This window comes from Pseudophryne corroboree, chromosome 9, assembly GCF_028390025.1.
Source record: "Pseudophryne corroboree isolate aPseCor3 chromosome 9, aPseCor3.hap2, whole genome shotgun sequence".
NCBI classification, from domain to species: Eukaryota; Metazoa; Chordata; class Amphibia; order Anura; family Myobatrachidae; genus Pseudophryne; species Pseudophryne corroboree.
In genome coordinates this window covers 461,118,056-461,262,234 of record NC_086452.1, presented here as the reverse complement: position 1 = coordinate 461,262,234, position 144,179 = coordinate 461,118,056, and the positions used below count along the sequence as shown (strand labels likewise).

The following is a 144,179-nucleotide window of genomic DNA, read 5'->3' as shown; positions in this document are numbered from 1 at the left end:
CGGACCCGTGAAAAAAAACATGAAGTTCGTGCGGGTTCGGATTCAGAGAAACCGAACCCGCTCATCTCTAGTGTGCACTGTTTAATTTTAATATAATATGTACTCCTGGCTCCTGCTATAACCTATAACTAGCACTGCAGTGCTCCCCAGTCTCCCCCACAATTATAAGCTGTGTGAGCTGAGCACAGTCAGATATATAATATATACATAGATGATGCAGCACACTGGGCTGAGCAGTGCACACAGATATGGTATGTGACTGTCTTGTACTCCTGGCTCCTGCTATAACCTATAACTGGCACTGCAGTGCTCCCCAGTCTCCCCCACAATTATAAGCTGTGTGAGCTGAGCACAGTCAGATATATAATATATACATAGATGATGCAGCACACTGGGCTGAGCAGTGCACACAGATATGGTATGTGACTGAGTCACTGTGTGTATCGTTTTTTTCAGGCAGAGAACGGATATATTAAATAAAACTGCACTGTCTGGTGGTCACTGTGGTCAGTCACTAGTAAACTCTGCACTCTCTTCTACAGTACTCCTAAGCTCCAGTAAATCAGGTCAATCTCTCTCTCTCTCTCTCTCCTAATCTAAATCACTGTACTCCCTAACAGCTGCTCCCCGTCCCCAATCCTCCCCACAATTATAACTAAGTCACTCAGTCTTTACTCTTTTCTACTATAACGGAGAGGACGCCAGCCACGTCCTCTCCCTATCAATCTCAATGCACGTGTGAAAATGGCGGCGACGCGCGGCTCCTTATATAGAATCCGAGTCTCGCGAGAATCCGACAGCGTCATGATGACGTTCGGGCGCGCTCGGGTTAACCGAGCAAGGCGGGAAGATCCGAGTCGCTCGGACCCGTGAAAAAAAACATGAAGTTCGTGCGGGTTCGGATTCAGAGAAACCGAACCCGCTCATCTCTAGTAAGAACCGGAACCGTCTGGACCAAACGGGGAGGCTGTAATCTCTCCTTTCCCGGTGACAGCTGTCACAGACACCGTTTCGTTTTTTTTAACCAAATCCCCATGGTGTAAACGGGACCCGTGTCGTATGACGCTGTATAAACCAATATTTGGCAATCACAGTTTTGCTGGACCTGATTACAAGACATTTTCCATTCAATAATGGGAAGGGTCTCCATTGCTTCTTTCCGTTCTCGTTCCTGCTCATCTGGAGAGACCACTGCCCACCGCTGAGGAGATGGGTCGTAACGTAGAAGGACTATACCTCTGTTAGTACGTGTATGGTGGGCATTAAGCTATCGTCCACACGGGAAATATATGGCCATGGAAATGTCAATAAATAACAGAATTACACACCCATAAATACAGGGCTGACCAGGAGGCAGATAGGTTACTTTCTGCCATCAGATTCTATGGGGGAGATATATCAAATCTTGAAGAGAGATAAAGAGGACAAAGATAAAGTACCATCCAATCAGCTCCTGTCATTCTACAAACACAGCCTGTAACATGACAGGTCGGAGCTGATCAGCTGGTACTTTATCTCCGTCCTCCTTATCACTGTTCAAGGCTTAGTACAAAGACTCCTAAGATTGATAAATCTCCCCCTATAGGGAATAGGGTTTGGGTGGGCATGAGGCTGTTACCCTGGACACTGGGCAGTGCTTTGTGGGCACAGGACCAGGCCAGCCATGAGGCTATGCTGGGCACAGGTAACATGATAGGCTGGCGGATGTTATGCTGGACAGATGGGAGTATATGGTGGATATGAGGCTGGTATGCTGGACATGGTGCAATGCATTGTGGGTGTAGGGGCAGGCTATGCTGGGCACAGGTAACATATGATGGGCTAGGCTGGTGAGTGTTACGCTGGTCACAGGAGAGGCCAGCACAGAGTTTCCATGGGACTGTGAGTAACATGAGGCCATCCTGCAGGGCACATGGCATTCCACAGTGGGCATGGCTGCTGGGCATGACATGGAAAGGTTGGCTGGGCTATACACAGTGATACATTGTATTCATGCTGGGCACAGTGCAGTGTATGGTGGGCATAAGGCGTTTATATTGGGCACAAGCAGCACATGGTGGGCAAGTGGCGGCTATGTATGCTGGGCACAGTGCAGTGTATGGTGGGCATAGGGCGTTTATATTGGGCACAAGCAGCACATGGTGGGCAAGTGGCAGTTACGTATGCTGGGCACTGTGCAGTGTATGGTGGGCATAAGGCGTTTATATTGGGCACAAGAAGCACACGGTGGGCAAGTGGCAGTTACTGTACGTACGCTGGGCACAGTTGCTCCCCAAAGTGGGCATGAGACTTATGTTACGCATATATGGACACCTTACTCTTTAGACCAGGGGTAGGCAACATGTGACATTCCAGCTGCTGTGGAACTACAAATCCCAGCATGCCCTGCCACAGTTTTTCTGTCAGGGCATGCTAAAACTGTGGTAGGGCATTCTGGGATGTATAGTTCCACAGCAGCTGGAGCGTTGGACGTTGCCTATCCCGGCTCTCGCCCATATACAAAGTCCTGAATACAATATTAAAAAGGAAAGTGCCCAGTACCAATCCCTGCGATCCCAGTGAGGTGGTGCGATCACTTTATACTCACAAGTATAGTGCGTTGTGTCTGGATAAATGGAGAGATCTGACATTAGAGGTCATCCAACATTTAAGTCAAAGTGGACGGGGCGGGGTTAGGAGGGAATGGTGGGATCAGTGTGCCGTCCCTTGCTGGGTGAAGGCTGGCACCACAGAGGTGTCTTGTATAGAGCTACATGAGACAAAACTCTCCGTAGTGCAGACGGAACGGGTAAGGGGTTCTGCAGTCTTGCTTTGGGTTCATGCAATAAGTGGGATGCATGACGCATCGCAAGCTTAATCGCATTTAGTAATGCCTTATGCATGAACAAAACCACACAGCACGGTTAGAGCTGTCCTTTGCAATAAATGGACCTTCCAAAATTTGTGACGCGTGAGTACTATCTGCGCATGTGTCGGCTGCCGCACGCACTGCAGGGGACAACGGGAAGGATCCGATATTGTAAAAGAAGCCCATAAATTCTGTTAGCATTTGCCATCTATAGATGTATGTATCACATTCCGGAGATTGGTACATACTGTATGGGGAATGCGCCCAAAACTCTCACCCAATATGATATAACGCACACCCAAATGTAAATTATAATAAAAGCAGCTACTTTAGACATTGGCGGTGCGAGCGTGTCCGAATCAGCCCTAAAGGCTCAGTGGAACAGATCCCAGATATCCCAGGTGGCGTCTAATAACTGTAGGAAGTGCGTTATTCCTTATAATACACAGCCTTACCTAATAATCACTGACCTGATGACATCACAACTCTTCATACAGTTATAATTTACAGAACTTTAGAAATATATTAGCATCACGTGCATCAGCACCATAATACTAGATGTACTGGACATAATAATAATTGCCACTTTCTATATCAATAGTGTGGGGTTTGTTTTATTTGTATTTGTGACCAGTTAAACGGAAACAACCTACACTATGTGAATGAGCGGCGGGTAGGGAAGTGCGTTTGCCGGTAATTGCCATATTGCAGCCATGCTCTCATTCGCAGTAAGTGTTTACGAACTCTCTGACCTGCGCTTCTCGGTGGAATACATATATTATGTTACAAAGCAATATCATTGTATCATAAGTATAATGGTATTATATCATTGCTCATCACATTGTGTTGCAGTAATAGGGAACATCATCAGCCTCCGTAGTGCGCACTTCATAGAATGAAGCAGGAATTGTGCACGATATGCCAAAGTAGGAAATTAGCTGAAATAACAGGTTGCTCAGTAGCAGACGAGCCCTCGGGGTCACTGGGATGAATACAAAGTAGGGAGAGCCACATCGGGAGTGGGAGTAACTAGTAACTAGTGAATTATATTAGGGGTGCTTGGGGAGGTTAATAAGATAGAGGTCAAATCCATGACTACAGGTTGGCCAAGATGGCATTCGCCATTCATCTCTGATAGTGGCTAACACAGGATTACTAGAGGGGGGGTTTCCAAATGCGCTACACAATCTCCCGCTACTAGAATACAGTATTAATATTTAACATTATAAATGGTCTATACAGGGCCGGTGCTAGGGTGTTTGGTGACCCCCCTGCAAACTATAAATTTGCGCCCCTTCCATACTTTACAAAGGGACAGCGCACATAATGCTTTTACACATAACGCCCCCTGTACCAGTGACGCTTACACGCGTAACGCCCCCTGTACCAGTGACGCTTATACAAGACGCCTTGACGCTTACACACGTAATGCCCCCTGCAACAGAGACGCTTACACACGTAACACCCCCTGTACCAGTGACGCTTACACACGTAACGCCCCCTGTACTAGTGACACTTACACACGTAACACCCCCTGTACCAGTGACGCTTACACACGTAATGCCCCCTGTACCAGTGACGCTTACACATGTAAAGCCCCCAATACCAGTGACGCTTACACACATAACGCCCCCTGCAACAGTGACGCTTACACATGTAAAGCCCCCAATACCAGTGACGCTTACACACATAACGCCCCCTGTACCAGAGACGCTTATACAAGACGCAGTGATGCTTACACAGGTAGCGCCGCCAGTGGCGCACCCAGAGGGGGTTTCCGAGTACCCAGAAACCCCCCTCCACTAAAAAATAATTTTTTTTTTATTTTTTTTTAGCTGCATGAGTATTATTAATGACTGTCTAGCGTCCTCTGCAGCCTGCTGTCTTCCTGGTGGCACTTGCAAGTGCAATAAAAGTTTACTTTATTTTAATTATAGTACATATATATCCATGTGCCTACATATATACACATGTATATACATACATACATACATATAAACACACACACATATGATATATGTGTACTGTATGTGTGTGTACATATATATCTCCTATATAATAGCCCTATTCTGTGACTTTGTGACTCATTTGCTAACGCTGGGCGGAGTCACAACACTGGGCGGAGTTAGTCAAATGAGTCACAGATCTGGCCACATCTATAGGAGACTAGGAGCAGAAGCAGATAGTATGGGCATGACACAGGCAGGGGTGCATACCTCCCAGCTTTCTGCAGGAGCTTTCTTCAGGCAGAAGGAGGGACACACACTCGGCGAAAAGGGGGCGTGGCTTCACGGGAGGGCCCCGTTTTCGTCAGTGAGGGGGCATGCCCAGCGCTCTGTGAGCTGCTGGCATGCCCCCAGGGGCTGATTATGAGTCCGGGGGGCCCAGGGCACTTGAGACAGGGGAGCCCTATCTCATTGCTGTGCCTGCTGGGGGTTGGGGGCGTGGCCTAATCGCGGACGCGAGGCCACGCCCCCTTATGCAAATTCCAGGATTTATTTATTTTTTATGGAATTTTGGCCCCTCAGCTAGGGCTAAATCCAGAGGAGGTGGTCGCTCCCCCTACACACCCGCACAGGGAGAAGAAAGCAGGGAGACTGCTGCCTCCCTGCAACACCACAGACTTCCAATACGCAGCAGCGTGTGCTGACTGTAGCACAATGCTGCCGCTGTTGCTGGCAGGACGTGGGAGCTTCTGAGCTGGGACAGAGCTACTCCAGCCAGTGGGCCCCCTAAAACTGTGGGGCCAACGGTACGTACCGCCTGCCCCCCCCCCCCCCCCTTAATCCGGCTCTGCTGCTGGAACCCCCCCTTAATCCGTACCCCCTGATGCCCCCTCTCCCTCTGTCTCCACTATTCACCGCTGCTCTGCTAAGCAGAACAGCGAGTACAGGAGTTTTCCAACTGCCCCCCCCCCCCACCACCACCACCACCACCACCGCAGGACACTGCGACCTGCGGGTGGGACAGCGGGACAGACCCCCAAAAATGGGACTGTCCCACGAAAATCGGGACATTTGGGAGGTATGGGGGTGTGTGAGGGGGTATGCCGTACAGACAGACGGGCACCGGCTCACTGTGTGCTTGACCCCCCCACATCAGCATACTCAGCAGGGTCTCTCTGGCGCGGAGGAGCGTCACTTTCTGGCACACTCCACGCTTCTTAGCTGCAGTTTTGTGGGGCACCTGCCGCTGTGCAGGTTCCGTACTGCCTCTGTTATCTCCAGCCCCAGCAACCCCAGCACTGCAGCGCTGCCACCCGCAGTGAGGTGCGCCCAGCTCCTTCACACACTTTAGCCGGCGGGTAGCGCTGCAGAAGTCCGAGCTGCTTGCAGGCTCCGACCCCCTCCTCCCTCCAGCCGCAGCGTCTCCTGGCAGCTAACCAGTCACTCCCAGTCTCCCCTTACCACAGTGCCCAGCAGCCGCGAGGTCCGCGCCACGTGCATGCTATGACCCCCTCCTCCCTTTCAGCCGCAGCATCTCCTGGGGGCTAACCAGTCACTCCCAGTCTCCTCTTACCACAGTGCCCGGCAGCTACGCGAGGTCTGCGGTGTGTGACTTAGGAGGGGAGGAGGGATGCGGACGGGCAGAGGAAGCAGGACTCCAGCCTAAGAGAGTCAGCCATGCCAAGCCTCCACCAGCAGCAGATCCCAACAGGTTGGAGTGGAACAGCAGCAGCCAGCAGCAGTGACTCCGGTAAGACACATCTGTCTGTCACCACTGTTTTGTCCCTAATACCAATCTCTCCCGTGCCCTGTGTTCTGTCATGTCCCTGTCACCCCTGGCCTTGCCCTGCCACCCTTATCCTGGCCCTTTCACCCTTATCCTGGCCCTGTCACCCTTATGCTGGCCCTGTCACCCTTATGCTGGCCCTGTCACCCCTGTGCTTGCCATGTCAACCCTATACTGGCCCTGTCACCCCTGTCCTGGCCCTGCCACCCCTACCCTGGCCCTGTCACCCCTATCCTGTCCCTGTCATTTCTGTCCTGTCCCCGTCACCCCTGTCCTGGCCCCATCACCTCTGTTCTGACCCTGTCACCCCTGTCCTGGCCCTGCTACTACATACCCTCCAACTACCTTTTTGGCAGGTACAGTACCCGCAGCGCCTCCAGACCTCTCCCCAATGCACCACACCTCTGCACCTTCCCCTCCACCACATGCGGCACTCCACCCCTCCCCCACACGCTGTGCCTCCAGACCCCCTACACCACCCGCGGCTCCCACTCCTCCGCCCCTTCACCACCCACAGCACCTCCAGGCCTCCTCCACCATCCACCCCCCTTATATGTCTCCCCCCACACCTGCCCCCCTCCACCCGCAGCATCTGCAGACACCCTCCTCCATCCGCGGTCCCCCCCTCCGCCACCCCTCCCCCACCAATGGCACCCCCGCACCTGCCCCTCCACCACCTGCAGCACCTACCCCATCCGGGCCCTACCCCCACTTCCACCGCCCCTCCACCCGCAGCATCTACAGACACCATCCGCAGTCCCCCCCGCACCCGCTACATTATGTACATCGTGCCCTGCAGGTGCTGTTCACGGCGTCGCAAGGGGCTGCGCCTCCTTCACCATCGCACGCCCTTTCATTGTGTAATATTTAACCACTAACAAAGGAATGCAGGTAATACTCCATATAATACAAATATTGAACCCCAGAAAGGCATGCACGGGTTAAGGGGGCGTAGCCCCTTGCGACGGTGTGAAGAGCGCCCGTAGGGCGCGATGAAGCACCTAGTCTCCTATATAATAGCCCTATTCTGTGACCTTGTGATTCATTTGCTAACGCTGGGCGGAGTCACAACAGTGGGCGGAGTTATTCAAATGAGTCACAGAGATCTGGCCAAATCTACAGGAGACTAGGAGCAGAAGCAGATAGCATGGACATTGGGCATGTCACAGACAGGGCTGCATACCTCCCAGCTTTCTGCAGGAGCTTTCTCCAGGCAGAAGGAGGGAAACACACTCGGCGAAAAGGGGGCGTGGCTTCACGGGAGGGCCCCCGTTTTCGTCAGTGAGGGGGCATGCCCAGCGCTCTGTGAGCTGCTGGCATGCCCCCAGGGGCTGATTATGAGTCCGGGGGGCACACGGCACTTGAGACAGGGGAGCCCTATCTCATTGCTGTGCCTGCTGGGGGTTGGGGGCGTGGCCTAATTGCGGACCGCGCGGCCACGCCCCCTTATGCAAATTCCGATTTTTGTTTTTATTTTTTTTATGGGATTTTGGCCCCTCAGCTAGGGCTAAATCCAGAGGAGGTGGTCGCTCCCCTACACACCCGCACAGGGAGAAGTAAGCAGGGAGACTGCTGCCTCCCTGCAACACCACAGACCTGCCAATATGCAGCAGCGTGTGCTGACTGTAGCACAATGCTGCCACTGTTGCTGGCAGGACGGGGGGGGGGGGAGCTTCTGAGCTGGGACAGAGCTACTCCAGCCGGGGGGGCCTCTAAAACTGTGGGGCCAACGGTACGTATCCCCCGCCCCCCCCCCCCCCCTTAATCCGGCTCTGCTGCTGGAACCCCCCCATTAATCCGTACCCCCTGATGCCCCCTCTCCCTCTGTCTCCACTATGCCACTGACGCCCCCTGCAACAGTGACGCTTACACATGTAAAGCCCCCTGTACCAGTGACACTTACACACGCAACGCCCCCTGCAGCAGTGACGCTTACACACATTATGCTGCACAGTCACACATACACCACATACACATACACACACATGGTGTACATATATTACACACATGCAGTACAATTACACATAAACACACACACATATACACAGATACTGTACACACACAGACGCACACACGCACGCACACACACAGACACACAGACACACACACACACAGACACATATACACAGATACTGTACACACACAGACACACACACACACACACACACACACACACACACAGACACACACATACACACACACACACACACACACACACACATACACCAGGGGCGGATTGGGAACAAAAAGTGGCCCTGGAAAAATTTGTACTAGTGGCCCCACTTGGGCAGCACCAGAGGTGTAAGGTCTAGCCATGGGCCGTGGCAGCAGCACCCTCCCACCCAAGACTTTCCAGATAGTGGGCATGTCCAGCATCAAGGGGGGAGTTAAAAAGAAATAAAATTAAATATTATGAGCACATTATATGATACACCTTCAGAATTTAGGAAACTATATCATTCTTTAGAAAGATATATTTTCTTGCTTATTACACCAACCGTATCCCAATCACTATTCACTCAATCTTATATGTCAGCCAAGCAGGCAGATAGAGCAAACACTAGATCATCTGCAATTACAGGCTAAGTGGCAAAGTCATTTTCATATAAGCAAATTATTTGGCATCTTATTCATTATGTCTATAAATAGGACCACATGTCCTCAAACAAAACAGGCCCCGTCGGTGCGTCGGCCCACCGGGGATCTTCCCTGTGAGCCCTATGGCCAATCCGCCTCTGCACACACACGCAGATAATGTATACATATACACTCACACACACTTTCACTCACTCTTTCCAGCCACTTACATAAAGAAGTCTGGCAACTCGTCCTTCTGTGTTGCAGGCAGCACCCTGGCCCCGTGTAGCTCCACCCCTTATTCCCATGTAGCTCCGCCCACTTTAGATCCGCCCAGCACACTGCACTGTGAGGTGAGTCTGTGACAGGGGAGGGGGAGAGGAGGCTTCCATACCCTCCCTTTTTGGCAGGTACAGTACCTTTTTTTAAGGTCTGTACCGATTTTTGGCTCTCCAAGCTTCCATTAAAAGTACAGGAAAAGGTTTGAATTTGTACCGATTTTTATGTGTAAAATGTTGGAGGGTATGGGCGTCATGATGCCGGCGCCGCTGAATGTCAGGCGCAATAGCCGGCATCAGATTGGAACTCAGCAGCGGGGATGCAGAGCAGGGAGAGCGCCTCTCCTGCCTGGCGCCTACCTGCACCGCATCCCTTTGCTGTGCAGTAAGCGCCGGGCCTCGGTCTATAGTATAGGCTGTATTAGAAATATTTAAAAAATACAAAGTAAGATCAGTGGTCAGGAAAAGGTTAAACATACTATAATAAATAAATACACATATATAATAGATTCAGTACTGCTTTATCTAAGCACACATTCTCCCACCTCATGGTGAGGTTCCTGTCTCTTCTTCCTGCTAGCTGCTCCCTGGTCCAACGCACTGATTGAGGACGCAGATGCACACACACAGCCAACCTGGTAGAAGAAGCTGCTACTACTGGGCACGTACAGCAGCTCCGCTCTGTCCCTTACACTGCGTGATGTGGCTGCAGCTCTAGTAATAGTATTATATACCATTGTTATTGTTGTCATATTGTGAGCAAATTGTCAAGAGGTGCCTCCCCCCTGCATTTGCCTATGTCTGACACCCACAAACTTTAACCCTGGGGGCACCTGGACTCCAGGCAAGGCTTTCTACACATTTCCCGAGCATACATCTCTTCACTCATCACAAAATATCTCCGTACCCGACCTCTCCGCTCTGCACAAGATCTGCGTCTCTCATCCACACGTATAACTTGTTCCCACTCAAAATTACAGGACATTGGGCCTAATTCAGATTTGCAGCAGCAAATTTGTTAGCTAATGGGTAAAACCATGGAGGTCATTCCGAGTCGTTCGCTCGGAAAATTTCTTCGCATCGCAGCGTTTTTCCGCTTAATGCGCATGCGCAATGTCCGCACTGCGACTGCGCCAAGTAAATTTGCTATGAAGTTTGGATTTTTACTCACCGCTTTTTCTTCGCTCAGGCGATCGTAGTGTGATTGACAGGAAATGGGTGTTACTGGGCGGAAACAGGCCGTTTTATGGGCGTGTGGGAAAAAACGCTACCGTTTCCGGAAAAAACGCGGGAGTGGCTGGAGAAACGGAGGAGTGTCTGGGCGAACGCTGGGTGTGTTTGTGACGTCAAACCAGGAACGATAAGCACTGAACTGATCGCAGATGCCGAGTAAGTCTGAAGCTACTCTGAAACTGCTACGAGATGTGTAATCGCAATATTGCGAATCTTTCGTTCGCAATTTTAAGAAGCTAAGATTCACTCCCAGTAGGCGGCGGCTTAGCGTGTGCAATACTGCTAAAATCGCCTTGCGAGCGAACAACTCGGAATGAGGGCCTATGTGCAGTGCAGGGGGGCAGATGTAACATGTGCAGAGAGAGTTAGATTTGGGTGGGTTATTTTGATTCTGTGCAGGGTAAATATACTGGCACAAAATAAACTACAGCTCCCAGCAGCCCTTAGCGCCAAAGCATTCCGGCCCTAAGAGCTGCTGGGAGCTGTAGTTTATTGAGTGCATCTTCTTCCCAGTAATGTGGCGCGTTGCGACACCGGCGCTAACAATAGTGACTGGCTGCTGTGCGAGTCTCCGGGAGAGCCACTGCCAAAGGGAGGACAGCAGCTTAGCTGCTGACAGGAGGAGAAGCAGGAGAAGTATTACCCGCCCCTCTCCTACTCGCAGTACCTCCGGGCCCCATCCGCGGCACCTCCACACACCCCCCACCACCTGTGGTGGCTTCGGACCCCCACCTGCAGCACCCCCGCACCCGCCCCTCCCCCACCCACGGCACCCTCCCCTACCCCACCTGTGACACCCCCCCCCGCAACCACTCCTCCCCCCACCTGCGGTGGCTCTGGTCCCCCTCCCCCACCCGCGACACCCACCCCTCCCCACTTGCGGCACCCCTGCAACCGCCCCACCCCCACCCGAGGCACCCCCGGACCCCTCCACCATCTGTGCCTTCCCTGCACCCGCCACTCCGCCAACCACAGCACCTACTAGGTGATTCATCAGGCCCTGCGTGCGCTGTTCACGCCGTTGCAAGGGGCTACGACCCCCTAACCATTGCACGCCCTTTGTCCGTGCAATATTTAACCACTCACACAATTATGATTGGGGGTAATACTCCATATAATAAAAATATTGCACGCCACAAGGGCGTGCAAGGGTTAAGGGGGCGTAGCCCCTTGCGACGGTGTTAAGAGCGCCCGTAGGGCACAATAAATCACCTAGTACAGAGGTTCTCAAACTCGGTCCTCGGGGGGCCCACACAGTGCATGTTTTGCAGGTCTTCTCACAGAATCACAAGTGAAATAATTAGCTCCACCTGTGGACCTTTTAAAATGTGTCAGTGAGTAATTAATACACCTGTGCACCTGCTGGGTTACCTGCAAAACATGCACTGTGTGTGCCCCCGAGGACCGAGTTTGAGAACCTCTGACCAAGTATAACATATGCTTCTACAGGGCCGAAACTAGGGGGGGGGCTAGGGGGGCAGGCGACCTGGGCGCCAGATTGGAGGGGGCGCCGAGACCCCCTAACACGCACCCGCCGCGGCACTTACTTTTAAACCCCCTTCTCCCCGAGTGCCCAGCTCGGGGGGCGGGGTTTCGCGGAATGACGCGATTGCGTCGTGACGTCACGGCGCAAACGCGTCATTCCACGAAACCCCGCCGGAGGAGGGAGAAGGGGGAGCCCGGAGCCGCGCAGACGAGGAGGGAGAGGCGTCCTGAAGAGCGGCGAGAACCGCTTCAAATGTAAGTCAGCCCCTCTCCCTCTCCTCTCTCTCTCTCTCTCTCCCTCCACCACCTGCCGCAATGTGTAAAATGGGGAACCTGTGCCTGCCGCAATGTGTAAAATGGGGGACACTTGCCAGCGTACTGTGTAAAATGGGGACCTGTGCCTGCCGCAATGTGTAAAATGGGGACACTTTTTCCTGCCGCAATGTGTAAAATGGGGACACTTGCCAGCATACTGTGTAAAATGGGGACCTGTGCCTGCCGCAATGTGTAAAATGGGGACACTTGCCAGCGTACTGTGTAAAATGGGGACCTGTGCCTGCCGCTATGTGTAAAATGGGGACACTTGCCAGCGTACTGTGTAAAATGGGGACATGTGCCTGCCGCAATGTGTAAAATGGGGACACTTTTTCCTGCCGCAATGTGTAAAATGGGGACACTTTTTCCTGCCGCAATGTGTAAAATGGGGACACCTGTCTGCCGCAATGTGTAAAATGGGGAATGGGGACACTTGCCTGTCGTACTGTGTAAAATGGGGACACTTTTTCCTGGATATGAAATTTATGTTAGAAAAGGCAGTTTTTCAGGTAAAAAAGTTCTGAAAGATATATATATATATATATATATATATATATATACTAGGTGCTTCATCGCGCCCTACGGGCGCTCTTCACACCGTCGCAAGGGGCTACGCCCCCTTAACCCTTGCATGCCTTTCTGGGGTTTAATATTTGTATTATATGGAGTATTACCTGCATTCCTTTGTTAGTGGTTAAATATTGCACAATGAAAGGGCGTGCGATGGTGAAGGAGGCGCAGCCCCTTGCGACGGCGTGAACAGCACCTGCAGGGCACGATGTACAGAATGTAGCGGGTGCGGGGGGGGACTGCGGATGGTGGTCTGTAGATGCTGCGGGTGGAGGGGAGGCAGAAGTGGGGGTGGGGCCCGGATTGGGGAAGGTTCGGGAGGTGCTGCACGTGGGGGAGGGGCAGAGGAGTGGGGGATGCAGATGGGGGAGGGGTCCGGAGGGCACCGCAGGTGGGGGGAGGGGCAGGGGTGCCACGGGTGGGAGAGGGGCAGGTGTGGGGATGTTGTGGATGGGTGAAGGGTTCCGGAGGTGCTGTGGGATGGGAAGGGACGGGTGTGTGCCGGGGGGTTGGGTAGGGGACCGCAGGCACCATGGGTAGGGTAGGGGCAGGTACGGGTGTTGCGGCGGATGGGAAAGGAGGTCCGGAGGTGCTGCAGGAGAGTGGAGGGGCAGGTGCAGTGGTGCCATTGGTGGGGGAGGGGTAGGTGAGGGGGGGACCGCTGATGGAGGAGGGTGTCTGCAGATGCTGCGGGTGGAGGGGGGCAGGTGTGGGGGGAGACGTATAAGGGGGGTGAATGGTGGAAGGGGCTGGAGGTGCTGTGGGTGGTGAAGGGGTGGAGGAGTGGGAGCCACGGGTGGTGTAGGGGGTCTGGAGGCACAGCATGTGGGGGAGGGGTGGAGTGCCGCATGTGGTGGAGGGGGAAGGTGCGGAGGTGTGGTGCATTGGGGAGAGGTCTGGAGGCGCTGCGGGTACTGTACATGCCATAAAAGGTAGTTGGAGGGTATGCAGTAACAGGGCCAGGACAGGGGTGACAGGGTCAGTACAGGGTTGACGGGGCCAGGACAGGGGTGACGGTGCCAGGATAGGGGTGACGGGGCCAGGACAGGGGTGACGGGGCCAGGACAGGGGTGACGGGGCCAGGACAGAAATGATAGGGACAGGATAGGGGTGACAGGGCCAGGGTAGGGGCGGCAGGACCAGGACAGGGGTGACGGGGCCAGTATAGGGTTCACAGGGCAAGCACAGGGGTGACAGGGCCAGGATAGGGGTAACAGGGCCAGCATAAGGGTGACAGGGCCAGGATAAGGGTGAAAGGGCCAGAATAAGGGTGGCAGGGCAAGGCCCAGGGACATGACAGAACACAGGGCACGGGAGAGATTGGTATTAGGGACAAAAACAGTGGTGACAGACAGATGTGTCTTACCGGAGTCACTGCTGCTGGCTGCTGCTGTTCCATTCCAACCTGTTGGGATCTGCTGCTGCTGGAGACTTGGCATGGCTGACTCTCTCAGGCTGGAGTCCTGCTTTCTCTGCCAGTCTGCATCCCTCCCCCCCCCTCCTCAGTCACACACCACAGACCTCGCGCAGCTGCCGGGCACTGTGGTAAGGTGTGACTGGAAATGACTGGTTAGCCCCCAGGAGATGCTGCGGCTGGAGGGAGGAGGGGGTCATAGCATGCACGTGGCGCGGACCTCGCGGCTTCCGGGCACTGTGGTAAGGGGAGACTGGGAGTGACTGGTTAGCTCCCAGGAGACGCTGCGGCTGGAGGGAGGAGTGGGTCAGAGCCTGCAAGCAGCTCGGATTTCTGCAGCGCTACCCACCAGCTAAAGTGTGTGAATGAGCTGGGCGCACTCCACTGCGGGTGGCAGCGCTGCAGCTAGCGGTGGGGTTTTGCTGGGGCTGGAGATAACAGAGGCAGTATGGAACCTGCACAGCGGCAGGTGCCTAACTAAACTGCAGCTAAGAAGCGTGGAGTGTGTCAGAAAGTGACGCTCCTCCGCACCAGAGAGACCCTGCTGAGTATGCCGATGTGGGGGGTCAAGCACACAGTGAGCCGGTGCCCCGTCTGTCTGTATGACATACCCCTCACACACCCCCCCATACCTCCCAAATGTCCCGATTTTCGCGGGACAGTCCCATTTTTTGGGGTCTGTCCCGCTGTCCCACCCGCGGGTCGCAGTGTCCTGCGGTGGGGGGGGGCAGTTGGAAAGCTCCTGTACTCGCTGTTCTGCTTAGCAGAGCAGCGGTGAATAGTGGAGACAGAGGGAGAGGGGGCATCAGGAGGTACGGATTAATGGGGGGGTTCCAGCAGCAGAGCAGGATTAAGGGGGGGGGGGGGATACGTACCGTTAGCCCCACAGTTTTAGAGGCCCCCCCCGGCTGGAGTAGCTCTGTCCCAGCTCAGAAGCTCCCCCCCCCCCCGTCCTGCCAGCAACAGTGGCAGCATTGTGCTACAGTCAGCACACGCCTGCTGCATATTGGCAGGTCTGTGGTGTTGCAGGGAGGCAGCAGTCTCCCTGCTTTCTTCTCCCTGTGCGGGTGTGTAGGGGGAGCGACCACCTCCTCTGGATTTAGCCCTAGCTGAGGGGGCCAAAATCCCATAAAAAAAATAAAAACAAAAATCGGAATTTGCATAAGGGGGCGTGGCCAGCGCGGTCCGCGATTAGGCCACGCCCCAACCCCCAGCAGGCACAGCAATGAGATAGGGCTCCCCTGTCTCAAGTGCCCTGGGCCCCCCCGGACTCATAATCAGCCCCTGGGGGCATGCCAGCAGCTCACAGAGCGCTGGGCAAGCCCCCTCACTGACGAAAACGGGGCCCTCCCGTGAAGCCACGCCCCCTTTTCGCCGAGTGTTTCCCTCCTTCTGCCTGGAGAAAGCTCCTGCAGAAAGCTGGGGAGGTATGCAGCCCTGCCTGTGACATGTCCAATGCCCATGCTATCTGCTTCTGCTCCTAGTCTCCTGTAGATTTGGCCAGATCTCTGTGACTTATTTGAATAACTCCGCCCACTGTTGTGACTCCGCCCAGCGTTAGCAAATGAATCACAAGGTCACAGAATAGGGCTATTATATAGGAGATAAAATATTTTTATTCATTTATTTTTATATTTTTTTTATTTTATTATTTTTATTTATTTATTGTAAAATATTTTTTTTTCTGCGGGGGGGGGGGGGGGGGGGGGGGTGGGGGGGGGGTGTCAAATGACTACCTTGCCCCGGGTGACAAAAATCCTAGTTTCGGCCCTGGCTTCTATTCTGTAGCGTTATATAATGTAGTTCTATACTATAGCTATATTAATTAATCATCTAGCACCACATTATATTATATGCTACAGTACAATACAGCAATGTATGAATTCTAGCTGCTGTGGAACTATACAACCCAGCATGCCCTTCCACAGTTTTGCTATTAGGACATGCTGTTAGGACATGCTGTATCAGCTGGAGTACCTCTGTACTAGACCACTGTATGTATGTAGACTGTAAGTTATCATTACTATGCATTGTGCAGTATTAATGTGCGCTGCTAGCTAACACCTCATCTCCTATATAATAGCCCTATTCTGTGACCTTGTGATTCATTTGCTAACGCTGGGCGGAGTCACAACAGTGGGCGGAGTTATTCAAATGAGTCACAGAGATCTGGCCAAATCTACAGGAGACTAGGAGCAGAAGCAGATAGCATGGGCATTGGACATGTCACAGGCAGGGCTGCATACCTCCCAGCTTTCTGCAGGAGCTTTCTCCAGGCAGAAGGAGGGAAACACTCGGCGAAAAGGGGGCGTGGCTTCACGGGAGGGCCCCGTTTTCGTCAGTGAGGGGGCTTGCCCAGCGCTCTGTGAGCTGCTGGCATGCCCCCAGGGGCTGATTATGAGTCCGGGGGGCCCAGGGCACTTGAGACAGGGGAGCCCTATCTCATTGCTGTGCCTGCTGGGGGTTGGGGCGTGGCCTAATCGCGGACCGCGCGGCCACGCCCCCTTATGCAAATTCCGATTTTTGTTTTTATTTTTTTTATGGGATTTTGGCCCCTCAGCTAGGGCTAAATCCAGAGGAGGTGGTCGCTCCCCCTACACACCCGCACAGGGAGAAGAAAGCAGGGAGACTGCTGCCTCCCTGCAACACCACAGACCTGCCAATATGCAGCAGCGTGTGCTGACTGTAGCACAATGCTGCCGCTGTTGCTGGCAGGACGGGGGGGGGAGCTTCTGAGCTGGGACAGAGCTACTCCAGCCGGGGGGGGCCTCTAAAACTGTGGGGCTAACGGTACGTATCCCCCCCCCCCTTAATCCGGCTCTGCTGCTGGAACCCCCCCATTAATCCGTACCCCCTGATGCCCCTCTCCCTCTGTCTCCACTATTCACCGCTGCTCTGCTAAGCAGAACAGCGAGTACAGGAGCTTTCCAACTGCCCCCCCCCACCGCAGGACACTGCGACCCGCGGGTGGGACAGCGGGACAGACCCCAAAAAATGGGACTGTCCCGCGAAAATCGGGACATTTGGGAGGTATGGGGGTGTGTGAGGGGTATGTCATACAGACAGACGGGCACCGGCTCACTGTGTGCTTGACCCCCCACATCGGCATACTCAGCAGGGTCTCTCTGGTGCGGAGGAGCGTCACTTTCTGACACACTCCACGCTTCTTAGCTGCAGTTTAGTTAGGCACCTGCCGCTGTGCAGGTTCCATACTGCCTCTGTTATCTCCAGCCCCAGCAAAACCCCACCGCTAGCTGCAGCGCTGCCACCCGCAGTGGAGTGCGCCCAGCTCATTCACACACTTTAGCTGGTGGGTAGCGCTGCAGAAATCCGAGCTGCTTGCAGGCTCTGACCCACTCCTCCCTCCAGCCGCAGCGTCTCCTGGGAGCTAACCAGTCACTCCCAGTCTCCCCTTACCACAGTGCCCGGAAGCCGTGAGGTCCGCGCCACGTGCATGCTATGACCCCCTCCTCCCTCCAGCCGCAGCATCTCCTGGGGGCTAACCAGTCATTTCCAGTCTCACCTTACCACAGTGCCCGGCAGCTGCGCGAGGTCTGTGGTGTGTGACTGAGGAGGGGGGGGAGGGATGCAGACTGGCAGAGAAAGCAGGACTCCAGCCTGAGAGAGTCAGCCATGCCAAGTCTCCAGCAGCAGCAGATCCCAACAGGTTGGAATGGAACAGCAGCAGCCAGCAGCAGTGACTCCGGTAAGACACATCTGTCTGTCACCACTGTTTTGTCCCTAATACCAATCTCTCCCGTGCCCTGTGTTCTGTCATGTCCCTGGCCTTGCCCTGCCACCCTTATTCTGGCCCTTTCACCCTTATCCTGGCCCTGTCACCCTTATGCTGGCCCTGTTACCCCTATCCTGGCCCTGTCACCCCTGTGCTTGCCCTGTGAACCCTATACTGGCCCCGTCACCCCTGTCCTGGTCCTGCCGCCCCTACCCTGGCCCTGTCACCCCTATCCTGTCCCTATCATTTCTGTCCTGGCCCCGTCACCCCTGTCCTGGCCCCGTCACCCCTGTCCTGGCCCCGTCACCCCTATCCTGGCACCGTCACCCCTGTCCTGGCCCCGTCAACCCTGTACTGACCCTGTCACCCCTGTCCTGGCCCTGTTACTGCATACCCTCCAACTACCTTTTATGGCATGTACAGTACCCGCAGCGCCTCCAGACCTCTCCCCAATGCACCACACCTCCGCACCTTCCCCTCCACCACATGCGGCACTCCACCCCTCCCCCACATGCTGTGCCTCCAGACCCCCTACACCACCCGTGGCTCCCACTCCTCCACCCCTTCACCACCCACAGCACCTCCAGGCCCCTTCCACCATTCACCCCCCTTATACGTCTCCCCCCACACCTGCCCCCCTCCACCCGCAGCATCTGCAGACACCCTCCTCCATCAGCGGTCCCCCCCCTCACCTACCCCTCCCCCACCAATGGCACCACTGCACCTGCCCCTCCACCACCTGCAGCACCTCCGGACCTCCTTTCCCATCCGCCGCAACACCCGTACCTGCCCCTACCCTACCCATGGTGCCTGCGGTCCCCTACCCAACCCCCGGCACACCCGTCCCTTCCCATCCCACAGCACCTCCGGAACCCTTCACCCATCCACAACATCCCCACACCTGCCCCTCTCCCACCCGTGGCACCCCTGCCCCTCCCCCACCTGCGGTGCCTCCGGACCCCCTCCCCCATCTGCATCCCCCACTCCTCTGCCCCTCCCCCACGCGCAGCACCTCCCGAACCTTCCCCATCCGGCCCCACCCCCACTTCTGCCTCCCCTCCACCCGCAGCATCTACAGACACCATCCGCAGTCCCCCCCCGCACCCGCTACATTCTGTACATCGTGCCCTGCAGGTGCTGTTCACGCCGTCGCAAGGGGCTGCGCCTCCTTCACCATCGCACGCCCTTTCATTGTGCAATATTTAACCACTAACAAAGGAATGCAGGTAATACTCCATATAATACAAATATTAAACCCCAGAAAGGCATGCAAGGGTTAAGGGGGCGTAGCCCCTTGCGACGGTGTGAAGAGCGCCCGTAGGGCGCGATGAAGCACCTAGTTATAACATCACCATGCTGCAGCCTATTGTTCAGTACCGTTCTACACACAGCGTCTTCTCATTTAAAACACCAAAAACCCCATTAATCCTGCAGTATTAACCATACTGCAGTCTGTAGATGGAGCTTGCGAATTGAACATGCATAGGAAGGAAGCACAACAACCTACAGACTGTAGCATTATCTAACCAACAGTGATTTAGCGGGAACCAAATAAAATATCTTGATGTGATGGGAACATTGAGACAGACACTGTAAGAGCTGTCCTGAGTGATAGAACACTGAGCCGGTTACTTTCCCAGTGCTGTGTTACTGGAGTGCCACCTAGTGGCCATGTGGGGAATGAACCACAAGCCCTTTATTCATCTTGTTTTCGTTCTTACGCCTGCACTGCACCTTGCTGTGTTCTGATGCCAGGTAAAATAAGGAAGATTATTGTTTCTGTGGGAAGGAAACATTGTATATAAAATATTCATGCCACTAGTCAGAACAAGCCAGTAGCAATAAACAAAGATACAAACAAAAGCGGCCAAGGAATTCAATATAAGAGTTTCATAACCAGGGAATGGGGACTAGGAAATATGCAAATTGGTACTGCGCATATCCACAACAAAATTAGTACACCTGCGTACTCTGTATGCAGATTGGTTGCACCTTCCACTTGTGACTCCTTTACGACTATACAAGCGGTACAGAGGAGGCAGACGGTGGGCAAATGAAATTAAGGCTTGTTCGCATAATTGCCACTGAGGTAGACCCCCCTGCAGATGCCTAAAACTGATCAGTAGCTGAACCACCTGCAGATACCTGGGGCCTGGTGCCACAAAAACACACATCATACCTACGGTCCCAGAAGTTGCAAGAGATTTTTTGGGTGCCCCCACCGCCACCCCGCAGACCCCACAAGAGTAGACAGCTCTTCCGCATCCAAATCATTTCCTAGTGTCAGGATGGAGAGGGAATGGCAGTTCTGTATATAGGGGCGGGGCTAAATGATGCAATCGCATTATTTTAGCCGACACCCACCCAACCCTATAACACTATGGGGCCAATTTATCAATGAGTTTTGTCTATTTAAAACTGGTTGAGTTTGTTAAATGGTGATCCAGCCAATCAGCTACAGACTGTCATTTTTCAAGCACATAACAGGAGCTGATTGGCTGGAGGACCAGTTATGATATGCAGCAAGTTTTAAATAGCTAAAACTCGTTGAGAAATGGGCTCTATAATCTAATAATGATTACATATATTGCACAGGAGCCAATCCAATCCCTTCCCCAACCCCTAACCCTCCTTTCCCGCAGCCTAACCCTAACCTTCCCCCCCCCCCCCCCCCCTGCAGCCATTAGTGACTTTTGCCTGGGGCGCCGCCTTCTGGAGGGCGCCGCACCGTGGCAAGATCCGCTACTGTGCCCTCCGCCACTGTGCCCCCCGCCGCTGTGCCCCCCGCTGTGAAGGGAACCAGACGCTACGCGTCTAGTTTCCCTTCGTGGAGGGGACCTTTGCTGTGCGGTGCATTGTGGCACAGACGCTCGGGGTCATAATTGACCTCTAGTGTCTATGCTGATCCGAGGAGAGGAGCGGCGCCGGCGGCTGTCTGCAGCGGTCTGGAATCAGGAACGGGGATAGTAAGTATACTTTTTCTTTTTATCCCTTCCCGCGGCGCTACAGGGGGCACAAATGGGGGCGTAACTGACCACGCCCCCGTGTGAAGCCACGCCCCTATAGTTTTGCCCGGGGCGCAACAAGAGCAAGAACCGGCCCTGCCTGCAGCTAAACCCCCCGCAGCCTAACACTCCTTCCCCGCAGCCTAACCCTAACCTTCCCCCCCTGCAGCTAACCCCCCCGCAGCCTAACACACCTTCCCCGCAGCCTAACCGTAACCCCCCACTCCCACCCCGCAGCCTAACCCTAACCTTCCCCCCCTGCAGCTAAACCCCCCACATCCTAACACTACTTCCCCGCAGCCTAACCCTAACCCCCCACTCCCACCCCGCAGCCTAACCCTAACCTTCCCCCCCTGCAGCTAAACCCCCCACTTCCTAACACACCTTCCCCGCAGCCTAACCCTAACCCCCCACTCCCACCCCGCAGCCTAACCCTAAGCTACCCCTGATACTTATGTTCTGGATGTCGGCTGTCAGGGTTTCGACGTCAGGAATCTGACAGGTGGATTTTCGGTGCCGGTCTTCTGGTTCCGGTTATCCCGAGCCCGGCATGCCAACTACATCATATATATATATATATACACATATATACAGTATAGCATATAACATACCTCCCAACATGACCCTCTCCAGGAGGGACACAATGCTCCGCTTCTGGACTTTTATCTTAATTTATGATTGCCGGCACCTGTGTAGAACAGGTTAATGGATAAGAAAGGTGTTTCACTACAGGTGCCAGCAATCATAAATTAAGAGAAAAGTCCAGAAGCAGAGCATTCTGTCCCTCCTGGAGAGGGTCATGTTGGGAGGTATGAATATATGATTGGTCAGCGGCAATGGCCGTTCCGACACCTGCAATTATGGATTTTGACAGCTGCAGGGGTTGTCGACCCATTTACAGCCATTGCAGTGGTGGCTACCAACTCAGGGCTGCATAGGAGATCTTGTGGTAGTAGTGAGATCTCGCACATGCCCGGTGGACCTGGTCGGGCAGTGAGACGCCGCGCGTCAACACTAACCCATTCCTCCCAACATGAGCCTCTCCAGGAGGGACACAACACTCTGCTTCTGGACTGTTCCCTTTCTCTATGATTGCCGGAACCTGTTTCAAACAGGTGAAAGGATAAGAAAGGTGTTTCAGCACAGGTGATGGTAATCATACAGTAAGAGGGAAGAGCAGGAGCAGAGCATTGTGTCCTCCTGGAGAGGTTATGTTGGGAGGTATGACATAGGTATGAGCACTGGGTCAGTATTAGGGTACAGCACAGGTGATGGTAATCATACAGTAAGAGGGAAGAGCAGGAGCAGAGCATTGTGTCCTCCTGGAGAGGGTCATGTTGGGAGGTATGACATAGGTATGAGCACTGGGTCAGTATTAGGGTACAGCACAGGTGATGGTAATCATACAGTAAGAGGGAAGAGCAGGAGCAGAGCATTGTGTCCTCCTGGAGAGGGTCATGTTGGGAGGTATGCATATAACAGTGCAGAACCCCCCTCGCTCCCCCGCCGTATAACACTACAGCAGTAATGTTCCTGCTCTCGCAGTCTGTAAAAGGCTCACAGGACCAGGAGGAATTTCTTACACTGAGAGCAAGGAGAGAGCTCATAAATTGTGTCCATTAGAGGAGGCCGAGATATTGCTGCGGGGCCAGAGATCAGCAGCTAGCAGAACAGCGAGTTCAGTGTAACCTGCTCTGTGCAGGGAACAGTCCATAGAGGTTTGTCTGCTGCATGTAAATGACAAGTTCCCCTCACGCTGATATATACTATAATAAGGTGGTTAGCCAGAGTATGCAACGTCTATGCCCAGGAGTTTTCTGCAGCAAAGCCAGGGCTATAGCGGGAAACGGTGGGCCTGGGCGATACTGAGGATTGCCCCCTCTGAAAAATCTACGGAAAATACCATGCAAGCCACTGCAAATGGAGGCACTTGTCTGATTTAACAGCTGTCCAGGGGCCCCAACGCGCCACTCAAACAAACCCGGGCCTACAGAGCCGGCCCTAACCAATATGATGCCCTAGGCAAGATTTTGGCTGGTGCCCCCTAGCACAACCGCTGGTTCCGCCTCTGACCTTGCACCTCTTTCCCAGCACCATCACCCCTCACCCATAGCAGACCTTATTTTGGTGTTTGTACCCCCTATACTTTAAATAGGAACAGTTCGCACATTTGGCGCACAGCCCATAAAGGGGTGTGTTTTTGCTGGCAAGGGGCATGGCCACACAATAGTAACCCCAATTCCAATTACGCCACACAGTACTGCAACTTCATTCACATTTGATCATGCGATAGTGTCCATAATTCACATTACATCCCACAGTAATATCACTTTACCTTATAAACGTTACTCCTCACAGTAGAGCCCCTTATTCACATTACATCACACTGAATTGCTCCTTATTCACATTACACCACACCCTATTGCTCTTTATTCACATTAGACAACACTGTAGTGCCCTTTCTATACGCAACGCCACATAGTAAAGCACCTTATATACATAATGCTGCACATTAGTAATGCATTTATACACATAATTCCACACAGTAATGCCCCTTCCACATATGAGACACATTATTAATGGCCTTATAAACATAATGCGCCTTACACATTATGACAACTTTTATTAATGCCCTTTTACAGATAATGTCCCTTACACATATGCCGCACATTATTAATGCCCTTATACACATAATGACACACATAGTGCCCCCTACACATTTGCTGCACATTATTAGTGCCCCTATACACATAATGACACACATACAGTAGTACCCTGTTACACATATGCTGCACATTAGTAATGCCCTTATACACATAATGACACACATAGTGCCCCTTACACATATGTTGCACATTATTAATGCATTTTTACATGACACACATAATGCTCCTTACACATATTCTGAACACTACTGCACAACCAACCCACTCACATGCACACAGCACTCACACTGCCACTAACACTGTGACCTCTGCCTCTGCTTGGATACAGATGTGTCCTTATAAAACTTGCTTCAATGCTAACGTCGGGCGCCTTTTTAATGAAAATGCATCTTATTTGCAGTGCTATGTGGCTAGGATGCACAAACTGCTTCTGCTGATTAAAATGATATGCAGCATGCCTATATACTGTGTGAGACTGTGGCTGTATCTGCATATGAAATGCTACACACAGAATATAGGTATGCCGCATATCATTTTAATCATCAGAAGCTGCTGATGCCCCTAGGCATATCAAATGCCCTAGGCAATTGCCTAGTTTGCCTATGCCTATGGCCGGCTCTGCGGGCCTAGGTAATTAGCATTAAGAGGTCGCTGCAATAAGACCTAACTCAAAAATGTCACAGCGACACAGCCCGTCCTAAAGATGTTACTGCACAGAACCCATCCCGCAGAGGTCACTGCAATACAGCCAGACCCATAGAGGTTAATGTTACATAGCCCAAACCAAGGAAAAGACGCAACATGGCTTAAACCAAGGAGGGCGCTGTAACATTGCTTAAACCGAGGAGGGCGCTGTTACATGGCTTAAACCGAGGAGGATGCTGCGACATAGCTCAAATCAATGAGGGAGCTGTGACATGGCTCAAACCAAGGAGGATGCTGCGACATAGCTCAAATCAATGAGGGCGCTGTGACATGGCTCAAACCAAGGAGGGCGCTGTGGCATGGCTTAAACCGAAGAGGATGCTGCGACATAGCTCAAACCAAGGAGGATGCTGTGACATGGCTCAAACCAAGGAGGGCGCTGTGACATGGCTCAAACCAAGGAGGGCGCTGTGGCATGGCTCAAATCAATGAGGGAGCTGTGACATGGCTCAAACCAAGGAGGGCTCTGTGGCATAGCTCAAATCAATGAGGGAGCTGTGACATGGCTCAAACCAAGGAGGATGCTGCGACATGGCTCAAACCAAGGAGGATGCTGCGACATGGCTCAAACCAATTAGGGTGCTGTGACATGGCTCAAATCAAGTAGCATGCTGCGACATGGCTCAAACCAAGGAGGATGCTGCGACATAGCTCAAATCAATGAGGGAGCTGTGACATGGCTCAAACCAAGGAGGGTGCTGTGACATGGCTCAAACCAAGGAGGATGCTGCGACATGGCTCAAACCAAGGAGGGTGATGCGACATGGCTCAAACCAAGGAGGGTGCTGCGACATGGCTCAAACCAAGGAGGATGCTGCGACATGGCTCGAACCAAGGAGGATGCTGCAACATGGCTCAAACCAAGTAGAGCACTTTGACATGGCTCAAACCAAGTAGGTCATTGTGAGAGGGCTCAAACCAAGGCAGTCGCTGTGGCATGGCTCAAACCAATGAGGGTGATAAGACATGGCTCAAACCAAGGAGGGCTCAAACCAAGGAGGTCATTGTGACATGGCTCAAACCAAGGCGGTCGCTGTGGCATGGCTCAAACCAATGAGGGTGATGAGACATGGCTCAAACCAAGGAGAGCACTATGACATGGCTCAAACCAAGTGGGATGCTGCGACTTAGCTCAAACCAAGGAAGTCATAGTGACTTGTCTCCAACCAAGGAGGGCGCTGTGACATGACTCAAACCAATGAGGACGCTGCAACTTAGCTCAAACCAAGGAAGTCATTGTGACTTGGCTCAAACCAAGGAGCGTGATGTGACATGGCTCAAACCAAGGAGGGTGCTGTGACATGGCTCAAACCAAGGAGGGCGCTGTGACATGGATCAAACCAAGGAGGGCGCTGTGATATAGCTCAAATAAAAAACCAAGGAGATTGCTGCAACATGGCTCAAACCAAGGAGGGTGCTGTGAAATTACTCAAACCAAGAAGGTTGTTGGGACATGGCTCAAACCAAGGAGGGTGATGAGACATGGCTCAAACCAAGGAGGTCGCTGTGATATTGCCCATCCCAGACATTGCTGTAGCACAGCCCATCCCAAAGATGTCTTAGTGACGTGGCCTAGGGATGGACATCAGAAGACTGGATTTAAAAGGTGGAAGGGCTTCCGGCATTGAATCATGAGATGCAATAGTTGGCACATGCGCTAGAGACCTGGTTTGCACATACGCAAGAGAGACCTTCAGTTGTGTTGCGGATGGGACAGATTTGTAACAGCTGCAAGTGCGCCTCTCAGAGGGTAGGGAGGGGGTGTCTGGTCAGGAAGGGTCGCTTACTCTATCTCCCATTTCATGAGACACGTAAGAAGCCACTGAGTAGAGCTCCGAGATCAACACCCCCTTGTCTTCAGCAATAACAAGGAACGTTAACCTTCCCACTGGCGCTTGTCCACAATAAAAAGCGTCAGTCATTAAAGTCTCGTTCTTTTGCCAGGCTCCACCTCCTTTAGAAGTCCACTTCTCCAAAGGTAGACAGCACCCTTTCTCCTCCTTATATTATATGGACTCAATGTGCATCCATACACCCAAAATAGAGGAAGAATAATGCATGCGCTGTAGTTATTGTAGACATGCGCCAGTGGGAAGACGATCGTTCCTTGTTATCTTTGTATCTGTTTAAGGTGTGGGGGTCACCTTAAGGTTGTCGCAAGGCTGCACTGAACAACTCTCTACAGTATCTTTGTTCCCCTGTGCACAGCCCGTGGGGAAGGGGCCTGCAGGAGGCTTCTAAAGTTAAAAGACGCCCACTGCCGGCTTCCTCAGATTCAATGGCTGCCATTGAATGTCTGACCAGACCACGCAGCTGGGGCCAGGGAATGGGGTAAATATTATAGTGAGGAGGGAAGCAAGTGGCATTCGAGGCATTGGAGCCCCTACATGCTGTACACTTTATCCTCATACCCAGAATGAAATGCTAGAAGCGTGAGTTTGGCGCCGGCAGGCAAGGATCTCCGGCCATTCTCATGTGTTCCAGGCTTATGCTCCCGATTACGACACAATCTATCACTTCTGCGCGTCTCATTTCTCAGAGAAAACCTATTTATTTCTTGGAAGACAATGAGGAATGCACTGCACTTGCTCACCCTCTGATGTGTGATAAGAGGAGGAGGTGCGTACATGCACGCAGGGCTCTCACATACAGCTAAAAATAAGCTTCTAAATATCACAAGATACTAAGTGACACTGAATAATTGCACACCAGCTTTTAACATTTAAATACAATTTCTGCAGACGTTTCCCTGCCGAGTGTCTGCACAGCTCCAACCTGCGCCATTTCCAGCGGGTCTTTGCCGCGTGTTCACCACTGTAATTTGGTCCCCCATAGATCTATAGGGGAGATGCATCAAACATTCTGAAGAGATTAAATGGAGAAATTGCCCATAGCGACCAATCAGCTTATAGCAAACATTTAGCAGGTACATCCTATAAAATGATACCATGGAGACGATAGCCTCAGTGCCAGGCGCGACGATAACCTTGGTGCTTAAAGCGGCAAAAAGCCAGAGAGCAATCAAAGACCCGCCAAAGAGACCTTGTAGCTGGCACTCCTGCACATATTACACTGCACAAATAGAGCGCACCCACTGCTGGGAGCCACCAGAGGGCGATAACTCTCCTTCTGATCACCCCGATACAGCAGCTATAACACTTCTTTTTAGAGATGACCATCAGTGTGGCTGCCATTGATGGCGATATGGCCAATGGCCATTGATGATAGCCAGCTTTGCAATGGATGACCATCGATGGTTTCACCAAGCTATGGTCATCCCTGTTCTTTGACTGACTGGCTCATGGGCCAATCAGAACCTGGGGGTGGGGCTTCATGGATGCTGTGGGCGGAGCTATGCTCTATGTCCCGACACCTTGTAAAAAGAAAAAAACATTTGGTATGCTGTGCCATCGATGGAGGGAAACCATCTAGTTCTCCCACATCGATGGCAAAAGTATTCTACATGGGCCATAAACCATTAATGATTATGAATCATCGATGGTCAATGGCCATCACTACTCCCTACAGCCTGTAACATGACAGTTGGGAGCTGATTGGCTAGTACTTTATCTCCATCCACTTTATGTCTCTCCAAGGCTTAGTACATAGACGCGTTAGACTGATACTATCACGATGGCAGCGTACCCCTCTGCTGACCTTGCTCTGATTGGTGGAAACAAGAATACATTTACCAAAGCCCTGGACACCTTATTGTGGTGTTTTATTACAGATCCAATATGCAGCGCTGCAGCCTGCACCAGCTCCACAATGACAGGCATTACCGACACCGGCACCGCAGACCATCGCAGTGCTGCCGACGGCTGTCACATGCACTGTGAGGTTGCGGCCGGCGCGCAGGCTGCAGGGAAGGAGGGGACGGGTGGAATGGAGGACACACCCCTGTGGCAAATGTGGAAGGGGAGCAGGTCCGGATTAAGGGAGGGGTGACAGGGGCTTGTCAGCCTAACGTCCATGTTGACATTCTGGTGTCCACAGTGTGAATGTTGTGTTTCCATACCACACCCCTACCTGCCTTGTCCGAATACCAGCGATAGGGGTGAGAGATAGCGGCTTGTGATTGGTCCTCCTGCTCACACCCCCTCTCTGCTGCCATGTAATGACGGTGAATGTTAGTGATTTGTTGGTTCAGTATTATGGACCAGCAGAGTCCCAGGAAAAATGGCTGCATCGTGCCGCAGCCTCCAGAGCGCCATAGGACACCGAGTGTAAATGTTTTCCCAGGTTCTTCTGCAACTTTATTAGTAATCATCAGCATCATAATACAGATGTTTACAATAAAGTGCATTTAATAATACATATAGTCATGTAGAAAAAATCCGCTGTGGTTGTACAGTGGTGATGTCACTGTGCCTGTGACCTTGTATGGGAATGTGTAATAATTCCGCAATGATACAACACAGTAACAGGACAGCTCTGCACACAGATATCAGTCAGTGCTGTCTGCGCTGTCTGGCCTCGTGTTTCTCAGCTTCTCTGATTCCAAACTACCTGTTTAAGTCATCAGATGATGGTCACACCGTATAATACAGCACCAGAAAAACAGATGTGCATTGTGTGCAGTTCCTCTCTGGGCCTCTAGGGGACAGGCACAAATCACTTTGTTTCAGCCTCTGTACGTGTCCTGCTACTATGTAACAATTGGCTGTAATTAACCCTGTACTTGCAACATTGTAACAATTGCATTTCCCATCATTTATCACTCATCGGGTTAAATCTGGTGCACGCTGGGACTTTGCTAACACGGAGATCTGGATTTGGAAAGGGTGATTTATCCACCAATATTTCATTATTCTGGAATAATTGCTGTGAGGCTGATCCCGTCCACCCTCACACCTTACACTCAGCTAATGAAATAGTACAGCGCATGGGGGGTCATTCCGAGTTGTTCGCTCGCAAGCTGCTTTTAGCAGCTTTGCACACGCTAAGCCGCCGCCTACTGGGAGTGAATCTTAGCTTATCAAAATTGCGAACGAAAGATTAGCAGAATTGCGAATAGACACTTCTTAGCAGTTTCTGAGTAGCTCCACACTTACTCGGCAACTGCGATCAGTTCAGTGCTTGTCGTTCCAGGTTTGACGTCACAAACACACCCAGCGTTCGCCCAGACACTCCTCCGTTTCTCCAGCCACTCCCGCGTTTTTCCCAGAAACGGTAGCGTTTTTCCGCACACACCCATAAAACGGCCAGTTTCCGCCCAGAAACACCCACTTCCTGTCAATCACATTACGATCACCAGAACGAAGAAAAAACCTTGTAATGCCGTGAGTAAAATACCTAACTGCATAGCAAATTTACTTGGCGCAGTCGCACTGCGGACATTGCGCATGCGCATTTGCGACTAATCGCTCCGTTGCGAGAAAAAAATACAGAGCGAACAACTCGGAATGACCCCCATGGTGGGGATGTAACATCTGCCAGAGGCCCTCAGGGCATGCTTGGACTTGTAGTTCTGCAACAGTTAAAGACGCACAGGCTGCCTCATCCCATACCAATAGTTCAACAGATAGACTGACACAACACATAAAATTCTCCTCTTAATATTTAGTTCTCTTATTTCAAGTATAATTAATTCATTCATATATTTTTTTTAAGTTTATATCATGTACATTTGCTTTTGAAAATCTTCAGATTTATGACTTAACGCAATTTATTTTATTTTGACCCAAATTGCATTTATAATATTTACCTTCATTTCTTAAAGTTATTTATTGCACTAAGGGGGGTATCCAATTAGACGCCATAATGCGATCTGCGATCACGGCTAACTTTATCGCAACTATCTCCCGAAAAATCAGCTTATAAGCAGACTGCGCGCTCCCATTTTTTGCATCTTTCCTATTCCAAAATGGCGGTAACGGAATTCGTGCGATAATTCTAGCCAAGAAAACCAGAGATAATTGGAGAAAATGGAGAAATCTGCCTGTACCCCCAAAAACAAATAGAGGAAAATAACTTTTCGCAGCTAATTGGATACCGAGTTATCGCATATGCGATAAAATATTGTAAAACGGCATTATTGCAACTGATTGGATACCCCCCTGCGAGTGACGCATCCACTTTGCCAGACTGGGGGAGGGGGGTGATTATAAATAGACAATCCAATAATAACAGCTTTGTTGCCCGGTAAGATAATTCAGTTATTTTAGTCTTAACGAGGCATCATGGCTAATTAGTCTTAGGAACGAATGCTGCAGAAGTAATATTATCGTAAAAGATTTAATCGCTCTGAAACTCGCAGAAGGAAAATGCAAAAATGAAGATTTTATATCTTTGGCTGAAAATGACAATGAGTTCATGGGTCTGTCTCTGTATGTGATTAGTGTTTTGTTCTCAAAATATAGTAAGAAAGTTATTAAATCCAGACAGTGTTAATTAGCTAGACTGTATCCAGGGCCTCCGTGACGAAAGGGCCTGTGATAAAGCAGAGCAGCCTCTGTACAGAGAGACGCGTTACTAATGTGTATTATTCCTCCAGCTGAAGATCTAAAATGTGAATGTAATTCCAGTGTTTCCTCAGCAGCATGGATCTACAGGAGGCCTCATTCTGTGACACCAATTACTCGGAGTGTGCCAGGCGTAGGTGGCACCTGGGTTCTGTAATGTGAAGATATGAATTAGATATCATACAGCTTTTGCATGAGATGACTACAGAGGGATAAAGAGAGGTCAGAAGGTTTGTGAATGACACATCAACGATTCACAGGAGGCTCGGAGCAACGATTCACAGGAGGCCAAGAGCCACGCTTCACAGAAGGCCCGCAGCAACGATTCACAGGAGGCCAAGAGCAACGATTCACAGGAGCCTGCAGCAACGCTTCACAGGAGGTCGGCAGCAACGATTCATAGGAGGCCGGCAACGATTCACAGGAGGCCCGCAGCAACGATTCACAGGAGGCCAAGAGCAACGATTCACAGGAGGCCCGGAGCAACGATTCACAGGAGGCCCGCAGCAACGATTCACAGGAGCCTGCAGCAACGATTCACAAGAGCCTGCAGCAACGCTTCACAGGAGGCAGGCAGCAACGATTCATAGGAGGCCCGCAACGATTCACAGGAGGCCCGCAGCAACGATTCACAGGAGGCCCGCAGCAACGATTCACAGGAGGCCGGCAGCAACGATTCACAGGAGGCCGGCAACAACGATTCACAGGAGGCCAAGAGCAACGCTGCACAGGAGGCCCGCAGCAACGATTCACAGGAGGCCAGCAGCAACGATTCACAGGAGGCCCGCAGAAACGATTCACAGAAGCCCATCAGCAACACTTCACAGGAAGCCAGCAACAACGATTCACAGGAGCCTGCAGCAACACTGCATTGGTGGCCAGCAGTAATGATACAAAGGCGGCAGGCAGCAAGGCTTCACAGGAGGTCGGCAACAACGATTTACAGGAGGTCGGCAGCAACGATCCACAGGACGCTGGCAGCAACGATTCACAGGAGGCCCGTAGCAACGATTTACAGGAGGCCGGCAGCAACGATTCACAGTAGGCCCGCAGCAATGATTCACAGGAGGCTGGCAGCAACGATTCACAGGAGGTCAGCAGCAACGCTTCTGAAGAGGGCCATCAGTAGCATTTTACAAGGATTGCCATACCTCCTAACCTGGTCCCTGTGAAAGTTGGGGCACTGCGCACAGGAAACTGGGGCTGGCCATGTCAGCTGTGGTACGGAACATAAGCGGACGACATATAGGTATGTCTACACATCACATATATATCACAAGTCTACACATCACATATATATATCACAAGTCTACACATCACATATATATCACAAGTCTACACATCACATATATATATCACAAGTCTACACATCACATATATATCACAAGTCTACACATCACATATATATCACAAGTCTACACATCACATATATATATCACAAGTCTACACATCACATATATATCACAAGTCTACACATCACATATATATATCACAAGTCTACACATCACATATATATCACAAGTCTACACATCACATATATATCACAAGTCTACACATCACATATACAGTATAACAAGAGGGCTGTGACTGTCCCTAAACATAACTTTTTTTCCTTTGTGCCCATGGCCTAAATACCCCCCATGGCCCACAGCAGTCACATGTGCCGACACCATTACAGGTACACCCCTGCCCATGGCCCACTGCAGTCACATGTGCCGACACCATCACACGTACACCCCTGCCCATGGCCGACAGCAGTCACATGTGCCGACACCATTACAGGTACACCCCTGCCCATGGCCCACAGCAGTCACATGTGCCGACACCATCACACGTACACCCCTGCCCCTGGCCCACAGCAGTCACATGTGCCGACACAATTACACGTACACCCCTGCCCATGGCCCACAGCAGTCACATGTGCCGACACCATTACAAGTACACCCCTTCCCATGGCCCAAAGCAGTCATATGTGCCGACACCATTACAGGACACCCCTGTCCATGGCCCACAGCAGTCACATGTGCCGACACCATTACACGTACACCCCTGCCCATGGCCCACAGCAGTCACATGTGCCGACACCATTGCAGTTACAACCCTGCCCATGGCCCACAGCAGTCACATGTGCCGACACCATTGCAGTTACACCCCTGCCCATGGCCCACAGCAGTCACATGTGCCGACACCATTGCAGTTACACCCCTGCCCATGGCCCACAGCAGTCACATGTGCCGACACCATTACAGGTACACCCCTACCCATGGCCCACAGCAGTCACATGTGCCGACAGCATTACACGTACACCCCTGCCCATGGCCCACAGCAGTCACATGTGCCGACACCATTACACATACACCCCTGACCATGTCACACAGCAGTCACATGTGCCGACACCATTGCAGGTACACCCCTGCCCATAGTACACTGCAGTCACATGTGCCGACACCATTACACGTACACCCCTGCCCATGGCCCACAGCAGTCACATGTGCCGACACCATTACAAGTACACCCCTGCTCATGGCCCACAGCAGTCACATGTGCCGACACCATTACACGTACACCCCTGACCATGTCCCACATCAGTCACATGTGCCGACACCATTACACGTACACCCCTGCCCATGGCCCACAGCAGTCACATGTGCCGACACCATTACAAGTACACCCCTGCTCATGGACCACAGCAGTCACATGTGCCGACACCATTACACGTACACCCCTGACCATGTCCCACAGCAGTCACATGTGCCGACACCATTACACGTACACCCCTGCCCATGGCCCACAGCAGTCACATGTGCCGACACCATTACAAGTACACCCCTTCCCATGGCCCAAAGCAGTCACATGTGCCGACACCATTACAGGTACACCCCTGCCCATGGCCCACAGCAGTCACATGTGCAGACACCATTACACGTACACCCCTGCCCATGGCCCACTGCAGTCACATGTGCCGACACCATTACATGTACACCCCTGCCCATGGCCCACAGCAGTCACATGTGGCGACACCATTACAAGTACACCCCTGCCCATGGCCCACTGCAGTCACATGTGCCGACACCATTACAGGTACACCCCTGCCCATGGCCCACAGCAGTCACATGTGCCGACACCATTGCAGTTACACCCCTGCCCATGGCCCACTGCAGTCACATGTGCCGACACCATTACATGTACACCCCTGCCCATGGCCCACAGCAGTCACATGTGGCGACACCATTACAAGTACACCCCTGCCCATGGCCCACTGCAGTCACATGTGCCGACACCATTACAGGTACACCCCTTCCCATGGCCCTCTGCAGTCACATGTGCCGACACCATTAGACGTACACCCCTGCCCATGGCCCACAGCAGTCACATGTGCCGACACCATTACTCGTACACCCCTGCCCATGTCCCACAGCAGTCACATGTGCCGACACCATTACACGTACACCCCTGACCATGTCCCACAGCAGTCACATGTGCCGACACCATTACACGTACACCCCTGCCCATGGCCCACAGCAGTCACATGTGCTGACACCATTACAGTTACCCCCCTGCCCTGGTCACAGTGTAGAGAGGAACACTGCGTCCTCCTAGTCCCTGCAGACATGATGCAGAGAGAATATTTATTTTGGATATTTACTCTTATTTTCCGAATTCCAGGGCCTGAAAGAATGTGGCTATAATTAGAGCAGATTCCTGCCAACAAGGAGCCGGCATCGCTGCCCAGAGACTGAGGCGGCAATATCCACGTCACAGCCTGGCGCTGCCCAGCCGCTGCGCCCTCCGTTTATAGCATTTTTATGAAGTAGAGTTATTAAGCTGCAATATACAATGTGCGGAGAGATTAGTGTCAGGAAGGGGCAATAAACACGGACTGGCTTCCTGGGAAAGGCATCAGCACAATGAGGGCTGACATCCAGGACGTGAGGATCTCTCCTTGTCGTGCATTAGTATATGGAGAGATGCCGGAACAGCGCAGCGTTTATTACATCACTCAATATTCTGCCGCACTGGAGAGAGTTTCAGGTTTTAATCACACGTATGAGAATTGCTCATTGATATGCGGATAAGAGGAGATGCCCTTTGTAATTCACATCCTGCGCTTTATGGGGCGATTCTGCAATTCTCATCCTGTAAGAGCTGGAAACAGCGACCAGTACTGCGCACATGTATGTCTGCTTTGCAGACAGCAATACGGTAGGTCCGACTGCCGGCCAAGTTGTATTGCAGAGAATTGGGGGTGTACTCACCTGATACCTATCAGGGAGAGGAACACTATGGAGGAGGGGTAATAGTGGTTATTAACATTGGGGCTACAGCTCCAGGCCTCTACGTAAAGATAGGCCCATCATCATGACATCATAATGATGAGCAGCCGTCCAGCTGGCTACACGGTCAGCCATAAAACATGAATTATTAATATTGCATTTCTATTTTGATGATGCAATTTTTCTACTTTTGCCTATTTTAGGAGACATTGGGGGTCATTCCGAGTTGTTCGCTCGTTGCCGATTTTCGCAACGGAGCGATTAATGCGAAAATGCGCATGCGCATGGTACGCAGTGCGCATGCGCTAAGTATTTTAGCTCAAAACTTAGTAGATTTACTCACGTCCGAATGAAGAATTTTCATCGTTGAAGTGATCGGAGTGTGATTGACAGGAAGTGGGTGTTTCTGGGCGGAAACTGGCCGTTTTCTGGGAGTGTGCGGAAAAACGCAGGCGTGCAAGTTGAAAACGCAGGAGTGGCTGGAGAAATGGGGGAGTGGCTGGACGAACGCTGGGTGTGTTTGTGACGTCAAACCAGGAACGAAAAGGACTGAGCTGGTCGCAATGGCAGAGTAAGTCTGTAGCTACTCAGAAACTGCGGGGTAATCGTTACAAGAAAATTAGCGAATCTTTCGTTCGCAATTCTGCTATGCTAAGATACACTCCCAGTAGGCGGCGGCTTAGCGTGTGCAATGCTGCTAAAAGCAGCTAGCGAGCGATCAACTCGGAATCACCCCCATTATTGCTGATGGTGTAGGGGTGGACACACCCATGGGTCATTGACCACACCTACATGGCATTGGCCACACCCATAAAACTGGCCTTACCCACAAGGCCCCGACCACACCCACACAACCACTGGCCACATTCACATGAAACTAGACACACCCACACTTCTCACAATTGGCCTTTGCAAGCGGTGACCTGTCCAGCACCTAATTTTGCCAAAACTGTGCAGGCTGGTGCGATGAGAGCAGGGGGCTGGCTCTGCAGGGACTTTGAGAAGCCCAAAGGGGAGATACAGCTGTCCGCTGGTGGCGGTGGGCCTGGCCGCTTCTGCTCATTAGACCAAATTGATTTAATAATCATAGAAATGCATCATATTGGCCCCACGCCCTCATAGACCCAAGATTTGATGCATAATGGTCGGTAGGATGAGGGATGAACGCCTACTCTTCTAGGGGTTCTACGTGGACTCCCCAAAAACGTGGAAGTTTCATGGACGTTACGAGCGAGTAAAATATCCAGGGGCACGCAATCCTGGACTATCTATCTATACATGGCATCAGGCCCTGTGATGGTGCATGAGGGGATAAGAAGCAGACATCTGGGCCCAGGAAACCTTTCACCAGCTTTGCCTATCAGAAGGCCATCAGCACGGTGTGGGGGGTATTAAAATGACCACCCGGCTACTGGGGCGCTGACGAGCTCTGGGGTCATCCATTTAAAGGGAATTTCTCATTTACAATCATCTTACTTTATACATCAATAAATAGCACGGATGGTGTAGTGGTTAGCATTACTGCCTCACAGCACTGAGGTCATGGGTTCGATTCCCACCATGGCCCTGACTGTGTGGAGTTTATATTTTCTCCCCGTGCTTGCGTGGGTTTCCTCCGGGTACTCCGGTTTCCTCCCACAATCCAAAATATACTGGTAGGTTAATTGTCTCCAAACAAAAAATTAACCCTAGCGTGTGTGTATTTGCATGTGGCAGACAAGATGGGCCAAGTGGTTCTTATCTGCCGTTCTATGTTTCTATGTTAATAGGAAAATGGAGAAAGAAGGATTATAAATAAAATAATTCACAAGCCAGGCAAGAAATGCTCGGAGCAGATTACGTTACAAGAAAATCATGCAGAAATCAATTGAAGAGGTTGCGGCCTGAGCTGCACGCCATGCCGATTGTAGTTGAGCGATTTTTTGCAACTGCGCTTGCGCAAAAGTCCATAAAAGCGTTTTTGAGGCTGCAGTGCCTATAAACTTTCATGAAAGCTTCATTTTCTAGTCCCAATTTTCCAGGGACACTGAAAAAGGCATCATCACTCATCCAAACTCACCACAGCTCGCAGAGCATCTCATCCAAACACAATACAGCTCGCAGAGCATCTCATCCAAACACAACAGAGTTTGCAGTGCATCCCTCAGGCGGACACAGCAGACTAATATCACTGATATATACATATATACTATGTATATATATATATAGAGAGAGAGAGAGAGAGAGAGAGAGAGAGAGAGAGAGAAGCATCTTATACATAGAATGTTGTGGTTTGGTCATATATGAGGTAGGATAGTGAAGGGGTTAAACACGTATTCTGTAGCAGGTCTACCCCCCCCGTCTGTTATCTAGGTATTATGGGGGAAATTCCAAGTTGATCGCAGCAGGAAATTTTTCAGCAGTTGTGCAAAACCATGTGCACAGCAGGGGAGGCAGATATAACATGTGCAGAGAGAGTTAGATTTGGGTGGGGTGTGTTCAATCTGCAATCTAAATTGCAGTGTAAAAATAAAGCAGCCAGTATTTACCCTGCACAGAAACAATATAACCCACCCAAATCTAACTCTCTCTGCTAATGTTATATCTGCCCCACCTGCAGTGCACATGGGCCCTCATTCCGAGTTGTTCGCTCGCTAGCTGCTTTTAGCAGCATTGCACACGCTAAGCCGCCGCCCTCTGGGAGTGTATCTTAGCTTAGCAGAATAGCGAATGAAAGATTATCAGAACTGCGAATAGAAATTTCTTAGCAGTTTCTGAGTAGCTCCAGACTTACTCAGCTATTGCGATCAGTTCAGTTAGTTTCGTTCCTGGTTTGACGTCACAAACACACCCAGCGTTCGCCCAGACACTCTCCCGTTTCTCCAGACACTCCTGCGTTTTTCCCAGAAACGCCAGCGATTTTTCGCACACGCTCAGAAAACGGCAAGTTTCCGCCCACTTCCTGTCAATCACAGTACGATCACCAGAACTATGAAAAAACCTTGTTATGCCGTGAGTAAAATACCAAACTTTTGTGTAAAATAACTAAGCGCATGCGCTCTGCGAACCTTGCGCATGCGCAGTAAGCGACTAATCGCAATATAGCGAAAATCGGCAATGAGCGAACAACTCGGAATGACCCCCATGGTTTGGCCAACTGCTAAAAAAATTTCCTGCTGCGATCAACTTGGAATTACGTACTGAGAGCTCCCTTACCACTCTCTGCAAGAGACTGTGCAGCACTCTGTACTATGTGGGTCATTCCGGCCCGATCGCACACTGCACTTCTTCGCAGTCGTGCGATCGGGTCGAAACTGCGCATGCGCGGCGGACGCATTGCGCAGGCGCGTCGTTGCCCAAACAAAGAAAGCGGTCGCAGCGGCGACCGCAAGAAGATTGACAGGAAGAGGGCGTTCCGGGGCCGTTTTCTGGGAGTTGTTCGGCGAATGCAGGTGTGTCCAGGCGTTTGGAGGGCGGATGCCTGATGTCAGTTCCGGGACCTGCATCGCTGGATCCATTGCACAGGGTAAGTAAGTCTGACCCTGGTCTTCTTTTACACAAAACTTTATTAGTATAGCAGGGCTGCACAAGCGTTCGCAGCCTTGCTATGCAGAAATACCCTGCCCCATAGGCGCCGTCTAGTTGATCGCACGGGCTGCAGAAAGTTGCTATGTGCGATCAACTCGGAAATGACTCCCTATAACCTGCAGAATAACGGCAGAGCGTTGCATCCGGAGACCCTCACATCTATGCAGACTTGCAGAGCATTACACAACCGTGGCACGCAAACAAAGTACAGGAAACAACCCAGCCATGCGCTGCTTGTCACTGGTGGGACTGATTAATAACCGGCCGCCTTACACCCCTCAATCATTGCTGCATGATTCATGTAGCCTAGGTCTGGCCCTATTTATCAATCACTCTACGGAGCCTGTGCCCCTGGGGAGCAGATGGAAAGTGAGGTCATTGCAGCCCTAGAGCCATAGAGGAGAGTCTGTGATGGATTTACCCCATTAGGAGCATGCAGATTCATGAGAATTGCCTACTGTCACTAAGCAATTAGGAGCTGGGGTGTCAGGGTCACGCTCTACCCCCCCCCCTCCCCTCCCCTCCCCGACTCTGGGGTTTCTGCAGAGGTGAACATTACCTATTGCAAAGTGTATATTGCGCCCCACTGCACATCCCCTGCATGTGGCACAGGTAAGTACTACGGGTGACACTATGGTGGTCATTCCGAGTTGATCGCTAGCTGCATTCGTTCGCTGTGCAGCGATGAGTCAAAAAAACGGCACTTCTGCACAGGCGTATGCGGCGCAATGCGCACACGCGACGTACTATTACAACGAACGATGTCGTTTCACACAAGGTCTAGCGATGCACTTCAGTCGCACTGGTGACCGCAAAGCATACTTGCCTACTTTTGAAAAGTAGTTTCAGGGAGATTGTAGATGTTAGCGGAATGTGTGGGACGCCATTGAGTGGGCGTGTCATGTTCCACCCAAGGGGCGTGTCTAGCTCCACCTATGGGCGTATCTATTTCAACATTGGGTATGCAAGTATTCATTTGAAGAGCCACTGGCTTGGAGTCCAATTGATTGGTGTGTTATGATCTAGTCCGGGGGTGGCCAACCAGTCAGTGGCAAAGAGCCAGAAAATATCTGTAGTTAAGGGTAAGAGCCACTGTCATGCGCGCGCCACAGGGCGTGGGCTAGTTGTCACAAAGCCACACCCCATTTTTGTGCGCGCACCTTTCGGTATGACGTTTGTAGGAGTATGACCTTGTGTCATAACCCTATTTTTAGTCATGTTGTACAGTGCCACATACATATAATGCCCCAGTACACTGCCACATACATATAAAAACATAAGAACATGGGTGCCTCCACAGTGCCAGATACACATGTAACCACAGTGCCAGATACATATATGCCCCATAGTGCCAAATACACATGCCCCCACAGTGCCAGATATGCCCCCACAGTGCCAGATAATCCCCAGTGCCAGATACATATATGCCACCAATGCCAGATACAGAAATGCCCCCAGTGCCAGATACACGTCTCCACAGTGCCAGATATGCCCCCAGCAGGGCCGAAACTAGGATTTTTGTCACCCGGGGCAAGGCAGTAATTTGGCGTGCCCCCCCCCCCCCCCCCCCCTACCTCAAAAAAACCCACACAAAACAAAAAAAAACAGCCAAAACAAACCCTATCACACTAAAATAATCAGATTATCAAAAGTTTTGAAAAAAGGGGATAGTATTGGACAATATTCCGCTATGTGCCTCAAATGCCCTATGCGTCACATGCCCCATCAGCGTGTTCAACTACATGCTCCTCTGTGTTTTCCCATGCATTGCACTATATCATAACACTTCATCACTGCACTACATTCCCCTATCCACTGCACTACATCCCTATACTACACCCCTACACGCTGAAATACATCACTACACTACATGCCCCTACGCACTGCACTGCATACCCTATATGCTATACTACATCGCTATGCTACATCCCCTTATATGCTACACACATAAGTGCACTACATGCGCCTTTTTACTGAAATACATTACTACACTAGTATATACCCTATATGGTACACTACATCACTGCACTACACCACACTATAAGCTACACCAAATCCCGACATCTGGAGGCAAAGCGGGGGTTGATATTGCTAACTGGGAGCACAGTGCGCTTCTGTAGCTTGTATGGTGCACCGCACGCTAGTCGCAGCTCTGCATAGCAAAGAAGAGAGTTTAAGACAGAAGCCAACATAGGAGAGATCCCAGATACTGGAGCTCACCCGCACAGCGTTGCAGCCAGCTGTGGACAGACAGGTGGGTAAGATACATTGCCCTGGGAGCTGTCTGCTGTCTCACTGGAGCAGCACAGCACTACCAGTAAAAAAAAACACCAAAAAAAAAACGCTGTTTCTCTGTAACTCCTTGGCGCCCCTTCAAATCCTGCACCCGGGGCACATGCCCCCTTAGCCCCCCCTAGTTACGGCCCTGCCCCCAGTGCCAAATATACATGCCCCCACAGTGCCAGATATGCCCCCAGTGCCAGATACATATATGCCTCCAATGCCAGATACAGAAATGCCCCCAGTGCCAAATATACATGCCCCCACAGTGCCAGATATGCCCCCAGTGCCAGATACATATATGCCTCCAATGCCAGATACAGAAATGCCCCAAGTGCCAGAAACACATGTCCTCACTGTGCCCTTCCTTTCCCTGCTGCTTACCTTGCTGCTGCTGTCCTGTGTGTGAGGGGAGGAGAGTGCAGCGTGCGCCTCTCCTGCCCCTCAGTCTCCGGCAATGGTGCGGGTGCTTATCTTCAATTAGGCGCTGATCCGTGAGCCAATCAAAGCTCGCCATCTGGCAGCCAGTCGGGAGCCTTGGCTGCCGGTCCGCAAGCTCTGATTGGCTCACGGGCCGGTGCTGAATTGAAGGTAGACACTGAGGGGCAGGAGATGCACACGCTGCGCTCTCCTGCCCTCACAGCAGCAGCGCGGTGAGCAGCAGAGGGAGGGAGAGAGCGGTGGGCGGGACTAGGGAGGCGAACGAGAGCCGTGGGTTGGCCACGGCTGATCTAGTACGTTAGTGATATATAGGTAGGATATATGTTTGGTCAAATAAGGTGATATATGGTGTTTTGTCCCAGATTCGGTCTATGCTTTGCACATATTCATAAGTTATGCGTTTTTTATTATGGATCATCTGTATGGGGATGCGGTCAAGATCCCACCGGACGGAATCCCGGCGGTAGAAATACCGACGCCGGAATCCCGACCGGCACAATCCCGACCGGCACAATCCCGACATATTCTCCCTCCGTGGGTGAGAATAGAGGGAGAATAAATGAGTGTGCCGAGCGTAGCGAGGCACCGTGCCCGCAAGGGGCTGCGTTCCGCTCGCCACCCCTGTCGGGATTGTGTGGTCGGGATTCCAGCGTCGGTATTTAGTACTGATCCCTCTGTATGTTTATAATGTGTAACTATGATAATATGGATTGTAAGCTTTATTGTGCATATCTCATGCTGTTATTTGCGTGTTTGTATTGTTGTATTATTGGTTGTGTCACGTTGGGGTTATTGTTTATACAATGGGCACCGCCGGCTCTTCCGGGTTGGTCAGAGCAGTGACCGCTGGCAGCGGTGGCGGGGATCTATACAATTGGAAAGTGTGTCGCTTCTTATTTTGTGAGGCTTGGTAAAAGTGCTATGAGGCACAGAAAATAAATGTTGCCAAAGAAGCCGTGGTCGTGTTGTTCTTTATATGATCGGAGTGCCGCCTATGGAACTTATATATAAATATATCAAAAAACCCCTCTTCCAAGCAGCCACTGCTGCCCAGCGCACAGAGCCCCGCGGTGGCCAACATTTACATAAAGTAACATCCACTTTATGACATCACCCGGGAAGCCTCGCACACGGCATTCCGAGCTTGCGGAAAATGCGAACTGCGCATGCGTGAGTACAGAATGCCGGGGGCGGGGACTGCACGAGCGACGTCATGATGTGGGCAGGCCCGCCCACCAGCGTTCCAGCGTACTCGCGCATGCGCAGTACATATTGTCGCTGAGCTGTACCTAAAAACCGGGAAGACCCAGTGGTTTTTACGGGGCAGCGGGAGGGTCACTCGAAAAACGGGAGCCTCCCGCTCAATGAGGGAGGACAGGCGACCCTGGCAAGACACAAGTATTAAGTAACAGTGAAATCAGACTTCTGTATAAGAGAGAGTTGAAAGAAAAAAAGGCCTCATTGCCACAGTTCAATGATCACTCTTTCCTTCACAGCCATCACGCAGCTCCATGATGATGTTTAAATTAATTAATTACATTTTAATTGTAATATGCTACCTTGGGGGTGAGGGAGAGACCACCACTGCTCCTGCCTGTGCTGCTACCTGCTGCAGCCTGCTAGTGGCACGAGACGTCTTTTTTCCCTCGGTGCTACCCACCCAGAGAACCCCGCGGTGGCCGGTATTTTAATAACATGACGTCTACGTCATGAAGTAACTCACGACTCGCAGAAAATGCAACCTGCGCATGCGCGAGTCTAGAATGACGGGGGCGGGGCCTTCACCGGGACGTCATGAAGTGGATGTCCCTTTTATTTAAATCCTGGTCTCTGTTCCCCCACATTCCCGGCCGCTGTGGCTCATTTAAATAATATGCTGGCCATATCATGACATCCTCCGTGCAAACCACACCCCCAGCATTCAGGACTCGCCGAAAATGCAATCTGTGCATGCGCAAGTCCTGAATGTTGGGGGCGTGGCCTGCACGGACGTTGTCATTATATGGGTGGAATGTTATTTAAATGAGCCACAGCGGGCGGGAGTGTGGGGAACAGAGGCCGGCATTTACATAAAAGGGACATCCTCTTCATGACGTCGCGATGCATGGCACCGCCTCTTGTCATTCCGGATCGCGCATGCGCAGTCCGCATTTTCGGCGGACGGCGCAGAAAAACCGGGAGGACCCGGAGGTTAAGCGGGGCAGCGGGAGGCTCAATGAAAAAGCGGGAGCCTCCCGGGGGAATGCGGGAGGGTAGGCAACCCTGCCGCAGAGTGATTGACATGAAGTAGGCGTTTCTGGGTGTCAACTGACCATTTTCAGGGTGTGTCCGAAAAAACGCAGGAGTGCCGGGAAAAACGCAGGCGTGGCTGGGCGAACGCAGGGCGTGTTTGTGATGTCAAAACAGGAACTGAACAGTCTGAAGTGATCACAAGCACTGAGTAGGTTTAGAGCTACTCTAAAACTGCACAAAAAAACGTTGCCGCCGCTCTGCGATCCTTTCGTTTGCACTTCTGCTAAGCTAAAATACACTCCCAGTGGGCGGCGGCATAGCGTTTGCACGGCTGCTAAAAACTGCTAGCAAGCGAACAACTCGGAATGACCCCCTATAAGCATTTCCATCACATCTACACCATTACGCCACCTGCATGCATTACTGATCCCAACTGCATCTTGGGACCCACTTCTAACACCATCAGCCGGCTACGTGTCCCGTCGGGTCGCACAAGCTGGCTGCTGCAAAACCTACCAAGAGGCCAGGAACTCTCCGTCCTCTGACAGAGATCTAAGCCTCATACCTCCTCCTCGCACCACTCCAAACACATATTATGTTAATAAGCTGCTGCTGTTTATTTAAAACAAAGCTTTCATTATAAATCGAATAGCCAACTCTCATTTGGAATTCAGGGGGTTACTCAGAGTTGTTAGCAAACCCAAAAAGTTAGCAATTGGGCAAAACCATGTGCACTGCAGGGGGGGGGGGGGGGGGCAGGTGTAACATGTGCAGAGAGAGTTAGATTTGGGTGGGGTGTGTTCAAACTGAAATCTAAATTGCAGTACAAAAACAAAGCAGCCAGTATTTACCCTGCACAGAAACAATATAACCCACCCAAATCTAACTCTCTGCACATGTTACATCTGCAACCCCCCCCTTACCCCCCCCCTGCAGTGTAGCATGGTCTTGTCCTATTGCTAACTTTTTTGGTTTTGATAACAAACCTGAATAACCCCCTTAGTTCCTGGGAGTGAGGAGAATACAGCATGGATCATGCCAGACCGATGGGGTGGGGGTGGGGGTCGACAATTGAATTTATATACACCAGCTTTTATCAAGATTAAACGGTGGTGTATATAAATACTGTACGTCTATAAACACATAACATTTTAATTTGTGCCTGAGTTAAATACGCGCAGACAGAGTAAATTAAACTAAACAATAGACAGATGTTTTACTGGGAAGCTGATGTTCTATTGACAATCAGGATAGAGAAACAAGTGGTGTATATGTATTCATCATCAGGACTTGGCCGCAGTGCGATGCGCAGGGTGTTTGGTGTGGGCCCCTGAACCTAAATGAGAAAAAAAATTAGAATCACTGACCCCAAAAGCTCACAGTCAAAAAAACTGCTGAAGATGAACTTCCCTTAGCTTGATAACAATGGGACATCCAATGCCTCCCACACTCCCCGCCGAAGCCTGCTGTCTGTGCAAAGGGCCTAATTCAGACCTGATCGCAGCAGCAAATTTGTTAGTGGATGGGCAAAACCATGGCCCTCATTCCGAGTTGTTCGCTCGTTATTTTTCTTCGCATCGGTGCGATTTTCCGCTAACTGTGCATGCGCAATGTTCGCACTGCGACTGCGCCAAGTAAATTTGCTAAGAAGTTTGGTATTTTACTCACGGCATTACAAGGTTTTTTCTTCGTTCTGGTGATCGGAGTGTGATTGACAGGAAGTGGGTGTTTCTGGGCGGAAACTGGACGTTTTATGGGGGTGTGTGAAAAAACGCTGCCGTTTCTGGGAAAAACACGTGAGTGGCTGGAGAAACGGGGGAGTGTCTGGGCGAACGCTGGGTGTGTTTGTGACGTCAAACCAGGAACGAAACTGACTGAACTGATCGCAGTGGCAGAGTAAGTCTCGAGCTACTCAGAAACTGCTAAGAAATTTCTATTCGCAATTTTGAGAATCTTTCGTTCGCAATTCTGCTAAGATTCACTCCCAGTAGGCGGCGGCTTAGCGTGTGCAATGCTGCTAAAAGCAGCTTGCGAGCGAACAACTCGGAATGAGGGATGTATACCCAGGAGTTATTAGCACACCTGTTACAACAAGTGCAATGATCGTGGCGTGGAAACTCAGGGCCTAATTCCGACCTGATCGTAGCAGCAAATTTTTTAGCAGATGGGCAAAACCATGTGCAGTGCAGGTGGGGCAGATATAACATTTGCAGAGAGAGTTAGATTTGGGTGGGTTATATTGTTTCTGTGCAGGGTAAATACTGGCTGCTTTATTTTTACACTGCAATTTAGATTTCAGTTTTAACACACCCCACCCAACTCTAACTGTCTCTGCACATGTTACATCTGCCCCACCTGCACTGCACATGGTTTTGCCCGTCTGCTAACAAATTTGCTGCTACGATCAGGTCTGAATTAGGCCCAATAATGGGTGTGACGAGACAATTAATGTACATACAGAATAATGCAGAGTTACTTTCTCCCCGAGTCCGCTCCTAAACTTGGCAGGGATCCACCTGGCCCTTGTGGCTGTAACAGGAGAAGAGGGGTGGGGAGGCAATGGAGGGGCAGCTTGGAGGAAAGATTTTGGGAGCAGTCTGCGAAATTGTGGACAAAGGCTCCAGTGTGCTGTTTAACCCTTCGCCGGCAAAAAAAAGGTGCCCGGCACTTTCACACGTTATAAATGCCTGCGCACACACCTGGCGTCGCAGGGTGATAAATGATACTTTAAAAAAAAAAAAAAAAAGGAGATTCCAGTTAGCTTTGGCAGCCAGCATCAGCCGGCGTCTGCTTTTCTTTCACAAGCCCATACCCTGTCCAAGGGCTCTTTGTAAGACTGTATTTAATTTGTACTGGAGGCCAACGTGAAGCCTGCAGCTGCGGTGTGAAGTTGTGAATTGATGCTCGGAATGTTGATTCTGTGGAGTCTGCTCTGTGTTTGGCGTCTGCAATTGATGCCGGCACTCCCTAAGCCTTACAGCCTGATTCTGCTCCGGACGCAAGTGCAAAAGCAAGTGCAAGTGCAAAAGCAAGTGCAAGTGCAAAAGGGGACGTCCTGCATGTAATGTCAAAGTGCAGCACCAGGCTCCTGTCACCATTTTGGTGTCACCCTTTGGCGGGTGATACCCAGGAGCGTCCCTCACCCCCCGTAGTGACACCACTGAATCTGCCGCTGCGGACGTCCGCACTTGCAGTTGCTTATCATCCGACTCAGAACCAGGCCCTCCAGTGTCTACTGTTATCTACGCTGCATATTCAGGGCCGGTTCCGGGGCTTCTTGCGCCCCGGGCGGCATTAGGGGGCGTGGCTTCATACAGGGGGCATGGTCAGTTACGCCCCCTGTACTGTAGTAGGCTGTGCGGTGCGCGATGACGTCATCGCGCACCGCACAGCAAAGGTCCTCTTCACGAAGGAAAACTAGACGCTAAGCGCCTAGTTCCCTTCGTGGAGAGGACCTTTGCTGTGCGGTGCGCGATGACGTCAACGCGCACCGCACATCATTACAGTTAAGGTCCTCTCCAGGAAGGGAAGCTAGACGCGTTTCGTCTAGTTTCCCTTCACAGGACAGCGGGCAGCGGCAGCGGGGGGCACCACAGCAGCAGCGGATCTTGCCATGGTGCGGCGCCCTCCTGATGGCGCCGGCGCCCTCCGGAAGGCGGCGCCCCGGGCAAAAGTCCTGCTTGCCCGTGGCAAGATCCGCTACTGTGCATATTCCAAGTTGTTGGTGTTAAACCAGGGACGTAACTACAGGGTGCGAGGGGTGCTGTTGCCCCCGGATGCTGGGCCATAGAGACGCCACTAATAGTGGTAAATGTACTAAGAGATGGGAGTTCTATTAAGATGGGATGTTGCCTATAGCAACCAATCAGATTCCAGTTATTATCTTCTAGAAGGTGCTAGATAAATGAGAAGTAGACTGTGATCGGTTGCTATAGGCAACATCCCATCTTAAATAGAACTCCCATCTTAGTAAATTTAGTCCGTACTGTCTCATGAAACAGCACCCCACCCGCAGTGCCCCAAGGACACTCTGAGCAGTGCCCTACTTCCCGGTGCGGCATGATGACATCACAGTTTAGGAAGGTAAGGGCCAGAACAGGGTGGAATGGAGTCCTGCTCGAGACCAGTCTCAGACTTCCATCTCCACCTAATCATAAAAGTGCACTATGGATGGGGAGAGGAGAAGTGAGGGTGTGACAGGGCACTCTCACAGAGGATAACTCCTTCTTCAGACCAGGAATAATGCTGAGGTACGCTCGTTTGGAGTTGTATACAGTACATCTTGCTATAAGGCAGGTACAAATACACAAAATCACGATGGCGGCCATTTTGCTAACAGCTCTGCCTCATGAAGTACGGATGGTGTAATGGTTAGCATTACTGCCTCACAGCACTGAGGTCATGGGTTCAATTCCCACCATGGCCTTAACTGTGTGGAGTTTGTATATTCTCCCCGTACCTGCGTGGATTTCCTCCGGTTTCCTCCCACAATCCAAAAATATACTGGTAGGTTAATTGGATCCCAACAAAATGAACCCTAGTGTGAATGTGTCTGTGTGTACATGTGGTAGGGAATATAGAGTGTAAGCTCCACTGGGGCAGGGACTGATGTGAATGGCCAAATATTCTCTCTACAGCGCTGCGGAATATGTGTGCGCTATATAAATAACTGGTAATAAATAAATAATGAAGGCTGACCCCATGCTGAGAATGCAGCCAGGAACTCAGTGAGGTTAGGGAGGCATGAGGCACAAAGTGGAGCTTGTTCTATTGGACTGGTTCGGTGACATCAAGCCATATGCAGCAATACAGTGTCTGTGGAGCTACTTTGTCCTTATAATGAGAAAGCAGCCTAGGTATTCGCTAGGAGGTAGTGACATCACTGCGACACTTTGGGGTTGATGCGGACACAAAATGATCATAATTTATGGATTGAAAAAGTCCCCGTTATGCAGCAGTTACATCACACAAATCTCTCTGATACAGTGCAAGCAGCGTCACATGTGCGCAAAGCAATGACTTCAAACACGCTCACAAAGGTGTCATCTAAACCTGGGCAATGCACCAACTCACCCTAACATTTACATACAGCCAATTAGGGGGGCGTTTCCCTGGTGCATGTGATGTCATCATTTAGTAATTGCCCCAGATCACTGCCAATAAAACGTATCTGTCAATGGAACAATTAAAAGTGACAGAATTGCATTGCTGATGTACACTTTGCGAAATTTGTACATCTGTGTGTGAATCTGAAACTGTGTCAGAAGCGCTGCGATACAGCGGCCTCGACAGTTTCTCACACCAAGTTCCGTTGTGCTTCCTCTACGACTTTGGGGGTAATTCAGACCTGATAACTCGCCAGCGTTTTTTGCAGCGCTGCGATCAGGTCAGCACTGCGCATGCGTATGCACCGCAAAGCGTGGGCGCATCGCACAGGTACAAAGCGGATCGCCGCACAGCGATGGGTTTGTGCGAAGAATCCATTCGCACGGGCGATCGCAAGGAGATTAACAGGAAGAAGAAGTTTGTGGGTGGCAACTGACCGTTTTCAGGGAGTGGTTGGAAAATCGCAGGCGTGTCTAAGCACTCACAGGGCGGGTGTCTGACGTCAATTCCGGGCCCGGACAGGCTGATGTGATCGCAGCGGCTGAGTAAGTCCTGGGCTGCGCAGAGACTGCACAAGATCTGTTTGTACCGCTCGGCTGCACATGCATTTGCACGCTTGCAAAGCGAAAATACACTCCCCAATGGGCGGCGACTATCTGTTCGCAGCGCTGCAAAAAAAACCTAGTGAGTGATCAGGTCTGTATTAGGCCCTTTGTACACATATAAGGCCAATTCCTATCCAGTTAAAGTCTCAGGCCAGAGTACACTGTGAGTGGTGTTCCGCTGCAATGCGACTAAGGGGGTAATTCAGACCTGATCGCAGCAGGACATTTGTTAGCAATTGGGCAAAACCATGTGCACTGCAGGTGGGGCAGATGTAACATGTGCAGAGAGAGTTAGATTTGGGTGGGTTATTTTGTTTCTGTGCAGGGTAAATACTGGCTGCTTTATTTTTACACTGCAATTTAGATTCCAGTTTGAACACACCCCACCCAAATCTAACTCTCTCTGCACATGTTACATCTGCCCCACCTGCAGTGCACATGGTTTTGCCCAACTGCTAACAAATTTGCTGCTACGATCAGGTCTGAATTACCCACTAAGACACAAAATGTAAAGAAAACTACGGTACGCTACTCCCCTTAGGGCGTCTCAGTCGCGCCCGGCATCTCACGCCATATGGCATTGCGACGCCCTGTAAGTGATAACACTTTTGTATATACTGTATATAACATCACCGGGAGCTGGCGGCACATGCCAGGGATATCAGGCTGTCACTGCCCAGGTAGCCCACACTGATCATTTCACAGTGTTGTCCACAAATGGTTGTAATTCCAATTCCTTTAAAGGAAGAAGTGTAAGTGGTCCAGGAAGCCGCACAGCCCTGCGAGTGCAGCTGATGGAGGCAGACAGTGTGAATCAGGCATTCCTGGGCTCACTCATCCAGCCTGGGTGTTCCCTGCTCCAGCACAACCAGCCACAGCCCCATTGGCTGTACAAGGTTCCTGAGGCCGGGGATTGGCTGGCGGAGTTCTCCCAGGAGTTTCAGCTCTCTGATAAAGTTGCCTGGATCAGTCTGTCCTGCTGGAGCTCGCAGTGGAGTTGTACAAGGCAGGAGGTCAGGAGATGGAGCTCAGTGCTGGGATGCAGAGGGTGAGTGGGAGACACCCAGATACATTTATTTATATGTCTGTTGGGAAATTACTTTTTTTTTTCCTGTACATATTTTTTATTATATATATATATATATATATATATATATATATATATATATTCTCTATCGCAGTTTTTATACAGTGTGTAGACTGGCTGTTGTGGAACCACAAGTCCCAGCATGATCTGACAGAAACACATACTTGGGCTACCTGTGCAACTACAAGCTCCAGCATGCCTTGCCATAATTCTAAAGCAGATTGAGACGAACTGTGGCTCCTCCAGCTGTTGTAGAACTACAAGTCCCATTATTCCTGTAGCCACCATTTCTCACTGTCCATTACTTAGTAACGTTGATTTTATTTAAACCAATAATTATTATAATGAAATGCAAAAAAATTAAAATAATCTTTAACACTATTTGCACAAGTGATGATACAATGGGGTGATGGGTAACCAGATGTGTATTGTCTATATAACCCCTATTAGGGTGTAATGACCCCTGGAGTGAGGTCACATCTCTGGGAAGCCCCAGTCACTTCTGTCATTCCCGAATACATTAAACATTTAAGGTGTCTCTAACCTGGCAACATTGTAATTGTCATTTCCAGGGATACTATGTGTGCTGCCTCGGTGCACTACAATTCCCATCATGACTTGTTCACTAAACTTCACCTATTGCATTTTTTGCAGTTCAAAAATATCACAGCAATAAGTGTTTTATTTTAATTAGTGATAATATATTCTCTTCTTATTTCCAAGGACTGACCTTTAAAAACTTTTTACCAATATGTTTCAGATATGAATGGCCAATGGGTCTAATTCGGACTTGATCGTAGCAGCAAATTTGTTAGCTAATGGGTAAAACCATGTGCAGTGCAGGTGGGGCAGATTTAACCTGTGCAGAGAGAGTAATGGGCCCTACTCACTGGCCGAGGTGCCCGACGGCCGATACGGCCGACGAGCGACCCGGCGGCGGGGGGGGCAGTGACGGGGGGAGTGAAGCTTCTTCACTCCCCCCGTCACCCGGCTCCATAGACGTGCAGGCAAATATGGACGAGATCGTCCATATTGGCCTGCATGCACAGCCGACAGGAGACCAGCGATGAACGAGCGCGGGGACGCGCATCGTTCATCGCTTAAGTCTCCACACTGAAAGATATGAACGAGATCTCGTTCATTTATGAACGAGATCGTTCATATCTTTCAAAATATCGGCCAGTGTGTAGGGCCCATTAGATTTGGGTGGGGTGTGTTCAATCTGCAATCTAATTTGCAGTGTAAAAATAAAGCAGCCAGTATTTACCCTGCACAGAAACAAAATAACCCACCCAAATCTAACTCTCTCTGCACATGTTATATCTGCCCCACCTGCAGTGCAGCATGGTTTTGCCCAACTGCTAACAAATTTGCTGCTGCGATCAGGTCTGAATTAGGCCCAACGAGGTACACTTGAGGTGTACTTGGTGTCACATAGTGCTAATGTAATTGTATCGCATACAGTTAAGGGGGGTACTCACGGAGAGATCCATGCTTAAAATCTAAGCAATCTGACTAGATTGCTTAGATTAAGCACAGATCACTCGTGTGTAGCCCCCTCAGCGATGCGCGGCCCCGCACATCTCTATCGCCACTGCTAGATTGGCCTGCATGCAGGCCAATCTATCAGGTCGCTCATTTCACCCACTGGGTGAAATGAGCGGCCCACGTCCTCCCCCCCCCCCCCCCCCCCCCCCCGCATCGCTCAGCACACATCGCGCTGTGGTGAGCGGCGGGAGAGATGTGTGCTGAGCGGTTCGCTCAGCACACATCTCTCCCGTGTATACCCCCCTTTACTGTCCCAGTGATGTCATCTTACCTGTGTGTAACGCTTGTTTACACAAGTCATTGGCAGACTACGGTCTGATACATCGTCCTCCTGTAACCTATCCACGCAGGCTACCACCTGTATAGCTTCACCGCAGGCAATTTACTAAGGAAACTTGTTATAGAATGGCTGCTGAGAGTAACTGTACACTTGCCCTTGCAGGCATACTACTTCCCCGAGCCAGAAGTATTAATAACCTAGATAGAAGGGTATTATAATGATAACAAGGGGGTCTATAATCAGCATCGCAAACTAGCCACTGACTAGAGGGTTTAGTGGTCTATTTACTAAGCTTTGGGTGGAGTTAAAGTGGACGGAGATTAAGTACCAACCAATCAGCTCCTAACTGTCATTTTTCAAACACATCCTGTAACATGCAGTTGGGCAAAACCATGTGCACTGCAGGGGAGGCAGATGTAACATGTGCAGAGAGCGTTAGATTTGGGTGGGGTGTTCAAACTGAAATCTAAATTGCAGTGTAAAAAATAAAGCAGCCAGTATTTACCCTGCACAGAAACAATATAACCCACCCAAATCTAACTCTCTCTGCACATGTTACATCTGCCACACCTGCAGTGCACATGGTTTTGCCCATCTGCTAAAAAAATATGCTGCTACGATCAGGTCGGAATTAGGCCCCGAGTTTCCACGCCACGATCATTGCACTTGTTGTAACAGGTGTGCTAATAACTCCTGGGTATCCATCCCTCTACTTCCATTACCACAAAACTGGTAAATATGTAGACAAACTGGATTTGGCGCCGGCTCCGCTTGTACAGGGTGTTCTCCAAAACACAGCAGGTAGCCGCACCCAGTCTGCAAACTTCTGTTATCAATGGAGTCCTCTGGTGCTTAAATCAGGATGCACACCTCAGGCGACATAATCCCTTTAACAGACACTCGTAAATTACACAGGTTCTGTGGCTGGCTGGCTGACTTTAAGTCTGCATGTCACCTGGTTTTAATCAGCCCCAGAACCTGTGTAATTTATGAGTGTCCTAGTTTAAAGGGATATTATGGTCAGCCTACATAAACAGCAGTCACACTCGAACACAGCGTGAAACAAGACTAGGCAATCTGATTTCAATTACAACCCTTGGTGTGTTCTTCCAAAGATGCTGGGAGTTATAGTGCAGCCAGAGGCCGACAGACTAGAAACGATTTCTGTGCCTCCTGGATAAAAAACAGGTTAATATTCATTTGCAACAACTTCCAGATAAACCACCACCACCCAGGGCACATTCTGTAACTGCCCCAATCTCCTGGTGTATCTGCAATAAGGTAGCAACTATGCTTTTTATTCCCTGTAATAGGTTTCAGCTGTAAGTACCTGTATCCTGCCAGTATAATGCTTCGTATAATAAGTGGCCAGCTAGCGGTAAAGTCATTTCATATGATATGAGTTGGGGAATGGGGTTAAACTCTGCAGGACACGTGAGCTGCTGACGGTGAACCTCCTGGTGAATATCCCAGTTCTCTATAAATTCCCAGTGATGTAGCAAAGCTCACTAATCTGAATAAACAGCTCTGTGGTGCTGCAAGGAAGGGGCAGGACGGAGCCGGCTGGTGCTCCCTGCCCAGTTATTACCAAGAAATTGCTTCCAGATGAAAATCTCCAGGCTCCGTTCCTCTCTCTGCCCAGGCTGCAGTTCTACACATAGGGGGGAATTCAGACCTGATCACTCACTAGTGTTTTTTGCAGCGCTGCGATCAGGTCAGAACTGCGCATGCACCACAATGCGCAGGCGTGTCGCACGGGTGCAAAGCGGATCGTTGCTGTGCGATGGGTTTTACAAAGAATCCATTCGCACAGCCGATCGCAAGGAGATTGACAGGAAGAGGGTGTTTGTGGGTGGCAACTGACTGTTTTCTGGGAGTGGTTGGAAAAACGCAGGCGTGTCCAAGCGTTTGCAGGGCGGGTGTCTGACGTCAATTCCGGTCCCGGACAGGCTGAAGTGATCGCAGCGGCTGAGTAAGTTCTGGGCAACTCAGAAACTGCACAAGATCTTTTGGGACCGCTCGGCTGCACATGCGATCGCACACTTGCACAGCTAAAATACACTCCCCAATGGGCGGCGACTATCTGATCGCAGCGCTGCAAAAAATAGCTAGCGAGCGATCAGGTCTGAATTACACCCATAGATCTTATTGTGCGCAGAAGGTACTGTAGCAGCATCATTACTAAGTAAATATATACATATATATCATTAGCAGATCGGCGGGTGTGCTCAGACATACCAGATCGCCCCTGCAGCACACCCAATGCCGATATATCATCCAGATACTGTATATCGGTACATCTGGCTGTAAGTATGGACGGCCGGGCAATTGGTCAGCGGCTGCACCCATTGAATATAATGTCCCAGGTGGGCGACCATATACAGATGACCCTGCTGCGAGACATATCGGGTAAGTGCGTATGACCGAGATCGTTTGTGCATACACAATGCCAAGTGATAGAATAATTAGCTGTTCGGATGAGCCATCTGCTGAATGTGCACCCAGCCTATGAGCATGATTATAATGCAGAGAACCTTTGGTGATAACAGTATATGATTAAAAAAGTAAAAATTAACTCTATGTATTTCTTACTGGTAGAAATACTTTTCAAGCAATAAATAATATGGAACTGCTGCAGAACCTCTTTAATAGCAAAACAGCATTGTGACCTCAAGTCGGCAAACACTGCTGTGCATTCTTCTCCCCAAATTCATGAAAATGTGTCACTGCGACTTTAAATGCATGACGTGCCAACGTTATGGGGCTGATGCGGTTTCCTCTTGCGCAAAAGTAAATACCGCAATTCAGTGGGGGAATGTTGGATGCGAAACCTGACGTTTAGTAGCCGACCACTGTGAGCAGCGCTGATGCCGGGGCTATTATTGCCTCAACTATTGAGGAACTTCTGCCAACTATTGCGGAACGGTCTGTCGGATCACAAGCAGCAGCATTCCCTGGCAGTGCATTCTGGGACATTTGTCTCCACAAAATAAAATGAAAACATTTTAAATAAAGTTTTTTTTTTTTTTTTTTTTTTTAACTATCCCACACCTGAGGATCCTTAATGGAGAAGTTGCACAAAGCGGCCAATCAGTTTCTATCTATATTTATAGAATGTACTTGACAAATGGTTGAAAGAAGCGTGTCCATACCTTTACTGTTTAGAAAAATTGATACATCTCCCCCTAGTCCTTTATACTGAAACCACTGGGGTGGACAGGTTACATTTCCAAGGGTCCCTAACGCTTTCAAATAAAAATTGAGGTCAGTCCTCCGCAAAAATGGCTGCTCTTGGAGTACTGACTCGATTCAGAGTATTGGGGTTATTTAAGAAGGGAGTCGAAACTGGTTACTATCAATGTCTGACAATTAATGGTTACTAGCCATCGATGATCAATGGCCAGTTTTTATCTGAAGAACCATGCCCCCTATGCCTGCCACCTATACCTCACCAGTGTGTAGCGGACATGCCAATTTAACCCATTAATGCGCACTCAATACTAGGAGACATGGGCTTTAAACCTATGCTCCGTAATAACAGAGAGCATAGGAATAGAGCCCAGATGCTGCTAATGTATCTGCAGCTGTACCCTGGGGCAGGGGGCCTGTCTATCATTGGCTCGATCATTTCTGCGCAGTGTCAGTAGGCTGCTGTGTAATGTGCATGGGGTGAGTACTTATTTGCAGGAGACAGAGCCGCCAGGTGTCCAAAAATAATTTTTTATAATATAGACGTCTGCTTGCAGCAAAACAGGGACTCTAGGTCGACATGTTCTGGGTTGACGTGAGTTTTTCAAATGATAAGGTTTGAAAAAAAAAATTCATACTTAACGATCCACGCGGACTACGATTGGGAATAGTAACCTTGCCCGAAGTCACTGTGCGGAGAAAACGACACCAAAAAAACATGAACTCACGTCGACCTTTTGGCCTGTCAACCTACACCATGTCGACCTAGAGACCCTGTCGACCAATAGTGGTTGAGCTAGACCCTCTCGACCTAGTTACTGTTGACCCTACATACCTCACCCACTTCTGCCAGCTAGGAGCAGCTGATAGGCTTCAGTCTCATGGAGATTGCTTCAGCCCAGAGATGGATGTGTACAGACTCTGTGGGGTTATTCAGAGTTGTTAGCAAACCAAAACTGATAACAATTGTGTTATAGACCATGCTGCACTGCAGGTGGGGCAGATGTAACATGTGCAGAGAGAGTTAGATTTGGGTGGGGTGTGTTCAAACTGAAATCTAAATTGCAGTGTAAAAATAAGGCGGACAGTATTTACCCTGCACAGAAACAATATAACCCACCCAAATGTAACTCTCTCTGCACATGTTACATCTGCCCCACATGCAGTGTGCATGGTTTTGTCCAGTTGCTAATGTTTTTGGTTTGCTAACAACTCTGAATAACCCCCTGTTTGCTGTAGGTGGCAGGTCCATGCTAAGTAATATTTTATTGGCACTTGTATTGCTTTCATTACCCTGACACACTTAAAAGATCAACATGCTACAAAGTACAATAATATCAAGTGTCGTGCCAAGCCTTTAGCTGAGCATAGCTCTCCCTCGCCTCTTCCATCTTAGGTAAATAACCAAATACTAATTACAGCAGCGCAAACTGCCTCACTGGCTCTGCTGGTATGAAATGCTCTGTTATTCCATCCGCACACACCGGTGCCAGCGATGTCGCAGAGTATTTATTCACGCAGTCCGCACAGCTGTTTGCCGTGACACACTAACCACCTCTCTGCCCAGACCAGTCTCGGGGCTGGAAAAGTGTCTGGAACTCTGCTGCAGTTGGGTAGAAATTCCGTTAATGGGTCATTGAAGTTTTTTTTTGAACAGACGCTTTTTTGTTTGTGTGGATTGTGGGAATTATTAATAAATAAGTAGAAATTCTTGACCCGGTAATTTGCTTCTATGTGTGAAAGGGGGGGTCAGGCAGGCTCCGGAAAAAACGACCCGGCACTGAAATTACCGGGATTTCTGTATGAAAAGGGTATTAATTAGTACCTCAGTGAATTTGATTTAACCATCTCTGCTCAAGTACGGATATCCTTAAAACCTGGACTGTAATGGGGAAGTTTGGGGAATTCTGCCCCTTGGAGTGAAAGTTTGTAACAATTGAGGGAACTTCTGACATAACGTTAATTAACAGCAATGACTGAGTATGGGGAGGAGGCTTATCACAGATGTTATATTATTAGCTATCGCAATCCGTGTCGGACCAAGATATGAAGGGACCGCCGAGAGTTAAGATTGGACAATTATGCTGTTGTTTATTTCTGCATCCAATCAAAAAAACTGTAATATTCTTGTTTTATGAAGACGCATAAGGGATGAGAAGGGCGTAGAATAATATAACGTTTCTCCAGCCCAGTCCTCAGGGTCCGCTAACAGTTCATGTTTTCAGTATCTTCTAGGTGGAGCACAAATGTATTAATTACTGAGTGACACATTTGAAAAGACTCATGTGTGAGGAGACCTGGAATATATTCCACAGTTATAAATCCGCATTCGGGGAACGTGTGTGGAATATATGAGAACAAGTTGTATGTGTTACAATTTGATAAAATAACATGTTCTATATAAATAGCTATAATTTACCAGTCACACTTTTATTCAGCTACTGTAACTGTGAAACAATTTTCTTAAATGTCCCTCAGACTTTAATTCATGCTCTCATTATCTCCCGGCACTGATTAGTATAATAGCCTCCTCACTGGTCTCCCCCTAGACAGACTTTAGCCCGTACAATCTATTTAGAAAGCTACGGCTAGACTCATTTTCCTTGCAAACCGTCAGATTACTGCTATTACACCGGCTGCCTGCATGTTACCAAATCAATATAAAATACTCTGCTTACACATAAGGCTATGAACCAAACCACACTTGGGCCCTCATTCCGAGTTGTTCGCTCGTTAGATTTTTTTGCAACGGAGCGATTAGTCGCAAACTACGCATGTGCAATGTTCGCAGTGCGCATGCGCCAAGTAAATTTGCACAAAAGTTTGGTATTTTACTCACGGCCTAACGAAGATTTTTCATCGTTCTGGTGATCGGAGTGTAATTGACAGGAAGTGGGTGTTTCTGGGCGGAAACTGACCGTTTTATGGGTGTGTGCGAAAAAACGCTGCCGTTTCTGGGGAAAACGCGGGAGTGTCTGAAGAAACGGGGGAGTGTCTGGGTGTGTTTGTGACGTCAAACCAGGAACGAAACTGACTGAACTGATCGCAGTGTAGGAGTAAGTCTCGAGCTACTCAGAAACTGCTAAGAAATTTCTATTCGCAATTCTGCTAATCTTTCGATCGCTATTCTGCTAAGCTAAGATTCACTCCCAGAGGGCGGCGGCTTAGCGTGTGCAATGCTGCTAAAAGCAGCTAGCGAGCGAACAACTCGGAATGAGGGCCTTGTTCTCTTATCCCAAAATATCTCCCAGCTCCACCCCTCCACTCTGCCCAAGATCTGTCTCTCATCCACATGCATTAGCTGCTCTCATTCATGGTTACAGGACTACTTTTTTGGGCTGCACCCACACTGTGGAATGCCCTCCCTCGGACAAGAAGACCAGCCTCCAAGCCTTAAAGTGTTCCCAGAAAACTCACCTCCCATCATTTTCTAGAACCACCCATATCACCTCTATACAGAGCCGGATTAAGGGGGGGGGGCTCCGGGGGTAAGTACCCCATGGCCCCTCAGTCTGAGAGGGCCCCCCTGCCACCAGCCACAGATCGGATCTCTGTTATAGATCCGATCCGCAGCTGGGAGTTTCCCCGCAGGCACTGATTGTCGTCACAGCTGCCGGCGCCGCAGACCTTTGCTGGGTTGCTAGGTGACGGCTCAGCTAATCAATGGGCTGTACAACTGCATCCTGCGCCTCCTTTACTGGCTGGAGTGCAGGCTGAAGTGGAAACGGAGCAGCCTGTTAAGAATTACATTTGAGTTAAGGCTCTGGGTCGTGTGTATGTATTTTTTTATTTTTTTTTATTTTTATGGTTTTAATTTTAGACCTGAGGGGCCCCCTGTCTTAAGTACCCCGGGCCCTCTGAGTTCTTAATCCAGCTCTGCCTCTATAAGATATCTTACCCAATTACATCCCCTTTACACAGTTCACACAAAACTTGCATGTGTTCTCTTACATTCAGTCAACCCTCTGAGCCTCTGGCCAACCTATGACAGGCACTTATAGCCCACTATAGTAAAAAGCTTTGACCTTTGCAATCTGGCTGAACCAATATACAATCGGTAGTGCTTAGTTTCCTGTATTAAGGGTCTATTTGATATAATCCTCCCAAAAAGTAACATTCTTTAATGACGTCTATAGTGATGCCTTGGTATTTAATTTTGGGGCTAACCCATTGGTAAATGGCCCCGAAACTTAAAAATGCAGCAGTCCTCCAAAAGCAGTCATTTTCCTATTGATCACATATATTTACAGTAGTATGACAAATAAGACCCTTAGACCCCTGTTATCCTATAGATTGTAAGCTTGCGTGCAAGGCCCTCTTACCTCCCTCCCTGTCTGTCATTATCCATTCTCATTTTATTGCTGCTTTGTTTCCGATAGTAAAGCGCAGCGGAATATGCGGGCGCCATATAAATAAATGAAAATAAAGAAGTAGTCACTCATTTATGTTTAAGGGACTTCGTAACTAGTGGCACCTGCAGTATGGTGCACTGTGATTGGCTGCCATATATACTCAGCATGGAGAGATATATACATAGCTCTGTAACTGACACATAGAAAGTGTTTTCCAGGGGAAGCCAACAAATATCCAAACACTGAGCCTGGCCGTGGAGCGTGATAATCTGCTGGTGACTAGGCTGTAAACATAATAAGCTATTATATAACGAGGTGATAATTACTAACACTGTGTAAAGGCTAATGAGGCTGACATGATAAAACACAACTTTCCACAACTAACACAACACGGTCACACCTTACCTATGAACCTGAACTTGTGCGATGATGATAATCGGCTAATGTCTGACCACGTTGTACTGTAACAAGGAGTCGCTGATGCAGCGCTTACACATTTACAGAGGGTCAGCTTCACAGGACACATCGGGAAACATGCGCCGTTTATTCAGTTACTATAGTATTCCGGAGAACTGCACTGCTGGCAATATGCTCTGCACCAGCTCAGGGTACTGGCAATATGCTCTGCACCAGCTCAGGGTACTGGCAATATGCTCTGCACCAGCTCAGGGTACTGGCAATATGCTCTGCACCAGCTCAGGATACTGGCAATATGCTCTGCACCAGCTCAGGGTACTGGCAATATGCTCTGCACCAGCTCAGGGTACTGGCAATATGCTCTGCACCAGCTCAGGGTACTGGCAATATGCTCTGCACCAGCTCAGGGTACTGGCAATATGCTCTGCACCAGCTCAGGATACTGGCAATATGCTCTGCACCAGCTCAGGATACTGGCAATATGCTCTGCACCAGCTCAGGATACTGGCAATATGCTCTGCACCAGGTCAGGGTACCGGGAATGTGCTCTGCACCAGGCCATACTACCGGGAGTATGCTCTGCACCAGGTCAGGGTACTGGGAGTATGCTCTGCACCAGGTCAGGGTACTGGGAGTATGCTCTGCACCAGGTCAGGGTACTGGGAATATGCTCTGCACCAGGTCAGGGTACTGGGAATATGCTCTGCATCAGACATACCCCTTTCACACCGCACAAATAACCTGGTATATCGACCCAATATATTGCCGGGTCGGTGTGCGGTGCGAAAGGGTCCGTGGTCGAAATCCCAGGTAGTCTGACCCAGTAATTCAATCCGGGAGTAAAGCAGTGTTATTCCCGGGTTGAATATCGGGTCAGTAGCAGCATGAACGGGTTTCCGGGTCGATGTGACCTGTTCACCACATAGGAAGAGGCGGTGCGGAGATTAGCTCATCTCCCAGCGCCAGCTCCGCCCCCACTGCAGGCTCCTCCCCTGCTGCTATGGCAACCCACCCGGCAAGTTGCTGGGTCTGGAAGCCGCCTGTTAGGGTCCAATGCCGGATCCCACCCGGGAAAGATCCGTTTCCAATTCCCGGGTGGGATCCGACATTTGGCGTGTGAAAGGGGTCTCAGGGTACCAGGAATATGATCGAGCCTTCATCAGTCAGGGTACTGGTAATATGCTCTGCACCTGATCAGGATACTGGTAATATGCTCTGCGCCAGGTCAGGGTACTGGGAATATGCAGTGCACCAGGTCAGGGTACTGGGAATGTGTTCTGCACCAGGTCAGGGTACTGGCAATATGCTCTGTACCTGGTCAGGATACTGGGAATGTGCTCTGCACCAGGACAGGGTACTGGGAATGTGCTCTGCACCAGGTCAGGGTACTGGGAATGTGCTCTGCACCAGGTCAGGGTACTGGGAATGTGCTCTGCACCAGGTCAGGGTACTGGGAATGTGCTCTGCACCAGGTCAGGGTACTGGGAATGTGCTCTGCACCAGGTCAGGGTACTGGGAATGTGCTCTGCACCAGGTCAGGGTACTGGGAATGTGCTCTGCACCAGCTCGGGGTACTGGGAATGTGCTCTGCACCAGCTCGGGGTACTGGGAATGTGCTCTGCACCAGCTCGGGGTACTGGGAATGTGCACTGCACCAGCTCGGGGTACTGGGAATGTGCACTGCACCAGCTCGGGGTACTGGGAATGTGCACTGCACCAGGTCGGGGTACTGGGATCGTGCTCTGCACCAGGTCGGGGTACTGGGATCGTGCTCTGCACCAGGTCAGGGTACTGGGATCGTGCTCTGCACCAGGTCAGGGTACTGGGATCGTGCTCTGCACCAGGTCAGGGTACTGGGAATATGCTCTGCACCAGGTCAGGGTACTGGGAATGTGCACTGCACCAGGTCAGGGTACTGGGAATGTGCACTGCACCAGGTCAGGGTACTGGGAATGTGCTCTGCACCAGGTCAGGGTACTGGGAACATGGTGGGAATGTGCACTGCACCAGGTCAGGGTACTGGGAACATGGTGAGATTTCTGAGCGTGTCTATGGACCATCCCTAGGTCACAGTTGTAGGATTGCAGGAGTCTGTTCTCCAGGAGGGTGATTCTCTATAGTCGCTGCTTGTACAGGGCTCTGCTGAGCTGGCGGCTGCTCTATGTTCCAGGCTTGTGCTGACAGACAGATAACATTACTGAAAGCTCATTTCTGAGGGAACTCCAGAGATCTCCATTGTACGTCAGTACAGCACTCATCACTGAGGGCGGCACATGTAATAGCAGCTACTTATCCAGGGTATCCGTCTCTCGTGGCTGAAGTGTAATAGTGACATGTCCGCTTACACAACATGCAAATGATAGATGAGGGATCAGTCCATGCATTACTCTGTCGCTTACACCTGCCTGCGCCAGGGAGAGTGCGATGTGGTGGAATTAAGCCGCTCTAAGCGGTCTATGTACTTAGCCATGGAGAGAGATAAAGTGAACGGAGATAAAGTACCAGCCAACCAGCTCCTAACTGTCATGTTTTAAACACAGCCTGTGACATGGCAGTTAGGAGCTGATTGGCTAGTACTTCTCTCCACTTTCTTTGGCCATGCTCACTCCATCAAATTTATGCAGGCCCGGGAAAAAACACCTATATATTATTTTGTCAGTCCCAGGCCCTATAATTCCTGATGGCAGCCCTGGCCGCCAATAGTGACTCTATGTTGCGCATAAAGTAAATAGTTTAGACCCCGTACACAAGTGAAGTAGACGCCTGTGAACCATGCGCGGCATAAACCAGACTCTATACATGCACAAGTTATTCTGCAGACAGGATTGCCATTTTATTTTTCTTGTATGTTTACTTTTATGACATGGTTGGAAGCGGCCATATTGCCCTATGGGCTGAGGTAAAATGACAAGTTATTTATTACACACCAGTAGGGCTGTGCCTGGCAGAGATGAGCTGTATAAGAATGTTCGGGGGCTTGCCCGGCACTACTATGAAATTCGGGGCCAGATAAAGGTTGCGGGGCCCTAAGTTGTGGGGAACCCCTAGCAATAAAATTGTCATTGAGATATACTGGTCAGGTTATTAAAAAGAGTAATGTGTAAAATATGGGATACGGTCTCTAGGTTGACACTGTCTAGGTCGACCACTATTGGTTGACAGTAAGTCGGTCAAAATGGTTTCTAGGTCGACAGGGACTCTAGGTCGGCATGTACTAGGTTGACATGACAAAAGGTCGACATGAGTTTTTTAAAAAAAAATGTTTGATTTTTGAAAAACGTTTTCATAGTTTACGATCCACGTGGACTAGGATTGTGCCGAGCGCAGAGGTAGCGGAGCGAGGCACCTTGCCCGAAGCATGGCGAGCGAAGCGGAGCACTAATTGGGGTTCTCCGTCACTGTACGTAGAAAACGACACAAAAAATAAGATTTTACTCACCGGTAATTCTATTTCTCGTAGTCCGTAGTGGATGCTGGGAACTCCGTAAGGACCATGGGGAATAGACGGGCTCCGCAGGAGACTGGGCACTCTAAAAGAAAGATTAGGTACTATCTGGTGTGCACTGGCTCCTCCCTCTATGCCCCTCCTCCAGACCTCAGTTAGGATACTGTGCCCGGAAGAGCTGACACAATAAGGAAGGATTTTGAATTTCGGGTAAGACTCATACCAGCCACACCAATCACACCGTATAACTCGTGATACTACACCCAGTTAACAGTATGAAATATAACTGAGCCTCTCAACAGATGGCTCAACAATAACCCTTAGTTAGGCAATAACTACATACAAGTATTGCAGACAATCCGCACTTGGGATGGGCGCCCAGCATCCACTACGGACTACGAGAAATAGATTTACCGGTGAGTAAAATCTTATTTTCTCTGACGTCCTAGTGGATGCTGGGAACTCCGTAAGGACCATGGGGATTATACCAAAGCTCCCAAACGGGCGGGAGAGTGCGGATGACTCTGCAGCACCGAATGAGAGAACTCCAGGTCCTCCTCAGCCAGGGTATCAAATTTGTAGAATTTAGCAAACGTGTTTGCCCCTGACCAAGTTGCAGCTCGGCAAAGTTGTAAAGCCGAGACCCCTCGGGCAGCCGCCCAAGATGAGCCCACTTTCCTCGTGGAATGGGCTTTTACTGATTTAGGATGCGGCAATCCAGCCGCAGAATGCTCCAGCTGAATTGTGCTACAAATTCAGCGAGCAATAGTCTGCTTAGAAGCAGGAGCACCTATTTTGTTGGGTGCCTACAGGATAAAAAGCGAGTCAGTTTTCCGGACTCCAGCCGTCCTGGAAATATAAATTTTTAAGGCCCTGACTACGTCCAGTAACTTGGAATCTTCCAAGTCCCTAGTAGCCGCAGGCACTACAATAGGTTGGTTCAAGTGAAAAGCTGATACCACCTTAGGGAGAAACTGGGGACGAGTCCTCAATTCTGCCCTATCCATATGGAAAATCAGATAAGGGCTTTTACATGACAAAGCCGCCAATTCTGACACACGCCTGGCCGAAGCCAAGGCCAATAACATGACCACTTTCCACGTGAGATATTTCAAATCCACAGTTTTAAGTGGCTCAAACCAATGTGATTTTAAGAAACTCAACACCACGTTGAGATCCCAAGGTGCCACAGGAGGCACAAAAGGGGGCTGAATATGTAGCACTCCCTTTACAAATGTCTGAACTCCAGGCAGTGAAGCCAGTTCTTTCTGGAAGAAAATCGACAGAGCCGAAATCTGGACCTTAATGGAACCCAAGTTTAGGCCCATAGTCACTCCTGACTGTAGGAAGTGCAGAAAACGACCCAGCTGAAATTCCTCTGTTGTGGCCTTCCTGGCCTCACACCACGCAACATATTTTCGCCAAATACGGTGGTAATGGTTTGCGGTTACTTCTTTCCTGGCTTTTATCAGCGTAGGAATGACTTCCTCCGGAATGCCCTTTTCCTTTAGGATCCGGAATTCAACCGCCATGCCGTCAAACGCAGCCGCGGTAAGTCTTGGAACAGACAGGGCCCCTGCTGTAGCAGATCCTGTCTGAGCGGTAGAGGCCATGGGTCCTCTGATATCATTTCTTGAAGTTCTGGGTACCAAGCTCTTCTTGGCCCATCCGGAACCACGAGTATCGTTCTTACTCCTCGTTTTCTTATTATTCTCAGTACCTTTGGTATGAGAGGCAGAGGAGGGAATACATAAACCGACTGGTACACCCACGGTGTCACTAGAGCGTCCACAGCTATTGCCTGAGGGTCCCTTGACCTGGCGCAATATCTAGTTTTTTGTTTAGGCGGGACGCCATCATGTCCACCTGTGGCCTTTCCCAACGGTTTACCAACAGTTGGAAGACTTCTGGATGAAGTCCCCACTCTCCCGGGTGTAGGTCGTGTCTGCTGAGGAAGTCTGCTTCCCAGTTGTCCACTCCCGGAATGAACACTGCTGACAGTGCTAAGACGTGATTTTCCGCCCATCTGAGAATCCTTGTGGCTTCTGCCATCGCCATCCTGCTTCTTGTGCCGCCCTGTCGGTTTACATGGGCGACTGCCGTGATGTTGTCTGATTGGATCAGTCCCCGCTGGTTTTGAAGCAGAGGCCTTGCCAGACTTAGGGCACTGTAAATGGCCCTCAGTTCCAGAATATTTATGTGTAGGGACGACTCCTGACTTGACCAAAGTCCTTGGAAATTTCTTCCCTGTGTGACTGCCCCCCAGCCTCGAAGGCTGGCATCCGTGGTTACCAGGACCCAGTCCTGTATGCCGAATCTGCGGCCCTCTTGAAGATGAGCACTCTGCAGCCACCACAGTAGAGATAACCCTGTCTCCAAGGACCAGGGTATCAGCTGATGCATCTGAAGATGCGATCCCGACCACTTGTCCAAGAGGTCCCACTGAAAGGTTCTTGCCAAATGGAATTTTGCTTCGTAAGAAGCTACCATTTTCCCCAGGACTCGTGTGCAGTGATGCACCGATACCTGTTTTGGTTTCAGGAGGTCTCTGACTAGAGAGGACAGCTCCTTGGCTTTCTCCTGCGGGGGAAAAACTTTTTTTTTCTGTTCTGTGTCCAGAACCATCCCCAGGAACAGTAGGCGTGTGGTAGGAACCAGCTGTGACTTTGGAATGTATAGAATCCATCCGTGCTGTTGTAGCACTTCCCGAGATAGTGCTACTCCGACCAACAACTGCTCCTTGGACCTCGCCTTTTATAAGGAGATCGTCCAAGTACGGGATAATTAAAACTCCCTTTTTTTCGAAGGAGTATCATCATTTCTGCCATTACCTTGGTAAAGACCCTCGGTGCCGTGGACAGTCCAAACGGCAGTGTTTGGAATTGGTAATGGCAATCCTGTACCACAAATCTGAGGTACTCCTGGTGAGGATGGTAAATGGGGACATGTAGGTAAGCATCCTTGATGTCCAGGGATACCATGTAATCCCCCTCCTCCAGGCTTGCAATAACCGCCCTGAGCGATTCCATCTTGAACTTGAATTTTTTTATGTATGTGTTCAAGGATTTCAAATTTAAAATGGGTCTCACCGAACCGTCCGGTTTCGGTACCACAAACAGTGTGGAATAGTAACCCCGTCCTTGTTGAAGTAGGGGCACCTTGACTATCACCTGCTGGGAATACAGCTTGTGAATTGCCTCTAGCACAGCCTCCCTGCCTGAGGGAGTTGTCGGCAAGGCAGATTTGAGGAAACGGCGGGGGGGAGACACCTCGAATTCCAGCTTGTACCCCTGAGATACTACTTGAAGGATCCAGGGATCCACCTGTGAGCGAGCCCACTGATCGCTGAAATTTTTGAGGCGCCCCCCCACCGTACCTGGCTACGCCTGTGGAGCCCCCGCGTCATGTGGTGGACTCGGAGGAAGCGGGGGAAGAATTTTGATTCTGGGAACTGGCTGACTGGTGCAGCTTTTTCCCTCTTCCCTCGTCTCTGTGCAGAAAGGAAACGCCTTTGACCCGCTTGCTTTTCTGAAGCCGAAAGGACTGTACCTGATAATACAGTGCTTTCTTAGGCTGTGAGGAAACCTGAGGTAAAAAATTTTCTTCCCAGCTGTTGCTGTAGATACGAAGTCCCAGAGACCATCCCCAAACAATTCCTCACCCTTATAAGGCTCTATGTGCCTTTTTAAAGTCGGCATCACCTGTCCAGTGTCGGGTCTCTAATACCCTCCTGACAGAATGGACATTGCATTAATTTTGGATGCCAGCCGGCAAAATATCCCTCTGTGCATCCCTCATATATAAGACGACGTCTTATGTTCAAAAAAAATAGTATCCCTGTTTGACAGGGTTACAGACCACGCTGCAGCAGCACTATCTGCAGGTCTCAGTCTAGTACCTGAGTGTGTAAATACAGACTTCAGGATAGCCTCCTGCTTTTTATCAGCAGGTACCTTCAAAGTGGCCGTATCCTAAGACGGCAGTGCCACCTTTTTTGACAAACGTGTGAGCGCCTTATCCACCCTAGGGGATATCTCCCAGCGTAACTTATCCTCTGGCGGGAAAGGGTACGCCATCAGTAACTTTTTAGAAATTACCAGTTTCTTATCGGGGGAACCCACGCTTTTTCACACTTCATTCACTCATTTGATGGGGGAACAAAACACTGCCTGCTTTTTCTCTGCAAACATAAAACCCTTTTATAGTGGTACTTGGGTTAATGTCAGAAATGTGTAACACATTTTTTATTGCCGGGATAATGTAACGGATGTTCCTAGTGGATTGTGTATATGTCTCAACCTCGTCGACACTGGAGTCAGACTCCGTGTCGACATCTGTGTCTGCCATCTGAGGGAGCGGGCGTTTTTGAGCCCCTGATGGCCTTTGAGACGCCTGGGCAGGCGCGGGCTGAGAAGCCGGCAGTCCTATAGCGGTTACGTCATCCAGCCTTTTATGTAAGGAGTTGACACTGTCGGTTTATACCTGCCACCTATCCATCCACTCTGGTGTCGGCCCCACAGGGGGCGACATCACATTTATCGGCATCTGCTCTGCCATCACATAAGCCTCCTCATCAAACGTGTCTACACAGCCGTACCGACACAACGCACACACACAGGGAATGCTCTGACTGAGGACAGGACCCCACACAGCCCTTTGGGGAGACAGAGAGAGAGTATGCCAGCACACACCAGAGCGCTATATAATTTAGGGATTAACACTATATTGAGTGAATTTTTCCCAATAGCTGCTTGTATATACAATATTGCGCCTAAATTTTTGTGCCCCCCCTCTCTTTTTAACCCTTTGAGCCTGCAAACTACAGGGGAGAGCCTGGGGAGCTGTCTTCCAGCTGCACTGTGAAGAGAAAATGGCGCCAGTGTGCTGAGGGAGATAGCTCCGCCCCTTTTTCGCAGACTTTTCTCCCGCTTTTTTATGGATTCTGGCAGGGGTATTTATCACATATATAGCCTCTGGGGCTATATATTGTGATATATTTGCCAGCTAAGGTGTTTTTATTGCTGCTCAGGGCCCCCCCCCCCCAGCGCCCTGCACCCTCAGTGACCGGAGTGTGAAGTGTGCATGAGGAGCAATGGCGCACAGCTGCAGTGCTGTGCGCTACCTTGGTGAAGACTGATGTCTTCAGCCGCCGATTTTCCGGACCTCTTCTTGCTTCTGGCTCTGTAAGGGGGACGGCGGCGCGGCTCCGGGAACGAACACCAAGGCCAGTTCCATGCGGTCGATCCCTCTGGAGCTAATGGTGTCCAGTAGCCTAAGAAGCCCAAGCTAGCTGCAAGCAGGTAGGTTTGCTTCTTCTCCCCTTAGTCCCTCGCTGCAGTGAGTCTGTTGCAGGCAGGTCTCACTGTAAAATAAAAAACCTAAAATAAACTTTCTTTCTAGGAGCTCAGGAGAGCCCCTAGTGTGCATCCAGCTCGGCCGGGCACAGAAATCTAACTGAGGTCTGGAGGAGGGGCATAGAGGGAGGAGCCAGTGCACACCAGATAGTACCTAATCTTTCTTTTAGAGTGCCCAGTCTCCTGCGGAGCCCGTCTATTCCCCATGGTCCTTACGGAGTTTCCAGCATCCACTAGGACGTCAGAGAAAAGGTGAAAAAACTCATGTCGACCTTTTCTCATGTCGACCTAGAGTCCTTGTCGACCTACTTACTGTCGACCAATAGTGGTCGACCTAGACACTGTCGACCTAAATCTAATCTATCTAACATACCACACCCGTAAATATTCCCAGAACCATAGGTGTGTTAACCACACAGTAGTGCCCCCAGTTCACATTATGCCACACAGAAACCCCAGTTCACATAAGTCACATGCCCCCTTACTCTGTGTGGGGGGCCATGGGCGACTGTCCGTCGTCCCTGATATTGGGGTCATTCCGTCCCGTTTGCTCGCTGCGTTTTAACGCAGCAGAGCGAACGGGTCCCTGCTGCGCATGCGCCAGTGCCGTAGTGCGCATGCCGGACGGCCGAAGGCCGTAGCAGGACAGCGATCGCCTCTGCCTGACTGACAGGCAGAGGCGATCGATGGGCGGGAGGGGACGAAACGGCGGCGTTTGGCCGCCATTTCATAGGTGCGGTCCGTCCAACGCAGGCGTGGCCGGACCAAACGGGGGGCGGGCCGCAGCGGCTGCATGATATATGCAGCCGCTGCAGGCCGGGGAGCGAGGAGTAGCTCCCGGTCAGCACGCTAAAGCTGTGCTGGTCGGGAGCTACTCCTGAAGTGCAAAGGCATCACCGCTGTGCGATGCCTTCGCACTTCTGCGAGGGGGGGCTGGACTGACATGCAGGGCGGACTAGCCCTGTGCTGGGCGTCCCCCTGCATGTCGGGAAAGATGATCGTAGCTGTGCTAAATTTAGCACAGCTACGATTAACTCAGAATGACCCCCATTATTCCAGCTCTGTAGAAATGACAGCACATTGTTGCACCGGCCAAAGTTTTTATATATTTTGGTTCCGCTTGCTGGAATGTGTCGTTTTGGGACAATAGTCCGCCTGCCGCAGAAGTCATTCTCTGAATATTTCACGTTTTGAGAGTTTAACAAAACTTTTTCTTGATGATGTCGTCAAACTTTTTTTTTTTTTTTTTTTTTTCATTTATAGAAAAAAAAAAACATAATTCCCTATGAAGCAACTTTTGATATATTTGTAATTTTACTTTTAATGACCAAACTTCGAAGAATTCCAATAATGGGAACTGCTCAAACATGGCATTGTACTCACCAAGAGGATATTTTAATATAGTGGAATTATGATCTCTCTGATTTGTTAGGTGTAGTAAGATCTGAAGGAATGATTTCCTCCCAGGGCCACAGACGTCCAGGCACAATATGAGCTGCTATTTAAAGCATATCAAATGGGAAATAAGAAATTATAGCCGGAGATAATCCCATTATGACGGTGGATGTGAAGCTGCAATTGCAAAGCACAGTGGTTATTAAGTATTTAATTTCAGTTTCCCGACCATTTCATAGAGATTGTATTCTGCAGTGTGGCGCATAATGATTATTATTTAAGTAGCACGTTTTACAGAGATAAAAGATTAAGAAACAATAGGTTAAAAGTCCGTATTTAACAAAAAAGAATCAACTGTGTAACTTCATAAATTATTTACCCCCTTAGGCAGCAGGAAAATGGCCTCCTGATAATTCTTTAATTATCTGGATAATTATGTCCACTTCGTCCCCTAAGAATGCAGCTCAACCTATTTACTGTAAATTGGAGCCCTGTACGTCCCTGCTCTGTAACGAGACGTCGGCGTCCCCAGCAGGGCAAGAGTGGAACTGCAATACGCAATGTCGCTGGTTTGCAATCTGAATGTCATTTATAAATGAAATGAAGGTTTGTCTCTTTTTCATTGCACGCATAACTCCTGCTGGGCACGGTATCTGGATGATAAGTTGACAGTTAAAAGGACGACAGTGGATAGAGACACCAAATGGCCAACCTTCATATGGTCAACAAGTCAACAGGTTCAAATAGTTGACGTTACTCTGGTCAAAATAGCATATGATGTTTTTTTGTAAACATTTTTTTTCAACTTTTTCATACTCCACGTGGACTGTAATTGGGAATAGTAACTTGTGCCAAGCGCAGCAGTAGCGGAGTGAGGCACCACTTGCCAGGCGAGGGGATGCGGTACACTAATTGGGGTCCTACGTGCTACAAGGTAAAAGTTGACACCAAAAACACATGAAAAACTCATGTTGACCATTTCAGTGTTGACCTTTTGACCCTATCATCCTTTTTCCCCTAGTGTCAACCATTTGGTGTTGATCTAGACCCTGTTGACCTTTTGACTCTTGACCCATTGACCCATAACCGCTTGTCATACATTGTCAGATAAAATGTTAGACTGATAGCCGTTTTATCTGACAAGCTGATACCTGTCAGGGTTTGTGGCCATACATCAGGAGATCTCTCATAGTGCATGGCCACATATCTGGGTTCCTCCCCTGAGGAGGAAACATTTCCCTGCTCCTCCCCTGGGAGATCTCTCACAGTGCATGGCCAGATATCTGGGTTCCTCCGCTGAGGGGTAAACATTTCCCCGCACCTCCCCTTGGAGATCTCTGTGTATGGCCACAGGATATCTGGTTTCCTCCGCTGAGGGGTAAACATTTCCCCGCACCTCCCCTGGGAGATCTCTCACAGTGCATGGCCACATATCTGGGTTCCTCCGCTGAGGGGTAAACATTTCCCCGCACCTCCCCTTGGAGATCTCTGTGTATGGCCACATGATATCTGGGTTCCTCCCCTGAGGAGGAAACATTTCCCCCGCTTCTCCACTGGGAGATCTCTCACAGTGTATGGCCACATGATACCTAGAGGAAACATTTCCCTGCTCCTCCTCTGGGAGATCTTTCACGGTTCATGGCCACATGATATCTGGGTTCCTCCCCTAAGGAGGAGACATTCCCTGCTTCTCCCCTGGAAGATCTCTCACAGTGCGTGGTCACACGATATCTGGGTTCCTCCCCTAAGGAGGAGAGATTCCCTGCTTCTCCCCTGGAGGATCTCTCAGTGTATGGCCACACGGTATCTGGGTTCCTCCCCTAAAGGAGGAGACATTCCCTGCTCCTCCCCTGGAAGATCTCTCACAGTGCGTGGTCACACGATATCTGGGTTCCTCCCCTAAGGAGGAGAGATTCCCTGCTTCTCCCCTGGAGGATCTCTCAGTGTATGGCCACACGGTATCTGGGTTCCTCCCCTAAGGAGGAGACATTCCCTGCTCCTCCCCTGGGAGATCTCTCACAGTGCGTGGTCACACTATATCTGGGTTCCTCCCCTGAGGAGACCTTTCCCCACTCTTCTCTTGCGATGAAACAGGAAATGTGGGGCAGCCAGCCACAGCAGCACGTACAGTGCCCGATGCACCGACCTAACCAATGACCGGATCAGTCAGACATGTTGGAAGATTTTTCATGCTCGTCCGTGGGATCATTACTGATTGGTCGCAGCCATACTGTACATTATGCAATTATCGTCCCAACCCACTGATAATCTGCAGAACGGGCCAATAATTGCATAATGTATGCCCAGCTTTAATATTACAAGAGTTTTCGGGAATTATGAATGACAATAAATATGTGGCGGCAATTACACCTATTTTCCCTGGCAGGCAGGGATGTACTGATATTTTTTTTTGATGGGCAGATGGAGAATTTTCATAACTTGCAACTCAAAAAGGGGTGCTGCTAAATTTGTGAGTGCTGCGCCAGGTTGCGTAGCATAGCTTGCACGAAGGCGCACGGCACATGCCCAGAATTCGGATGCACACAAATGCGCTGCTGCCTACCCGCATGTATTCTGTTTGCATCCAAACCTATGACAACGGAGTCATAAGAAATTATTGAGGCTCATTGAAGCAGTGATTAAGAAGTAAAAAGCTAAAATGTAAGTTTATTAAGTGGGTGGTTATTGTGATCAATGAGAGGACTGTAAAGTTAAGGTTTTTTTTTTTTTTTTTTACCGGTATGCACAATATATGGGGGAAATGGTCACACGTGCACTTCCAGACACGGAATGGGGGTGTGACCTTGTGTATATGCATGCACACCGTTACTGATGCGGTGTTGGTGCAGCAGCCGTGTACTGGTAGGGTCCTCATGCTACAATCTGCAGCAGCCCCAGGCCACCCTCCCACCGCGATGTCCTCATTAGGGGAGAGTGGCAGCGAGCCGTCACTCGCATCCGGCTGACAGCTCTCAATGCACTGATTCGTTCCATAGCATGAGATTGGAAACTAGAAATAGTTCCCTGTGAGACGCTCGGAACAAATCATCTGTGGGAGCTGTCAGAGGTAACTGATGTATCGCAGCACTTCCTTCCTCTAATCATGGACAAGAGATGGCTACTGGGTTCATCATAGAAGGGTGGGGAGTTTGCTGGTCTGCTGTACAGACCGACGGATGCTGTATAACGGATCTTATTACTGACTAGGGCATGTCTGCTGTACGCTAGCTGGCAGAGCTTGGGGGTCTGCTTTACGCTAGCTGGCAGAGCTTGGGGGTCTGCTTTACGCTAGCTGGCAGAGCTTGGGGGTCTGCTTTACGCTAGCTGGCAGAGCTTGGGGGTCTGCTTTACGCTAGCTGGCAGAGCTTGGGGGTCTGCTTTACGCTAGCTGGCAGAGCTTGGGGGTCTGCTTTACGCTAGCTGGCAGAGCTTGGGGGTCTGCTTTACGCTAGCTGGCAGAGCTTGGGGGTCTGCTTTACGCTAGCTGGCAGAGCTTGGGGGTCTGCTTTACGCTAGCTGGCAGAGCTTGGGGGTCTGCTTTACGCTAGCTGGCAGAGCTTGGGGGTCTGCTATAAGCTTGCAGCCAGAGATTGGGGGTCTGCTCTACGCAAGCTGGCAGAGATTGGGGGTCTTCTATATATACCAGCTGCCAGAGGTTGGGGGTCTGCTATACATTTAACCACAGGGGCATTTTAAGAGAGGAGAGGTCCTGTGTGCAGCCTCCAATGCGGGCCCCCTCCTGTCCATTAGAGAGTATGCTAGAGTCTACTGTACATGCCCAGGTCTCCGGGAATACAGCACCCCCGCCTTGTTCCCAGGGACATCTCCAGCACGCATGCGCAAATCACTGTAACGCCCATTTTCCAAGTGATCTGTGTCTGCAGTGCAGAGCCTTCCTAAAGTACCCGCGATTTGTAAGATTTACTGTGATGGGGTGGGGCCCAATAGTGTGGAAGCCTGGCCCGCACCCCCCAAAGTGCCCAGCTGCTTCTTCCAGAGGAGTTTTAAAAAGTAGGAAAGTCTGTATACGCTAGAGCCAGTTTGGGGTTATGCTTTGTACATTAGTCACCAGAAAGAACTCGCTTTGTCTATTATTGCCCAGGATGGGCTCAATATACATACAAGCCAACAGGTGTCTCAGGTCTGCACAGCTGGCAGCAAAATAACCTTTGCATTGTGAACTACCACCATAGAGGACTCTTTGTAATCATTATTGTGGTGGCCCTCTGGCCCTGTTTATCAGGTAGCCGGGGCCCCACAATATTCTCCATTGGCCCTGTACTGCATATCTGCATTGTTTGCCTTTTGCTAAAGGACAATTTGGATGTTGCCCTGGTGCTTCTTCGCAGCTATCACCATCCTTTTCCCCTCCTTCCATTTTCCACAGCAAGTTGCAGCGTAGTGATAAGGGAGGAATGCACATTATTATGACATGCCTGGGAATGTTATGTAGAAGGGAAAAGGACAGAGCTGTCCGCTCTATCCCGGCCTGGGCACGGTCTGGGAGAAGCTGGCAGGCTGTGTCTCTGTGACTGAGGTGGCGGCTGTACTGTATGCACTGTGTGAGGCACCGTGCCTCAGCTGCACAGTCTGGGCCTCAGGGGAGAAGGTAATGGGCTGTTTCTGCTTCCAGCCGGCTGCACTCCTGCAGGGCCGGAATACCTTCCACCACACACAATCCCCTCCGACAATAGCGCCTCATCTCCCGTGGGAGACAGGTGGGGTGGATTAGCGCATACCTAGCCAGTTATCTAGCAGCGATGTAATAATCTCCACGTGTTAGTGGTTTAAAATAGTCTGCATGACAGTGTGGAACATTCTATAGCTCTGCGGTCAGCATTGTTACACCGTATACAGAACACCGTTACATGATGTCGCTATAGACTAAACTAGGTGACTGCTTGCAGGTATAATTACATAACTGCATTCATATATGCGAGTTATCTCAATATATATGGAAAACACTTAGTAAAAAGAAAAAAAGAAAAAATGGTGATACACATGATGGGGCTACACGGTGACGTAGTGGTTAGCATTACTGCCTCACAGCCCCGAAGGTCATGAGCTTAGTTGCTGACAGAGGAACTATCTGTGGTTTGTATGTTTTCCCTGCATTTTTAAGTGGATCAGGAAATGGGGAGGTGTGGCCAAATTCTGGGGAGGGGGGGGTCCTCACAACCCCCTTTCCCCCCAAAAAAAATATTATGTGCGCCGTCTTCTGACAGAAAAAAAAATCCCAGCATGTGTGTGCATGTCCAAATTTTTTTTGAAAAGCCATTTGGGAACCCAGACGCACGGTTTTGTCGCGCCCTCTCTAAATGGGAGTGTGGCCTCGTGTTAAGGGTCGTGGCTTTGCGGGAAATGCTGTGACCGCGAGACACGCCCGTCCCCACTATTTTCTGTAATGGAGGGTGGCATGCCCAGTGCCGGCCGTGCCTCCTGTCCCTCTCTCCACGGAATAAACGCTGTGCGCATGAGCAGAACAGCGATTGACAGGCCTCCCAACTCCCCACCACCACAAGACACTGCGGTCTGCTGGTCGCACAGTTGAACATTGTCACAAAAATGAGACTATTCCGCCAAAGTCGGGACAGTTGGGAGGTATGGTATAAGAATAAAGCCGTTCAGTATTTGGGGGCTACATGCAAAAGCAAACGGTATCTACCCTGCATGCAAAATGTGTTTGCTCCCTTTGCAGTGCAGCATGGAGGTACAGTTACTGGCTCTTTCTTACCTCAGAATCAGGTTTATATACATTGGGCCAGATGTACTAAGCCTGAAAAGTGATAAATATCACTGTGATAAAGCACCAGCCAATCGGCTCCTAACTGTCATTTTTCAAACACAGCCAGTGACATGGTAGTTGGGAGCCGATTGGCTGGTGCTTTATCACAGTGATATTTATCACTTTTCAGGCTTAGTACATCTCTTGTACTCTCCACCAGTGCAGGGATTAATGTGAATCTATTCCATATATAGCAAATTTAGCGATACATATATATGTGTAATTGAAGATGTAAAAGTGTATATAAAATAAATGTTTACTTAATCTAAACCCTGCAATCTCTTCCTCTGTTGTCCTTTTCTCTTCTAGATGTCTGTGGGTCACCAGGGTGCAGACCGGGGACCGCGCTGCTTGCGATGCAGAGACACGTGCCTCGGATTCCAGCCGCACTCCTGGAGGTAAAGAGTTTATACTGTGTAATTGTGCAAATTGATTAGATCAGACTAATTAGAACGGTTCGTAAGGAGACTTGAATGTTACTGATTCCCATCTAGAGCGCCGGCTGCGAGTAAAGTGCTGTTACAGAAAGCCTTCACACACTTCAGCGCTCCCTGATGACATTTTGCGGGGAAAGTGCATTTAATCACGGTGGAGAATAGTTTCACTTTATTTCCCATAACTTTACTCTGAAACAGACGCACGCGAGAGCTGCCATTTTGTTTTCAATGACCATGTAGAGAATGATTTTCCCGCTTAAAATAATGCCACTGGCTGGCAGGGCATGCTGGGAATTGTAGTTCCTAGGCAGCTGGAGATTTGATCTCAAGATGACCGTTATTTCCGCCACATTGCGAGCACGGTACTAAGGGGTCTATTCATAAAGCAGTGAAAAGAGTGGAGAAACAGACCAGTGGAGTAGTTGCCCATGGCAACCGATCAGCATCTCTCTTACATTTTATAGAATGTACATGAGAAAGGCTTCCTTTAAAGCTGATTGGTTGTCATAGGCAACTCCCACTGGTCCTTTTCTCCACTCTTTTCACTGCTTCATGAATAGACCCCTCAATGGGGGTCATTCCGAGTTGTTCGCTCGTTGCCGATTTTTGCAACGGAGCGATTAAGGTGAAAATGTGCATGGTGCGCATGCACTAAGTAATTTAGCACAAAACTTAGTAGATTTACTCGCGTCCGAACGAAGATTTTTAATCGTTGAAGTGATCAGAGTGTGATTGACAGGAAGTGGGTGTTTCTGGGCGGAAACTGACCGTTTTCTGGGAGTGTGCAGAAAAACACAGGCATGCCAGGATAAAACACGGGAGTATCTGGAGAAACGGGGGAGTGGCTGTCCGAACGCAGGGCGTGTTTGTGACGTCAAACCAGGAACGAAACGGGCTGAGCTGATCGCAGTGTAGGAGTAAGTCTCGAGCTACTCAGAAACTGCTAAGAATTTTCTATTCACAATTCTGCTAATCTTTCGTTCGCAATTCTGCTAAGCGAAGATACACCCCAGAGGGAGGCGGCCTAGCGTGTGCAATGCTGCTAAAAGCAGCTAGCGAGCGAACAACTCGGAATGACCCCCTATGTCGTTATGCAGAGCTATCAGTCTTTCTCCATCAATGCCCACTTGCACCAGACAAACCCTCGGTGCAAAAGTTCCAGAGAAAGGTATATTTATGCTTACGCAGTGCCACATGATATCGCCCCGTTACCGTGCAGTCACCCTGCTTCAGTTGCAAGCTAAGATGAGTTCCAAATGCGTACGACTCTGCTTCACCCGTGGTTACGGCCGCATGGCTACAGAGCTGGTGCAGAACGATAACATACTAGATACGCTCCGCAGACTGACTTACTGTATGTTCAGCTCTGCGTCAGCTGCTTTATATTATCTCAAAATCATACTTTATTATGGGGAAGTTGTGGGCCCAGATTTCCCCATCCCACCTTTCCATCCCTATGTTCTGCCTCTAGTGGGCTTATTAGTATGCTGAGACTTGTAGTTCATCAGTCTGAGAGAAACAGGTGTCTGTACATCTGCCAGTTGTGAAGCTAGTTCCAGCTGTTGTGACACACATCCTGAGACTTGTAGTCCTACAACAGCATGAGAATTGCACGTTACCTAAGCAGGTATATAAACCCCCCTCTCATCAAACCTCCGCCCTGTAGATTATAAACTCTGCCAAGCAGTGACCACTATTTCCTTTGTTTAAGGTTTGTACTTGCACATAGTAAGTGCTCTCCTCTAGACGTAAATGCAGTGTTGTATTAAATGTTTCCTCTTTATGTATACTGTTTAGAAAAATTAATTGGAGCGTTTTATTTTTAGTAGTCTGGGGGCATGCTGGGACTAGTAGTACCAAAGGAGCAAAAGAGACTCCGGTTGTAAAAAATCTGCCGCACACATTAGAAAGAAAATAACGAGAGTGGGGGAAAAATGACTATAAGCAGCGAGAGAGATGATCGCGACATAAATCCGAGGAACAAGCACAAACTGGAAGTGAAATAAACAAACCGCACAAGAAATATATTCCAAGATGACAAATTAAAGCCGTCGAATCCTTTGGCTGCAGAACCAGACTCTTTGTGGATCATTAATGATAGGTGGAAGCAGAGCTGGAACAAACTCCTCTACAGGCTGCATATAAATACTCAGACTGCGGATCTGTACAACAAATGAATATTCTGTATCAATCACGCCGCCCAGTAATGAAGCACTTTATGAAGCGTATCTGGCTTCATAAGTAATTCTAGAAGTGAGTGAAACATATTGACTTGTTATCCCGCCTGGTATTTTATCCTGTACGTATAAGTGCTCAGCCAGCTGTCTGGAAGGGTCTCCTGCACGCTCCGCTGGTCACTGACGCAAAGCGGACGGTAAACTCGCAGAACTACAAACTAATGAGAAAGCAGTCGGAAAATCAGAACCGCAAGGTCTTCAGATGCAGCTAATTGCAGCATGTAAACGCTTCAGTTCACTCATTCCTGTGCAACTTCCAGGGCCAGGAGAGGTAGCGTTACTGCTGAGGACTTCTGTCTGCCAGCCAGTGTATAGCAGCAGCTTATTATATTACGGCGGTAGGGGGCTACGTGGGTGCTACAGTCATTGGCGGTGCTACAGTCACTGGCGCCCTAAACCAGAACCTTTTTTCATGTTTCATTGAACACAAATACAGTCATAGGACCTAATTCAAGGTTGATTGCAAAGGTAAAATGTTCCTCTAATGGGTAAAACCATGTGCAGTGCAGGTGGGGCAGATGTAACATGTGCAGAGAGAGTTAGATTTGGGTGGGTTATATTGTTTCTGTGCAGGGTAAATACTGGCTGCTTTATTTTTAACCGACGTCACAGATCTGCCCCTGCGCAGTGCGGCTCCGGCACATGTGCAAATCAAAATATATTGGGGGTTTGCGAGAACATTGAAGTTCCATAAATCTCTTGGTAAGCCCAACATCTGTGCGCCCGCATGTGGTGGAAGCCTATCCCGCCCACTGTTTTTCTGTCCGCAGTCGCAACTGTCATCAGCTGCGGCACTTGCGCTGACTTTGATCAATCCGTCCACAGTGGCGTTCTCCGTCCGTGTGCGTGGGCCTGCGTTGGCGCATATGACATTGCAGATTTATTTCTATAGTGCACGTGCAGTATGCTGAAATCCGTGAGACGCGTCCGCAAGCCCGCATGCGTCCGACAGTGCAGCCGTGCCTGTTATTTCACTTCAATAATAAATATGTTTTATATCTTTGTGGATCAGGAAGCTCTTACAGAATAACAGCGGAAGGGTCACTCATTTCTAAGCACTCTGTAATCTGCCATAGAGGTGACCTCAGGAGGTGTAAATGCTGCAGATGACCTAAGCCTGGTTTTATAGGAGCCTAGTGAGATCCAGGCATTAATCTCACCCTCTGGCAGGAGATAACATAGATGTTGAGTTCCCAAGTTTGGAATTTTTGGAAAAGAATAAAGGTCTGAGCTGGTATCTCTTCCTCGCCCCCTCCCACCCCTTCCTAGGTGGGAGGCTGCAGGAATGTATAGCACTGTGTCACCCCCCAAAATATCAGGAGCTGTGTGCTGGAAATGTTGAAGGACACAATGCCCTCATCACCGGCCTCTGTGCTCCTGTAGCCAGGGCTGTCAAGAGCTAGGGGGAATGTTGGGGGTCTACACTCAGATGAGTGTTCACATTCCCTCCCCCAAAAATATCTGTGGCAGATCCAAGAGCCCCCTCTCCCAGCACATCATGCAGAGGCGAGAGAGGACTAACTGCTTAGACCTGGGCCCCAACCGGTCTGCAACAAGAGCAGGCCCAGGTACCAACAGAATCAGGATCAAACTCCGAATCAGGCCTAAATAGCCCCCGCGCCCAATGGCAGTGCTTTCTTACTGGGCCACACACTAATTAATTAATGTGCGGGGTTTGGGGAGCAGCACAGTTTGGAGACTAAACATTCCAGATTACGATGGTCAGAAGAAAGAAAGTGGGGTTTTGAGGGAGTTTAATAAATATTTTTATATAGATTCAGTAAAAGTGCTTGGCCCAAAAAAGAAGCCCCTTAGGCCAAACTGTACCTGTTCCTAGATAATCCGGGTAACCGTAACAACCATTGTATACTGCTTACTTATGTTACGGTGTATGACGGTGACCTATGCATTGCAGTATTACGTTGGATCACTTCGCTGCAGATACAGACTCATCGCTGGATTTTGTGTTCTCCTCCAGTGAAATCTCTGGAGAGCTATCAGCATACTCCCTACATGATGAATAAATTGATGGAGTGAGCGAACCCACTTAGTCCTGCCTATTTAAATAGACTTATTTTAGTGAAAGGTTGCAGCTATGGGTGGTCATTCCGTGTTGATCACTAGCTAATTTGTTCGCAGCGCAGCGATCTGGTTAAAAAACGGCCGTTTTGCATATGCGGCGCAATGCGCACGCGCGATGTATGGGCACAACAAACGATGTAGTTTTGCACAGGGTCTAGCGATGCATTTCAGTCACACTGCTTGCCACAGAATGATTGACATGAAAGGGGCATTTCTGGGTGGCAACTGACCGTTTTCAGGAAGTGTGCGGAAAAACGCAGGCTGGGCGAACGCTGGGTGGGTTTGTGACGTCAAATCCAGAACTGAATAGTCTGAAGTGATCGCAAGCGCTGAGTAGGTTTTGAGCTACTCTAAAACTACACACAATTTTGCAGGCGCTCTGCGATACAACCGTTCGCACTTCTGCTAAGTTAAAATACACTCCCAGTGGGCGGCGGCATAGCGTTTGCACGGCTGCTAAAACTAGCTAGCGAGCGATCAACTCGGAATGACCACCTATATACAGTAGGATTACAATACAGAGGCCAACATACTGTAGGAAGGAATTATTAGTATTCTCAGTTTTAATGAAGCATTGAGGCTTGTTGGAGAAATCTGTAGGATCCTCTTTGGAGGGGAGAGTTATCAAAACTTAGAGTGCAGAGAGATACCAGCCAATCAGCTCCTAACTGCCATGATACAGGCTCTCTTCATGCTCTGATACATCTCCCACTGGAAGAGAAGGTCCTGCTCTGCACCTATGAGCCCCAGCAAGAGTGAAACAGTCTGTCAGGTGTCAGCTCCCTCTGTGCCAGCATTGGGTTTTGTCACACAGCATAGACCAAAGACACTTTCATTTTAATGGCGTCTTGTATCCTGGCAGGAAATCTTGTGACCTGTGCCAATGCCCCCGTGAAGAACACACTCTGCCGCTGGATGTAGAGGAGGACTATAGGATTGGGCAGCTGCTCTCGGATACCCCTTACTTAGGGCTGACGGCACGGGTGAAAGGCAGCGAGGGGACGCGCATCTACAAAAGAAATCGTATGATCATCACCAACCCCATTACCTCGCGCAAAGATCCCACCTTCCTCACGGTCACGTATGAGTGGGCACCTCCTGGACTTAACCAAAAGCTGGTACGTGTTCATCACAAGTAATCTAGACATATACAGTAAAGGTGTACATAGGTGTGCCAACTGCCAAGGGGCCATCTTTCTGTCCGATATGGCCATACACATTATTGGGAGATGTATCAAACCTTCTATAGAGGACAAGTGGACCAATTAGCTTTTAGCTATCATTTACCAAGTGCATTCTTTAAAATGATAGCTAGAAACTGGTTATGAGCATCTCTTCCATCTCTCCTCTGGAGAAGGTTCTATAGATTATCATCCAAGTCTGGTAATTTCAGCCATTTGGCGAGCCTGCCAGGTTAGACAGGACATCATTAGCGCAGTCAGAAGATGACAGCATACACGGTCAAATGAGGTCAAATATCAAGCACATTTACTGACACTAATAACACCAGTTTGATTCTCATGTTGATCAGATGTGACAGGACATTTGGGACCTTCCCAATGGTTCAGAAATTAGTTCTAGAACAGACTAAGGGGTCTTTGTACTAAACTTTGGAGCGAGATAAAGTGGAAAGACATAAAGTGCCAGCCAATCAGCTCCTAACTGCCGTTTTACAGGCTGTGTTTGAAAAATGACAGGAGCTGGTTGGCTGGTACTTTATCTCTCGCCAAGCCTCAGTACATAGACCACTAATTGTCTTTTGTAATCACATCCTGGGGATTTTCATCTTAAACGCATGTAACTATCATTAACTCTGACGTTTAGTACATTCTGCCTGTGTTGTGCAGGTGGGATACGAAGGACTGAGAACACTTGGGGCTAAATTCTGCCGGGAATGCATGCCAAATTTTGCATCCAAATGTAGAATGATGGTAATATTTTGAGGAACACTTTAGAAAGCTTCCCTCATCTCTAATTCTGAATTAGCGCAATTATTGTATAATGATTATTGTATAATTAATATCACCTTCTCCTACCAGCTGCTGTAGCTGTCCAACAAGCAAACATCTGCTAAATAAAAGTGATTGTTTGCTCCATAATCAGTGAGTGTAAACCCGCAGTGATTCCCCCGGATACGTTGCATGATCTGTATGGAAATGTTTAGCGCTCTGTCTCTTCTGTGTTGGGCTTAGTTGTCCTTTGAACTTGCTACAGGTCAATATAATAAATGCTTAAATAAGTTTGTCGATGGTATGATCAGATTTCTTTCCTCAGGCCATGCGGTACATGGAGCTGATCCCAAAGAAGATGCAGCCCATTGCAGGCACAGAAGGGGCACATTATCGACGCCTGCAGCTGGTGAAGCAGCTACCCGCCTACGACCATGATCCTGCACAGTGCCGGGGGCTGTCAGAGGCTGAGAAGCCCGTTATGGAGGCATTTGTGAAGCGGTACAAGGAGAAAGCCATGGGGGTGGCCGAGGTGATGTTACCCTGTAGCGTCAAACCGGAAGAGAACGACCCCAACTCTGCAAAGACCACGAATGGCACACAGGAGGAGTCATCTGGCAACAAGGACTATGTGAGTGTATAGGTCTACAAGGGATCCAGACCCCAGTGGGGTGAGATCGAAGCTCTACTAGGGTCTGTGCCATGCAGACACTATAACTAGGGATTGGGCCTACAATGTTGGGTGGCCAGGGACAACTGCCCATTTCTCTTACGTCCTAGAGGATGCTGGGGTCCATTTTAGTACCATGGGGGGTATAGACTGTTCCGCAGGAGCCTTCGGCACTTTAAGACTTTTTAACAGTGTGAACTGGCTCCTCCCTCTATGCCCCTCCTCCAGACCTCAGGTTAGAAAATGTGCCCGGGAGACTGGATGCACACTATTGGAGCTCTACAGAGTTCTGCTGGAAAAATACTTTCTTAGGTTTTTTATTTTACAGGGAAGCTGCTGGCAACAGCTTCCCTGCTTCGTGGGACTTAGGGGGGGGGAAGTAGGAACCAACTTCTCCATTAGTTCAATGGCTCTGCTTCCACTGACAGGACACCATTAGCTCCTGAAGGGTACTGAACACAGCCCTTGCCTGGCTGCTGCTCACTCCCACAGCACTGCCGCCACCCCCTAACAGAGCCAGAAGTCAGAAGGCTAGTGAGTATTTACCGGAGACCTGCAGAGAGGGGTCCTCCGGTCATCGTGGCGGCATAAAGGTACCAGTGCAGCGTGGGACGCTGCGCACAAACATGTCTCTCAGCACAGGGTGCAGAGCGCGCTGGGGGGGGGCGCGCTCTGGGGGACATGGTGAAATCCTTACTTTCACTGGCGCTAAAGTACACACATGGGAGCCGCTGGTGTACATACCCCTTCCAGTATAAATATTGTATTTACTGAGGCTGAACCGCGCCATTACAGGGGGTGGGCTTCTCCTCAGACTTGCTAGTAACACTCAGTTGGCGCCATTTTCTCCTCACAGAGACGCCGGAGCGCTGATCCTGAACGCTGCTTCTCCTCACACATCGCTGATACAAGTACCAGGGTGTTATAGAAGGGGAGGGGAGCACATAGGTGGTCATTCCGAGTTGTTCGCTCGTTGCCGTTTATCGCAACGCAGCGATTAGGTGGAAAATGCGCATGGTACGCAGCGCGCATGTGCTAAGTAATTTAACACAAAACTTTTACTGAAGCTCGAGCAACGTTTTTCAGTTGCTCGAGTGATCGTAGTGTGATTGACAGGAAGTGGGTGTTTCTGGGCGGCACCTCGGCGTTTTCAGGGAGTGTACTAAAAAACGTAGGTGTGGCAGGGAAAACCGCAGGAGTGGCTGGAGAAACGGGGGAGTGGCTGGACGAACGTAGGGCGTGTTTGTGACGTCAAACCAGGAACTAAACGGACTGAGGTGTTTGCAATCTAGGAGTAGGTCTGGAGCTACTCAGAAACTGCAGGGAAATATTTAATAGCAATTCCGCTAATCTTTCGTTTGCAATTCTGCTAAGCCAAGATACACTCCCAGAGGGCGGCGACCTAGCGTGTGCAATGCTGCTAAAAGCAGCTAGCGAGCGAACAACTCGGAATGAGGGCCATAGTGTGTTGAGGTCTGCGGACTTCATATTGGATAAAAGCGCTGGGATTGTATGTATGTATATAATTAATATATATATATATATATATATATATATATATATATATATATATATATATATATATATATATACATATACATACATACATACATACATACATACATACATACATACATACATACATACATACATACACACATATATATATATATATATATATATATATATATATATATATATATATATATATATACACACACACCAAACTGGCTAAGAGCATTCAATGTATGATAGTCGCTATAAAAGAGGTGTTAGAATTTACTGACACAACACCTGCACCTGAGGAAAAAGATTATTTTAAATTAAATAAAAAACAGGTTAGTGACCTTTCCTCCGTCTAAGGACTTAAATGCATTCTTTGAGAAATCCTGGGCTAACCCGGAAAATAAGTTTGCTATTCCTAGAAGGTTGCGGGTAGCATACCCTTTCCCTGAAGACGATAGGCGTAAGTGGGAGTCACCCCCAATGGTGGACACCTCCAGTCTCTAGGTTGTCGAAGAAAATCATTTTACCTGCCCCAGGGTCAGCTTCATTAAAAGAACCCGCTGACCGCAAATTAGACGACTTTAAAGTCCATCTATATTTCTGCCGTTGGCAGCTGCACCGGCTAAAAAAGTATAGCATTCTCGTACTCTTAGCCTTTTTGTACTTGTTGGGCTGAAAGGACTGCATAGTATCCCTTTTTTCGCAGGGAGAGGAAGAGGTAGAAAACCTACAACACCATCAGGCTCCCAAGAGCAGAAGTCAGCAACTACTTCTGCAAAAGCCACAGCATGACGCTGGGGCTCCCCTGCGGGAGTGCGATCGGGTGGGGGCATGTCTACTATTTTTCAGCCAGGTCTGGGTTCACTCAGATCTGGATCCTTGGATATTACAGATAGTATCCCAAGGTTACAGGTTGGAATTCCAAGATCTTCCCCTATGCCGATTTTTCAAATCAGCCTTGCCAGTTTCTGCTCAAGACAGCACAAATGTCCTGAACACAATACACAAATTAGGTCAGGACAAAGTAATTTCCTTGGTTCCTGCCGAACAAAAGAACCAAGGCTTTTATTCAAGCCTGTTTGTGGTGCCGAAGCCGGATGGTCAAGATGGAGTCCTTGAGAGCGGTGATTTCCAACTTAGAAGAAAAGGAATTTCTGGTGTCAGTGGACATCAAGGATGCTTACTTGCATGTCCCCATTTACCCGCCACATCAAGCATACCTGAGGTTTGCGGTTCAGGATTGCCACTACCAATTCCAAACACTACCGTTCGGGCTCTCCACGGCTCCGAGAATATTCACCAAGGTGATGGCGGAGATGATGGTTCTCCTTCGAAAAGCAAGGAGTCAACATAATTCCATACTTGGACGATCTCATAAAAGCGAGATCTAGGGACAAGCTACTCCAGAACATAGCATTATCCCTGACGGTACTTCAACAGCACGGTTGGATCATCAACTTTCCAAAATCTCAATTGGAACCGACGATGAGATTATCATTTCTGGGAATGATACTGGACACCGAGGTACAGAGTATTTCTACCTGTGGAAAAGGCTCAGGAGATCCAGAGCATGGTCAAACAAATTTTGAGACCACGAAGAGTATCAATTCATCAGTGCATTCGCCTGCTGGGGAAAATGGTAGCAGCTTACGAGGCGCTACAATATGGCCGATTCCATGCCAGGGTCTTCCAGTGGGACCTACTGGACAAGGGGTCCGGATAGCATCTCCACATGCATCAAAGGATAATCTCGCTCAAGTGGTGGCTACAAGTTTCTCACCTCCTGGAGGGACGCAGGTTCGGGATTCAGGCCAGGATCCTGGTGAACACGGATTCAAGTCTCAGAGTATGGGGAGCAGTCGCGCAAGGGGAAAGCTTCCAAGGACGACAGTCAAGTCAAGAAACTCTCCTTCACATAAACATTCTGGAGTTGAGAGCTGTGTACAACAGTCTTCATCAAGCTGTACACCTTCTTCAAGGTCGTCCCATACAGATCCATTCAGACAATGTAACTGCAGTAGCTTGCATAAACCGTCAAGGCGGAACAAAAAGCATCGCAGCAATGGCAGAGGTGACAAAGATACTTCTTTGGGCAGAAAGGCATGCAAAAGCTCTGTCAGCGATTTTCATTCCGGGAGTGGACAACTGGGAAGCAGACTTCCTCAGCAGACACGATCTCCATCCAGGAGAATGGGGCCTCCACCCAGAAGTCTTTGCGGAGGTAGCAAGTCGTTGGGGCGTTCCTCAAGTGGATATGATGGCATCACGCCTCAACAAGAAGCTTCAGAAATATTGTTCCAGGTCGAGAGACCCACAAGCAATAGCGGTAGATGCACTGGTGAGCCAGTGGGTGTTTCAGTCGGTGTATCTGTTCCCTCCACTTTCACTAATTCCAAAAGTTCTCAAGATCATCAGAAGAACAAAGGTTAGAGCAATCCTCATTGCTCCAGACTGGCCAAGGAGGGCTTGGTATCCAGATCTTCAAGAGTTAAGGAACTGCTTCAGCAGGGACCGTTGGTTTATCAGGACTTACCACGGCTGCGTTTGACGGCATGGCTGTTGAGCCCCAGATCCTAGCCCGTAAGGGTATTCCCAATGAAATCATTCCCACACTTATTCTGGCCAGGAAAGGGGTAACGTCCAAACATTACCATCGTATTTGGAGAAAATATATATCATGGTGTGAATCCAAGAAGTCTCCGGCGGTGGAGTTTCAATTAGGACGACTTCTCCTGTTTCAACAGGCGGGTGTGGATGCTGGATTGAGATTAGGGTCTATCAAGGTCCAAATTTCGGCTTTGTCCGTTTTTCTTTCAGAAACAGTTGGCTTCCCTTCCTGAGGTCCAGACATTCGTGAAGGGGGTTCTGCGCATCCAACCTCCCTTTGTGCCTCCTGTGGCGCCATGGGATCTTAACGTGGTGCTGCAGTTCCTTATATCGGACTGAGACACTTCAACTCCACCTCTGCAAGAGGTGGAGTTGAAGTGTCTCACTTGGAAAGTGGTCATGCTATTGGCCTTGGCCTCAGGCAGACGAGTGTCTGAGTTAGGAGCTCTGTCACACAAGAGTCCTTATTTAATATTTCATGAAGATAGGGCTGAACTGAGAACACGTCGGCACTTTCTTCCGAAGGTTGTGTCTCCTTTCCAGATCAACCAACCAGTGGTGGTGCCAGTGGCTTCTGACACCTCAGCCATTTCAAAGTCCTTGGATGTCGTCAGAGCGTTGAGGATTTATGTTTCAAGAACGGCTCGGATAAGGAAAACAGAATCTTTGTTTGTCCTTTATGATCCCAACAAGATTAGGTGTCCTGCTTCTAAGCAGACTATTGCGCGCTTGATCGGGGGTACCATTCAGCACGCTCATTCCACGGCAGGATTGCCGTTACCGACTTCGGTAAAAGCCCACTCTACAAGGAAAGTGGGTTCGTCCTGGGCGGCTGCCTGGGGTGTCTCGGCATTGCAGATCTGCCGAGCTGCTACTTGGTCAGGTGCAAACACGTTTTCTAAGTTTTATAAGTTTGACACCTTGGCTACGGACGACCTTAAATTTGGTCTGTCAGTTCTGCAGGAACATTAGCACTTTCCCGCCCGTACTGGGAGCTTTGGTACATCCCCATGGTACTACAATGGACCCCAGCATCCTCTAGGACGTAAGAGAAAATAAGATTTTAATTACCTACCGGTAAATCCTTTTCTCGTAGTCCGTAGAGGATGCTGGGCACCTGCCCAGTGCTCATTTTTCCTGCTGAATTACATTTATCTTTTTGCACAGTTTCATGTGTTAAGATGTTCACAGCTGTTGCGTTATGCATGCTTGTTGGCATGGGTTATGTTAAAGGCCATGTTAGCCGGCATGTTTTGTATGGTGTGAATATCACCACTAGTTTAATATGAATTCTTCTCTCAAGGATGTCCGTCTCCTCGGGCACAGTTCCTATACTGAGGTCTGGAGGAGGGGCGTAGAGGGAGGAGCCAGCTCACACTGTTAAAAAGTCTTAAAGTGCCGACCGCTCCTGCGGAACAGTCTATACTTCCCATGGTAATAAAATGGACCCCATCATCCTCTACGGACTACGAGAAAAGGATTTACCGGCAGGTAATTAAAATCCTATTTCTCTGACGTCCTAAGTGGATGCTGGGACTCCGTAAGGACCATGGGGAATAGCGGCTCCGCAGGAGGCTGGGCACAACTAAAGAAAGCTTTGGGACTACCTGGTGTGCACTGGCTCCTCCCTCTATGACCCTCCTCCAGACCTCAGTTGGAATCTTGTGCCCGGCTGAGCTGGATGCACACTAGGGGCTCTCCTGAGCTCCTAGAAAAGAAAGTATATTTTAGGTTTTTTTATTTTCAGTGAGATCTGCTGGCAACAGACTCACTGCTACGAGGGACTAAGGGGAGAAGAAGCGAACCTACCTGCTTGCAGCTAGCTTGGGCTTCTTAGGCTACTGGACACCATTAGCTCCAGAGGGCCCGACCTCGATCGTCCGGTCCCGGAGCCGCGCCGCCGTCCCCCTTACAGAGCCAGAAGCAAGAAGATGGTCCTGAAAATCGGCGGCAGAAGACTTCGGTCTTCAACAAGGTAGCGCACAGCACTGCAGCTGTGCGCCATTGCTCCTCATGCACACCTCACACTCCGGTCACTGATGGGTGCAGGGCGCTGGGGGGGGGGGCGCGCCCTGAGCAGCAATATTAACACCATGGCTGGCAAAAAAAATCACAATATATAGTCCTAGAGGCTATATATGTGAAAAATACCCCTGCCAGAGATCCATAAAAAAGCGGGAGAAAGCCCTGCCCCTTTTTTGGCGGACTATCTCCCTCAGCACACTGGCGCCATTTTTCCCTCACAGCTCCGCTGGAAGGATCGCTCCCAGGCTCTCCCCTGCAGTTTTCAAGGCTACAAAGGGTAAAAAAGAGAGGGGGGGCACTAAATTTAGGCGCAGTATATGTATGTATGTATGTATGTATGTATGTATGTGTGTGTGTATATATGTGTGTGTGTGTGTGTGTGTGTGTGTGTGTGTGTGTGTGTGTGTGTGTGTGTGTGTATATATATATATATATATATATATATATATATATATATATATATATATATATATATATATATATATATATATATATATATATATTATAATATAATCAACCAATGTACTCCGGCACTCCAGAAATCCCGCAGGACCGACTTGCTCAGGTGCCTTCCCTTGGGGGGTCACCCCAGGACACAAGCAAAGACAAAAAAGGCGGCACTCAGAGTCTTGAAAACAATATCAAACGTGTATTAAGTGCGATCAACAGATCGCACTTAATACACGTTTGATATTGTTTTCAAGACTCTGAGTGCCGCCTTTTTTGTCTTTGCTTATATATATATATATATATATATATATATATATACACACACACACACACACACACACACACACACACACACACACACACACACACACACACACACACACACACATGCAGCTATAAGGGAAAATCACTCAGTTATAGTGTTCATCCCTGTGTTATATAGCGCTCTGGTGTGTGCTGGCATGCTCTCTCTCTGTCTCCCCAAAGGGCTTTGTGGGGTCCTGTCCTCTGTCAGAGCATTCCCTGTGTGTGTGTGTGTGGTGTGTCGGTACGGCTGTGTCGACATGTTTGATGAGGAGGCTTATGTGGAGGCGGATCAGATGCCGATAAATGTGATGTCACCCCCTGCGGGGCCGACACCTGAGTGGATGGACTTGTGGAAGGAATTACGTGAAAGTGTCAACTCCTTACATAAAAGGTTTGACGACATACCAAATATGGGACAGCCGGCTTCTCAGCCTGTGCCTGCCCAGGCGTCTCAAAAGCCATCAGGGGCTCTAAAACGCCCGCTACCTCAGATGGCAGACACAGATGTCGACACGGATACTGACTCCAGTGTCGACGACTATGAGACTAATGTAACTTCCAATAGGGCCACACGTTACATGATTGAGGCAATGAAAAATGTGTTGCACATTTCTGATGTTACCCCAGGAACCACAAAAACGGGTATTATGTTTGGAGAGCAAAAACTACCAGTAGTTTTTCCCCCATCTGAGGAATTAAATGAAGTGTGTGAAGAAGCGTGGGCTTCCCCCGATAAGAAACTGGTAATTTCTAAAAGGTTACTAATGGCGTACCCTTTCCCGCCAGAGGAGCCTGCTGATAGGAAGCAGGAGGCTATACTGAAGTCTGTATATACACACACAGGTATTATACTGAGACCAGCTATTGCTTCAGCATGGATGTGCAGTGCTGCAGCTGCGTGGTCAGATTCCCTGTCGGAAAATATTGATACCCTAGACAGGGACACTATATTGCTAACCGTAGAGCATATTAAAGACGCAGTCTTATACATGAGAGATGCACAGAGGGATATTTGCCGGCTGGCATCTAAAATAAGTGCAATGTCCATTTCTGCCAGGAGAGGGTTATGGACTCGGCAGTGGACAGGTGATGCAGATTCTAAAAGGCACATGGAAGTTTTGCCTTATAAGGGTGAGGAGGAGTTCGGGGATGGTCTCTCGGACCTCGTTTCCACAGCAACAGCTGGGAAGTCAGCATTTTTACCCCATGTTCCCTCACAGCCAAAGAAAGCACCGTATTATCAGGTACAGTCCTTTCGGCCCCATAAGGGCAAGCGGGTTTAAAGGCGCGTCCTTTCTGCCCAGAGGCAGAGGTAGAGGGAAAAAGCTGCAGCATACAGCCAGTTCCCAGGAGCAAAAGTCCTCCCCCGCTTCCTCCAAGTCCGCCGCATGACGCTGGGGCTCCACAGGCGGAGCCAGGTACGGTGGGGGCCCGTCTCATAAACTTCAGCAATCAGTGGGCTCGCTCACGGGTGGATCCCTGGATCCTTCAAGTAGTATCTCAGGGGTACAAGCTGGAATTTGAGACGTCTCCCCCCCCGCCGTTTCCTCAAATCTGCCTTGCCTACAACTCCCTCAGGCAGGGAGCTTGTGTTAGAGGCAATACACAAGCTGTATTTCCAGCAGGTGATAGTCAAGGTGCCCCTCCTTCAACAAGGACGGGGTTACTATTCCACAATGTTTGTGGTACCGAAACCGGACGGTTCGGTGAGACCCATTTTAAATTTGAAATCCTTGAACACATATATATAAAAAAATTCAAGTTCAAGATGGAATCGCTCAGGGCGGTTATTGCAAGCCTGGACGAGGGGGATTACATGGTATCACTGGACATCAAGGATGCTTACCTGCATGTCCCCATTTACCATCCTCACCAGGAGTACCTCAGATTTGTGGTACAGGATTGTCATTACCAATTCCAGACGTTGCCGTTTGGTCTGTCCACGGCACCGAGGGTATTTACCAAGGTAATGGCCGAAATGATACTCCTTCGAAAAAAGGGAGTTTTAATTATCCCGTACTTGGACGATCTCCTGATAAAGGCGAGGTCCAGGGAGCAGTTGTTGGTCGGGGTAGCAATATCTCGGGAGGTGCTACAACAGCACGGTTGGATTCTAAATATTCCAAAGTCACAGCTGGTCCCTACGACACGTCTACTGTTCCTGGGGATGGTTCTGGACACAGAACAGAAAAAAGTGTTTCTCCCGGAGGAGAAGGCCAAGGAGCTGTCATCTCTAGTCAGAGGCCTCCTAAAACCAAAACAGGTGTCGGTGCATCACTGCACGCGAGTCCTGGGAAAAATGGTAGCTTCCTACGAAGCCATTACATTCGGCAGGTTCCATGCAAGGACTTTTCAGTGGGACCTGTTGGACAAGTGGTCCGGATCGCATCTTCCGATGCATCGGCTGATAACCCTGTCTCCAAGGACCAGGGTGTCTCTGCTGTGGTGGCTGCAAAGTGCTCATCTTCAAGAGGGCCGCAGATTCGGCATACAGGACTGCATCCTGGTGACCACGGATGCCAGCCTTCGAGGCTGGGGGGCAGTCACACAGGGAAGAAACTTCCAAGGACTATGGTCAAGTCAGGAGACTTCCCTACACATAAATATTCTGGAACTGAGGGCCATTTACAATGCCCTAAGTCAGGCAAAACCCCTGCTTCAAAACCAGCCGGTACTGATCCAGTCAGACAACATCACGGCAGTCGCCCATGTAAACCGCCAGGGCGGCACAAGAAGCAGGACGGCGATGGCAGAAGCCACAAGGATTCTCCGATGGGCGGAAAATCGCGTGTTAGCAGTGTTCATTCCGGGAGTGGACAACTGGGAAGCAGACTTCCTCAGCAGGCACGATCTCCACCCGGGAGAGTGAGGACTTCATCCAGAAGTCTTCCAAATGATTGTAAACCGTTGGGAAAGGCCACAGGTGGACATGATGGCGTCCCGCCTAAACAAAAAGCTAGAAAGATATTGCGCCAGGTCGAGAGACCCTCAGGCAATAGCTGTGGACGCTCTAGTGACACCGTGGGTGTACCGGTCGGTTTATGTGTTCCCTCCTCTTCCTCTCATACCCAAGGTACTGAGGATAATAAGGAGAAGAGGAGTAAGAACTATGGCCCTCATTCCGAGTTGTTCGCTCGGTATTTTTCATCGCATCGCAATGAAAATCCGCTTAGTACGCATGCGCAATGTTCGCACTGCGACTGCGCCAAGTAACTTTGCTATGTAGAAAGTAATTTTACTCACGGCTTTTTCATCGCTCCGGCGAACGTAATGTGATTGACAGGAAATGGGTGTTACTGGGCGGAAACACGGCGTTTCAGGGGCGTGTGGCTGAAAACGCTACCGTTTCCGGAAAAAACGCAGGAGTGGCCAGAGAAACGGTGGGAGTGCCTGGGCGAACGCTGGGTGTGTTTGTGACGTCAACCAGGAACGACAAGCACTGAACTGATCGCACAGGCAGAGTAAGTCTGAAGCTACTCTGAAACTGCTAAGTAGTTAGTAATCGCAATATTGCGAATACATCGGTCGCAATTTTAAGAAGCTAAGATTCACTCCCAGTAGGCGGCGGCTTAGCGTGTGTAACTCTGCTAAATTCGCCTTGCGACCGATCAACTCGGAATGAGGGCCTATACTCATTGTCCCGGATTGGCCAAGAAGAGCTTGGTACCCGGAACTTCAAGAGATGATCTCAGAGGACCCATGGCCTCTGCCGCTCAGACAGGACCTGCTGCAGCAGGGGCCCTGTCTGTTCCAAGACTTACCGCGGCTGCGTTTGACGGCATGGCGGTTGAACGCCAGATCCTGAAGTTAAAGGGCATTCCGGAGGAAGTCATTCCTACGCTGATTAAAGCTAGGAAAGAAGTGACCGCAAACCATTATCACCGCATTTGGCGAAAATATGTTGCGTGGTGTGAGGCCAGGAAGGCCCCAACGGAGGAATTTCAGCTGGGCCGTTTTCTGCACTTCCTACAGTCAGGGGTGACTATGAGCCTAAAATTGGGTTCCATTAAGGTCCAGATTTCGGCTCTATCGATTTTCTTCCAGAGAGAACTGGCTTCACTACCTGAAGTTCAGACTTTTGTTAAGGGAGTGCTGCATATTCAGCCCCCTTTTGTGCCTCCAGTGGCACCTTGGGATCTCAACGTGGTGTTGGATTTCCTAAAGTCACATTGGTTTGAGCCACGGTTTTACCGTGGAATTAAAATATCTCACGTGGAAAGTGGTCATGCTGTTGGCCTTGGCTTCGGCCAGGCGTGTGTCAGAATTGGCGGCTTTGTCATGTAAAAGCCCTTATCCAGTGCCAGATTAAGGTCCACATGGCCCTGGAGCTGAAATTTATGAAGGGCCTATTGTGTGCCTTGGTAGGAGGTGTGACAAGTGCTGCGGTGGGGGTGGTCTAAATAGGGGTGTGGCCTGTGCCATGGGTGTGGCATGGAGGTCATAGCTAGTGCCTACCTTCAACCACTTAACAGTGCTTGTCAAAATGGGAATTTTGAAGTAGGGGTATGGGAAATGAAACGGGAGCACTGTGGCGCACCAAAAAAGGGGTCATGGTCACTGAAAAGGAGTGTGTCCCTAGAAGTATATGCATCAGTGTGCCCCACCCTCCTAGTCGGTGGGATCCTGGAGGTGAGCACAGCGCATCCGCACGTGGACTCGCCGCGCTTTGGGCCTTGTTGTCGAACCCACAAGTGGGGATTCCGGGCTGCGGTCGGGATTCCTAATGCATCAGTATCTTGACCGCCGGGATTCCGACAGCCTGGAAAATAAGTGTGTGTGTGTGTGTGTGTGTGTGTGTGTGTGTGTGTGTGTTTCTCAAAAAAGATGCACTACTTCATTTACAGCCTTCAAAATGCTCACTGAAAAACGCCATTGCAGCCGCAGAACAGATTAAATCAAGAGGGCACTCTCCAACAGTTGCTTTACACTAAATTACATATTTAATGAATCAACTTGTCTTCATCACCACCCAGTAAAAGAAACTGCAAGATTCTGAGATCCAATAATTATCATAGCAACTATAAAACCAATATGCAAATCAATGCCATCTCATCCGTATACTTAGATTAGTTTGTCAACCTTGGTCCCCTCCTGGGCCGCTAGAGACATGCAACAGAGTGTTAATCAGCCACGCATCAGAACGAAGTCAGTAAAACAGCGACTTGTGCACAGGACACCACTTAAGCCATCTCAATCTAATCAAATCATACACCTGGCAGCCGGGGGTCCGAGCGTGCATTCCATCACACTGCACATGCTCACCAGTACTTCCTATATCCTATGGGAACGTCATGCGTTCTCCCTAAGCGTTCCACCGTAATGCGCATGCTCACTCGCACTTCCGGTGTTACATTCCCTAGTGCGTTCCAGCGCCATTGCTCCTCCTCTCTATACATATCTAATAACTGTTAACTGTTAGACTCACATGCAGCTGCTCAGAGAGTTATACCCCTTTTACACCGCAAATCGCGGGTCGCTGCCGGGAGCCTGACACGGGTGCTACCCGGCTGCGACCCGCGTCAGTCCCCTTTCCCACCGGAGTCATCAGCCTGGCATATTGCTGGGATGGTGACGTTGCTGGTGATGCGACAGGGGCGGTGCTTGGAGATTACATGATCTCCAAACGCCACCCGCACATAGACTGTAAACGGGAAGCCGGGTCGCATCGACCCAGCTCCTGTTTAAACTGCACAGTTTGCGGGGTTGAACACGTGTTCAACCCCCGCAAACTTCACGAGTTGGAATACCGGGTCGCTCGACCAGGACTATTCCAACTCGACCCTTTTACACCAGCCAGCAACACGGGTTATGCACGTTCATGTGCAATAACCCGTGTTACTAGCTGGCGGTGTAAAAGGGGTATAAGTAACATTGTGAAGTGCAGTGTGCATAATACAATAAGTATGTTTACACTTATTGTATTATACACACTGCACCTCACAGTGTTACAATCTGCGGGATGTAGTTAAAATAGTGCCGCATGGAATCCCAGCGGCTAAAATACCAAAGCCGGAATCCCGAACGGCAACATAGAGCTGGCATCAAAATCTCGAAGGAGCTTGTGATACCGGCATCAAAATCTTGAACGTACTTTTAGCGAGGCATGATCATATCCGGAAGGGGGGGGGGGGGGGATTAGGTTTAGGCATTAGAAGGTGATTTAGGGATAATGGTGCAGGGACGGGAAGGAGATGGTTAGGTACCAGGGAGGGAGAGTTAGGTTTAGGCGCTTAGAAGGGGAGTTTAGGATCAGGCACCAAGTGGGGCGGGATAGGTTTAGCCAGCGGGGAAGGGAGGGGCTAGGGTTAGGCACCAGCAGGGAGGGTTAGGGTTAGACACCCACAAGGGAGGGTTAGGATAGGGGCAGGGGAGGGTTAAAGTACTTTCTGGGGGGCTGAAGGCATTCTGATGGTTGGGATGCCGCAGTCTGTATTCTGACCGCCGGCATCCCGTCCAACAATATATCACACCGAATACCAATCTGCTGCCCTACTATATGTCACGAACGCAAAATTACACAACCTAAAAAATAAAAATAAACAATAAATATTACATAAATAGCAAGCTACTTGGTCAGGATTTACATAAATATCTCATCACAGAAAGCATCTATAATTAATGCTCTTGTTTAACCCCCTCAGAGTGACAGTATCTAATGTTAAAGTGTATATATATATATATATATATATATATATAATGTGGAGGGGTTGGGTTTGAAATGCTGGGGGTCAGACTACCGACCGTGGCATCCCGATGGTGAGAATCCAGACGGGAAGTTAAGTATACTGACCTTTCCCCAATGCCCCCCTAACTCTAACCCTCTGTTCCCACAGTCTAAACCTAATCCTCCCCAGCCTGGCACCTAACCATCCCTGGTGATACCTATACTTAACCCCCCTTCCTGCAGCCTAAACCTAACCTCCCCAACAACCCCCAAATGCCCCCGCTGGCTTATCTTTCTGGCTGTCAGTCATTTGGGATGTTGTCACTGGGATTGTGATCCCAGTTGGGATGCCGGAGTGTCGGGATTCTGGTGTCTGTGTTTTGACTGTCGGGGATACGACCAATCCCGGGGGGTTGAACAACAAAGTGTGGAATGGGATGGAGTGGGAGAGGAAGGGATTATATATTTCTGTATATACATATATAACTAGGTGCTTCATCGCGCCCTACGGGCGCTCTTCACACCGTCGCAAGGGGCTACGCCCCCTTAACCCTTGCATGCCTTTCTGGGGTTTAATATTTGTATTATATGGAGTATTACCTGCATTCCTTTGTTAGTGGTTAAATATTGCACAATGAAAGGGCGTGCGATGGTGAAGGAGGCGCAGCCCCTTGCGACGGCGTGAACAGCACCTGCAGGGCACGATGTACAGAATGTAGCGGGTGCGGGGGGGACTGCGGATGGTGTCTGTAGATGCTGCGGGTGGAGGGGAGGCAGAAGTGGGGGTGGGGCCCGGATGGGGAAGGTTCGGGAGGTGCTGCGCGTGGGGAAGGGGCAGAGGAGTGGGGGATGCAGATGGGGGAGGGGTCCGGAGGCACTGCAGGTGGGGGAGGGGCAGGGGTGCCACGGGTGGGAGAGGGGCAGGTGTGGGGATGTTGTGGATGGGTGAAGGGTTCCGGAGGTGCTGTGGGATGGGTGTGCCGGGGGTTGGGTAGGGGACCGCAGGCACCATGGGTAGGGTAGGGGCAGGTACGGGTGTTGCGGCGGATGGGAAAGGAGGTCCGGAGGTGCTGCAGGTGGTGGAGGGGCAGGTGCGGGGGTGCCATTGGTGGGTGAGGGGGGGGGACCGCTGATGGAGGAGGGTGTCTGCAGATGCTGCGGGTGGAGGGGGGCAGGTGTGGGGGGAGACGTATAAGGGGGGTGAATGGTGGAAGGGGCCTGGAGGTGCTGTGGGTGGTGAAGTGGTGAAGGGGTGGAGGAGTGGGAGCCACGGGTGGTGTAGGGGGTTTGGAGGCACAGCATGTGGGGGAGGGGTGGAGTGCTGCATGTGGTGGAGGGGAAGGTGCGGAGGTGTAGTGCATTGGGGAGAGGTCTGGAGGCGCTGCAGGTACTGTACATGCCATAAAAGGTAGTTGGAGGGTATGCAGTAACAGGGCCAGGACAGGGGTGACGGGGCCAGGACAGGGGTGACGGGGCCAGGACAGGGGTGACGGGGCCAGGACAGGGGTGACAGGGCCAGGACAGAAATGATAGGGACAGGATAGGGGTGACAGGGCCAGGGTAGGGGCGGCAGGACCAGGACAGGGGTGACGGGGCCAGTATAGGGTTGACAGGGCAAGCACAGGGGTGACAGGGCCAGGATAGGGGTGACAGGGCCAGCATAAGGGTGACAGGGCCAGGATAAGGGTGAAAGGGCCAGAATAAGGGTGGCAGGGCAAGGCCAGGGGTGACAGGGACATGACAGAACACAGGGCACGGGAGAGATTGGTATTAGGGACAAAACAGTGGTGACAGACAGATGTCTTACCGGAGTCACTGCTGCTGGCTGCTGCTGTTCCATTCCAACCTGTTGGGATCTGCTGCTGCTGGAGACTTGGCATGGCTGACTCTCTCAGGCTGGAGTCCTGCTTTCTCTGCCAGTCCGCATCCCTCCCCCCCCCTCCTCAGTCACACACCGCAGACCTCGCGCAGCTGCCGGGCACTGTGGTAAGGTGAGACTGGAAATGACTGGTTAGCCCCCAGGAGATGCTGCGGCTGGAGGGAGGAGGGGTGTCATAGCATGCACGTGGCGCGGACCTCACGGCTTCCGGGCACTGTGGTAAGGGGAGACTGGGGAGTGACTGGTTAGCTCCCAGGAGACGCTGTGGCTGGAGGGAGGAGTGGGTCAGAGCCTGCAAGCAGCTCGGATTTCTGCAGCGCTACCCGCCAGCTAAAGTGTGTGAATGAGCTGGGCGCACTCCACTGCGGGTGGCAGCGCTGCAGCTAGCGGTGGGGTTGCCGGGGCTGGAGATAACAGAGGCAGTATGGAACCTGCACAGCGGCAGGTGCCCCACTAAACTGCAGCTAAGAAGCGTGGAGTGTGTCAGAAAGTGACGCTCCTCCGCACCAGAGAGACCCTGCTGAGTATGCCGATGTGGGGGGTCAAGCACACAGTGAGCCGGTGCCCGTCTGTCTGTATGACATACCCCTCACACACCCCCCATACCTCCCAAATGTCCCGATTTCGCGGGACAGTCCCATTTTTTGGGGTCTGTCCCGCTGTCCCACCCGCGGGTCGAAGTGTCCGGCGGTGGGGGGGGGGGGGGGGGGGGGCAGTTGGAAAGCTCCTGTACTCGCTGTTCTGCTTAGCAGAGCAGCGGTGAATAGTGGAGACAGAGGGAGAGGGGGCATCAGGGGGTACGGATTACGGGGGGGGGGGTTCCAGCAGCAGAGCTGGATTGAGGGGGGGGGGTGGCCAGGGGATACGTACCGTTGGCCCCCACAGTTTTAGGGGGCCCCCCCGGCTGGAGTAGCTCTGTCCCAGCTCAGAAGCTCCCCCCGTCCTGCCAGCAACAGCGGCAGCATTGTGCTACAGTCAGCACACGCTGCTGCATATTGGCAGGTCTGTGGTGTTGCAGGGAGGCAGCAGTCTCCCTGCTTTCTTCTCCCTGTGCGGGTGTGTAGGGGGAGCGACCACGTCCTCTGGATTTAGCCCTAGCTGAGGGGTCAAAATCCCCATATAAAAAATAAAAATCGGAATTTGCATAAGGGGGCGGGGCGCGATTAGGCCACGCCCCCAACCCACAGCAGGCACAGCAATGAGATAGGGCTCCCCCTGTCTCAAGTGCCCTGTGCCCCCCGGACTCATAATCAGCCCCTGGGGGCATGCCAGCAGCTCACACTCACAGAGCGCTGGGCAAGCCCCCCTCACTGACGAAAACGGGGGCCCTCCCGTGAAGCCACGCCCCCTTTTCGCCGAGTGTGTTTCCCTCCTTCTGCCTGGAGAAAGCTCCTGCAGAAAGCTGGGGAGGTCTGCGTCCCTGCCTGTGACATGCCCAATGCCCATGCTATCTGCTTCTGCTCCTAGTCTCCTGTAGATTTGGCCAGATCTCTGTGACTCATTGAATAACTCCGCCCACTGTTGTGACTCCGCCCAGCGTTAGCAAATGAATCACAAGGTCACAGAATAGGGCTATTATATAGGAGATAAGCAGATTCTTTTTTTCTTGTACACTTTATCTCCCCCACAATCCACTGACCTGGTTTCTGCACCTTATAGAAGCAGTGGAATGAAAAGATATCAGAAGGCACTGGGCTGGCACAGAATAGGGAGGAGACTGGAGGTTGGGAGACAGAATAGGGGAGGGACTAGCCTGGAAAGGAGCTCAGAGCATTGGTGGCTGGTCCCAGGGGGGAGTGGCCAGCTACAGTACTAGCTGTCCATGTAATCCTGGAGAACAGCAGCAGCAGAGTGACAGCAGTGAGAGGCTACAGAATGGTACAATCACCATTCACACACGCACAGTGTATCAGCCACAGCCTCTGTACAGCCCTAATGTCAGCAGCAGCTGTAGTGGCATTAGCATAAGGCAATATACATAGGTATATTCAGGGCCGGTGCAAGGTTTTTTGGCACCCTAGGCAAAACTTAAGGCATAACCCCCCCCCCCCCCCCACATCCCCCCCCTAGTCGCCCTTCTTATAATCCGGCCTGCTCCCTGCACACATACACACAGCAGTCAAAGTAGAAATTTTGAAGTGGGTGTATGGAAAAGTAAAGGTTGCAATTTAGCGCGCGTGCGCTCCAGAGAGGGGGCATGGCCACTCAAAAGGGGACGTGACCTTCAGTATAGTTTACCACACCATATACCCCTTATACACATTATGCACCACAATAGTAGGACCCCTTATCCTATCTAGTACTGGTGCCGAAATTCACATTATAGCACACGGAATGAGCCGCAGTTCACATTATAGCACACGGAATGAGCCGCAGTTCACATTATAGCACACTGAATGAGCCAAAATTCACATTATAGCACACGGAATGAGCCGCAGTTCACATTATAGCACACGGAATGAGCCGCAGTTCACATTATAGCACACTGAATGAGCCGAAATTCACATTATAGCACACGGAATGAGCCGCAGTTCACATTATAGCACACGGAATGAGCCGCAGTTTCACATTATAGCACACTGAATGAGCCAAAATTCACATTATAGCACACGGAATGAGCCGCAGTTCACATTATAGCACACGGAATGAGCCGCAGTTCACATTATAGCACACGGAATGAGCCGCAGTTCACATTATAGCACACTGAATGAGCCGCAGTTCACATTATAGCACACTGAATGAGCCGCAGTTCACATTATAGCACACGGAATGAGCCGCAGTTCACATTATAGCACACGGAATGAGCCGCAGTTCACATTATAGCACACGGAATGAGCCGCAGTTACACATTATAGCACACGGAATGAGCCGCAGTTCACATTATAGCACACAGTATGAGCTGAAATTCACATTATTACAGTGACACACACAATATAAAATATGACACAGTAAGACGCACAGTAAATGACACACACTCAGTACATAAAATCAGAAGCCCCCCGCCAGGAGCCCTCATGCTACTCTCACCCAGGCAGGGGCAGCAGGGCAGAGGTACTGTAGCTGGGCAGCATCTGGCGTATTACAGGCACAGCTTCACCTGCACCAGCTCTGGCATGCTCAGATCGCCCCCGCCACCCCGAGTACACGGGACGTACATTGTGCCGCAGCTGGGTAACTGGATCGTTCCCCCGTCCTGGGCGTGGCATGGGGAGTTACTGCCAGATACAGCCCTTAGCAGCAGCAATAATAGAATAACATTGAGGTTACCGGACCCCGCAGCGCCACCCTTACCAGGACTGAATCGGACAATCAGTGGGGAAACTCAGCCCCGAACTCCCACTGCGGCCGCTCCGCGGCAGATTTGTAATAGTAGCAACGCTTAGTACATCCCGCCCTCACAGAGAGAGGAGAGCGGGTTACAAGATGCATGCAGGAGCCCAGTGTGTGCGATTAACAAGCTGCGGAAGCAGAGTCGCAGGGAGGGGGGGACGTGGAGAGAGGAGAGCAGGTTACAAGATGAAGGAGCCCAGTGGGTGCGGGTAACAGGCAGCGGGAGCAGGGTCGGGGGCAAGCGTGGGGGGGGGCAGAGGGGAGAGAGCAGATAACAAGATGAAGGAGCCCAGTGGGTGCGGGTAACAGGCAGCGGGAGCAGGGTCGGGGGAAGGCGTGGGGGGGGGGGCGGAGGGGAGAGAGCAGGTTACAAAATGCGTGTGATAAGAAGCGGCATGTGGGAGCCCGATTACGGAGGGGGGGAGCGGGTGACATACGGGAGTCCGGGAGCTCAATCGTGGGGGGGCTGGGGGGGGGGGGGGGGCGGCTGACATAATGATGTGGAGTGCGGGAGCCCAATAATGGAGGGGGGGAGTGGGTAATATGTGGGAGGCCACTGGGGGAGCTGGTAATAAGAAGAGGTGGCAGCAGCAGTGGGGGGGGGGGGGGGGGTTAAAAATTAAAATTAGGTACAAGATGCAGGAGGGAGGAGGGGGGAGCAGCGGGAGCCTAATAGCTGCGAGGGAGAGCTAGTAAAAAGAAGAGGCAGCAGCAGAGGGAGGGGGGGGGGGCGGGGGAGAGACATGAACCTAGCTAGGAACACGATGCAGGAAGGGGGGGCGGGGGAGAGACATGAACCTAGCTAGGAACACGATGCAGGAGGGGGGGGGGGGGGGGAGAGAGTGCAGCGGAGCCCAATAGCTGCGCTGGTAACAAAAAGAGCCAGATGCGGGAGCCAGTCGCGGGATTGTGGGGGGAGCGCGGATAACAATTGGCACTTGATTGTAGGGAGAGGCGGCGCCCGATGCGGCAGCGGAGCAGGACCATAATTTGCACTGGATTGTAGTGGGAGGCGGCGCCCGATGCGGCAGGCGGCAGCGGAGCGGACCAGGCCAGCGGGTCACGGGTGACTCCTTCCTGTGCCCAAATGCAGGGGTGATGAGGGGGGACGCGGACGCGGGAGACCATCGCGTGGGGGAGCGGCGAGTAGTCGGTGATAGACTGATAGCCAGTCATAACGGCACATGCGGCAGGCGGAAGCAGGCTACACATATCACATACACATTCCACTATTTGGGCTATGATCGCAGAGGGAGGGGGGGGGGGGCGGCACGTCAGGGTTGCAGAAGTAGGCACACAGTCAGTCAACTCACGTTTGCAGGCACAGGCAGACAGAGACGTGGTGAGCGCCCACGAGCTGCTCCTCTGTTTCTTAAAGAATAGGAGGAGTTTGGCAGATGATAAAAAAGTGTTCTTTCACTTTCGTCCACTAAGCGGTGCCGCCCTCCAGTGGTCGCCGCCCATAGGCAGCTGCCTAAAGCTGCCTAGTGGTAGCGCCGGCCCTGGGTATATTGCCTTATACTGTGATCCGGATGGCTCCGCCCCCAGCTAACCCCCCGCCCCCTTTGACCACGCTGCTGTGTGTCTGGAAGCTAAACTGCATGGCCCAGGGGGAAGGGGGGGCAGGTGGCATCCTACCCCCGAGGCCAGCCAGCTCCTTGAGCCCTAGTGGGAAAGGGGAGAGAGATTGAGGGAGGCCCCTCCTCCCCATCCGTCCGGCCCATCCTCTTCAGCTGCACTTAGTCTGGAGGGGGAGGAGCTGTGAGTAGAGACGAGAGTGGCTCCTCCTCCACCCTGGCAGCCAGGCAGTCTCGTCACTCAGCACAGACAGAAGCACTGCTACTAGTCTAGGGAGGGGAGGTGCTCGAGAGGAGAGCGACCTCCTCCCACTTCAGTCGGGATTTCTATGTAAACAGACACTACGGTACCTTCTCTGGCGTCGGGTGAGGTGCACTGCTGGCGGCGACTGTGACATACAGTGAGTCACTGTGACTCATTGTAATGCCGGCGGTTATGGGGTTTCACTGCTGCGGGCTGTGGGCCTATTTTCAATGGGGGGCCTGGAGCTGCAGCTCCATCCGCCCCATTGTTAATCCGCCCCTGCCCTTATCTGATTTTTCATATGGATAGGGCAGAATTGAGGACTCGTCCCCAGTTTCTCCCTAAGGTGGTATCAGCCTTTCATTTGAACCAACCTATCGTGGTGCCTGCGGCTACTAATGACTTGGAGGCTTCCAAGTTGTTGGACGTAGTCAGGGCCCTGAGAATTTATGTTTCCAGGACAGCTAGTGTCAGGAAAACTGACTCGTTGTTTATCCTGTATGCACCCAACAAGCTGGGTGCTCCTGCTTCAAAGCAGACTATTGCTCGCTGGATCTGTAGTACGATTCAGCTTGCACATTCTGCGGCTGGACTGCCGCATCCTAAATCAGTGAAAGCCCATTCCACGAGGAAGGTGGGCTCTTCTTGGGCGGCTGCCCGAGGGGTCTCGGCTCTACAACTTTGCCGAGCAGCTACTTGGTCGGGGTCAAACACATTTGCTAAATTCTACAAGTTTGACACCCTGGCTGAGGAGGACCTAGAGTTTGCCCATTCGGTGTTGCAGAGTCATCCGCACTCTCCCGCCTGTTTGGGAGCTTTGGTATAATCCCCATGGTCCTTACGGAGTCCCAGCATCCACTTAGGACGTCAGAGAAAATAAGATTTTACTCACCGGTAAATCTATTTCTCGTAGTCCGTAGTGGATGCTGGGCGCCCATCCCAAGTGCGGATTGTCTGCAATACTTGTATATAGTTATTGTTTAACTAAAGGGTTATTGTTGAGCCATCTGTTGAGAGGCTCAGTTATTGTTCATACTGTTAACTGGGTATAGTATCACGAGTTATACGGTGTGATTGGTGTGGCTGGTATGAGTCTTACCTGGGATTCAAAATCCTTCCTTATTGTGTCAGCTCTTCCGGGCACAGTATCCTAACTGAGGTCTGGAGGAGGGTCATAGAGGGAGGAGCCAGTGCACACCAGGTAGTCCTAAAGCTTTCTTTAGTTGTGCCCAGTCTCCTGCGGAGCCGCTATTCCCCATGGTCCTTACGGAGTCCCAGCATCCACTACGGACTACGAGAAATAGATTTACCGGTGAGTAAAATCTTATTTTTTACCCTTTCTTATTTATTGTTCAGTAATTGATTTTTTTTTTAATTACCTGATGGTTGTCTGCACTTTGTTTAAGTGAAAGGATCCATTATATATTCCCATAAAACACCAAAGAATTTCCCCATCCTAATATAGTAATAACAGTTCCTTATACTCCAAGCAATAGACCTGATAGGACAACTCCCCAAGATAACTATGCTATAGGGTCCTCTTATATACTCTCCTTTATTGTGACCGCCCCCCCCCCCCCTCCTCCATGCCACGCCTTCTGCTAACAGTACATTGAATGTTGTTTTCCTTTTCCCTCTCAGTTGTGTGAATTGTGCCAGCAGCTGATGCCCGGTGATGCCCCAGCAGTGTATGTCGAACGTGCGGGGTACAAGAAACAGTGGCACCCCACCTGCTTCGTGTGCTGCCAGTGCCGAGAGCCCCTGGTAAACTTGATCTACTTCTGGAAGAACAACCGCCTGTGGTGCGGGAGGCATTACTGTGAGAGCGAAAAGCCGCGATGTGCAGGATGCGATGAGGTAAGTAGAAGCCACGACGGTGCTCACATGACCATGTTTCATGGACCTTAAAGTCACTTTTTAGCCATCATATCTATGTAATAATGTAGGATAGCTGTCGGGTCTCTGACATGTGCAGTGGGAGCTGCCATCCACCAACTGCGCCCACTGCCAGCAGTGGAGACATGGCAAAGCATGAACGGAGAACCAGGGGCACAGCGGAATGGGGACGGGAGTAGGGACTGAGACTGGGACAGAGGCCAGAAATTGGGATTGAGAAAAGTGACGGGAATGGAGTGGAGGATAGAGGTGGAGAGAGAGGGCAGTGGCGGGAATGGAGTGGGGGACAGTGGCGGGAATGGAGTGGGGGACAGTGGCGGGAATGGAGTGGGGGACAGTGGCGGGAATGGAGTGGGGGACAGTGGCAGGAATGGAGTGGGGGACAGTGGCAGGAATGGAGTGGGGTACAGACGTGGGAGAGGGCAGTGGCATAAATGGAGAGGGGGACAGAGGCGGGAATGACATGTGGGACTGAGGCGGGGAGAGAGAACAGTGTCGGGAATAGAGTGACAGAGGCGGGGAGAAAGGGCAGTGGCGATAATGGAATGAAGGACAGAGGTGAGGAAAGGTCAGCAGTGGAATGGAGTGGGAGACAGAGACAGGGAGAAAGGGCAGTGTTGGAAATGGAGTGGGGGACAGAGGTGGGGAGAGGGCAGTGGCAGGAATGGAATGGGGGACAGAGGTGGGGAGAGAGGGCATTGGCAGTATGGAGTTGGGGGCAGTGCAGGAATGAAGTGTGGGACAGAGGTGGGGGGAAAGGGCAGTGGTGGAATGGAGTGGGGGACCAAGGTGGGTAGAGAGGCAGTGGTGGGGAACAGAGGTGGGGAGAGAGGTCAGTGGTGGGAATAGAGTGGAGGACAGAGGTGGGAGAGAGGTCAGTGGTGGGAATGGAGTGGGGGACAGAGGTGGGGAGAGAGGTCAGTGGTGGAATGGAGTGTGGGACAGAGGTGGGAGAGAGGTCAGTGGTGGAATGGAGTGGAGGACAGAGTGGGGAGAGGTCAGTGGTGGGAATGAGTGGAGGACAGAGGTGGGGAGAGGTCAGTGGTGGGAATGGAGTGGAGGACAGAGGTGGGGAGAGAGGTCAGTGGTGGGAATGGAGGTGGAGGACAGAGGTGGGGAGAGAGGTCAGTGGTGGGAATGGAGTGGAGGACAGAGGTGGGGAGAGAGGTCAGTGGTGGGAATGGAGTGGAGGACAGAGGTGGGAGAGAGGTCAGTGGTGGAATGGAGTGGAGGACAGAGGTGGGGAGAGAGGTCAGTGGTGGGAATGGAGTGGAGGACAGAGGTGGGAGAGAGGTCAGTGGTGGGAATGGAGTGGAGGACAGAGGTGGGGAGAGAGGTCAGTGGTGGAATGGAGTGGAGGACAGAGGTGGGGAGAGAGGTCAGTGGTGGAATGGAGTGGAGGACAGAGGTGGGGAGAGAGGTCGTGGTGGAATGAGTGGAGACAGAGGTGGGAGAGAGGTCAGTGGTGGGAATGGAGTGGAGGACAGAGGTGGGGGAGAGAGGTCAGTGGTGGGAATGGAGTGGAGGACAGAGGTGGGGAGAGAGGTCAGTGGTGGGAATGGAGTGGAGGACAGAGGTGGGGAGAGAGGGCAGTGGTGGGAATGGAGTGGAGGACAGAGGTGGGGAGAGAGGGCAGTGGTGGGAATGGAGTGGAGGACAGAGGTGGGGAGAGAGGGCAGTGGTGGGAATGGAGTGGAGGACAGAGGTGGGGAGAGAGGGCAGTGGTGGGAATGGAGTGGAGGACAGAGGTGGGGAGAGAGGGCAGTGGTGGGAATGGAGTGGAGGACAGAGGTGGGGAGAGAGGGCAGTGGTGGGAATGGAGTGGAGGACAGAGGTGGGGAGAGAGGTCAGTGGTGGGAATGGAGTGGAGGACAGAGGTGGGGAGAGAGGGCAGTGGTGGGAATGGAGTGGAGGACAGAGGTGGGGAGAGAGGGCAGTGGAGGACAGAGGTGGGGAGAGAGGGCAGTGGTGGAATGGAGTGGGGGACAGAGGCGGGGAGAGAGGGCAGTGGCGGGAACAGAACCGGATCCCTCGTAAAACATTACAAAACAACTAGATAAAAATAAAAACACAAATTATTGAGGAATTAGTGTTTCTGCAGAGTTACATGAAAGTCCATTTTGCAGACCGATCAAGCGTTTCAGCGCACACATTTTGGTAATTCAGAGTTGTACACAATGGAGAGTTCACATGTAAGTAAGCTTAGTGAGTGTGCGTCGCGAGGGTGTAGTTTTGACTGCAGGGTTGCAGCAAAGATGGAGCTGGTGGTAAAAATGTGCACCAACCGCAATATCGCCTGTAAAACCCAGCAGACGGGCATGTGCTTGAATGGACGAGTAGAACTCGGTTTATGGACAAATGTCTGTATTTAGGTTCAGTGCGCTTAATGTGGATATAATAACAGCCGACTGCGCGTCGGCCATATATTTCTAAACATTATTGCAAAACAGACTTTGTTTCCAAAATTTGACAAGGAAAATAGTGTTCATATGAATGTCTGTGATTGCAGCCAATTCTTGCAAAATTAAAATTTACACAATAACATTACTGTGGTGACCATTAAGTCACAATCTTTTTACCTTGGACCAGCAGAATATCAGACTGCTACCTCTGACTGTTTGTTTTTACCCAGTTTTGTCATTCAATTGCGTCCAGCTGTATAGCGCAACGGAATTTGCTGCACTATATAAGAAACTGTTAATAAATAAATAAATCGAGGTAATCCTGCTAGGCAGCCGAGAGCAAACAGGGCACAATCGTAGATTTTTTATAACAGTCATTTAAAACTCCTGGTACAAAATAGCATAAGATGTGTAGACAATTGTGTATTGATTTCTAATAAAATAGCAAAGCCTTCTACACTGTGTCTTCTCGCCTGCAGATAATATTCTCAGAAGACTATCAGCACCTCGATGGCAAATCCTGGCACAGAGAACATTACTCCTGAGCGAGCCGCAAGCGGAGCCTCCCTGCAGTATGTTCTGCAGTACAGATAAATCCACACATTAGACCAAGAACCCGTTGCGCCTGGATCCTTGAGTACCCAGCGATGGGACGTATACATGATACATATCCTGATGTCATACTTATCATAGGCTACATGGGCATCAAGTGCCATCTCTGGACCATCAGTGTGTCTCCAACACCAACGCACCGAGAGATGGCGGCTAATTTAGTGAAACGTTTGCTGTGGCGCTTTACCGGAGGTGTAACTGTGCAAATGGTTCATTTTTAGGGCATTGTCGTTGTCAGGTCATGATTCAAAGGTTAATTGCCAAATTACTGGAATACTAACAGATTTAATATTTATTTTTGTATGTTGAATGGTGTAAAGTGTTTATACATTGCTGTTTGTACATACTGAATTTGTGTCAGGCAGCCACAAGGCGCGCACGACCCGTCAACTGTACATTTTAAAGGATCATGTGAAGGTCTTATGCTGTTCCATACAGGAGAAATACGGACACCAGTTCCACAAAATATTTGTCTCGTTACGCATTTGGCCATGAAGTCTGACGCGTTTCATGGGTAGAATTTGACCTATGGTGTTTCCAGTCCTGCCCCAACCACATCACACAAATCTAGTCATTGGTTATAAATCAGTAAATCAGGACACAGCCAAAATGGGGCATTACCACACCTCCAACGCTGTGTCCAGCTGAAGCAGGTCAAATATTTGTGCCAAATATTTTAGAACTTGCACAGCATTAACTTTTAAGCAGTTGCTCCCAAACTTTGGGCTACCCCTGTTTTTATTGGCTTTTCTGTCCGAAAAGAGACCATTTATCAAACTGTGTGCAATAAAACTGTAACAAAAATGGAATTTGGGAAATTAGCACAGAATAATTGGTGCCATCCAAAATCAAACCAATCAGATATTTTACTTTGATTTTCAAGCCTGCAAGAAAGTTTATATTCTAATTTCATTGGTTGCTATAGCATGTACAGTAACTTGCTTGTTTGGATAATGTTTTAGAGCCGTTTTCATACAAGTCTCCATGTTCTACAAAATTAGATTTTTATTTTTTTTTTATTTACTTTTTGCTTCTGACATGCATTTTGGTGCAAGATCTTATACAATGTATATAATTCAGGCTGCAACTATGACAATGTTTCAGCCTCCCAAAAATAGTTCCCAAGAAAATATTTCCAGAATTTAAGAAATCTGCTTTAGTAAAGCAGGTATTTATTTAATTACATTTTTGTATATTAATATTGATGTAACGTTTACTGACAAGGCATTGGCTGACGTGATGCTTCTTTAAATAAAGAGAATTGTTACTGATCTAACGTATGGAACCCGTCTCTCTTATATGGTGTGGAGGGTGAATGATGTACACTAACAGTGATGTATCCACTGTCCATGTGGAATGAACATCAGCATAATAATGGGATGAGACAAGGATCATGCAACTAAGGGGTCTATTTACTAAGACTTGGATTGAGCTAGAAGTGGGCTGAGAAAGTCCCAGCCAATCAGCTCCTAACTGCTATGTTACATGTTGTGTTTGAAAAATGACAGTTAGGAGCTGATTAGCTGGTGTTTTATCAGAATCCGCCTGCTTGTTACACAAATTAATACATTTCCTATATACTAATTTGGAACAATCACTGGGCACATGAGGCTCATGTCTAGGGTACAGCGGAGAAAAGGGGCACTGAGACTACGCACGTTTCATCCATTTAACATCCACATTTACACTGTGACATCCACTACCTTAGTAGTCGCCTACATTACACCGATCTCTCCTACTGAGGGCTTACAGGAGTTATGAATTCTAGAGCTAAGAGTGCTGAAGGGTTACCTTGCTCTGTCCGTCACTGAGACAATAGTGCAGCATAGAGGGGCTGAGGCAGAGGTGACCATGATGGTAAACCAATACACAAGCACATAATGCGTTTGCTGAAGAAAAATAAAAATAAATTGTTATTATTTTAAAAAAAAATTCTCCCAAAAGCATATAAATGTTCAAGGAACAAAGAGAGCACCTATCAGCATCCGCGATGCATTCACCAGCAGCCAATCACATTTGGTTTGTTAGTCCTCTGACCCCTATCATGATCAGGTGATGTTATCTCGTGCAGATAATGCGCCATGTTCTTCTGTAAACACACTGTGCTCGGCCTATGGGTATGATTCAGAGGCGGATCATGTGTGGCTGCAATTACTCACAGATACTCAAGTGCATAAATATGCAGTGTAAGCATTGGCACTACCGTGTGATAAACTTGGCAAACGTGCAACGCCCAGTGTGCATATCTGAGCACTACTGAAATGCGCTGGGAAACCGCCACTCCACCATCCATGCACCATGGGGTCGCAACATCAACTCCCTGACCAGCCCTTGTCCGGAGCAGAGACCCCCTTGTAATTTTCTTAAGCGATTGCAGCCGCATGCTGAGACATGCCCATGTCACTCCCATGACTCCTCCTCTTTTCGCGATGACTTTCGCTCACCTCCCAGCCACCACCCATGAACCGCAGAAGCTGTCTTAAGTAACAGCGCTATTGGCCCTCATTCCGAGTTGTTCGCTCGCTAGCTGCTTTTAGCAGCATTGCACACGCTAAGCCGCCGCCTACTGGGAGTGTATCTTAGCTTAGCAGAATTGCGAACGAAAGATTAGCAGAATTGCGAATAGAAATTTCTTAGCAGTTTCTGAGTAGCTCCAGACCTACTCACAAATAGCGGTCAGTTCAGTCAGTTTCGTTCCTGGTTTGACGTCCAAACACACCCAGCGTTCGCCCAGACAGTCCCCCGTTTCTTCAGACACTCACACGTTTTTCCCAGAAACGCCAACGTTTTTCCGCACACTCCCATAAAACGTCCAGTTTCCGCCCAGAAACACCCACTTCCTGTCAATCACACTCCGATCAGCAGAACTATGAAAAAACTTTGTTACGCCGTGAGTAAAATACCAAACTTTTGTGCTAATTTACTTGGCGCAGGCGCACTGTGTACATTGCGCATGCGTAGTTTGCGACTAATCGCTCCGTTGCGAAAAAACTAACGAGCGAACAACTCTGAATCACCCCCATTGTACGCAAATGTGGACGCCATCACACTCCTTGACTCATGCGTGCGCAGTAAGGCTTTCCTACATCTTTTGCACATACGCAATAGCAATTAATCGCTCAATCGCGCAAGCATCGGTACTGCTTTCCCCTATGAATCAGGCCTTATGTTAGGAGACATCTCCCCTCTCCCATCCTGGTTCTGTAGCTACAAGCCGGCATAAATGTCAGATTCACGCGAAACTGAGTAGGCGCATACTCAGGCGTACAGAGCAATGTTCCCGTAATGGCGGACTCCACTGAATACTGGGTGGCTTACTTCCGACAGACATTCTGAGAAACCGTAAGGCTGATGGTGCGCCTTTGTACACAATCTGTGGATTAGAGGCACAACCAATGGGGGTAATTCCAAGTTGATCGCAGCAGGATTTTTTTTAGCAGTTGGGCAAAACCATGTGCACTGCAGGGGAGGCAGATATAACATGTGCAGGGAGAGTTAGATTTGGGTGGGTTATTTTGTTTCTGTGCAGGGTAAATACTGGCAGCTTTATTTTTACACTGCAAATTAGATTGCAGATTGAACACACCCCACCCAAATCTAACTCTCTCTGCACATGTTATATCTGCCCCCCCTGCAGTGCACATGGGCCCTCATTCCGAGTTGTTCGCTCGCAAGCTGCTTTTAGCAGCATTGCACACGCTAAGCCACCGCCTACTGGGAGTGAATCTTAGCTTATCAAAATTGCGAAAAGACTTCTCTGTGCAGTTTCTGAGTAGCTCGAGACTTACTCTGCCAGTGCGATCAGTTCAGTGCTTGTCGTTCCTGGTTTGATGTCACAAACACACCCAGCGTTCGCCCAGACACTCCCCCGTTTCTCCAGCCACTCCCGCGTTTTTCCCAGAAACGGTAGCGTTTTCTCCAACACTCCCATAAAACGGCCTGTTTCCGCCCAGAAACACCCACTTCCTGTCAATCACATTACGATCACCAGAACGAAGAAAAAACCTCGTAATGCCGTGAGTAAAATACCTAACTGCATATCAAATTTACTTGGCGCAGTCTCACTGCGGACATTGCGCATGCGCATTAGCGACTAATCGCTCCGTTGCGAGAAAAAAATACCGAGCGAACTCGGAATGACCACCATGGTTTTGCCCAACTGCAAACAAAAATCCTGCTGCGATCAACTTGGAATTACCCCCAATGCCCGTCTCTGTGCACATTCCAGCGGCTGCAGCATTTGCATATATTCACAGTACCGCCGCGCACAAAGACGCAGTAGCGGCGGCATTTGCGTCCACATTTTGAATCAAGCCCAGAGAGAGGAATTGCGCCCATATCATCAGTCCTGTGCTTCCCACCAGAATCTCTTCCATGCAGCGGAGGAAGAGCAATGGCTTCGTCCTACACTCACAGGCGCGTTCTGCCTAATTTCCCAGCTCTTCCGTGGGTCCGGAGGAAGCTCTAAGCCGAAAGCTTTTTCCGAGTTAATAAAAGTAATTTCTTACGTCTTCCTTGATCCTGTTCCACTTCCCTCGCAGTCTCTCGCTGTGTTCAAACGCAGAATGTTCCTCGGGAGAATACGTGTTTGTACACAAAGTAACCATATCAATTAATTATTTCTAATAAGTAGGACAAGTTCTGATAATTTAGGATTAGTGCTTAAAAAAAAAAAAGCAGGCCATACACCGGGAGGATTAAAACGAAACCCTGCCTCTCTCTGCAATTATTTATGGGGCAATTCCGTAACGCATTCAGTTACCGGCTATTTCCTGTACAATTTGTGCATTTAGCCTGAGCTCGCCATTAAACACCTCTCGCTGGCTGTAAACAAGGCATATAAATAAGGCTTTTATTATATTCTTAGTGCGCTGCATTAATCTATACACAGTGTATTAAGACACCGACTGCAGAGTCCCATAAACACAGATCGCGGTTACTGTCATTTCACTCAGAATTCCAAATTACTGGTTGGAAAGAGCAGACGGGCCCCTGAAGTCACCCCAGACCCGGATTTAGAGGTGGCACTGCAAAAATATGCAAATGCAGAAGCTGCTGGGATTTGTACTGAGTCCCTCACGCAGCGCCTCCAATCTGCCGCTGGCGTACAAAGACGCACATCGTCGCACATTGGTCCCAGCATGCAAAATCTGTGTTAGGGCATGCTGGGAAGTGTAGTTTCACAGCAGTTGCAGTGCCGCCGGTGTCCTAGCCCTGATATAGTTTACTATGGGCAGCTTTTTTTTTTTACAGTAAAACCTCAAAAAATTATCATGTTTTACTGTATCCATATAGCAAACGTCCCAACTTTCTCTCTCTCGCCTGAAAATAAGGTGTGTGGCGAGGGGGCGTGGTCTTACTAGAAATGCCTTGCCATCAACCACACCCCAATTTTTCTTCACTGTGGAAGCGACCTCAGAACTCCACCTGCACCCCCCCCCCCCCCCCCCCCCACACACACACACACACACACACTCCGTGGGACAATGCAGGTCGGGGGTGGGACAACAGCACAGTGTCCGAAAAATGGGACTGTCCCGTCGGCCTAATCCTAGCCTAACCCTTAACACTAAGCCTAACCCTAATACTATCCCTAAACCTAAGCCTAGCTTGTAACCCCTAAGGCAAGCCCTAGCCTAACCCCTAACCAGTAACCATACACCTGTCCTTAACCCTAATGTCCACATTTCACATGTTGACATTCTATCCATGTCAACATTTTCCAGAGGTCTGCATTTTATCCATGACGACATCATAAACCCTGGCAAGTCCTTACTGACATGGGACAGAATTCCATGCGTGGAGCTCACACTTGCTATAACACGAGAAGCACGAGAGACGGAACTCTTACACATTGGGGGTCATTCCGAGTTGATCGCTCGCTAGCTAGTTTTAGCAGCCGTGTAAACGCTATGCCGCCGCCCACTGGGGAGTGTATTTTAGCTTAGCAGAAGTGCGAACGCATGTGCAGCCGAGCTCTGCAAAAAAAATGTGTGCAGTTTCATAGTAGCTCTGAACCTACTCAGCGCTTGCGATCACTTCATCCTATTCCTGTCCGGATTTGACGTCATACACCCGCCCAGCGAATGCCCAGCCACGCCTGCATTTTTTCAGCCACGCCTGCGTTTTTGCAAACCCTCCCTGAAAACGGTCAGTTGACACCCAGAAACGCCCCCTTCCTGTCAATCTTCTTGCGGCCGTCAGTGCGACTGAAAACTTCGCTAGAACCTGTGCAAAACAACAACGGGCTTTGTACCCATACGACGTGCGTGCGCATTGCAGCCCATACGCATGCGCAGAAATGCCTATTTTTAGCCTGATCGCTGCACTGCGTACAATGGCAGCTAGCGATCAACTCAGAATGACCCCCATTGTCCAATATCCCAAGAAGGTGAATAAACATTCTATGAAATCCCAACATATTTCCATTTACAGCTAATGGACAATTGGCAGCACGGTCAAATAGTTCGGTGCATGTTAATCTGATTTCATCCCTTGCCTGGCCTCTGAATTTCCAGCCCTAGAGATAGAGCTTTTCATAATAACAGAGAGTTCCCAAATGTACTAATTTACATGTTTTTAAGATTTCTTCATGGAAGACTTTACCCCGGACGTATGGGCCTGGCTCTCCCCGCTAAGCTGCAGCAGCCTCACCAGACTGTTCAGTACATTCACATGGGCGCCGTCCAATTACCGCCTAGCTTAGTGATGAGCGAGGTTCGGTTTTACTCGGTTTTACTCGGTTTTACTCGGTTCTCAAAACGGCATCTTATTGGCTATCCAAAACACGTGACATCCGTGAGCCAATAAGATGCCGTTTTGAAAACCGAGTAAAACCGAGTAAAACCGGATCTGCATCAGTGTGCGTACACCTGATCCCGCGCATTCTGCAGATGTGCGTCAGATCCTTCCCAAATGTACTAATTTACAAGTTTTCAAGATTTCTTCATGGAAGACTTTACCCCAGATGTACGGGCCTGGCTCTCCCCGCTCAGCTGCAGCAGCCTCACCTGACCGTTCAGTACATTCACATGGGCGCCATCCAATTACCGCCTAGCGATCTGCATCAGTGTGCGTACACCTGATCCCGCGCATTCTGCAGATGTGCCCCAGATCCGGCCACATTTCCGCTTGCGTCAAATTCAGAATCAGGACCTAAGGGTCCTAATCAGTTTCCAAAATGTTTCATTTTAAGTGTTTCAAATATTTTTTTACTTTTTTTGCCAAACAAAAGAAGGTGTATTATTACCCAGAAACAATAAACCGCCGTGACCTGCGGTCGGACGCAGTCGCACAGACGTGGGTCAGCTAGGTCGCCATGTTCTAAAGGTGGGTACACGCTAGAGCGACGGGGATTCATTCCAATGTTTTAATGAATCCCCATCAGCCCTAGATCGTGTGTACACACTGGGGCGATTCTACTGAAGGTCGGAACAAACATGTTCCGTCCTTCATTAGCATACTACAGGACGCTAGCGACAACACTTGGTTTTATGTGCAGCACATAGAACCAAGCATCCATCGCTAGCTTCCACGGGAGCGCACAATTCCCCTTAAACACTGAGCCATGTAGGTAATATGTCGTTATGAAACGGCATATTGTGCCGACATGCTGTAGTGTGTACCCAGTTTAAGAGTCTCTTTTTTGCTCTACCTTAATCCTAATGGAATGTGGATGTCGGACCAATATGAGCGATTTTAGTTTCTGCATGCATTTAAGTCGCACTGCGCATGCGTCTGCAGTCCGTGCGCACAGAGTCACCATTGCGATTGAGATACAAAGACTCTTAAATGTCTTGAAAATATAATGGGTAGATGGCGGGACCAATGGTAGCGTCTAAAGGTGCACCGAGTGGGTCCTTGCCCATGTAGACGCAGTGACGCACGGATATACACCAGGGATGGACTTGTAGCGACATTTGCATACAGTGCCAGAAGCAATACCGGCAAAAGAGGCGCACAGGGACGCTGCAGCGCCCAACTCGGGATCCGACCCTCTGTGTTCCCTAAACCCCACTCATAGTCACACCAGTGTATACTGGGTCGTCTGCTCGGTGCAACCTCTGGTAGTGGAAATACTATTATATAACGATCGGGTTCATTTCTCTCCATCCTCCCACCTTTTTTCTTTTACATTTCTTTACTCATTGGATCAAGAGCATAATACACTTTTACATATTATATTCAGGGTCGGACTGGCCCACAGGGGTACCAGGGAAACCACCGGTGGGCCCCACTGCCTGAGTTCCCACTCCTTCCTCTAGGGATCAGGTTCCAGACTGTGCACTTGTATTATACATGGTAGATATGTTGCATTACACTGCACAAGTCTATTTTGTATTTCAAGCCTCTGTGGAGGCTGGCCACACCCCCTTTGTTGGCTGGCCACACCTCTAAGTATGGGCCCCTATCACTGCATTCCCCTGGTGGGCCCTTAGTCCGACACTGATTATATTGAATAGAAGCACTGTCTCATTACATAGAGAAACAAGCAAGTGGGACAACATGAGTAATACAGTATAATGATCAAGGAAAAAAAGAAACATACAATATACAATCCCCAACCCAGGCATGGCTGGTGCTCCCCCCCCCCCCCCCCCCCCTAATACAGACGCCTGCCCTCCCATCTTGCAGCCTCTATGCGCATAGAACAGACACTCGGATATCAGGATTTTGGTACTTACCGATAAATCCCTTTCTCCGATTCCACAGGGGCCACTGGAGTACAGTTACAATGGGGAAATAGTAGGCAGTAATTGGGAGCTGGCACTTTAAAAATTCTAACACTGTGGCTAGCTCCTCCCCTACTATCTCCCCTCCAAGCCAGTCTACGTAAAACTGTGCCCGAGGAGAGCTGTAACAAACAAACTTGAATGTAGAGGAGGTTAATGCCGCCATGTAAACCAGGATAACACAAAAAACCAACTCTGTAACTTAACCTAACCAAAAAAGGTTAAACTGTACCAAACAAACAGTCACATAGTGATCTGCAAACCGTTAAACCAGAAAGGAGGAACAGCGCTGGGTGAGCGTCCAGTGGCCCCTGTGGAATCGGAGAAAGGGATTTATCGGTAAGTACCAAAATCCTGATTTCTCCTTCATCCACTAGGGGCCACTGGAGTACAGTTACAATGGGGACGTCCCAGAGCTCCCAGAACGGGTGGGAGAGCGCTGAGAGTCCTCTAAGACCGCTCGGCCAAACTGCGATGCAGAGGCCGCAAACGTGTCAAACTTGTAGAATTTGACAAAGGTATGTCGGCCCGACCAAGTAGCCGCCCGACATAAAGTAGTGATGGAGACCCCACGGGCAGCCGCCCACGAAGGTCCCACCGAGCGCGTAGAGTGCGCCGAAATTGAAGATGGAGGTTCCCGAGAAGCCGCCAAATAAGCTTGTCTGATGGTTAGTCGAATCCATCAAGACAAAGTCTGTTTAGAAGCCGGCCAACCCCGGCGAGCAGCATCGTAGAGAACAAATAAGGAATCTGACTTCCGAATAGCTGAAGTCCTATCCACATAGATCTTGAGCGTCCTGACAACGTCCAATGATCTCGAATCCGGAGAGTCCCCCGAGAGTGCCGGAACCACAATAGGCTGATTGATGTGAAAATCAGACACCACCTTAGGTAGAAAAGACATACGAGTACGAAGCTCGGCCCTATCCGTATGAAACACCAGGTAAGGCGACCTACAAGAGAGAGCCCCAAGTTCCGACACACGTCTAGCTGAAGCCAGCGCCAGGAGAAGAACCACCTTCCAAGTGAGATATTTGATCTCCACTGATTCCAGGGGCTCAAACAAAGAGGACTGCAGAAAGGAGAGGACCAGAGTGAGGTCCCATGGTGCTGTCGGAGGGCGGAAAGGAGGCTGTATTCGAAGCACCCCCTGAAAGAAAGTCTGAACTTCCGGCAGCAGGGCTAACTTTTTCTGAAAGAAAACCGAAAGAGCAGAGACCTGCACCTTTAGTGAACCCAATCGTAAGCCTGCTGAAAAACCCGCCTGCAAAAACCGGAGAAGGCGGGCTAAGCAAAATACAGAAGGAGAACATTCTCGATGTTCACACCAGGCTACATAAGCCTTCCAAATTCGGTAGTAGTGCGAAGATGTGACTGACTTTCTAGCCTGAAGCATAGTAGGTATAACCGTACGAGGAATCTCCTTCCTTTTCAAGATGTCTTTCTTAACAGCCACGCCGTCAAACATAGCCTGCGTAAGTCTGGATAAAGAAAAGGACCCTGCTGTAGAAGATCGTCTCGTAGTGGCAGGGGCCAAGGCTCGGCTACCGAAAACAGGTGTAGGGTGGAGTACCAAACCCTGCATGGCCAATCCGGAGCCACCAGGAGGACCAGAGCATCTTCTCTCTTGATGCGCTGCAGAACCCGCGGTAACAGTGGGAACGGAGGAAAGAGGTAAACGAACTGGAAATTCCAAGGAGCCGTGAGAGCATCCACGCCCGCCGCCGCCGGGTCCCTCGTCCGAGAGTAGTAAAGAGGCAACTGATGGTTCAGGCGGGACGCCATGAGGTCGATCTGTGGTTTTCCCCACCGGCGGACCAGTTGCCAAAACACCTGGGGATGTAGTGACCATTCTCCCGGGTGCATGTCCTGCCTGCTTAGATAGTCGGCTTCCCAATTGTCCACTCCCGGAATGAATATTGCCAAGAAGGACAGAGCATATCTCTCTGCCCAGAGGAGGATGTTGGTGACCTCCCTCATTGCTGCGCGGCTGCGAGTGCTGCCCTGACGGTTGATGTACGCCACCGTCGTGGCGTTGTCGGACTGAACTCTGACCGCTCGACCGCGGAGTAGGTGATGTGCCTGAAGCAGAGCATTGTACACCGCCCTTAGTTCGAGAATGTTTATGGGGAGAGCGGATTCGTCTATTGACCAGCGCCCCTGAAACTGATGTTCCAGGGTCACTGCCCCCCAGCCTCTCAGACTGGCGTCCGTGGTGAGGAGAGTCCAATCCCATACCCCGAACCGCCTTCCTTCCAACAGATGCGTCTACTGGAGCCACCAGAGAAGCGACGACCGGGCCTTTGGTGATAGTGATGAAGGAACAGATGAGATCCTGACCACTGATGTAGAAGACACAGCTGAAACGGTCGAGAATGGAAGCGACCGTACGGGAGAGCTTCGAATGCTGCTACCATTTTTCCCAGAAGGCGAATGCACAGATACACTGACACCCGACGGTGTCGAAGAACCGACCTTACCAGAGTCTGCAGAGACAGGATCTTGTCCTGAGGCAGGAAAACCTTCTGAAGGACCGTGTCGAGAATCATCGCCAGAAACAAAAGCCGTTGTGAGGGGTATAAGTGAGACTTTGGGAAATTCAGGATCCACCCGTGACGAATCAGAAGGTCCTGTGTCATCCGGATATTCTGAAGCAACAGTTCTGCCGAGCTCGCTTTTATCAGTAGATCGTCCAGATAGGGAACAATCGTCACACCCTGCTTCCGAAGTAGGGCCATCATGACCGCCATGACCTTTGTGAACACTCTGGGAGCAGAAGAGAGACCGAAAGGAAGGGCCTGGAACTGGAAATGAGCGTCCCGTATTGCGAACCGGAGAAACGCCTGATGAGGAGGCCAAATGGGAACATGTAAGTATGCATCCTTGATGTCTAGGGATGCCAGAAACTCGTTTCTTTCCAACCCCGCAATAACAGACTGAAGGGACTCCATCTTGAACTTGAATACCCTCAAATACGGATTGAGATCCTTCAAGTTCAGGATTGGCCTGACTGAGCCGTCCGGCTTCGGTACAAGAAACAGGCTTGAGTAATAGCCCTGCTTCTGAAGATGAGAGGGAACAGGGATCACCACCCTTGCGGATAGAAGCTTCTGGACCGCTGCCTGTAAGGCAACTCCTCGGTTGTCGGAAACTGGCAAACCCGTGGTAAAAAACCGCTGGGGCGGTTGTTCCTGAAACACGAGCTTGTAACCGCAAGAGATTAGATCCCGGACCCAAGCGTCTGGGCAGGACTGTATCCAGACCTCTTTGAAATCCCACAGACGAGCTCCCACCCTGTGATCCCCCAGGTGGGAGGGAAGCCCGTCATGCGGTGGTAGTGGCAGAGGACTTAACCTCTGACTGGGCTGAGGTTGCGGAGCCTCTACCCCTGCCGCCGCCTCTACCTCTATGGCCACGTAAGGCAGAAGCTCCACCCCTGGCCTGGCCTCGAAACCTGGAAGGGGCACGAAAGGATCGAAAAGAGGGACCCCTATATGGCCTACGAGTAGTTGGAGCAGCAGAAGGAAGATAAGTTGACTTACCTCCGGTGGCCTGAGAGATCCAGGCATCCAGATCCTTACCAAACAGAAACTCACCCACAAAGGGCAACGCTTCTGCCGCCCTTTTGGATTCCGTATCTGCTTGCCACTGCCGGAGCCAGAGAGCTCTGCGGGCCGCAATTGCTGAAGCGGAAATTCTAGCTCCTAGAATACCTATGTCCTTGGACGCCTCGCAAAGGTAAAGGGCTGATTCGCGGATGTGTTCCGCCAACTCTATCAATTGATCCGCTGGTAACTCGTCACGAATTCCAGAGGACAAATGCTCCGCCCAAGCTTCGATCGCCTTGTTGACCCAACAACCTACCTGCGCCGGGCGATGTAATACCCCTGCCGCAGAGTAAATATTCTTTAAGGTAGATTCCAACTTCCTATCTGACGCCTCCTTAAGCGAAGTTGATCCCGGACCCGGTAGGACCGTCTTTTTGGACAGATGAGACACCGAGGGATCCACAATCGGAGAGGTCTCATAACGTGTCCTGCTACCTGTGGGAAAAGGGTAGGAAGACAACAGCTTTCTTGATACCTGAAATTTTGCGTCTGGATGTTTCCAGGCAGCCGTTATGAGCGCATCCAGCTCCTCCGAAACTGGAAAGGTCACCGGCAGGCCTTGGTTGGTGCCAAACCTTGAAGGGCGTAAGGTGTCTTGCTCCGTCTCCTTCACCTGTAATACTGAGCGAATAGCAGTAATAAGAGCCTCTATACCCTGAGCTACTGGTTCAGAATCTCCGTACACCTGATCCTCATCAGTATCCTGTATATCAGCATCCTGTATATCCTGTACATCTAACCCCGCCTCATCTAATTGAGGCATATCATCGTCAAAGTCCTGTAACACCGAGGTTAGCAATCTCTTTTTAGAAGCCTGTTGAGGGGGGCTAAAGGACGGGGCTTGGGAAGGGATCACAGCCCTAGAGAGCCCTTCTACGGACTTTGCTAATGAGACAGCCCATGCAGGTTCTGGCTCCGGTACCTGGACAAGCTGTCGGAACCGGGCCGCCTCCCTGTCTTCCCGAGAGGCTTTAAGTTCCCCAGTCAGCAGGGACATAACCTCTGTTAGTTGTGTCGTCCATGTTGGGACGCTTTGGGGTTCTGAGGAGGGCTGAGCCGATGACTCCTCACCTAAAACCAGAATTTGCTTTTGTGTTGCCTTGGAGCCTTTATTGGCCATGGCAGCACCTACCCTTGAGACCCTTCCCCCACAGGGAAACAGCAATAGTAGTATGGGTGGGAGGGGGGGGGGGGGGAAGCCGGGGAAAAAACGCAGCCACAGCAGCCCAATCTGTCCTGCACGATACTCTGTGCAGTGACAGGCTAACTGTAAGTTATACTAGTGCCTGCAGTGCCCCCGAGTGCCCCCCTTCCCCACTGTAACAGCTCACTGTGTCCGTGGCCTCCGTCCGTCCCGCGCTGTTGATACAGGAAATGCTCCGGAGCGCGCGCTACATCCGGGCGCGCAGAGCGGGACTAAGCCCCGCCCCCCTGCTCAAAGGCGCCAAGTTCAAACATGCTGTGCGCCGCTTTGCCGGATCCCCGTAGCGGCTGTGAGCCGCGCTGGCGGGGATCCGAGCAGGGAGGGAGGGAGGAGGGGGGGAGCGGCGGGCAGACGGGCAGCGGGTTTTTTTGTTTTTTAAATAAATAATAATAAAATTAATAATAAAAATCCGATTGTGAGAGGTGGGGGTGCTGCTGTGTCAGTCACCCCCTTACAATCCCATTCAAACCCCTCCTTGTCACCATCCTGGGGGGAAGAGGTACACACTCACCTTTCAGTGGTGGAGGGTGGCCCCGACACACGCCGCACGCAGCGGTGTCCGGCCGCTGATACTCACCGCTGCCGTGCTGCCGGAAATCTTCTGCTGGATGGAGTGGCCCCGACACGCGCCGCACGCAGCGGTGTCCGGCCATCTCAGGAGAGCTCAGTGTCTCCCTCAGCCGGGGCCCATCCCGAGCCGCACGCAGCTGCGATGGGACCCCGCCGGCAGCTCCCGCGGTGCAGACTGGCAGTGGCAGAGCTGCCAGTCTGTGAGTGTGAGAAAGAAAAATAAAAATAATAAAGAAAAAATAAAAATTCTTTCAGCTAAACCCAAGTGAACCAGCTCCCTTGGGCACAAATTAAAGACTGGCTTGGAGGGGACATAGTAGGGGAGGAGCTAGCCACAGTGTTAGAATTTTTAAAGTGCCAGCTCCCAATTACTGCCTACTATTTCCCCATTGTAACTGTACTCCAGTGGCCCCTAGTGGATGAAGGAGAAATATGGGTCTGTGTGATTGGATTTTGTATGAAACATGACAAGAATCCTGAGAATCTATGAGATCACTTCTTTCTTTCTAAAACAACTGCAAGGCAACGACTTTGATACGCCGAGCAATATAGGTCGGGGGCGTAATAATCATGTTTTACAAAAGTTTCAGATTTGTACGGGGTTTTTTTGTCATTTGTGAGTAAAAACAGATCCATCACTAAATTAATGGCGACATCAAATAACAGGCAGTGCAGTAAGTGTACGTCGGCTGCGGACTCAATGCTTACACATACACCATATCTGACGACTGCCCCTGATTGTCAGGAAGACCCCCTGAAATAGTAGCAATCTCCCCGACTCCCTGAGAGTCTGCAATCTCCCCGACTCCCTGAGAGTCTGCAATCTCCCCGACTCCCTGAGAGTCTGCAATCTCCCCGACTCCCTGAGAGTCTGCACTCTCCCCGACTCCCTGAGAGTCTGCAATCTCCCTGACTCCCAGAAGAGCCCCTTACCCCCCTGCTATGTACAAAAAGAAACCAGAGATGGAAATCTGAGTAATCTGAAGGTTACTCACATGACCTGTGGTCCCACAGCGTGATCCGATGCTGCGTCTTCAGACACACCAGCGGATCACGGAAAGCAGTCAGGAGGCATCTATTTGCAACAGACGCCTCCTGTTGCATTGGTATATGAGCTGTACAGTATTGCACAGACGCTTCCTCGTGGCTGTGTAATATCAGGCTCATAGACGTTACTTCCACAATCTCCCTGATAAGCTTTATCAGAAGACGGCAGGTATGACACACACATATATATGTAAGTCAGTTTGTGTCAGTTGACTCCCCAGGTGTACATTAACTGTCATGCTTGGGCAAAACCCTATCTTTACAGTAGGGATGGCCATCGACCATCGATAATTCCTAATCATGGATGGTTTATGGCTGAATGCTTTTGCCATCAATGGGAGAAAACCAGATGGTTTCCCTCCATCGATGGCACAGCATAAACTAATGTTTTTCATTTATTTATTTTTGCAAGGTACCGGGACACAGAGCATAGCCCTGCCCCTGACACCCACTAAGCCCCGCCACCATTTTTTTATTGGCCCATGGCCAAGCCAGCACCTTTCAGCAGTGGCCATCGAGTGGTGCAAACCATCGGTGGTTCGACATAGATGGTTTATGTGCCATCGCTGGTTATCACCGATGGTGTCATCGATGGCAAACATCGATGGACAGCCCACCGATGGACATCCCTACTCTACAGGCCTCAACCTATCTAGAGGGAGATGCATCAAGCCTTGGAGGGAAATAAAGGGGAGAAATTGCCCAAAGCAGCCAATCAGCGGCTGTCATTTATCTAGCACAGTCTTTGAAATGACATGTACAAGCTGATTGGCTGCTTTGGACAACATCTCGACTTTATCACTCTCCAAGGCTTAGTACATTGCCCCCAAGAATTAATACATTTCCCTCTAGTGTGATAGGAAGAAGAACAATTGTCATGTATAACTTTCCAAGGGACAGTATAAGACTGACCAGCTAACAGAGGCGTATCTAGGGTAGGGCGAGTGGGGCACGTGCCCTGGGCGCCTTGGCAGGCCCAGGAGAAGGGGGCGCCGCCGACGTCCAGGGCATCATGCCCCACTCGCCCCCGTCAACCCTAAATGTGAGGGGAGGAGAGCGCAGCGTCTCTCCCTCCCCTCACCGCCGCTGCCAGCACTAGCAGCGCTGCCAGCAGCGCTGCTGTGTCCGGTCTCCGGCGCTAGCCAATCAGAGCTTGCAGACCGGCTCCTGATTGGCTGCCGGTCCGCGAGCTCTGATTGGCTAGCGAACCGGCGCCAGACAGCCGCCGGAGACCTGGAGCGGTGAGGGGAAGGAGAGGCGATGCGCTGCGCTGCGCTCTCCTCCCTTCACATAACAACAAGCCAGCGGCCGGTGAGTGACGGGGAGGGGGGGGGGGGGGTCCCGCGGCATGGGGGGTCCGGCGGCACAGTGGGGCAAGTATCTGGCACCAAGTAGGGCCTGGCACTGTGGGACATGTATCTGGCACTGTGGGGCAATGTAACTGGCACTGTGGGGCAATGTATCTGGCACTGTGGGGCAATGTAACTGGCACTGTGGGGCAATGTATCTGGCACTGTGGGGCAATGTATCTGGCACTGTGGGACATGTAACTGGCACTGAGTGGGGCATGTATCTGGCACTGTGGGGCAATGTATCTGGCACTGTGGGGCATGTATCCGGCACTGTGGGGCATTGTATCCGGCACTGTGGGGCAATGTAACTGCCACTGAGTGGGGCATGTATCTGGCACTGTGGGGTAATGTATCTGGCACTGTGGGGCATGTATCCGGCACTGTGGGGCAATGTAACTGGCACTGTGGGGCAATGTAACTGGCACTGAGTAGGGCATGTATCTGGCACTGTGGGGCATGTATCTGGCACTGTGGGGCATGTATCTGGCACTGTGGGGCAATGTATCCGGCACTGTGGGGCAATGTATCCGGCACTGTGGGGCAATGTAACTGGCACTGTGGGGCATGCATCCGGCACTGTGGGGCAATGTAACTGGAGACAGTTCACACAGCATTTTAAATGTTCAGTCACTCTAACTAAATGTATCCTATGTTGAGATAAATGTACCACATGCATTAGTTTATGATACAGTTACAGCAGACATTGCAGTCACAGCCGCAGCCGTAGCGGGGCACATACCAGGCGGCCTCACACTGACGGATATTGCTAGCAGTGTGTGAGACCCGGGACACGGGAGGCGGCGACTAACAGCCGCAGCAGCACGGACACCCGCACAGACGGACCCCGCCAGTGGTGTGGGTAGCCTGGGAACGGGAGGCGGCGGTTAGCGGCTGCATGTAACATGAGTCTGCGGCTCTAATCAGTTATGCTCCAGACGGTTCCGTATTGACGGGGATCTTATTGTGTCTAATTGGGGAGCTGGGAGCCGCGACAGATGGGTGCATTTTGAAAGGCACCATAACTTTATATCAAAATACACTTACCTATTTATCTTTTCAATATTATTGAAAAGTACTTACAATTAATGGTGTATAATGTGTCATAAACATATAACCTCCATGTTGTGTATTGCCAAACACGTTTATTAATATCAAGAGTCGTGCTTGAGGGTTAAATACCAGTTAATTTATGGGACACAGCTCTATCACCTGGAATGTGCAGATTTGTAGATATAAATCATGACCAGCAGATATAAGCTGGAGTATGTGAAAGCATGACAATATATCACTTTGGTCTATATCATTAAACGACACAACGCACCTATAACAACATACTACCGCCACATTGCCCTAAAGGGGCGAGATTTAAGATCAAGGTTCCATGGTGGATATATATCCTTATAACACGTTTGCCACATTTTTCCAATTGATATTAATATCTAGAGAAAATATGAATGTGGAAATCTAAGCCATGATCAAGGGGTATGAGCTGTTGAATAGTACAGTCTGTGCCAGTTTATAGAGTTTATTTCAAATCGGTGAGATTCCGATTTATTAATAACAGGGAATGCATCCTGTTATTTGAATATCTTAATACATGTGACATGAATTAAAACAATATATATAGATCCAACAAAATAGCATGCTCAGGTAACCAAATTATTATAGCCATGTCACTTGTTTAGGACTATCATCAGCATTACAACTGGCATCACATAATGTTTGCAATATTACCGAATGGTCAGATAATCTCAAGCTAAAGCTGACAATACAATAGGAGTTAATTGCATCAAGAATACTGTTTAGACTATTTACCCTATTATATTACATTTAGGTGGGGATCACAAAGGACAACTCTGTGACATAGACGTTGAGAGAGAGTGTCAATTAAGAGGGACAACTAAGTCCTTAATAGTCTTTACAGAGGTACATCTAAAGGATATTATTGTTTCTATTATGATATAAAGAAAAAGATTTTGTAACTATTTGGATACATTCTTAACACTTGGGAGAGTGAGGAATGAAAAAGTAGCAGTGACTGAATTTTTAGCCTTTTTTCACATTAGTTTATTATTTTTTGCACTGGTTTTCACATGCACAATATTTTCGCAGATGTTTTAAGATAATAAATAAAAGTTATATTTTAAAATTAGTGGTCGAATATCACTTGATATTTGACTTTAAGAACATTGTCATCAAGTCCGAGTGTGCCCATAATAGGGAATACTTCCTTCTTCTGGTTTTTTGTTATGGGCAATGTAACTGGCACTGTGGGCCATTTTCAGTGGCCACACCCCTTCTGGAGCGTAGACACACCCCTTCTGGTGTGTGGCCACGCCCATTTTCTTTCACCGCGTGCGCCTTCGGCGCGCGCACACATGCTTCTTTTTGGGTGTTTTTTTTTGGGGGGGGCGCCATTTTCCATCTTGCCCTGGGCTCCGAAAACCCTAGTTACGCCTCTGCCAGCTAACATGTATTGCATTATGTGGGACTGACATTCCCTGTTTTATATTATAGAGATGTGCAGCGGGCACTTTTCGTGTTTTGTGTTTTGGTTTTGGTTCTAATTCCCCACTCGTGTTTTGGTTTTGGGTTGGTTTTGCCAAAACCACCCGTTTGTGTTTTGGTTTTTGATCTGGATGATTTTTGAAAAAACAATAAAACGGCTAAAATCACAGAATTCGGGGGTAATTTTGATCCTACGGTATTATTAAACTCAATATCATTAATTTCCACTAATTTCCAGTCTATTCTGAACACCTCACACCTCACAATATTGTTTTTAGGCCAAAAGGTTGCACCGAGGTAGCTGTATGACTAAGCTAAGCGACACAAGTGTGCGGCACATACACCTGGCCCATCTAGGAGTGGCACTGCAATGTCAGACAAGATGGCACTATTCAAAAACTAAGCCCCAAACAGCACATGATGCAAAGAAGAAAAAGAGGTGCAATGAGGTAGCTGTATGAATAAGCTAAATGACACAAGTGCGGTACATACACCTGGCCCATCAAGGAGTGGCACTGCAGTGGCAGACAGGATGGCAGATTAAAAAAATAGGCCCCAAACAGCATATCATGCAAAGAAGAAAAAGAGGTGCAATGAGGTAGCTGTATGACTAAGCTAAGCGACACAAGTGTGCGGCACAAACACCTGGCCCATCTAGGAGTGGTACTGCAGTGGCAGACAGGATGGCAGATTAAAAAAATAGGCCCCAAAAAGCACATGATGCAAAGAAGAAAAAGAGGTGCAAGATGGAATTGTCCTTGGGCCCTCCCACCCACACCCACCCTTATGTTGTATAAACAGGACATGCACACTTTAACAAACCTATAATTTCAGCGACAGGGTCTGCCACACGACTGTGGCTGAAATGACTGGTTTGTTTGAGCCCCCACCAAAAAAGAAGCAATCAATCTCTCCTTGCACAAACTGGCTCTACAGAGGCAAGATGTCAACCTCATCCTTATCCTCCGATTCCTCACCCCTTTCACTGTGTACATCCTCCTCCTCACAGAGTATTAATTCGTTCCCACTGGAATCCACAATCACAGGTCCCTGTGTACTTTCTGGAGGCAATTGCTGGTAAAGGTCTTCCCGGAGGAATTTATAATTCATTTTGATGAACATCATCTTCTCCACATTTTGTGGAAGTAACCTCCTACGCTGATCGCTGACAAAGTTACCGGCTACACTAAACACTCTTTTGGAGTACACACTGGAGGGGGGGCAACTTAGGTAAAATAAAGCCAGTTTGTGCAAGGGAATCCAAATTGCCTCTTTTTCCTGCCAGTATACATACGGACTGTCTGACGTGCCTACTTGGATGCTGTCACTCATATAATCCTCCACTATTCTTTCAATGGTGACAGAATCATATGCAGTGACAGTAGACGACATGTCAGTAATCGTTGGCAGGTACTTCAGTCCGGACCAGATGTCAGCACTCGCTCCTGACTGCCCTGCATCACCATCAGCGGGTGGGCTAGGAAATCTTATCCTTATCCTCGCAGGCCCAGTTGCAGGAGAAACTGAAGGAGGAGCTGTTGACGGGTCACGTTCCGCTTGAGTTGCCAATTTTCTCACTAGCAGGTCTTTGAACCTCTGCAGACTTGTGTCTGCCAGAAAGAGATATACAACGTAGGCTTTAAACCTAGGATCGAGCACAGTGGCCAAAATGTAGTGCTCTGATTTCAACAGATTGACCACCCTTGAATACTGGCAAAGCGAATGAAGGGCTCCATCCACAAGTCCCACATACTTTGCGGAATCGCTCCGTCTTAGCTCCTCCTTCAATTTCTTCAGCTGCTTCTGCAAAAGCCTGATGAGGGGAATGACCTGACTCAAGCTGGCAGTGTCTGAACTGACTTCACGTGTGGCAAGTTCGAAGGGTTGGAGAACCTTGCACAAGACGGAAATCATTCTCCACTGCGCTTGAGTCAGGCCTATTCCCCCTCTTTTGCCTATATCGTAGGTGGATGTAATGGCTTGGATGGCCTTTTGCTGCTCCTCCATCCTCTGAAGCATATAGAGTGTTGAATTCCACCTCTTGCTTCAGGTGATAGCAGGGCAGGTTCAGGCGTGTTTGCTGGTGCTCCAGTCTTCGGCACGCAGTGGCTGAATGTCGAAAGTGGCCTGCAATTTTTTGGGCCGCCGACAACATCTCCTGCACGTCCCTGTCATTTTTCAAAAAATTCTGCACCACCAAATTAATTGTATTTGCAAAACATGGGACATGCTGGAATTTGCCCATATGTAATGCACGCACAATATTGGTGGCATTGTCTGATGTCACAAATCCCCAGGAGAGTCTACTTGGGGTAAGCCATTGTGCAATGATGTCCCTCAGTTTCCGTAAGAGATTGTCAGCAGTGTGCCTCTTACAGAAAGCGGTGATACATAGTGTAGCCTGCCTAGGAACAAGTTGGCGTTTGCGAGATGCTGCTACTGGTGCCACTGCTGTTGTTGCTGTGGGAGGCAATACATCGACCCAGTGGGTTGTCACAGTCATATAGTCCTTAGTCTGTCTTGTTCCACTTGTCCACATGTCCGTGGTTAAGTGGACAGTGGGTACAACTGCATTTTGTAGGACACTGAGGATACTTTTTCTGACGTCTGTGTACATTCTCGTGTCGCCTGCCTAGTGAATTGTAACCTAGATGGGATTTGATACTGGGGACACAGTACCTCAAACAATTCTCTAAGTCCCACTGAACTAATGGCGGATACCGGACGCACGTCTAACACCAACACAGCTGTCAAGGCCTCAGTTATCCGCTTTGCAAAAGGATGACTGCTGTCATATTTAATCTTCCTCACAATGGACTGTTGGACAGTCAATTGCTTACTGGAAGTAGTACAAGTGGTCTTCCAACTTCCCCTCTGGGATGAAGATTGACTCCCAGCAGCAACAACAGCAGGGGCAGCAAGGATTCTTGGTACACTCAAGGATCCTCCAGAGGAATCCCAGTTAGGAGAGAACTCGTCAGACTTGCCAGTGACATGGCCTGCAGGACTACTGACGTTCCTGGCTGAGGAGGAAGTTGATGTTGAGGGAGTTGGTGGTGTGGCTTGCAGGAGCTTGGGTACAAGAGGAAGAAGGGATTTAAGTGCCAGTGGATTGCTTACGCTCTTACCCAAAGTTTCACAACTTGACACTGACTTCTGATGAATGCGCTACAGGTGACGTATAAGGGAGGATGTTCCTAGGTGGTTAACATCCTTTCCCCTACTTATTACAAATTGACAGAGGCAACACACGACTTGACACCTGTTGTCCGGATTTGTGGAGAAATAATTACACACCAAAGAGGTGGCTTTTTTGGTATTTTGCCCAGGCATCACAATGGGCTTCTTCATCCCACGGACAAAAGGTGTCTCCCCCGGTGCCTCATTTAAACAAACCAAACCACCATCAGAATCCTCATCATCAACTTCCTCCTCAGCACCAGCAGCACCCATATCCTTATCCTGGTGTACTTCAACAGTGACATCTTCAATTTGAATATCAGGAACTGGACTGCGGGTGCTCCTTAGAGCACATGTAGGGTGCGTGCAAATGGTGGAAGGAGCCACCTCTTCCAGTTCAGTGTTGGGAAAGTCAGACATCGCAACCGCCGACACACTTGGACTCTCCTTGGGGATTTGTGATACCATCTTAGAACACGCAGTTCTTTTCTGTGCTTTTTCCAGCTTAGCTTTTTTCATTTTTTCTAGCAGGAGGATGAGGGCTTCCATCGTAATGTGAAGCTGAACCACTAGTCATGAACATAGGCCGGGGCCTTAGCCGTTCCTTGCCACTCCATGTCGTAAATGGTATATTGGCAAGTTTACGTTTCTCCTCAGACCATTTAAATTTCTTTTTTTGGGTCTTTTACTGAATTTTGGCTTTTTGGAGTTTACATGCCCTCTACTATCACATTGGGCATCGGCCTCGGCAGACGACGTTGATGGCATTTCATTGTCTATGTCATGACTAGTGGCAGCAGCTTCAGCACTAGGAGGAAGTGGTTCTTGATCTTTCCCTATTTTATCCTCCAAATCTTTGTTGTCCATTATTTTTCTGGAGTTATATAACAATATGCGGTACAGGAGAGCGTACCTCTACACCACACAGGGCAAACCCTGTGAAAATGATTTGGATTAAATATTAATAACCCCTTTATTTGGAGTAAATAATATACAGCACAGGACAGCACCACTGAATTTATATGGCAGCACTAAAACACAACACTATTACAGCGCTCAGAAATTGATTACACTATATGTATTTAAAACATATGGGATTTTATATATATTATCTTTTTTTCAAAAGTATGTATAAAATGATAGATTCTGAAGAAGCCGCTGACATCGGAAGGAGGCGGAGAAACGCATCAAGGCATCATTCACTCGATCTACACCACTCGATCGGACACATCCACATTGTGTCCTATAGTTACCCATATTCGGATCATCTATCAGCGGTCCCCCAGAGAAGTCTGCTAAGTAAGGTTAACAGCACCAGCAGCCGGGGAGGACAGCTGCTCACAGCAAGCCAGTGCGGTGGTTGATTATAACCAGCAGTCCCCTAGAGAAGTCTGCACATCTATGGTTATCAGCACCAGCAGCCGGGGAGGACTACTGCTTTACAATCTGGAAAACCTGGAGTGGTGAGACCACTATATAAATATAGTCTGGCCAGACTAACTAACATAGTGGTTTTTACACTGGATTCCTTTGTGGATACTAACCCTTTAAAAAACCACATAACATTGCATTATTGTGACCAATTCATTGACTTTTACTTCATAAGGAAAGCTTCCTGGAATTTCCAAAACTGATTATTAAACTGTTTTTTTCTATCATTTTTTTTTTTTATCATTGTTTTTTATTTGGAAGTGAATGTAGCATTTAGAACAGCTCATACAAAATTATTGGATACTAAATAGATATATTGTTGATACATATTTGAGGAAGCTACAATAAAACAGAGTAGAGCACCTTTCTGCTACATCTCTATTTTTACAATATTGTTGTGAAATTCATGTTATCAATTTGCTAATGTGGATGTGTAACCGGCCGGTGGATGTAATCTATCATTTTATACATACTTTTGAAAAAAAGATAATATATATAAAATCTCATATGTTTAAATAAATATAGTGTAATCAATTCCTGAGCGCTGTAATAGTGTTGTGTTTTAGTGTTTTGGAGATCTACAGGGTTGAGTAAATCCTATATTTTACTAGCTGTGCAGGAATTGTGTTTGATAAGCGCTAGGTCAATTTGTATATATTTTTGGCTTTATATGACAGCACCACTGGACTGGACTTATACAAAATTATATAGATTTATATGGAATTATATGGTAGGAACACTGGAATTATACCGCAAGATCACTGGAATTATACGGCAGTACCGCTGGACATATACGGCAGTACCGTTGGACATATACGGCAGTATTAATGGACATATACGGCAGTATCAATGGACATATACGGCAGTATCATTGAACATATACAGCAGTATCATTGGACTGTACTTATACGCTAGTACCACTGTAATTATACGGCAGGATCACTGGAATTATATGGCAGAATCACTGGATTTATACAGCAGTATCGCTGGACCTATACGGCAGTATCAATGGACAAATACAGCAGGATCACTGGATATATACGGCAGTACCGCTGGACATATACGGCATTATCAACGGACATATACGGCAGTATCACTGGACATATACGGCAGTATCACTGGACATATACGGCAGTATCATTGGACTGTACTTATACGCCAGTACCACTGTAATTATACGGCAGGATCACTAAATTATATGGCAGGATCACTGGACTTATACGGCAGGATCACTGGATTTATACGGCAGGATCACTGGACTTATACGCCAGTACCACTAAAATTATACGGCAGGATCACTGGATTTATACTGCAGGATCACTGTAATTATGCAGCAGGATCACTGGAATTATACGGCAAGATCACTGGACTTATAAGGCAGTACCGCTGGACATATACGGCAGTACCGCTGGACATATACGGCAGTAACAATGGACATATACGGCAGCATCACTGGACTGGACATATATGCCAGTACCACTGTAATTATACGTCAGGATCACTGGATTTATACGGCAGTACCGCTGGACATATACGGCAGTACCGCTGGACATATACGGCAGTAACAATGGATATATACGGCAGTATCACTGTAATTATACGGCAGGATCACTGGATTTATACGGCAGGATCACTGGACTTATACAGCAGGATGACTGGAATTATACACCAGGATCACTGGAATTATACGGCAGGATCACTGGATTTATACGGCAGTACCGCTGGACATATACGGCAGTACCGCTGGACATATACGGCAGTATCACTGGACATATACAGCAGTGTAACTGGACATATACGGCAGTATCACTGGACATACAGTATATGGCAGTATCACAGGACTGTACTTATACGCCAGTACCACTGTAATTATACGGCAGGATCACTGGATTTATACGGCAGGATCACTGGATTTATACGGCAGTACCACTGGACATATACGGCAGTACCGCTGGACATATACGACAGGATCACTGGATTTATACAGCAGTACCGCTGGACATATACGGCAGTAACAATGGACATATACGGCAGCATCACTGGACTGGACATATATGCCAGTACCACTGTAATTATACGGCAGGATCACTGGATTTATACGGCAGGATCACTGGATTTATACAGCAGGATCACTGGAATTATACAGCAGGATCACTGGAATTATACGGCAGGATCACTGGACTTACACGGCAGTACCGCTGGACATATACGGCAGTACCGCTGGACATATACGGCAGTACCGCTGGACATATACAGCAGTATCAATGGACAAATACGGCAGTATCACTGGACATATCCGGCAGCATCACCGGACAGGACTTATATGCCAGTACCACCGGAATTATACGGCAGGATCACTGGATTTATACGGCAGTACTGCTGGACATATACGGCAGTATCAATGTACATATATGGCAGTATCACTGGACTGGATTTATACGCCAGTACCACTGTAATTATATGGCAGGATCACTGGACTTATACGGCAGGATCACTGGATTTATACGGCAGTACTGCTGGACATATACGGCAGTATCACTGGACATATACGGCAGTATCACTGGACATATACAGTAGTATCAATGGACATATACGGCAGTATCACTGGACTTATACAGCAGTATCACTGGACATATACGGCAGCATCACTGGACTGGATTTATATGCCAGTACCACTGGAATTATACGGCAGGATCACTGGATTTATACGGCAGTGCTGCTGGACATATACGGCAGTATCAATGGACATATACGGCAGGATCACTGGAATTATACGGCAGGATCACTGGATTTATACGGCAGTACTGCTGGACATATACGGCAGTACCAGGGCCGGCTCTAGGCATGTTCGAATAGAGCGGCCGCGCAGGGCGCCACCCTTAATGGGCGTCGCGCGCTGGCGCTGCCATATTCGATGCTGGAGCCGGCCCTGTGTGTGCAGCATTGGCCCGTCCCGCCCGTGTGTGCGCTATGCGCGCTGCGCGGCGCCGGTGTCTAACGTCAGACGCCGGCACCGCGCAACGCACATAGCGCACACAAGTGGCCGCCCGCCCGCACCCGGACCCGGACCCAGGCTCACTCTCACTCGCCCGGCCGCCCGCCCGCCAGCACTCCCGCACTCGGACAGGCGGACAGCAGTACTCCTCCCCAGCGCCGCAGGTATTTGGGGGGGGGGGGATTCGCACTGTGGGGGCATTTATCTGGCACTGTGGGGGCATTTCTGGCACACTGGGGGCATTTTTGGCTCTGTGGGGGGCATTTCTGGCACTGTGGGGGCATTTCTGGCACACTGGGGGCATTTCTGGCTCTGTGGGGGGCATTTCTGGCACTGTGGGGGCATATCTGGCACTGTGGGGACATATCTGGCACCGTGGGGGCATTTATGTATCAGGCACTGTGGGGGCATTTATGTATCAGGCACTGTGGGGGCATTTATGTATCAGGCACTGTGGGGGCATTTATGTATCAGGCACTGTGGGGGCATTTATGTATCAGGCACTAAGGGGGCATTTATGTATCTGGCACTGCGGGGGCATTTATGTATCAGGCACCGTGGGGGCATTTATGTATCAGGAACCGTGGGGGCATTTATGTATCTGGCACTGTGGGGGCATTTATGTATCTGGCACTGTGGGGGCATTTATGTATCTGGCACTGTGGGGGCATTTATGTATCTGGCACTGTGGGGGCATTTATGTATCTGGCACTGTGGGGGCATTTCTTGCACTGTGGGGGCATATCTTGCACTGTGAGGGCATTAATGTATCTGGCACTGTGGGGGCATTTATCCATCTGGAACTGTGTGGCCATTTATGTAGCTGGCACTGCTGGGGGGCATGTCACGTGTAGCTGGCACTGCTGGGGGGCATGTCATGTGTAGCTGGCACTGCTGGGGGGCATATCATGTAGTGTTCCCGCTAGGCGTCTGTGGCTGGGCAGTGTGTCTCAGTGCTCTACCTGGCGCAATGTGTCTAACGTGCTCTTATAGGAGGTTCTACCTGGTGCAATGTGTATTAGCTGCACTACTGTGTGGTGTAATGTGAATTGCCACTATTATGTGGCTACGCACCTTCCCCACGAAGTAACTCCCCTAAATTTTTGCTGCGCGCCTTCGGCGCGCACTGTCCATGCTTTGGCGTGTGGAAATGGGAACAACAAGCATTACAATATGTACATCATTTTGCCCACCTAACTTAAAAATGTGCCCTCCCTGTGATCAGCAACCTGCCCTAAAAAGTGAACACTATTATGTGTAGCTGGCACTGCTGGGAGTCATGTCACGTGTAGCTGGCACTGCTGGAGGGCATGTCATGACTCATGTGTAGCTGGCACTGCTGGGGGGCGAGACCACGCCCACTTTTCCAGGAGGCCACGCCCACTTTTCCACGGCAGTGCTGCTGGACATATACGGCAGTATCAATGGACATATACGGCAGGATCACTGGACATATACAGTAGTATCACTGGACATATATGCCAGTACCACTGGAATTATACGGCAGTACCACTGGACATTTACAGCAGCACATGGTCACCACCACTGGACTGATGCAGGACAACACAGCACCACTGCACTGGACTGGACTTATACAGCAGCACTGGACATATGGCAGCAGAGGACACCACCACTGTGACTGGACTGATGCACAGGACACCACCACTGGACTGATGCAGCACAACACACCATCACTGGACAGCACTGGACATATGGCAGCAGAGGACACCACCACTGTGACTGGACAGATGAAGCACAAGACACGGACACTGAGTACACTGAGGACGGAGACACATCCTCTCTCTACACTCTCCAATGCCGGAGTGAAAATGGCGGCGACGCGCGGCTCCTTATATGGAATCCAAAGCCCGCAAGAATCCGACAGCGGGATGATGACGTTTTGCCTCGTTCTGGTTTCCAAGTCAGGCGGGAAAACCCGAGTCTGACTCGGATCTGGGCTCGGGTGGTGAAGTCCGGTAGGGTTCAGTTCTCTGAACACCGAGCCCGCTCATCTCTAAGATATATATATATATATATATATATATATATATATATATATATTCCAATGTCAAATTTGTTTTTAAAATATCAAAATTTTTACATTTTCAGAACATATACATGAGCATTAACTGTTAAAGTAAGAAAACAGCATTCTAGTAGCATATAAAAAAATTACTGCCTGATAATAATATAGATAATTATAGTAATGAAGGCAATCATAGAAATAACATTCTGACTGTATGATATACATGCATGGATGTAAGTAAAGGGTGTATTATTATATCCTGGCACCCAGCATACCGGTGCCAGGATACCGACCGCCGGAATTCCGTCAGTGGGGCGAGTGCAAAAGCGCCGGTATGCTGAGCGTTGGGATCCCGACAGCCTGATCGCAGCAGCAAATTTGTTAGCTAATGGACAAAACTATGTGCACTGCAGGGGGGGCAGATGTAACATGTGCAGAGAGAGTTAGATCTGGGTGGGATATTTTGTTTCTGTGCAGGGTAAATACTGGCTGCTTTATTTTTACACTGCAATTTAGAGTTCACTTTGAACACACCCCACCCAAATCTAACTCTCTCTGCACATGTTACATCTGCCCCACCTGCAGTGCACATGGTTTTGCCCATTAGCTAACAAATTTGCTGCTGCGATCAGGTCTGAATTAGGCCCATAGACCTTGATTATTTGGGCCAGTTGGGATTTTGAGTTTGATATGCCTGTCATTAGCAATACCCTAACCCAGTGGTTCCCAACTTTTTTGAATCATGGCACCCTAGAATATCAAAATTATTTTCACGGCACCCTTAGGGCAAAAGTTTCTTATGGAGAAATTTAGAAAGAAATATTAAGTTAAGTAAATTGCCTGATTCAGATCTGATCGCAGCATCAAAATTGTTCCCTCATGGGCAAAACCATGTGCACTGCAGGTGTAACATGTGCAGAGAGAGTTAGATTTGGGTGGGGGTGTATTCAAACTGAAATATAAATTGTAGTGTAAAAATAAAGCTGCGCAGAAACAATGTAACCCACCCAAATCTAAATCTCTCTGCACATGTTATATCTGCCACCCCTGCAGTGCAGATGGTTTTGCCCACTAGAGAACAATTTTGCTGCTGCGATCAGGTCTGAATTAGGCCCTGTGTTTATATGTCATCCTTAGGGTCAGTTGGGTGGTGAGGGACAAGATTTGCTTCTGTTTGTCCATATATTTTATGACTGGCAGCCACTAGCACTGGTTTTTCCTATTACATTGACCATAAATAATTTGAATTGGTCCTGGACAACCATTCCAAGGCACCCCTGCAAGTGTACCGGGGCACCCCAGTGTGCCACAACACACAGTTTTAGAACTACTGTGCTGACCCTAATCCCCTAACTAACCCTAATACCCCATAATTCATGGGGTATGAGAGGAGATCCCGCACTCTTCCTGCGTTGTCACAAAGACAAATAATTCTTGAATCTAAAATAAATTCTTCTAATGCATCTCCTGCATTGGGTGTCCTTTGTTATTCCCATATACTGAGGTTTAGGTACCCGCACATACACTGTGCTAGGCCCTAGAATCCATCCATGTAATATCAGTAATAACACCTCCTCTCTATCTCATACCCCCCTGAAGTGCAGGGGATATTTTTGGATGGAGTAGGCAGCAATGGAATAAGCCGCCAGAAAAGTCCAACTTAAAATTTAGGACATAAATGTGAGAAATATTCTGATATTGTGGGCAATAATAAAGCACAGCCTATATGGTCAGGCTGTAGGGTGCATTGTCATGAGTATGATTATGACATCACATTGACATGAGGATCATTATGACATCACAGGCTACAGCCTGTGGCCCCTCACTTTCAGATTAGTGGCGGAGAGAGAGAGACGGTCTGAAAATGCTTGGCGTTTTTTCGCTATTTTGCTTTATTTGCCTATTTAGCATATTGTCCGAGGGTAAGGAACAATTTATTTAAAATGATTCTATCTTAGTATAGCATTATAATTCAATTTATTTAGAATTATGGTCCTATTTATCATGTTTAAAGAGCTTATTACCATCAAACACTCATATGTAATGCTATTTGTGTTATACTTATTTAATTATTAAAGTGGTAAACTTTATTTTCATATATTATACATACTGTTAATTATACATACTGTTAATTATCGGCCTTAACTCAGTTTGTCTGGAAGTCAATTTGAGGGGGTTTTTTTGTCTCAGAATTTGATTTGAGACTGTGTTTGATTAATGGGGCAGAGAGGACAATCCCCCAAAATGGGACTATCCCACCAAAATCAGGACAGTTGGGTATCGATAAACTACCATTTAACCAGCTACTAACTGTTATTTATTAATCACAGCCGGCAAATAATTCTCAAATCTAAAATAAATTCTCCTAATGCATCTCCTGCATTGGGCGTCCTTTGTTATTCCCATATACTGAGGATTAGGAACCCGGGCATACACTAAACTAGGCCCTAGAATCCATCCATGTAATATCAGTAATAACGCCTCCTCTCTATCTCATACCCCCCTGAAGTTCAGAGGATATTTTTGGATGGAGTAGGCAGCAATGGAATAAGCCGCCAGAAAAGTCCAACTTAAAATTTAGGACATAAATGTGAGAAATATTCTGATATTGTGGGCAATAATAAAGCACAGCCTATATGGTCAGGCTGGAGGCTGCATTGTCTTGAGTAGGATTATGACATCACATTTACATGAGTATCATTATGACATCATGGGCTACAGCCGGTGGCCCCTCACTTTCAGATTAGTGAGAGAGAATTATCTGAAAATGCTCGGCTTTTTTTCGCTAATTTGCTTCAGTTGCCTATTTGGCATATAGGTGGTCATTCCGAGTTCCCTCGCTAGCAGTTTTTAGCAGGCGTGCAAACGCTATGCCGCCGCCCACTGGGAGTGTATTTTAGCTTAGCAGAAGTGCGAACAAAAGGATTGCAGAGCGGCTACAAAGTTTTTTCGTGTAGTTTTAGAGTAGCTCAATACCTACTCAGCGCTTGCGATCACTTCAGACTATTCAGTTCCTGTTTTGACATCACAAACCCACCTTGCGTTCACCCAGCCACGCCTGCTGGGTGAAATGACCCCCCCCCCCCCACGTCTCCCCCCCACCCACCCGCATGCTCAGCACACATCACGCTGTGCTGAGCGGATTGCTTATCACACATCTCTCCCAAATCGGTCCGTGAATACGGCCCTTAACTGAATGGTCAGATTTAGGTTTCAGAGAATGTTAAAATGTTCTATATTTTTTATTTGCAGACACCACCCCGGTAATCCCGGGACATATCGTTCATGGTAAGTTTATATATATCAAATAATATGTGTCTGTGTTGGAAATGTTATGTGTGTTGTGTATTATGTGTCTGTGTGGTAGATGTTATGTGTGTTGTGTATTATGTGTCTGTGTGGTAGATGTTATGTGTGTTGTGTATTATGTGTCTGTGTGGTAGATGTTATGTGTGTTGTGTATTATGTGTCTGTGTGGTAGATGTTATGTGTGTTGTGTATTATGTGTCGGTGTGGTAGATGTTATGTGTGTTGTATATTATGTGTCGGTGTGGTAGATGTTATGTGTGTTGTATATTATGTGTCGGTGTGGTAGATGTTATGTGTGTTGTATATTATGTGTCTGTGGGAGATGTAATGTATGTTGTGTTTCTCCGTAGTGGATGTCTGTATGTTGTGTTTCTCCGTAGTGGATGTCTGTATGTTGTGTTTCTCCGTAGTGGATGTCTGTATGTTGTGTTTCTCCGTAGTGGATGTCTGTATGTTGTGTTTCTCCGTAGTGGATGTCTGTATGTTGTGTTTCTCCGTAGTGGATGTCTGTATGTTGTGTTTCTTCGTAGTGGATGTCTGTATGTTGTGTTTCTCCGTAGTGGATGTCTGTATGTTGTGTTTCTCCGTAGTGGATGTCTGTATGTTGTGTTTCTCCGTAGTGGATGTCTGTATGTTGTGTTTCTCCGTAGTGGATGTCTGTATGTTGTGTTTCTCTGTAGTGGATGTCTGTATGTTGTGTTTCTCCGTAGTGGATGTCTGTATGTTGTGTTTCTCCGTAGTGGATGTCTGTATGTTGTGTTTCTCCGTAGTGGATGTCTGTATGTTGTGTTTCTCCGTAGTGGATGTCTGTATGTTGTGTTTCTCCGTAGTGGATGTCTGTATGTTGTGTTTCTCCGTAGTGGATGTCTGTATGTTGGGTATTGTGGAGGGGATCAGTTAGAAGTCTATTTCCCTAGCCCAATGCTGGACAATACATGGTTTAATAGCATTTGCAATCAATTTATTTTCCTTTGCAGAGAAGTATTCTACCCCAGAGGTATACGAATACTACCTCATGTGGGAGATAGAGGCGAGGAGAGAGGACAGTAAGTCTATAGCTGTCAGAGATGTTTCTCATATGTATATAACACAGACAGTCCCTGGCTTGCATGGCAAAGTGAGAGATGACAAGACTTGTGCACCCAGCAGTGCAGGCGGGGATGGGGGCAGAGTAGCAATTGTTAGGCTAGGGCCACACATAGCGGCCAAGTGGGTTCCGCTGAACGGGATCCGCTTGGCCGGGAGGGGGGTTTTGTGTTTAAACAGATCCAGTTCTGCAGGATGCCACAGAACAGGGATCCGGTCAGTGACACCCGGGATTTCATAGCTGCACTGTGTGAACACACACATTGAAATGCATGTGATTGTGTTCACACTGAAATCCCGTCGTCCTGCCGTCCAGTTCAACCACAGCATGCTGCGGCTGGAACTGGCGGCAGCGGGACTGCCGCACATGTGTGGGCGCCTGCCAAGGCGCTCATATGCAGTCTCCCAGAGCCGGCCCTAACCAATATGATGCCCTAGGCAAGATTTTGGCTGGTGCCCCCTTGCACCACCGCTGGTTCCGCCTCCGACCTTGCACCTCTTTCCCAGCACCATCACCCCTCACCGATAGCAGTCCTTATTTTGGTGTTTGTACCCCAAATATTTTAAATAGGAACAGTTCGCACATTTGGTGCTCAGCCCAAAAAGGGGTGTGTTTTTGCTGGCAAGGGGCATGGCCACACAATAGTAACCCCAATTCCAATCACGCCACACAGTACTGCAACTTTATTCACATTTGATCATGCGATAGTGTCCATAATTCGTATTACATCCCACAGTAGTATCACTTTACCTTATAAACGTTACTCCTCACAGTAGAGCCCCTTATTCACATTACATCACACTGAATTGCTCCTTATTCACATTACACCACACCCTATTGCTCTTTATTCACATTAGATGACACAGTAGTGCCCTTTCTATACGCAATGCCACATAGTAGAGCACCTTATACACATAATGCCACAGAGTAATGCCCCTTACACATATGAGACACATTATTAATGTCCTTATAAACATAATGCACCTTACACATTATGACAACCTTTATTAATGCCCTTTTACACATAATGTCCCTTACACATATGCTGCACATTATTAATGCCCTTATACACATAATGACACACATAGTGCCCCCTACACATTTGCTGCACATTATTAGTGCCCCTTACACATAATGACACACATACAGTAGTACCCTGTTACACATATTCCACACATTATTAATGCCCTTATACACATAATGACATATGTTGCACATTATTAATGCATTTTTACATGAAACACATAATGCTCCTTACACATATTCCAAACACTACTGCATAACCAACCAACTCGCATGCACACAGCACTAACACTGCCACTAACACTGTGAGCTCTGCCTCTGCTTGGATACAGATGTGTCCTCATAAATCTTGTCTCAATGCTAACGTTGGGCACCTTTTTTATGAAAATGCAGCTTATTTGCATTGCTGTGTGGCTAGCATGCACAAGCAGCTTCTGCTGATTAAAATGATATGTAGCATGCCTATATACTGTGTGAGACTGTGGCTGTATCTGCATATGAAATGCTGTACACAGAATATAGGCATGCTGCATATCATTTTAATCAGCAGAAGCTGCTGATGCCCCTAGGCATATCAAATGCCCTAGGCAATTGCCTAGTTTGCCTATGCCTATGGCCGGCTCTGCAGTCTCCTTCCAGCCAAGAGGGTCCCGCTGAACGTGACCCACTTGGCCGCTATGTGTGGGCACAAGGTACCTCTTCTGCGGCTGACTACAGCCCTCCACAGCTGGCCAGGTGCACCATGGGCTGGCCACACACCCTCCAGCAGCATGTGATCACAGAGATGTAGTGTGCCCTCTATGTAGTCCTGGATACCATATACCAGTGATGGGCAACAGGCGGCCATCATAA

At 49.5% G+C, this 144,179-nt stretch overlaps 1 protein-coding gene across 1 annotated transcript; it reads left to right on the top strand.

Annotated features, from left to right (window-relative positions):
* The first annotated feature begins 50,478 nt into the window (after positions 1 to 50,478).
* Positions 50,479 to 110,531, top strand: LMCD1 (LIM and cysteine rich domains 1). Its single transcript, XM_063941282.1, is given in 6 exon segments — positions 50,479 to 50,578; positions 76,692 to 76,780; positions 82,001 to 82,256; positions 83,413 to 83,718; positions 105,987 to 106,202; positions 109,123 to 110,531. Coding segments are annotated over 6 exon segments (1,248 nt in total). The 5' UTR covers positions 50,479 to 50,551; the 3' UTR covers positions 109,477 to 110,531.
* The last annotated feature ends 33,648 nt before the right edge of the window (positions 110,532 to 144,179 follow it).